The sequence below is a fragment of the Strix aluco genome, chromosome 8, assembly GCF_031877795.1.
Source record: "Strix aluco isolate bStrAlu1 chromosome 8, bStrAlu1.hap1, whole genome shotgun sequence".
Taxonomy (NCBI): domain Eukaryota; kingdom Metazoa; phylum Chordata; class Aves; order Strigiformes; family Strigidae; genus Strix; species Strix aluco.
This window is the reverse complement of record NC_133938.1, coordinates 285,667-429,845: the sequence shown is the minus strand read 5'-3', so window position 1 is coordinate 429,845 and position 144,179 is coordinate 285,667. Positions and strand designations below refer to the sequence as shown.

The window sequence follows — 144,179 nt, the reverse complement described above, 5'->3', positions numbered from 1 at the left end:
AGAGGCAAAAGAGCAAAACAGACGGAGATCAGTTACAATCTGTTTATTCAGCTTATCTGGAACGAGATGTGTGGTGACTCTCATGTATCCCTGCTCTCGGAAGTGTAATTATCTCAGAATTCAACTACTTGTTGTTGATATAAGCCACGTCAATGAACGAGGCAAACAGACAATCGCAGAGCTTCCAGCAATGCTGTGGCACCAGCGTGCTTACTAGCCCATAAGGCATGTGGCCACAGTGGGGAGGCTCCGGGCGTTCCCCGGGGATGCAGGAGTTCACAGCCTCAGCCATCACCCATCCGCATCCCTCCCGGGCAGGGACGGGCCTCGGGCACCGCGCAGCACAGCTCTGCAGGATGAAACAGCAGTGTAGCTGGGAAACTCTTCAAGGGCTTCTTGTGCACTAGTGCCCACTTGGAGAAAGTTAAAAAGAACACAGGCACCAAAGGCAACCAAATGAGATTTTGTGATGGGAAAAGCAAAGTTCCCCCACAGCCACCTTAGCAGTTCAGCCCAACATACTAAAGGATATATCAGTGTTCAGGTGCTCTCAGAACTGAAGAGGGGAACGAGCACTGCCTGATCAAAAAAAATCCCCAAAAAACAAAAAAACACAAGTCAGGCTCAACAACTATAGTGCTGAATTTACTATAGTGCTGAATTTACTATAGTACTGAATTTACTATAGTACTTTCCATGTTTTCTACATCCCAGCAACCTACAAAAACTGTCCCATACTACACAGATTCTGATCTCCTGGACAGCTTATGGGAATCACTCCATGCCTAAGAAATCCTTTCGCAGAGTGGAAAGTCCAGGGCCCTTCTGCCTTACCAGGTAGGACGTCACCCTTCTTGTGCCCCAGGCTGGACAGTGACAACCACAGCTCCAGAACACAGAGCCAGGTTTTCTGGTAACGTGCTCCTCTCCCTAGCAACCACAGCCACAGATACCTCTGACTGTTTTTTTGCCCAGACCCAACAGATGCCTGAGAAGCCACTTTTACAGACTGCTGAGTCCCACAGAGTTGTTGAAGTAATCGCCTTGTAATCACATTCAATATTTCAATTCTAAGTGGCTTATAGAGCCTACCATGAGCAACAAGTATGTTTCCAGTTAATTAATTCTGATTTCCCATACCAGCACTTCCCAGCAAAACTAAGAATAAAAACAATTAACAATCAATCATCATGGCAGAATTGCAAGAACATATAATCCACCTGCAAATTAACAGTAAGGACAGACTTAAGAAGGCCACCGAGGGTACCCTGCATGGTTGCACAGACTTGCTTTTCACTGCTGTCAGGCAACAAACACATTCATTCTGGCTGTGTCAACACTCTTCTGGGAACTTTATTCAGCACTGCCAGCACAGCTAATTCAGACACAGTGCTGCACTCCTCCAGCTTCTCAAACACTTCGTTCAGCCAGGACAGCTGCACACAGTGGTTCTCTCAGCAGCCAGATCAAAGACAGCAGTTTTCCTGCAGTTTTCATCATTGATCTTGGTATCCCTTTCCTCTCCATTGATACCAACAATCAACAGTCAACTGAGCAGCAGTCTCACCCTCTCAGAGTTCGCTCTGTTCATATCTATCCCAGGTCTGTTATTTCCCTTACAGAAAGCTGCATGTTATTTGCTTGGCTTTAGCCAGAGCCATGGCTCTTCCTCAAGACCAACACAAGCCTGTTCCATGTTGTGGGGAAGTCCCTCAGGTACCAAGCACGAGCAGCAGCGTGCAGAAGCCATCTCCCAGACAAACCACTGAGTGTGGACAGATGTGTGACTGGGTTTTCTAAAGGCACCTGGCAGAACCTGAAACACCAGGCAGAGAAAAAAATTTTTAGCACTGGCCATCTCTCCTGAATTTCTCCCACGCCAGGAAATGGAAAGTGTTCTCTCTGCAAAGTTACTCAGGAAAAAAATGGACCAAGTATTCAGCTCAGTTTCCTAACAAATAAGGCTGGCAAAGTACAGCTGTGTATATTCATGTAGGCACAGTCTCATAACGCCTCACCAACTTCAGCTAGCTCTGGCAGAGGAGTGGAGCCGTCTCTCAGATTCTTAGTGAAAACAGGTGGCCGAACTGCAGAAGGATCTTATTAATATTCTTATTGATGGAGAAAGTGAAACAAAAGCATGCCTCCAACATCTGGGGGTTCACAGGAGGGAGAGATTATGGAGTCATCGATGAAAATCTGTACCTAGCTAAGGCACAAGTCAGCATCACGTTCAGGTGCTGCCACTGAGAAACTGTCAATCCTATGAAGAGTCTCTGGGATCTATTAAGTGTTGGACTCTTGCTGTAACTGTAGTAGTGACATTAAAAATCTGATCATCACATATTACAAATGGATTAGAAATTAGTATCCTGGACAATTTCTTGAATCTTCCCTTTGGGTGGCACCTGGCCTGCTGTAGCTCTTCTGCCCACCACCTAATCTCCAGCCAATAAGGCAAAAAGCTCCACGTCTGGCCTTTGCCTTTGGGTGAGGCAACTTCTACGAGTATGATTTAGGAACCCTGTCCTAGAGCTGTGTGCTGGTTTGGCTGGGATAGAGTTAATTTTCTTCACAGTAGCTGGTGTGGGACTATGTTTTGGATTTGTGCTGAAAACAGTGCTGATAACACAGGGATGTTTTCGTTACTGCTGAGCAGGGCTTGCACAGCGTCAAGGACTTTTCTGGGGCTCAGCCCACCCCACAGCGAGGGGGCTGGGGGGGCACGAGGAGCGGGGAGGGGACACAGACGGGACAGCCAACCCCAGCTGACCCATCCCACACCATATGCTGTCATGCTCAGTGCATAAACTAGGGGGAAGAAGAAGGGAAGAACATTCAGAGTGATGGTCTTTACCTCAACCTGTGAGTTTTCTCACTTTCACCCTTCTGATTCTCTCCCCATCCCACTGTGGGGAGCAAGTGATCGGCTGTGTGGGGCTCAGTTGCTGGCTGGGCTTAAACCACAACAAACTGCTACCTTTTCACTTAATGTACCTGACCACAGACTTGATCAGCAGTGGGTATCTGTTACGAGCTGTCTTCTCCTGTATCCCAGCACCAGTGCTCTCAGCCCTGCAAGCACTGAGCTGCTGCCGTCTCCTCAGGAAGCACGTGGCTGCCCGTAGCGGCCTCCAGCTCCCACAGGCTCACACCTGCCCCCATCACCCTCCCTCTCCACCTCTGTGCCGCTCCAGCACTCCCCTCGTCCCCTCCACCTCCGCCATGCCCTTTCCCCAGCACCCACACCCCAGCACCCACACCGTCCTGCCCAGATGTGGCCTGTAGCCGTTCCCAGGCGTAACCCCTCGCCCTGGGCCATGCTCTGTCCCACAGGGTGTGTCACTAGCCGCAGTATTTTCCTGCGATGGCAGCTTTGAGCTCCACCTTGCGCAGCCTCTGCTCACCGCATTCTCAGGCAGAGCAGGCAGCTCATCCTGCCCAGCCTCGCTGGCTCGTCGAGGGCTGGTGGCTTTCCCCCGACGCTGCAGGCAGCCTTCCACATGGCCAGAGGCCACCCTGCCCCAGACCCGGGTCACCACACAGCCCGCACAGGCGCCCAGCGGAGCAGAGCACCCCAGCACGCCGAGCACGGTGGGTGTCCCACTCCACCCCAGCCCCCTCCACGTCTCCAGACTCTTCTCCCGGTGTCCTGAGTCCCTGCACGGGGCGCGTGGTTCATGCCTCGAATGGGGCAGGTTAAATCTTGTTCTCCGTGTGACATTAAGCCCAAAGAAACACATTCTTTTAATAGAAATTAACCCCGAAGCCCTCACCCTGCCCCAAGGTTTTTATTTGCATGCCTCAGATAAAAACCATCTACGTGGTTTCATGTTTGAGGTCTGGCCTGCTAAAGCACGACCTCTGCTTCTGCACTTGTACCCAAGCAAAGACCAGGCCCAGCAATGAAAAGATGCTTCCGAAAAGGCTGACGGCTAGCTCGGTGCTCACAGAGGCAGGCACCAAGTGCTATACTGCCGAGGTCTGGGAGTCAGGAACCAGGGTAACAGCTCAGCCACTTCTGGCAAGACGAAGGCTTTTCGGGAGGAGGTGCAGAGGAGCTCTCTGACAGAGCTCACCATGCCACTGGGCAACAGCCTGGGCACAAGTCTGTGTTCCCAGCCCCCGAAACCTCAGGAGGAGGCTTCAGCGTCCTAGCGTGGAACCAGCGACAGGAGAAAATGACTCTGAAAACTGTTAAAAATTAGAGAGAAACTGTTTGACAAGTATTGCCAGAATAACTGTAGTTTACCTAAAAGCACTACAGATGGGATTACTTTGGAAACAAGCAAATTCTCCTATGTAATATATCATGTGATAATATTTTATGATGCACCGTATCTGGGATATATCGATCGGCACAAAGGGAAAGCAACAGGAACAGTGATCACAACCTAACCTGCGCTTCTTACTGAGGCTGTAAATGTATTTACCTCAGCTTTATTTGGGCAGACTGCAAACTACATCCCTAGCTGGGTCATGACCAGGCTTGTGAAAGGGGTTGCAAGAGTAACGTTGCACCCCCAAATCCAGAAGCCATTTTGCCCCTCCTGGCAGGAGTGGAGCAGCGATTTTACAGGGACCAGCAATAACTGCTACAACGCTTAGGGGAGTTTATGCAGAAGCTCCCCAATGGCCTATCGTGACCTGTCAGATGTACAACAGTGCAAAGCAGAGGGAAACGTAAGAATAACTCTAGTGTAGCTTCTAAAAATAACTCACAAATGTTTGTGAAAATTTTGAAACACAGAAAATGACAAGGTGAGTGCTGAAGCTACAGGAGTGTTCTGTATTCAGCAGTGTAGATTACAGCGAATCTAACAGTAACATCTTCCAATAGCTGAGTCTTGGTGGGGAAATGAGCTTTTGCATTGTGAATAGCATACTAGGTCCCCTTGGCTTTGAAAAGTGATTAAAAACTTCATTGAGAGGGGCTTTTTCCCCCTCTGTGGCCACTAATGCTTGGGTAATAATTGAAGGCAGAAGTAATCTATTTACTTGGTAATTTTCAAGACAACAATGAACTGAATGCTTTGAACTCTGGCAATGCACCATCATTTGCCATTGGTAATATTAGCCTGAACTTCATGGGATACCGTAACATAAAACACTTTTTGCACTTAGTGGAAGTTTAAATCACCACTTGGCACACAAGTCCCTCTCTGTTTACACACAGCAAATCTAGGAGGCACCTCTCCTAGTTGGCTCCCTTAGTACCTGCACCAAGAAGTTATCTCCAACGTGTTTTGGGAATTTCCTGGACCTGCTTGTGTCTGCTGTATGATGTTCCCAGCTGACATCTGGGAAGCTAAAACCACCCATAAGGACAAGGGCAGTTTTAAATAATATTTTCATTTGCCAGAAATACTGAAAGTCTTAATGGTAGGTGTTTCACTAACCCTGAAACAAAGGGATGATAAGGAGTATCCTCCAAGTTAGGAATAAGCACAGGTACACAAGGTCAGGATTATCCAAGAGTCTTAAAGATGTAGACGGAGGTTGTAGAAAGTCCACCTCAGAGATGATGCTATAAAGAAATGGTAGGTTAGAAAAAAGGGTTAATGAGTAAATATCTGATTACAAATGTAACTAATGTAAAAAGTACATCAGAAAACAGCAGAAGAGGAAGCTATTTCAGTCAGTGACACACTTTGATTTTAATATAGCTGATTTCAGCAAACAAACTTAACCTGATTCAGTCACTTACCCAAGGAAAAAAAAAGTTGAATTTTCAGGAAATCCTTAGCATTACTGACTGCCTGAAATTTGACAAAAGACTGATTATGAATTGTTTGTCTGAAGAGGATTTTGTAGTGAGAGATTCGGCAGAGCTCAAGCATCAGTAGTCTAGTATTAACACTAAAAGTCTGTCTTAAAATACTGTTACTATCCTCAATTTCTAGAACTTGTGGAATTTATTGTGTCCTTAAATGCAGTAATGGAAAGAATATTTTCCTGTGTAAACAGATTTGGACAGAGTGCAGAAAACTGCTGAACATAGATTTTTCTAGGACTGGGCTTAAAGTTAAAGCCAAAGTCAAAAAATATGCAAAAAAACTTTCTTATTTGATTCAGAACAGCCAAGACATATGAAAACAGAATCCAATAGTCTGAACAATAACAATAATACTGAAATAGAGTTGTATATTTGAAGACAGTGTAAATATACACTGGAGGGAAAAACACATATCACACTAGGGAACTGCTGTTTCCCTAAAACGTTCCTTCAGAGAATTTTCCTGTTTTTCATGTGGTCTGTTACTTACATTCAGGAAAGGCAGATGAACTAACCAAGTGTCAGAGCTAGCAATGCTGTTGCAGTGCTCCTGGACACATAGCACGGCCTGGGCAAGCGCCAGGGAAGGGGGATGTGGGAACTCAGGGAATTTCAGGTAAGAAATACCAAAGGGCAGAGTGGCGATTGCTGGCATGTGCTTTCCCTGCGCTTCCCAACTCCTCCCCAGACTGCTACTTGCAACAATTTCCCTAAGAAGCCATTTTCTATACAAAGGAAACACCACTGACCATTACTCATTTAAGGGAAAGTAATATGCCTTTCTGTTGAGGAACCATAAAAATAAGTACAACGAGAAGAAAAAATAAGCAGCCGTAGGTCACGTCTGAGGCAGAGCCTTAATCCGTCCCAGTCACCTGATTTTCAGCCGTCTCCTACTTCCAGCTGTGCCTCGCTGTGGCACCGCAGGCTCTCGCCGGCGGCCCTGGGCGCTGGTACCCCAGTGCCAGCGATGCTCCGAGCGCAGCGGGGCCGAGCCCCGGCCAAAGCAGCAACCGTGCGGTTCCTCTGCCAGGCTCGGCACCACCGCAGGGCCCAGCTGGGCCCAAGAGGCAGCTGCGGATAAAGGGGTCCCTGCATCACCCCATCCTCGGGAAGAGCCTCTGTGCAGAGCAGGGTCAGGATTCCACCCCACTGCGGGCTCGGGCGGGCGAGGGCTGGGACACAGCCATCAGGAAGGGGAAGGGATGCAGAAGGTTCAGTTTTGGAATTCAGGGAGTCCTTTGCCACTGCCGGCGAGCCCCACGCTGCCAGCCGCTCCGGCGTTCGTTAGCGTTTGGGCTGCCCAGCTAATTGTGGCATGCGAACGGCAGGCTGCACAGATGTCAGATGTCACGCTCTATCTGATGAAGAGGTCTCTGCCTCGGGCTGTTTATATATGACCTACCAGAATTTCCTGCTGCATGATGAAATAATTAGGGGGCCCTCATGCAGGGAATAATGTTGCGAGTAGGTTGCAAAGGCATTACACATACAAAAAGAAAATCCTAAGCATTTTCCTTATCTGTGATATAATCTTCCAAGACTCCTTATATACATTCAACTTGTTTGTATTATTTCTTTTAAAGTTCTTCATGCAGATGCTAAATGAAGGCTTCAGAAAGTTTAGCAGCGTGCTTTCCTTTATGCTCAGATTACATAGTGGGAATAGTGGCATAAGCAAACAGGAAAAAAGGGAGATTTATTTGTTTGTTTTAAATCAAGATTGCTTTTTGCCTCCTAAGGCAGCAAACTCTAAACTGCGGATAGTTTAATAGAAGTTGATCCTGTCATCAGAGAGTCTCATTTTTGTGGCTCTTCTTTTTTCTAATCAGTTTTAATTCGCAACTGGTTTTATACACAAAGAGAATGTCCATAGGCCCACAGACGCTCCATGCACTGATTGATCTCAGCCCTCTCCCCTCCCAGCTCACCACACTAGAAAACCAACTGGATCACATCCCCAGTTTCAGTCTGGAACAGCTCACCCACGATCATCAAACTTCCAGGTAAAACTTAGAAACCTGAGGTGAGTCCTGAATACGTCCCAGGCAGGTGAATTCTGCTGGCTGGCGGCGGCGCCAGCCCAGGCGGGAGCTTGGCAGGGAGCTCTCCTCAGAAATACCCCCAAAGCGGGGACCCCCCCCGCCACTCACTGGTGCCAGGGCTGTGCCCAGAGCCCCCAGCCCCTGCCCTGGGGCCAGCTGGCCAGGAAAGCTGCGGGCAGTGGGCATGGTCTGCTGGGCACACTGGACCCTCAGAGAAACCCCTGCTGTTCCACAAACTGAGTTTCGAGGAGATTGGAGATCTAAGGCGAGAGTTGGAAGTTATCTTGCAGGGAAAAGCTTGTTGCATCCTCTGCACTGGGGAACTGGTTTGCCAGGCTGGAAAATGAGGAGAGTTTGAGAGAGCTGGGACTCTTCAGTCTAGAGAAGAGAGGGCTCGGGGGGTCTCACCCATGTGTCTAAATACCTGATGGGAGGGGAGGAAGAAGAGGCAGCCCACTGACAGGTCAAGAGGCAGTGGGCACAAACTGAAACACAGGAACCCACCTGAACGTAAGGAAACCATTTTTTCCTGTGAGAGGGTCAGACACTGGCAGACGTTGCCCAGAGAGGCTGTGCACTCCCCATCTGCAGAGATACTCAAAACCCAGCCTGGTGTAGCTGACCCTGCTCCAGCAGTGGGGTGCACTGGGTGATCTCCAGAGGCCCCTCCCAACCATAACTATGCTACAATTCCGTGAAAATAGCAGTAACATTGTTCGTTAGTGTGAAAAAACTCTGATGTGCCTAGAAAGTCTTACTGGAAACCCATTTAATTTGCACTTATTCTATTAACTACTCATAGTGCAGTGAAAAACATTATGCTGTATTCTTTCAGTTCGGAGACAGACACACAGTTGTTACCCTTCCCTGCCATTCCTTCTGCTTGCGTGACTTCAGGGGCTGCTGTCAGCCTTGGGACATACCCTCTCTGTCTTTCTCAGAGCGATTACCTGCTTGGATAGATATTTTGTTTAGATATGTAAATATTTTCTTTCTGTTTTTCCTGTTTCCAAAGCACATTAACATTATTCTGCTAAGAGAGGCTGAAAAATGGCATTCTCATTGTTTTTGAGAAGACAAAAATATTAGATAAATCCTGCAGTTCAAATTAAGAAAATAAATGAAAATTAATTTTCAGACTGGGTGCGTAAGTTATCACCAGCTAGCCTGGATTTTGACTCACTCATCTGGAGGGAGCATGAATTAGTCATAAGCATATCATTAAACAATCAGAAATCTTTCCAGGCAGTTAATCAAAATGGGGTATTCTCACAGAAATGCAATAGTAAGCAAGGATAGGTGGAAGAAATACCTGAACAGGATAAATGAGTAAGTCAAACTTTTTTATACATCTCACTTATCAGAAATCATAAAATAATTTTGTTTGGAAGAAACCTTAGAAAGCCATCTGACAGCTTTTACACTGAAAGTAGATCAGGTTTGAATGTCTCCGCTGACGGCAGCAGATGAAGACTAGCCAGCCCCCAGGTCATTTACCTTCACTTCTTAATCTTACCGACAAAGCTACTACCTGAGCCTCTGCAGCCTGCATTTATGCAAAATGTCACAAACAACCGAAGAGGTAAAGGCACCTTCTCATCAGTAATGGCCCATTAGCTGCTGACCAGCCAGACCCTGAGGAACCAGCGGGTGCAGATCAGGAACACTCTGGTCTCTCAGCAAGGTCCAACTGGTATTTTTGGATCAGATCACTACACATCTTTTTCCTTTTGGCATCTTGACTTCCCATTAACTCTTCTTTTTAACTCTGACCTTTGATGCATCATTGTCATTGTTTTGCATGGGCTAGAGTTAATTCTCTTTCATCTGTGATGAAAATGGTGTTGGTAACTCAGGGGTGTTTTCGTTACGCAGAGTCCAGGCCTCTTCTGCTCCTCACCCTGCCCTGCCCGTGAGTGGCAGGGGGTGCATGGGGAGCTGGGGGGGCACAGCCAGGACAGCCGACCCCAAGGGATGTCCCACACCATGTGATGTCGCTCAGTGATAACAGCTGGGGGAAGGAGGAGGAGGAGGGGGATGTCTGGAGTTATGGCGTTTGTCTTTCCAAGTCACTGTTCCGCGTGAGGGAGCCCAGCTGTCCTGGGGATGGCTGAGCACCCACCTGCCGCGGGAAGCGGGGAATCAATCCCTTGGTTTGCTTTGCTTGCGCACGCAGCTTTGCTTTACCTGTTAAACTGCCTTTATCTCAGCCCTCGCCTCTCTGCACTTTCGCCTTCTGCTTGTCTCCCCCCTCCCGCCGTGGGGGAGTGAGCCAGCGGCTGTGGGGGGCCTGGCTGCCTACCAGGATTAAACCACAGTGTAGAACACACCAGGCTGAACCATATTAATTTCTTTGCTTCTTACAGAGCCTCAGATAATGCACCCAGACATACTAAAATTCATTTCAAAGACTGAACTCCACAGATCTTCCAAACTGCTCTAACAGCTGCCATCAGTATATTGCATTTCCAGGCTACGCTTAATGCAAATTACCTCAAATGACTGGAAATAGGGTAACAGGTGACCAAAACATGAAAAAGAAGAGTTTTCAGTGTCATGACCAGCTATATTTTCATGGTTAGGAAAGCCGGATCCATACTTTTATTAGAGCACAGCATGGAAAAGAAATTCACATTTTCCAAGTATCAAACAGTATGTATGTCATTGCCCTACCGATACGGAATACAAATCCATTTCTAAATTATCATTGCCTTCCTACGTCTATTTAGCATCTCAGCAGTCTTCCTTTCCCTGTCTCCTTTTCTAACCAACTCAAGCACAATAAACAGACATTTCTTTGAGTGTATGCTCTCCCTACAGGCTTCAGTTCCCTTTAACACTTCCTAAGTTCTGTTTGCACATAGCACTGTATACCACACTACCAAGGAAGCCAGTCTCAAAGGTTGGAATAAAACTTAACATTTCCTTGATCTTAGTCCTCCATCAGGCTCACTATTTAATAGCTTCTTTAGTTATATCAAAAAGGTATAGTTTCACTTGCTCACCACCATTAAAAGCATACAAGCATCCAACATCAGCTAAGGCTTCAGGTGGGGAGAACAGCTGGTGGGGTAGAGGTGCATTTCACATCCAAAGCAACAGTATTCTGCCCTCTGAATAAGACAGACCTCTACTCCAGCGTGCTGGTATCACAAAGAAGCCACTGCCAGCTCAATTTAAGTTCCTTATTCTCCGTCTACCAGTGCACCTTCAAGAAAGAATAAAAAGACCACAAGACAAGAAAATGTCTCTTGCTCATGTATTTGAAGACTACAACCATAACAGACATCAAGCCGCCTATCATCAAGGCCAGGACCCCCTCGACAGCAGCCATTCCTTTCTGTAAGGGAAAATCAGCAATGATACGTGATGATGGAAGGCACTGCCTTCCTCAAGGACCAATTTAGCACAGCAGGGAAACGTAGCTAAGGCAATATGCATCTCAAAGCAGGAGAAAAATTAAAGGCAGGAAGAGGAAGAGTGGATTTGGAAGGGAGAGTAAGGGACGAAAGCAGCAGTGGTAACCATGGGAAGGATAACCCTGATAAGGCCAGTGGATAAAGAGGAGCAAATGCAGTCCTTGCAGTTCATCAGTGGAGAGCGTATCTGGACTGAGAAAACTGGGACATCACGAGCAGAGCTGGAGCCTGGAGGAGTGCAAGTTTACCAGAATAGCTGCTGCTTTCTTCAACTTCTTTCTGCCAAAACATCAAAAGCCTGCAGGAAGCCCACACCTGCACATCAGGCACCACGCTGTAGGTTACAGTGCTGCTGCTCCTGCTGTGGGCCCAGACCTCGTCACAAACCTCTGACTGCTGCACCAGGCTGAAGAAATGGGAGCTGCTGCCACCCCAGCACGCCTGTCCCCCTGAGCCAACCCCAGGAGCAACTGAAAGGACATCTCCGTGGCTGTCCCCTGCCTTCCTGACCCAGTGCCTGGCACGAGCCCTCCCACACAGTGCTGCCCCTCTCCTGCCTAGCCAGAGTTCAGCACAACTGTCCCAAGCCATGAGAGAGCATTCTCACTGCCTGTGTGCCCACAGCAGGATCTGCTAGCAGACCTGATCCTGTAGGACCTTAGGCAAGTCATGAATCTCCCTACACCTGCTTCTGCCTCTATTACATTTTACTGGTTTACCTCACATAGCTAAGATAAATTATTAAATTAGGAGCATATTAAAAAGTTGTGGGAAATTCCCTTCACAGCTGGCTGCTGACAGAGATGTGGAACCATCTCCAAAAACAATTTACAAGCCCTAGAAGTGCCTGATATTTGGATAAAGTAGTTGTTGAATCACCCTTATTCTCTGACCTTTTATTTTTGACAACATGAAGACACAACTTCTGCCTAAATGTGCATATTAAACCAAAACCCAGTAGGGAAGTGTGGAGAAATAACTCCTTACAGAAACTAAATATGATCATGGAGCATTGACGTATGGAATACAGATTTTTCAGCTGTAGTGCTTGGTCCTTCAAACCAAAACTTCATTACCTAAAACTCAGGACTCTTTTTCAAAGTGGCTATGGATTTAGGCAGTCCATCTGAAAATATTCTTCCACCTATTCCATAGGTGAGGGACAGCAGGTGATTCCCAAGTCTATGCACACTGCTTCTGAAATCACCAGGTACCTCCCACACAGCACCAGCCTCACAAGAAGAGACCAGTAAGTGCTGAATGCAGCGGGCCAGGGATCCGCAGCCCAGCCCTGCAGCTCCGCGGCCAGGAGAAGGTGTCCCCGAGCCCGGCGGCAGCAGCACTGACAGACCCCCGGCTGCGGGGGCTCGTGGCAGTAAACCCACCGGCACTTTCCAGACAGTCTTGTCATCCTGGAGCCCCGCAAAACAGCCCTTTTCGGGGATGGCCTCTCCTCCCAAACAGCACTGTGTCCTCTTTGGGTCAGACTGCCCCTTCTGCTTGCTCGCCTACCTCCCTGACCTTTAGCTCCCACCACAGAGTAAATGTGTAATAATAACAGGTTTTTCAACCACTAATATATTAGATCCCCCATATAAAGATACACAAAACAGAGCTAAGTATGGTGTTACAGGTTCACAGGAAACTTTGTGTTGGTGGTCCATTTGATCTCGTCTATCTGAAGGGTAACACTGAAATGTTCTCAGTGTGAAAAGGACTCTAGCCTAGGGGAAACCTGAACTCCCTTGCTGCCTGCCCCCATGATTTCTGTGATTGATTATATATATCCTCACCTTAGTTTTAAGCTATTCTTCGTTTATTTCATTTGCAACATTTCTAAGCCTTTTCCTGATAATCATTTTATTCCCTTGTCTTCCTTTCATTTGGCAACAGCTGAGCTGGCAGCAAGCCCAAAACATGGTAAATGACAAATCACTACCAGATGAAGCTATGAGTTTTACATAGAGCATTTCCTCCAGCCACAGAATACTTTGAGGCCCAATAAAATTACAAAACTGACGGAGAATTACACCAAGATCAAGCTTTACATGAAGGCCTCCCGGTTACAGAAAACCATACTAATTCTCCAAGCTGTGAATCAAGTAACTGGGCTAATGAAGCCCCAGAAAAGCTGCAGAATCAGAAGCAGCGATAGCAATGCAAATCCACAGCAGGTCCCCCAGTCAGGGGTTAACACTTGCTGCCCCACCTGGGAGCAGGGAAGGCCCTTTGTTCCCCTGGAGAGACCGAAGCCATGGAGAGAAATGCTCCACAAGAAGCAGTAATCCCCCCTGCATCCTCCCTTATCCACGTTAAAGCGAGGGCGCTGGGCCAGGTTACCTCCCCACAGACGGGGCTCAGAGAGGGTGGTGCTTTTCCAAAGCAGCCACAGAAAGTTTCCCAGCAATCCAGCATTCTGGGCCAGAGAAGAAAGCAATACCAGAACTTACTGCTGCTAACAGCCGTGGTAAATCCTTCCCTGCAGAGTGCATCCGCCCAGAGGGTGAAAGGAAAAGTGGGATGAAGGTACAATCAGGGAAGAAGACATTTCTCCCAGGTACCCTCCGAGCAGGACAACATTGCCTCTTTCCTGGGAGTCCTCCCTGCAGCTCTGCGAGCCCAGCATTGAAGCCACAAGGCATGAAATGTGGATGCTTTCCTGAACTTTGTTTCACCCTCCCAGGGCTGATGCCACAGGACATCACCTTTTGTTACCCGGAATTATCAGACAAGAATTGAGACACTCCATCTTGCAAAAAGGCTTCCCCATTTTTTGCTAGGCAGACATTTTTAATGAAGGCTGTGGCATTTAGAGTGCCCTTGGAGCTCATGCATAGTTATATTTCTTTATCTAGTTGTACGGACAGATATCTGAATTTCTGTGTATAGTAATTCTATAGGAGATACAGAATGATAAAGTGGATGTAAGCCGAAACCATTCTGAGTCACATAACACAGGCTAAACAATGCCTGGCTGTGGACATAACCAAAAAATATAAAGTGAAGCCAGCAGAGTCCTAAACAGAGAAAATACTCCTGAGGTATACCCTTCCAAATTTTCAAGAGGAACCACACAAATGGAAGTTTAAAATAAAATCAGAGGGAGAGGAAAAGACTCAATAACAAAGCGATGTTTGGCTACAGTTCTGTGTACCCAGATGCCACACAACTTGTTTTTCATAATCGCTGGAAAACCACTCCCTTAAGAGGGGTGTTGTTTGATTTTGTGGGAAAGTTTATAAGATATTGAATAGTTACGTACACAAACACAGAATACACAGCACGCATCAGGCTTACTTAGCTGCTTCCAATTTCAACCCTCATCCACCAAGGACTAATTCAGCATTCACAGAGTATGGTTAGGACAATTTGTTGCTGCCAAACAAGCAAATAGACATTTTGGCTTGTCTGACTCCAGGGCGCTGCAGGACAGAGCAGCACTGGGGTTATCCAGGCCGCACACATGACAAACTGGTCTGTGGGGGGCACATTCCAAGGTGTCCCCACCACTTGTGCTGCCGGACCCCTCCACCTGGACGCAGAAGGACCAGGATGCTGCTGCACCCCAGAGCAGCAAAGCCCGGAGCGTGTTACAGCCAGAGCAGCGCTGCTCCGCCTGCTGCAAAAAACACAGGAGCATGGTCATGGCAGTCGTTCTTGGAAGAGTTAGATTTGAGTGTTTTATGAACAACCCCATACACCCCTTCTCTTTCGAAAAGGCCAAAAGCAGGCCCCCCACGTGCACCCACGGCACCCAGCTGCAATAACCGCGGCAGCACCCGCATCCTCCGAGCGCACAGGATGGGGGAGCACAGCGCTGAAACGGCCACGAGCTGGTGGGTGGAGGTGAGGGAAACTTCAAAGGGTCAAGTCCAGACAATTATTTTCCTGTCTCAGGGAGTCGCGCACAGCCTGGGAGAGGAGAGCAGGGGGAGGCCTGTCAACCTTCATTGGCCACAGGTAATGGTACAGGGTAATTTCTTCTGATAATGTCACCGGAAGAGGAAATCCTGCAGACTAAACTCATTAAGGTCTGAGGGGAACGTGGTGAGGGGCAGTTTCTGCAGGAAGGAGGACCGTAGGCTGTTTGTCTGAGTGGGGGAGCATCTCCCATGGCACACAGATTGAAAGCTCTTGGGGCTTCCTTGTTTGGTGTATGTTATTTCTTAAAGCCTGACTTCTCACTTTTGAGTCAAAACTCATCTATCCTTCCAAAAGGCATATCCCGCTCAAAAAAAAAAACCCAAAACAAACCAAAAGAAGGTGGCAGATTGATGCTCAAGAGCCGGTAATTTGGAGGCATTTGAACAACTCCCCTTCATTGACACTCTTGTATCAAGCACGCCCATAAATAAGACATTACATTTCTGTAAGTGCTTGTTCCAGAGGCCATTAAATGTAATGCACATATTTCCATTGGCTTTGGATCAAGACCAATAATGCCTTGAAGTTGAGGCTTTCCAAGTATTCTATGGGCAGCAGAGGAATAGTCCCCAACAGCTCTTCACCAAAGGGTGCCAAAAATGAACAGCGTTATCCACGCAAGGCACCTGAGGCACACCCAGATCTAGCACCCGGCTCTCCCCTCCTTCATGCAAATGCAGGTCTGGAGCAAGTCCCTGTGGCACCACGACATGGGGCTGCCCATCAGTGAGCAGCCTGCGCCCCTGGGCACCAGCAGCACTGCCAGCCCCGCCACCACCAGCTGCTTCGGCCCCGATAAACCTCGTGCACCACGGTGTTCAGCCATTTGTCCCACACACACTCTCCAAATTCTAGGCTGCAGCTGCTGCAGTTGCTTTTCTGCACACTGGTAGCAGATTTGGAGAAAAAGTGCAAGTTCCTCCTCTTCTGAGTCCGTAGCACCGCAGCAAAGCTTAGCCTACTCAACTCTTGCTTTCAGAAGCAATGCAGCCTGATCCCTGATATTTTATAGGAAAATATTTTGACGGTAAAACAGCTGAAATTAGATAAAGCTAGGATGACTGGCTTTTAACTTGCTAATCCTTCCAGAAACAGCTAATATGAAAATGCAAGATCAATTTTTTAAGTGCATGTCTCCACTCTGCCAGCGCGGGTGGTGGCCCAGTGGACACGCAGCTCTGACCGGGCCTTCTGCCAGGCCAGCGAAGTCCTGGGGACGGCACCTTGGCCACAGCCCCCCTCCTGCCTCAGCATCACCATCCCACCCCTCCCTCCGCAACACAGCTGGATCCCACCCATGGCTGGAGAAAGATTCGTGCGTGGAACTTGACACAGGCAAAACTCAACTAACTGGTTAAAGAAATTGGGCCTCATCTCAAAACAAAAAGCAATTATGACTTTACACCAGCACCAGTCAGAAAATTTCTGATGGACACATGTACCTCAGAAAACACCAGCTTGTCAGAAGTGAAACAATTTTGGGAAAAATAGGTCACTTTTGAGGAACATCAGTTTTAAAATAAAGATGAAAAGAAAGCATTTCCAGTAAAACAAAACATTGTATTCCTATCTATTTTTTTTCAGGTTTTGAAACTAATATGTCGTCCAATAAACTGCAAAATATAAGATCAATATTTCAAAAAAGTGTTTTGATTTTGTTAATCAGACTGTTCACTTACTCGTTTTTAGAATTTGAGATCACAGGAAATGTAGAAGGGAAAAAAAAAAAAAACCACAACAAAAAACTATTCCAGAACAAAAGGCTGAAATCATAAACTTCACTACAAAATTAAAAGTCCTATACCTGCACTGCTGCACTTTGAAACATTTACCAATATTTATGGATTATACTCCTTCACTCAGCATATCTAAAATGTCAGCATAACCATTGCTTTGCAGACAAACATATGCATTTCATTTGTGTACATGCATACTTCCATGAGAAACTTAAAATCTGCAGAGAGCAGACCAATCTTGTGGTCATGATTCAGCCCGAAGGCAGTGGGCACTGACAGAGCAGGATCACAGGATCGTTACATCAGCAGCGCTGCAATTTCATTTTTAAACACAGAACTTCTACACTTGTCATCACTAAATACACAAGTAGCTTTTGCGTCCAAACGTGTAAGTAACACATTATATGAACTAAGGCATTTGTCTAAGGTGTCCTTCCTTAGAAACGAAGGACAAAATTAAGAGGAGTACAAACTATCTGAAAATGCAGTAAATTGAATCACTGTAACTCAAATCCGGGAGGGATGGTTTAACTCAAAACTGGTCTGCTGTGTACAGGGTAAGTCAAAAAGCCTCAAAATATCCCAGAGGCTAAGTTCTGCCCAGCCAGGTACAACAGGCATCATTTCTCTGCAAAACAGGTCTATGTACACTGAAAAAGCAGCGCAGATCTACACTGCAGTATTGCACACCCGTTCCTCTGGGTGAAGGGAGCCAGTCCATGGGCCATGCACTGGCTCACCGCGGCCTTACACACACAAGTAGCCCGGGAAAAAACAGCACGCAAGCACACGGTGCTCATGCCCCACCACGAGAGCCGGCATCCTCAGCTCCCATCGCCGCCAGCACCCACGGCACAGCACGGCACGGCTCCCTGCGAGCAGAGGTGTGGGGCTTGCTGGCACGCTGGTAGGACGGTGCCAGGCACCTCTGACACTCCGACTGCAACGTGTCATGGGTCTTAGAGCGTGTTTTCCATTCAAAACTCTGGAACTGGATATTGTGCTAAACCTCCCTCCCATCAGCAAACACCCAGGAGTGAGTCAAGGACTGGGGCAGCAGAAGCCACCGTGGGAGGCACCAGGAGCTGCTCACCAGGGACCCGCCAGTTTAGACACTGTCCTGTGCCGATGGCAGCGGGCCCAGGCCTGTCCCCATCCAAGTCAACAGATGCACTGTCTTTGCCCTGAGCAGGGTGAGCCTAATGTGTGGCCTGTGGGGGTCTAAATCCCTTTTTTTCAGATGCACGTGGCAGATTGCTGAACTCTTACATGAGGGGCAGAGACGCTGCTGCTGGAATCCACAGTGTCAGGCTGCAGGGCAGCACTGAACAGACACTGACAAACTGACTATGAAACCCACTCTTGGATGCACGTGTGTTTACATAATCTGTCCCCAGGACTGTTTATTAGTATTGCGAACTGCACGCCTATAACCTTAAAATAACCCCTCCTCCGGCATCCCATTTGCAGAGGAAGATATTACACCCCTAACTGGATCCATTACTCTTCCAGTGCTTCCCTAAAATAACTGTTTTGATTTGGGAATGTAAATGGAAGGAAGCATACGTATGTAGGCCAGAAGATATTTAGAGCATCACTTCTGTTCACTGAGCTGGTCTAATTCTGTTCCCCAATTCGTTCCTGATCATGGTCTTTAACGCTCTTTGCATCAGATCCACAAGCCTGTGCTTTTGCCTGGGCAATACCTCACATCTAAACAACAGAAATGGAGCCATAAACAGACAAGTCCTGCACCAGTATGGCCCACGGGCTCCCAGCATAGGGGGACAGTGCTTCAGATAATCCTGGAAAAGATAAGAGCTCCTCTCTCCCCTGGACCAAGCTGAACGCAGCCTCCTTGCACACCTTAATGTGCACCTTGCTCCAGACTAACGCAAACCCCTGTGAATACACTTTGTGGCAGCCTCTGATCTCAACTGATCTTCAAAATTATGAATTTTCTGTGCCAGTGTATAACTTTTCTCTGAAACTGGGGCAGAAGGAATTACCTGCCCCATCCCCTGTGACAAAATGAGAGATGTGGTCAGTGAAACCACAGAGATGCACTTGCAGAGCAGGCTGCCCCACGTTAACTGCTCTTATCATCAAAATGCAGCTGATGCTTACACACAGTGCATAAAAACAAGTCCATTTGCCAAATCAAACTGGTGAAAACACACTTGGTTTTAATTTTCACTTACAGTAAAAACAGTCTACTTACCATAGCATCTCTACAAACCCTGAAAGATAGCAGAGCTAGAAAGAAGGGATGCTCCTGTTGCACTGAGCAGAACTTTTTAGGGATATGAACTAGCAGAAAAAGCAGGATCCAGGAATATAAGTAACATCGTTTTTTAAGCATGATCCTGAGAGAATAAGTTCTATTTCTTTTACATAGGTATTTTAAAACTTTTTTTTTCTACTTGAATAAAAATGTTATGAATTTGAGGTCTTAATCATATAATTAGTAACAACAAATTAAAATGAATGAATAGGATTGATTTTGCTTGCAGTGTTAAATAAGAAGTACACAAAACACAATTAAGTCATTTTAAGTCCTCTCTTTAAATCCTAATCATGAATTGCTACGTCTAGATAAAAACAAAACAAAGCTTTTTACTTGGTGTGAGCTGAGAGAGGTGTAGAGCACACAGTCCCCACCGATTCCACGGTCAAGACTTTCACTGCTGCTTAGGATTTCTGGTCAGGAACTTGCTCAGCACTATGGGGACTGCACACAGATGATTGCACAGGATCTGCTATCTGGAATAATCAGTGCAAGGCAACATTAACTCCAATGTATGATATTCCACAAGACGGGGGGCTGTGCGGAAAGGGCACTGTCCCCGCAGCGGTGGTCACACCTGGGCTGGAGGGGACGGGACAGCTCTGGCTGGCTGAGCCTCACCTGCCTCTTCCCACCACACACCGTATCACACACACGTGGCGACTAGAGGTCGGAGGGTCATTAATCCTCGTTAGGTCTTCCAAATGAGCCCAGCCCTGCACAGAGAACACTGTAGCTATCTGCCCACTGGCACACACAAGTCCCACCTATGCCTGTTGCCAGTCGTGGGGCAAGTCCTGGCCTAGAAGCTGTAACCCTGCCACAAAGCAGAAAAGAAATATAGCATGAAGCAGAGTATTTGTTGGGTAGTCCAGCTGCTCTTCCTCCACCTTGATGCGGTTCATGGCTTACCCCGCTGGGATGCACCAGAGATGCAGCCAACGATAACCTGAAATTCTTCAGACGGCCAACGGCAGCATCAAGGAAGAAACGCTGCAGGGAGAGCTCTTAACTCTACACAGGGCAGCAGGCGGTGAGGAAGAGACCTTGTCTGCCAATTTGGCAAGTGCATGGGTGAACCCTGTGTCCACTCAAGAAGTGTTCCCACAGACCGGACCAGTCACCATCCTACCACTGGGATGAGTCCCAGCCAGTGCTCTGCCTGTTCCAGAAGACTCACTTGTGGTTAGACGGGCACTGCACACTTGATCCTCCCATGTATCTGCTGCACCAATCATCATTCTAAACTTACCTTCACTACTCATTCACTGTGGGAAGGAATCCTTCATTATAACACCACCTTCTTTGGTCTTTAGATGCAATAGCTGTCTGGTCGGACTCCACTCTTCCTGTATCTATCATCTAGCCATACCTCTCATAGCTGAAGAGTACATTCATAGCTTCTGGCACCGAACAGAATCCGTCTGTTCTCCTCTCGCCCCTCTGCAGAGATTGAGCTGCCCGAGACACTTGCTACGGGATCCTGCGTATCCCATTTAACACCAACAGTCAGACGTAAAGCGGCATCACGTGTCCTGGCCTGTTCCTCCATGAGAACGTGGGCCATGATCAGCCACTAGTATGAAAAACTCCCCAAAACACTAGCATGAACTGCAGATACACCAAATGGAATGCAGCGAAGACAGGATAAATGTAATTTCCAGTTCTGAACTCTCTATGATTTTGTCTTACAAGAAAACACAGGTTTGCAAATTAACAGTACAAAGGAGACATGGAAACAGCAAAAATCACTGCAGATGATAAACAGTAAACAAGACCGAGAGGGGCCACATCTCCTACTCTGCTTGCAGCCATGTGGGAGGCAAAACCAAAGAGACCTCGATGACAGCACAGCTACTGCCGTGGCGGGCACAGGGCAGGCAGGCTTTCGGGGGGGCAGCTTTCTGCTTGCCAAAATCATGGACTCCAGCCCAACTGGGCTCCGTGTACTGGGAGCCGTTCAGGGGTCAGGAGCAGGGCAATACCAAGGCAGCAGTTTCGGAGCCCTCTGGCACAGCGTGCTGAGCACGGGCCCACCGGATTCCTCGTTTTGTAAACCTGCCTCTTGATGCCATCAGGGGCTGGTTGCTGATGATCTAAATGTTTGGGTATTTGTAACACAGCAGTAGAAGAGCATCAATATTCTAGTCTGTATAACCCTGATGGCAAGTCAGTGCTCCACTGAATTCCAGGTTTTCCTCCATCTCCTTAGACCCTCTCTCCCCAAGAGTGAGATAAACAATTTTTCTCAGGCTCAACACCGACATTCAGATGGTACTAAGGAACAGCAAAACATCAGACGGTGAAGTGCTGCTTTATGTAAAGCTTTTTCCAGGTAACCAGCCAGAGCTGACTCATTTTTGAATGTTTGTTTGTACAGACTAAAACAATCAGTGGCCTTTAAAATCTCCAGTGATTCCCTCTGTCACTCTCTTCCCCTTCTTGCAATCCCAAGCTGAAGCAACAAACAGAAGATTAACATTAGATCACCAGTAAAAAAAATTGATCTTCCATCAAACTTTTGTTGTGGAGCACAAAGAGTACTGAGAGCATCGCAGAGAGAGTGCGATGGCTCTTGGGCACCCGAAGGGGACAAGCAGTTGTGTGCAGAGCAGCGAGGTGAACAAGACTACAGTATGTGCAACCAGGAAATTTTAGCTGTTTAATGTGTTGCTTAAGGAATCAATCTCTTCTGTTACTTTTTTTTTTTTTTTTTACATACGCCCAGTGAAACACTTCCTTGCTGCCCTTCAGAAGCAGAGACACAGCAGCCAGGGGTGCTGCTGACGGCAGCAGGAGCAGGACTAGATGCAGACCCCAGCAGTTACAGCCAAGGTACCACAGCACAGCGCGTTTTCCTAAAGCTACAATGCGTTCACGGGTCAAAGCTCCATTTAAATCCTGACCGGTGTCCTTTCACGTGTGAACAGACGAGTTAATCTCAGAAAACTGCTTGGAACAAGCGGGTGGACGAAGGGAGCTATGTTAAAATTCCATGACATTTCCCCTCTCTTGACAGCCTTCAAGCACTGACTTCAGGGAAGGCAGCGATCTGGGCAGAAACATGCACTGCCAAGGCACTTCACTCCCCTCCAGAGCAACATCGCTCTGGCACCAGGTAAAACTTCCCCACTGAGTTCTATGAGCATCCGTCAAGAGTTAACGTAGCCAGAGCTGTGTAGAAATGCTAAACACAAAGAGGAGTGAGATTCCCTATTTCTACTTAAAACACTACACTGAACACCTGCAGCCTCCGCACTTCCAGAAGAAATGTATTCTATTGCAGAGAATTACAGTAGCACCAACTGTAAATCCCGATTCCCTACTTGTAGACACACGCAAACATTTTGGCAACTGTAGCCTGTGGGCATCGCACCGGGGTCTTGTTTCTGGAGGATGGCTGCGGTGTTCAGATCTGCTAGGAATGAATCTCCTTTTTTCACCAGCTCCCTTTCCAACCTGTCCACTTAGTAAACAAAACATCTCTGGCTAGGCAGTCCCAGATGTGCTCGGTTTTTAACAGACATTTTCATTTTAGTTCACATGCTGAACCTTGTATCAACATGCAAAATCATAAATTAGCTGGGGAAGGTCTCGGAGTAGAGTGAATCTTTAATTCCCATGGCAGAAAACATTCCTTCATGCCCATACGCCCGCAGAAAGTCCCACCACCGTGCGAGCCATCAGGCGCTGCTCGCAACGTGCTCTGAGAAGTGCCACTGCCCCGGTCCGGGAGCGGCCAAGGTCCTTCACACCTCTGTGCAGCAGCGGAATCTCTGGCAGTGACCAGGGCTCAGGGAGACAGGAGTGTCCAAGTGCCGGAGGCAGTGCACCCCCTCGATTCCCCGCTGTCACCAAGCCAAGCGCTACTCGAGGGCAAGTCCCCTGCACATGGCTGCGGCGGAGCTCTGACAATCTGAAATCCGGCCCCTTGGAAACCCCTGAACACATCCGAGGCGAAAGCGAGCACGTTCCGAGGGCTGCGGCGTGCCCGGTGCCCGCAGGAGAGGTGAGCCCGCACCCCGCTCACCCAGCAGGGCCTGGGACACGGGGAAGAGGCGGGATCTGAACCCAGGGGAGCGAAGATGATTTTGATCTAAAGAGCATTTGCTCTACTGGGGGGGGTGGGGGGGTGGGGGGTGTCATCCGCCCAAAGAGGGAACTTCAGTGCCTGCCCCCCCGGAGCTGTGCCTGGCACTGGGGGGCGACTCGGAGGGAGGAGGGTCCTGCTGCGGACGGAGACCCGCTGCCGGGGGTGCTGAGCCCCCCCTGCCCCGCATTCGCCCCTGCCCCCGGGGCCCGGGCCAGCGCTGCCCCCGCTCCTCTCCGCGGGGTTATTAGTTAATAATAATTGGCCAGCGAGGCCAAGGACGAGCTGCCCGCCTGCCGGGGAGGGGCGCGGGGCCCTGCGGGGCGGAACCGCAACCGCCCCCGGGGACCCGGCCCCGCGGTGCCGTCGGAGCTGCCCGTCGAGCCGCTCCCGGGGCCGCGGCGGTCGGGGACCCCGTCCCGTTGAGTCTCGCCTCTACCACCCCCGTCCTCCCAGCGCCCGGGCTCACGGGGCGGCCGGCGGGGGGGGGGGGCTCCCCGCGGGGCTTGAGGGCCCGGGGGGAGTGTGAAACCCGGCGGGGGCAGAGCGGGACGCGGGAGGATGGCGGTGGGGAGCAGGGGGGGCCGGGGGGCAGTGGGAAGGGGAGGGGGGGCAGTGCGGGTCGGCTCACGGTGCCAGGCGGACCGCAGGGCACGGAGGATGCGTGCAGCAGTGCGGACACGCTGACCGCGCCCCCCCGGGGCGGAACTCCGGCCCTACCAGAAGCGAGGACACCACGAAACGGGCTCCGCGGGGGCAGCCGGGAGGGTTTAAGGTCTCCGCACCGCCTGACCGGTGTCCCGGCGCAGGCCGCCCGCCGGGCCCCGCTGCGTGCCGCAAGGCGAGCTGCGAGGAGCCGCCGGTGGCCCCCCGACCCCAGCCGGGCCGCACCCCGATGGCCCTGGCGGAGCGGGGATGGGAGCGGCTGGGCAGCCCGCGGGGGGGCACGGATCGCTCCCGAGGGGGACAGGGATCGCTCCCGGGGGGGATCGCTCCCGGGGGGGATCGCTCCCGGGGGCGACCCCTCCTGCTGCCGCAGGATGTCTCGCCAAAGGCCGTCCCGGGCGGGGGTTCCTGCGGTACGGCCCCCCCTCAGCCCGCGGGGGCGAAGGGGACTCAAAGGGTCCCTGTTCTCATCGGCGGCGGCCCAAGGAGCTGAAAATCCGCCGAGCTGATGCGGCCGCGGCGCTTCTCCCCCCTCCCCGCACACGCGTTCCCGCCCGACGGCCCCGCTCCCCTGCCCGGTGTTTATTCACCGCATCGACAGGGGTGGAAGGAATTGAGCGGGCAGATGGGAACCGCTGAGGGGAACCCTTCGGGCCCCTCGCACGGGGTCACCGCGCTCACCCACCACAGGACACCCCTCCGGCTGCAAACGCACAGCGAGCTTTGGAGCTGGGTGGGTACGAACAACCCGCCGCGGTTTCCGTTCGGGTTTTGCCCTCCGGTACGCTGAAGGCAGAATGCTCTTTGACATCATTTGGTGGCAGCTTTCATCTCCCCTGTCCCCAGCACTTTCCCCAGCTGAATGCAGAGTGACACGGTTAGCGCAGGCGCTCAGAAAGTCACCTTCTAGACACAGTGCTGGCCGCCACCCCAGAGGTGCAACGCTTAATGCCAACACGGCCAGGTTTCACCCAGTCTGTCCGCAGCGCAGGGACCAAGGGGTGCAGTAAGTAGAGCCGAGTCAATGAAGCAAAATTATTGCAGCTACACACCAGGGTGCCAAAATTACTACCTGCACTTCCTCCCGCAGTGCACGGGCCAGTGCTCTGAGAAGATGTGGGGCTGCATGTCGCATCATTCCCTTCTTGCCCTCTGCCTCCCCGCCCCAGGCCCCGGTTTTCTTCCAGTAGGGAGAAGGAAAAAAAAAAAAAAAAGGCAAATTGCATCAAGTTCTGGATATCGGTGGGGGAACCACCGGCTCACGAATCCAACTCGGAAATAGAAACTTTGGCTTTTGAGCGATCTGGTCATTCCCAGTGAAGCAGGACAGAGCTCCGCGCTGGCGCAGCCGTGACTAAGCGCCACACGCGTGCGGCTTCGGGAGATCCCGGAGCCACGAGAGGAGACAGAGCCTGGCCCGAGGGACGGGCAATGCGCTGCTTTGGGAAACGAGTCGCTGTGGAGAGACTGGGTTCGTTCAGCGCTCCTGAAAGCGGCCCAGAAGCAAGAAGTCAGGGCTACTGCAAACCCTGCAGCTTCTGCCCGTGGCTGGGCCGGCGGGGATGCGAACCGGCGAGGAGCGAGCCCGAGGGCCCTGGCTCGACTCCTGCCCGTCTGCCACAGCCCACGGGGCCCCGCAGGTGGAAAACCGCAGGATTCGGGCAGGTGCGCCGGCACCAAAGGGCGTGTGAGAAGACGGCTGGACGCGAGGGGGGAGGTGAACTTTGTGCGGCAATGGCTGCCAGGCGCTCCCCTCCGAGCTGGGTGTGTGTGTGTCCCAGCCGGCTGCTGGAGCCGGGGGGGCCGCAGGGCCCCGCGGTTCGCACGGAGCCAAGTGCAGAGAGCGGGAGCGGCCTGCCCCGGGCCCCCCCCCCGGCCCGGCCTCCCGCCGCAGCACGGAGGGACGCGGAGGCCCGTGAGCCAGCAGGGAGGTGAGACTGCGAGACGGGACGTCCGCCAGAGCCGGCAGCACCCGCACTTCACCCGCGCGGCGGGGCGGGGAGGGGGGGCAGGCGGCGGGGCGCGGCGGGTCCCGCCCGGGAGAACCGCGGGGCCGCCCCCCGACAGCCCTGCGGAGCACCGGGCCCGCCGGGCTCCGCGCCCGTGCCACCGGCAACGCGGCATCCGCGGAGGCGCAGTCAGCGCGGAAGGGGGGGGTCAGGGGGGGCACCCCCGGGCCGGGCCCGGCGCCCAGGAAGCCGCCGGTGCGGGGGACGCGCCGCCCGACGGGACCAGCCGGGACGGGCGGCCCCGCGTACCGCGGCCCTACTCTCAGTGCCCGTTTTTCCTACGCCAGTTTTATGCCGTTTTTAATTCCTCGGCGGACCGTGTTTTAAGGCAGAACCAGTTTTGCTACAGCAACCCACAGAGAGAAACATCCAGCCGCACGCACTTGCACGACGGCGCAGTCTTGGATTAAGAGCCCTGCGTGCCAACAGCCTCTCGCTAGAACGGCCCCAGTTCTCCCCATTTTCTTCGTGCTGTGTCTTACCGTCCGGGATTTCAGGGATCTCTCCTACGTACAGCTGAGTAGCACCCCCACCCATCCCTGTGTTACTTGTGAGAGAGAGGACTCGGAATCAGGCGCAGCCCCCGCCCATGGGGGGGGTGGTGTCCCGCGAGAGACCCCCCGCTCCGCTCTCGGCCCCGACAGGACCAGGCCGGGGCCACCCTGCCCAGCCCGGCCTCCCCTTCCCTCCCGCCTCGGGACACCCCCCCCCCCCCCCCCCTCCCCTCCGACCCCCTGCCCCGGGGCCGTTCCGCAGGGCCCAGCGCGGAGTAAAGCGGCGTCCGAGCCGGGGGCATCCTCCGGTGCGCCGGGAGACGGCGGCCGCGGGACGAGGGGGGGGGGCGCAGAAATCCGGAATTCCCCACAGCCGGCGTGTCCGCCCGCCTTCCCCTCCCCAAAACACGGTGCTGGGGGCGCTCGCTGAAATACCGCGGGCGCGTAACCGAACCGGGTTCGTTTAGCCCGGGCTGTGGCGGGAGGTGACAGAAGGGTACAGCCGCAGAGCCGAGCCCCTGCGCGTTCCGCGCCCGCCCCGCGTGCACTCCGCGAATAACGCGCCTCTCCCCCAAAAACTCTCCCCTCTCGCAGAGCACCCCCGGCCACGGCGATAACCGCCCCCCCCCCGCGCCCGGCCCTCGGCTCCGCGCAGCCCTCGGGGGGGCCCCGGCCAAGCCCCACACCCCCGCAGCGTGACACCACCCCCACCCCCCCGCTCCGCCGCAGAGACCCTCGCACCGCGCGGGCGCTTCCCCAGAGCTGCTCCGCGGCCGCGGAGGCTCCGCCGCAGGGCGCGGGGGGGCGGCGGGGGGGCCGCCTTCCCCTGGCCGCCAGCGCAGCCGCGGTGCCCGCCGCGCCCGCCCGTCGCCCGGCTCCGAAAATAATAAGAAACGCGGAGAAACCTCCCGCACGCTGTTTTTCCTCCAAGACCCACTCCATGAATTACTGCTGCGCGCCCGCGGAGAACAACGCGCGGACTGACTTCGTTGGCGCCTACTGCTGTGCTGTTCAGAGAGGAAAAGTGCGTGCGTACAGAAAGGGAGTTATTTTATAGAAATCGAACACGCAGCTCTCCACGAAGCGCGCACGAACGCCCCGACCGGAGTCGTTGACAGCGCGGAAAAAGGACCAACGAGCCAGAAACTCCGCGCAGCTGCCGCCCGTCGCACCGCGGACTGACCTACCGAGGTCTGGCCCCCGCTCCCGCGCCGCGCTTCCCTCCAGAGCTCCCCCAGGTTCGTCTTCCGCGCTGCCGCCGGGGACCGACGGCCGCTTCGGCGCCGCAGCTCTGCCGGTCACGGACGGGGAGACCCGCCCGGAGCGGGAGTCGTGGCGGCTCCGCGCTGGCCTCGGCGCCGGGCCGAGCTCTCGGCGGGACGCGGAGGCGCGGCCCTCCCCGCCGGCGCTCGCGGACCCTCCGCCGCTGCCGCACCCGGGCGGTGAGGGCCCGCGTCCCCCCGCGGCGGGCAGGGAGCGAAGACCGACCCCAGGGGACACCCTGGGCCGGGACCCCGTGGCGCCGGGGGCGCAGACCCGCGCTTTGCCCGTCGCCTCCCGCGACTGCGGGACCTCCCCCCGCTCTGCCCGCCGTGCCTGGTCGCGGCCAGAAAAACCCCCCAAGCCCTGCTTGCCTCGCCGTGGCAGTGGCTGTTGGGGGCGTCAGGACTAAATTCCAGCGAGGTTCCGTCCAAGCTTAGATCGGGTTTAGCGCGGGACAAACGAGTGAGTGGCTGAGGACGCCCTGGATTTCCCGGGGCTCGGCCCCGCCACTCGCTCAGTTACGGTCCTGCAGAATCGGCTCCGAGGATTTGAAACAACGATCGTTATTTTTAGGGGGAGAAGAACACGGGGCTTCTCCTTTCCTACAGCTGCTCGAGAGCAGAATTCCCTTTTCTCAAACGGACCGTATTTAGGGACGGACGGACCAGTCTCCGTTTGCTTTCCTGGGGCTCCGCGACGCGTCTCGCATCTCTCGTCAGGCGGAGCTGAAACAAAGGGGGGGGGGGAGATGGAAACACAACGGCAAGTTTAATTAAAGACACCTGGCGAGTTAAATAGGTGCAGAGAAGCAGACCCCGGTTATTTGCCTCACCTGCGACGAACACGCTGTTGCTTTATTCCCCCGCAATGTGCTGGGAGCAGCAGCAGCGTTTGGGGTGAGGGAACTCTGCGGGGAGGGCTGGGCTGGTGGGGGAAGGCGCCAGCAGCCTGCGGCCCCCCCCGGCTGGGAATTGTCCCGGGTCTGTAGGGAGCTGAGGGCAGCCAGCGCCGAGCACCCTCTGCCCGAGGCGCGGGGGTTAATTAGCCCCGCCCGGGGGTGTCGGGCTCGATTTCGGCACCGGAGAGGGGCCCCGGGCGGCTCCGATGCTCCTTTTTCAGCTGAATGAGGAAGGTTTTCTGGCGGGACCCCGGGGGCGCAGGGGGGGAGCGGCGAGGCAGCTGTAGGGTGGGGGGTGCCGGTTCCGGGAGGGGCGCGCTCGGGCTCTGGGCGGCAGCAGGACCTACAAACCGCTTCCGCGGGTCCCCGCCTCCGCCGGGTTTGCTGAGACCGAGGTGTAGGTCGGGTCTTTGTCTAGACGGGGGCGGCGGGGGAAGCTGTGGCAAGCGGGGAAGGCGAATCGTGGGGGGGCTCCCCGTTTTTTTGTCGATGCAGTTTTGTTGTTGTTGTCTGTGTTTCCCCCCTCCTCCCCCCCCCCCCCCCCCCCGCGCAGAGCCCTGCGCGGGGCGCTGGCGGAGATAACGCTCCCGCCGCGCGCGGAGGCGGGTTTTGCGCGGGAGGTGAGGCCAGCGAGGCAGGTCCCCGCGCCGCCGGGCCCACCCACTTGAAAACAAAAACTTTTTTCCTGCAGGCGCTGAGAGCAGAGACCCGGCGCGGGGTCCCGCGGCCGCCCGCGGGGATGCGGTAGGGCTGGGCCATGTATTGGAAGAGCGACCCGATGTTCGTCTGCAGGCTGGAGGACAAGGACCTGCCCGCGCTCGGCGGCCCCTCGGAGAAGGTGCGCGGGGCGCGGAGCGGGCGCGGCACCGGTGCCCGGGGCGGAGGCGGGCGCTCCCGCCGCTCCCCACTCAGCTCCGGCGCGGGCGCGGCCCCTCCGCTCGGCCCCGCGGAGGAGCCGCAGCGGGAGCCCCGCGGGTGCCGGCAGCCCGGGCTGGCGCGGAGCCCCCGGGCGAGGCCGGCGGGGCCCGGCGCTGACCGCGCTCTCCCCCGCAGGCCCGCCCCGACGAGGACTCCTGCTCTTCCTCCGCCGCCCTGTCGCCCTCCTCCTCGCCGCGGTCCATGGCCTCGGGCTCCGGCTGCGGCCCCGGCAAGTGCGTCTGCAGCAGCTGCGGTCTGGAGATCGTGGACAAGTACCTGCTGAAGGTAGGAGCGGGGCGGGGGGCGCCCGGACCCCGACGGCGGTGGCGGCCCCGGGACCGGCTCCCGCCGCGCCGGGGCCGCGGCCCCTCCGGCCTCCGGGGCGGGTGGGGGGAGCCCGCCGGGACGGCTGGGGCCGTCGGAGGCGCCGGTCGAGGCTCTCGGAGCCGGGCTCAGCGGGCTCGGGGAAGCTTTTCCCCGCTCCCGGCACGGCCCGCTCGGGCAGCCGGTGCCGCCGCACACCCCGTCCGTGCCCTCGGTGCCGGCCGCGAGTGGAGGTGCCGCAGGACGGGGAGCGGGAAAAAGTACGAAGTTCGTTGCGTCCATGTCTGTGAGTTTGGGGCCTTGGGGGAACCGAACTGCTGCTCCTGTTGCGGGCAGCGCTTTCCCAGCGCTGGGGTTGGGTTTTCTTGATGCGCGGGAGAGCGGGGAGGGCAGCAGATGGCTGGAGCAGGGATCGCTGCCTGGCCCTGCCCGCCCCCCCGGGTACGCGGGGTGGTGTGACCCCTTTGTTATCAGCTACAATGAGTCTCTAGTGTGATGTCCTGAACCTCAAAGCAAAAAGTGCTTCTCGAGAAACGTGGAAATAAGTTATTCCTGTGAAAGGTGGTCTGGTGCTGTCTGTGAAGGAAACAAGCTGTGTGATTGTAGAGTGGTTTTGCTAGCCTGAGTGTTCAGGACTGAGTAAGATAATTAAAAAACAAACAAAACCATGTGACTTTGAACCACATTAACACTTTATGTTTAAAGGGGGGCTGCTAAAATTATCCTGGATCAGCCTTTTGCCCTCTGTCCTTTCAAAAGCCAGACAGAGCCCCATGCCAGAAGTCCCTTGATGCCATTAGTCGTAGCCTTACTCAAGGCCATGGTCCATCCTGTGGAGGGGAAGGCGGTGACAGTGCTGGAAACATCGCAGTGCTGTTCCTGGGGCACTGGCTGGGCTCTGTGCTGGGTGAGGAGCTCAGAGGAGTGGGTGTGCTGGGGCGGTGTTCATTGGGAAGGGGCAGGGGTGGGGGAGCTGCTTGATCCCGTTGGTTCTAGGGAATCCTCTGCAGCGGGGGGGCTGGCGCAGGGACAGGGCACAGGGCTGGCAGAGAGCGCACTTGGACTTAGTGCCAGTGCCATGAACTCCTGTGACGTCCGGTAGCTTGTTTGTGACTGATTGTTGCTGTCTCCTGTCTCAACAACTGGGATAACGTGGCCCGGACAAAACGCCTCTAAACGATTTAGCCCTAAATGAGCTGTTGGTGCTCCCTGCGCAGGCAGAGGAAGGGATCCGTGCTGGTCAGCTGGCACCTGTGACCATCAGCAGCGTGTTGTCTGACCGAGCCCTGGCGATTAGTGAGAGCGTAGACTGGTGACATCAGGGGGGCGACTGTCAGAGCTGTGGGTGTCCTGTTCCGCAGAAAAGGTTGGCTTCCGCAGGCCGGGGACGAGATGAGCAACGTGAGGCCGTGCCGTCGGCTCGTGCTCTGTGGAGCGCCGGGGGCCTGGGCGGACCCCGCGTGGCCTGGGCCTGGGCCTGGCCCCGGCGCTGCAGCCGTGGAGAAACGCTCGAAGGATCGGCTCTGTGACAGCTGTTACCAACAGCGCCGTGTTACACCACGGTGTAAATCTGTCAGCGTGCGAGAGATGGCTGCCAGCAGGGTGACAGTCGGGAGAGGGTTGGGCAACTGCAAACCGTGGTGTCACAGCCTGAAGAGTGACTGAAACGGGGGATTCCAGCGTCAGGGCTGGAGTCAGACCTCGCTTTCTCTGCGGTTGGTTTGGCAGCGTTCTGGTGAATGGCACATCCCAAATTATCTCAAATCTGCTGCTTTGCCATAGGCAATAGATGAGCTGTTTGCTATGAGATGAGAAATTGGCTCATAAAATTTAAAAAAAAAAAAGTAAATCTAAACTTAGTCATTGTTTGGTTTACAAAATTTCTCCTATGCAGCATGCCATTATCCAGAGGGTTATTACTTAATTTTTACGGTCACTGGGAATCTTGGGTTTTCAAAGTATTCCGGTTATTTAGTTGATGTGTGATGTACAATGCCTGCATGACAGAGTTCTCTTTATAGGAAAGAAGAAAAAAAAAAAAAAAAAACAAAAAACTGTACCAATTTATTTGCTGAAAAATTATATGCAAGTTTTTAAAACTGCTGATTTCTGCTGCTTTCCATGACTCTGTCTGGTTTCACTATGGATATTAAATTCTAAAGAATTGTTGAATTTGTTATCAAAACAACTGCTGATGTTTTGAAACTCGCACTTTGTTCACTTTGCTTTAACAGACACCTGGTAAATCAAGATGTGGTTCATGGTTTATTTCCATTTGACAGACTTTTTTTTTTTCTCCCTTCAATATTCTCATTTTAAAATTTCATATCACTCTGCAAAGTTTGTTCATCGTTAGGCAGGACTTTCTACAGACTGGGAAATAAAAGTATGTAACTTAGCTGCCTCCCCGAGGTCATGCAAGGCCAAAACTTGCTCTGTTACTCTAATACTCTGAGAACAGAACTGAGCACAAAATATCTATGTGGAACTTGAATCTCTTGCTTCCTCTTCTGGTGCTTTTAATTACAAAACCATGAAAGCTTATTCTGAAAACCTCTATCAAATTAATTAACACTTAATATGCATGCTGTAGGAAAAATGTTTTGCCTTGAAGATAGATTTTCTGTGAGTCATGGTACATGTAATTTTTGGCCTTGGATGGAAAAAAAAATAGCTTTTGTAAATACGAACTATAATATTAGTAGCACAAACGTTGAGGGGTATTTTCCTTTTGTGTTTTTGCAGGTAAACGACCTCTGCTGGCACGTGCGCTGTCTCTCGTGCAGTGTTTGCAGAACGTCTCTAGGAAGACATACCAGCTGTTACATCAAAGATAAAGATATCTTCTGTAAACTTGATTATTTCAGGTATATCATACAGGAATATAATTTTGTTAGACAACACGTTACACATGCTTACTGCTTTTCACTTAAGCTGCAAGTAAAATGCACGGCTCAACTCTGGTTTAATTTGCTGGGTTTATTTTCAGGAGTTAAACTCTGACATCTCTTGCAGAGGGACTTGGGAAACCCCCAGTCAGTCTGATGTAACTACTTACTAAGTCTTCCCCTCTGCCTCTCCATCCTTATGTGTGGCTACTGTGTTTATACAGTAATTTGCTTCTGTATGCATGGGGAGGAAAAAAAGTCAGTCCCTGCCACAGTAAGGTTGTAAAGCCCTCGTACATGCCAAGAATCATCCTTCGGTAATGCCGATGGAGAATACGAGGCAGAGCTGAGATGATACTCCATTTGGACTAGCACTCGCTGGTATGAGGCTGAGGGTGTCACGTGGAACTACAGAAACAACCCAGAATAGATCCCATGATCTTTAAAAGAAGCTTTCAGCAGTTACGCCTTTTTGTGATCAATTTGATTTTGAACGTGAAGCATTCTTCAAGATTAAGGTCTAATCCTATAAGGAAGAATATTACTTACTTGTGTTGGCATCAGAAATACTCATGATACAAAATCTTTGGTCCGAAAACAAAAGTTTTGCTGTTAATTTTGGTGTGATTGCTAGTACTTCCCCAGACCAAACCATGGGATTCTCATCTGTGTAGTGACTGGATTATGTTCAGCTAGTCAGTTTTGACACTGAAAGAGAGGGAGGAGCCAGGCTGAATACTGTGAACTTCTGGAAAAACAAAGTTTTGTGGGACTTCAAAAAAAAAAAAAAAAAAAAAAAAAAAGAACTTACAAGTTTGCAAAGACTTTTTCAGGAGAAATTCTTATCTAAATAATCAACACATCTTGTTGGCTAGTTTCCTCTTCAAAGACAAATATTCTACTGTAGTGATGTAAATACTAGATATTTGAATTTCTTTTAAAATCATAATGTGATGGTAATTAAGGAAATAACTATGAAGGTACAGGTTTTCCCCCTTCAGATGAAGGAGACTGAATGATTAGCAAAGCGTGATGTAGCTAAATACAATAATTCAGACTACCACTAGAGTAATGTGAAATATATTTGAATAATTGTGAGGATTTTGAACACCGTGTCAGCTGTTTCCATCTCCCACTCACAGCTTTTTAAAGAGTAATTATCTTCATAAAAGGAAAGATGAAGAGTTGTGAATTCCTTAGCAGTTGTTTCAATTTTACTCTTTGCCTTATGAAAATACTGACGTCTGCAGTTCAGTAGTAGTCTTGCCTTAAGCCATCAGATCAAACTCGCTGGGTTTTTTGTGCTACGACCACGATTATGCTGTCCCTCCTCCCTCGTGGTCAGCCCGCTCGCCGTGGGTCTCGGCTGCGTGGCCATGTGCCGGTGGCCTCTGACCCCTGGAGCCGCGGGTGCCTGCGCGGCCTCACCCCCGTGGGCTCTGTCCTTGCAGGCGGTACGGCACCCGCTGCTCCCGCTGCGGCAGACACATCCATTCCACCGACTGGGTCCGGAGGGCTAAAGGAAACGTCTACCACTTGGCGTGTTTTGCCTGCTTCTCCTGCAAGAGACAGCTTTCTACTGGGGAGGAGTTTGCTCTCGTTGAAGAGAAGGTCCTGTGTAGAGTACACTACGACTGCATGTTGGACAATCTGAAAAGAGAAGTGGAAAATGGTAACATACGGTTTTTGTTAAGAACTATGTTTGTGGTTTAGTTTTTAATTAAAATTGTTGGGTTTTATTTCATCTTCCTTCTTAAGAGGTAATTACCTATCTTTACTAAGGCTGGAAGCACAGGTTCTTGAATTAAAATAATGTGCAAATTATTTGATGTTTTAATTTTTTTAAAGTTTGTATAACTTGTTTTCTATCCTAAGGAAAAGAAAGCAAGAGCATATGTAGTTGATAAAATATCACACTGGAGCTATTCCTTCCCTCGCTTGCAAGGGAGTCATTTGGGGTGTAATGGGTAATGGTGCCAGCTCAGTCTGAACAGAATATGGCTTTTTTAAAGTTGAAATTCAGCTGGCCAAGTACTATTGGTTATTGGAGGACAGTCTGACTTACGAGTAACATAATTTTGAATGTTTAGCAGACAGTGTTGTTTTCTTTTTAATGCCTCAGGTAATGGGATTAGCGTGGAAGGAGCATTGCTAACAGAACAAGACGTTAATCATCCAAAACCAGCAAAAAGAGCTCGGACCAGCTTCACAGCAGATCAGCTCCAGGTAGAGGCAGTGCTAAAAACTTGCATAGTTCAGGTTTATGGAGCACTTGGGTGCCAAACCAATAGGAAATCGGATGCATATGAGGGGAAAGAAAAAGCTTGCATGTTTTAAACTATTTCATAAACTGTCAAGACACAGCATGTTTCTGGAACTGTTTGTTAGCTTCAGCAGTTTAATGGGAAATAGTTACTCTTCAGGCTTTTTATTTCCCTGGGGGCAGCCGGTAATTCTGCAGAGTGGAAACAAAAAGGTGGTTCTATTTTGATTGCTCGATGAAATCTATTTAATCAGGCATTTACATCACTACACATAATAAAGACAAAATATTTTTAGAATTATGTAATGTGAAGAGTTGTACCAAAGGTGGGTGCTGTACATGACTTCAGGACATTAGCAGGATGGAAGTTGGAATTTTGTTGTAATGCAGAGTAAGGGCTGCTAAAGGTTGTGTTCTCAAAACAGGTAAGTACTGTGGGTTCCTGCTTATATTCATGTGAACACAGGGTTGACTCCTGTCAATGGCTGTTTCTTGTTTTGCTTTGGTTTATAGAGAAAATGGGGAATAATTGTGCATTTATTTCTTGGTTGCCTTTTTTCCTTCCAAGATGGTTTTCAATACTTGCTTTTTAGATCACACAGTCTTGGCTGTACTTGTGTGCACCAGGAAGAGACTAGCAACAGTGATGCATTGTATCTTTTCCTTCCTTCTCCTGTTCTCCTTCTCCCAGTCCTTCCAAAATGCTTCACGTGCTGATTTCCTCAAAGTGTATTTGAGCTTTGCCTGTTTAAAAATAAACGATAGTCTGGGTGTCATATTTCAAGAACAAGCTTCAGTATTTAATGCTGCACACTTTAGGGGAGGAAAAACCCACTTTTTTTTCCATAGAGCTGGGTAGAGTGAAGGACAGGGAAAGTGAATTTGAAGTACTTGGCAGCAATTCTTGTACTGTCCAATTTGTTCTTGAACATGCGTTTCTGAAGTATTTTTCCATGTCCTTGTATATTAGCTCAGCCACTAGTTCTGTTCCTTCCCATAGTCAGGACTAAGGGGAATGGGAGCTGGGAAGTCTGGATGTACCAAACGGAATCCCGTCCTGACAGGTCAAGCCTGCGCTGGGCAGGGAGGGAGCAGGATTGCCTCTGTCTGCTCTGCTTTCAGGGCTTCTTGTCTTGTTGCTGCCTTGGCAAGTTAGCTCCGGACTGCCACAAATACGAGTTATTTCACCCTCTGGGTCACCACTTAAATTAGCTTTGTAGGGAAAGACACCATGACTAGGACCAGCTCCCTGTGAAAGAGGCAGTGGTGAGACCAGATTCAGAGGCTTCCACCTGTAGTGGGAAGGAAGCTGCGGCTTTCTACCTAATCCTGTGTATCCCTGCTTTCAGTTTATAACGTGTTTGAATTTCTGGTCACACATGGCCACTATACCTTTTGTTTTCTATCATCTCAGTCTGAGTTCTGTTTTGTTGGCCTGCCCTCTTCTTGTTCATGGTGAAAGCAGTTGAGAAAAACTAATATATGTAATAACACATGAGGCATTTAAGCAGTGCTATATAACATGGCATGTGGCTGTTCAAAGCTTGGTTTGCTCTTTCAGCCATAACTGGAGGCAAAACACATCAACTAGCAATAATGTGACAAGGGCACAGGGCACGGGGTCTGGACATCAAGCTTGAGCTTCTGCAAAAGAGAACTTTATTTTCCAGCAGTAGCTGAATGGGAGGTGGCCCAGCCATCAGGGTAGGAACTGTATTTGAGGCTTCTTCCTGTTTGCTGTCACTGGAAACTCCACATTCCCCTCTTTTCCCAGTTTAAGTAATTTGTAACCTACTTCAGCAGGTGTTTGAGATCTTAGGCCTCTTGTTGTTTAATGACACTTGTAGTCTGCTTGGCGCCTCTGTCTCTGTACATGTCCTTGATGCTGCTGTAAGATGTCCAGCAAGAGAAGCATCAGAGGGGGACAAGGGACTGTCAGAGCAGCAGCATGTAGTACCATGCCTCGTGAACTACATCCTTTACAGAAGGATGTCCACGCTTTTTGATGTCTTTGTATGAAACAGTAGGAAAGTGTTAGTTTCAGTGTTTCTGAATTCGGAGAGAAGTAGTCTGAATCTTCAAAGATGAAGCCAGGCAAAATGTGCAGACCATCAGAGGTCAAAATCCAGAAATGAGAAACTACAGTTTACAAAGTTGCTGAAGATACCCCGCAGAAATCCGTGAAGCCGTACATCCTTCAATAAGGGAAACTGTTACAGGCTCTAAAACTGTTCAGGACGCAGGCCAAGTTGACATCTACTTCCCCAAAAAATGTAATTCATATCCTAATGACAAGTGTTCAGTTTTCTGTAAATAGATGAGTATAACCAAAGTTACCTATAGTGCAGGTCAGCCAAGGTGGAGCCTCTGTGTTCCTCAGGTCGGTTCAAGGTAAAGGAGGCACAGAGTGCTTCCCTGCTGCTTGCATCCTCCGTGCAGCTGAAAAAGGAGGGTTAAGCTGCTCCATATAATAGAAGATGTGGATAGCGAATGCAAGTTCTGAGAGGTGGATCAGAGTTCATTCCTCCCCTGTGCTATGCGCTGTGGTCTGCTGCTATAGACGTTCTCTTTATCAAGCATGTTTGAATTGCTTTGCAGTGAATTTTCTCCCACAGTCCTTTTAACGCAATCATAACAGAGCACCTCCTCCACTTTTTTTTTTTTTTTTTTCCCCTACTGCCAAGCAGAATTCATTTCCTTCATTTCTGGTAAATGTCTCATCTCAGTTAAGCATAATAAGGGGCTTGTATTTTGGCTTTGGGGGATTTGGGTTTTTTACTTAAGGTATTGGAGACTGTCATGTGGGGGCTAGTGATTACAAGTTTCCTAAAACCAGTCAAGGAGTAGGACCACAGTCTGAGAGGAGCCTCTAATGCTGCTGTCAGGACTGCACACAAAAAACTTCAATCTCTTATCTTGCCTTTTCAGGTTATGCAAGCACAGTTTGCTCAGGACAACAACCCAGATGCACAAACACTTCAGAAACTGGCAGAAAGAACAGGCTTGAGCAGGCGTGTTATACAGGTAACTGAGCTAAGTTACTTGACTAACACAGTCTGGTACTCATCCATTGGAAATGCTTAACAACAATTTTCTGCATGTAGATATTCTGAGATGGAAAAAGATCTAATATGGCAGTTTTAATGCACCTTCAGACAACATCACTAGTCAGGAATAGGTCTAGAACAAACGTTAATTTGGAAAACTTGCTGTATTCCTCTTGCACTTTGTGTGGACGATTAATAGTCTTCCAGGAAGAAACTTCTCAGCCTAAATAGTATAGAAATTGGCACTAAGCTCTTCTAAATACAAATTTATTACTTTAATAGTCTGTTCTTAAGACCTGCACCCTTTTTTGAAAATGGGTTGTGGTATGCCACAGTAGGAGTACGTGAATATCTAGTGATATGTTCTAGAGAGCAGAGTTAAAATACATAGCTGTGCCATCCAAAACTGAGCAAAACGCAGACTTGGAATCTTTGCTTTGAAGATGCCTCTCAGCAGACATTATATGAATGCTTTTTATACATAAATATGATTTTTATATAACATAAATTATATGTTTATATAAATAAAAAGAAGTTTGCGGTTCCCTTGGCTCATTCTAGCCTGGGAGATTGACAAAGCGTTTCTATAGAAACAAGGTATCTGGCAGCTGCAATCAAGCCTTAAAAATATGGAAGCTTGCACGCTTTACGGTGTGGAAAGGGAAGTGGTGGGTATCCCGTGAAAAACCCACCTCGCTGTCGGCAGCGTTGAGGCGCGGAGGTGGCCATGCCTGTGGGGCGCCCGGGTGCTGCTGCTCAGCCCGGCCCTGCGCAGCCCCGTGCCTGGCTCTATGGGCTGCTGGGCACTGCAGCAGCTTTTCTGGCCCAACCATGCTTGTTTGAGGCACCATGTAGGCTTAGGAAGGATGTTTCTTCATCTGGACTGTCAACGTTGTGTTAAAGGCCCAGTTTAACTCGCTGGATTCAGCTGAAGCAAGACCCCTGAGGTCTTCATTAGGCTGATGTTGAAACAATGCAATCTACCAATGTGATTAAATTTCCCCCCTTTTCAGGTGTGGTTTCAGAATTGCAGAGCACGCCATAAGAAACATGTTAGTCCTAATCATTCATCCACTGCTCCCGTCACAGCGGTTCAGCCCTCCAGGCTGTCTCCACCCATGCTAGAAGAGATGGCCTACTCTGCGTACGTACCCCAGGATGGGACGATGCTGACTGCTCTACACAGCTACATGGACGGTAGGTACAACAAGTGCACATCCAAGTAAAATCATTGACTGTAGCAAGAACAGTTCACCAAGTACTCATTAAAGAAACTTAATGGATTTTTAATTTCTAGTATTCTTTATAGAATATCTTAATACTGTACTTGCTATCTACACCTCATTAAGAAGTGTGCCTCTCCAGGCAGTGAGCCCTTCACTGTAAGAGCACAGCTGAAGATCTGGGTATGAAGACCACTTCTTGTGCTTCCTCCAAACTATGAATACTAGTAATAGGAATCAAACACTGGTTTTAAACATCCATGCTAAGTATTTTAACAATATGTAATTTTTATGAAAGCTGTTTACCACACTCCCTGGCTCTTACGCCGGGGACTGTAGGTATATTCAATCCAGAAGCTTCACTGAAAACTTAAACTTCCCTCACATCAACACACAGTGGGGGGAGCCTGGTGGTCCAAAAGTATGTTTCAGTCACTGTGTGTCTTAAGACCCAGCAAGTCAACGATTTTGGCTCCTATTTGTGATTAGGAGAGACTGTGAAGGCTTGGGGAGAACTAGACTGAGCTGCATGTGTGGCCTGAGGTTATTTTTCTCCAGGGCAGTGGTGTAGGGTGGGCTGTGAGTGGAGCAGTGTGGATGCTGGGCTAGGGAAAACAGAGCATGCTGTGGTGGTTGGGACCAGCAAACTGTTATTGCCCAGTGGGATTTACTAGTTTATAATCTTTTTCTACCTCTGATGAAGCTGACCAGTCAATGTTTCTGTTTTTGTAGCTCATTCACCTACAGCTCTTGGACTCCAGCCTTTGCTACCCCATTCAATGACACAGCTGCCACTAAGTCACACCTAATTCCTTTGTCAGGGATATAAGCTATTAAGGATGTAACCTTAAGTCATTTATTGTGTATTAAAAATATCATTGGAAAGATATTAATGTTAACTTTTTATTTAACATCTAAAGCATTTTCAAGATCATTTTTGCTGCCCAGGTATGTAAGTATATTTAGCCTGCAAGACACTTTTATGGATTCTGCATAAATAACTATTACATTGTTTACAAGCCTTATTAAACACCTTTTTGTATTGTCTGGAAGTAGTCCGCTCTAGTTATGTGTGTGTTAATTTATTTGTCATCAAATGAGCACTTTGCCTAAAAGAAAGGACTGACAATTGTGCAAAATGTTTACAATTCTTTGTGAAATTGTAGTTTATCATTAGTTTGTATCTGTAAGTTATTGTTAAAAGTATTACCTGTATTTGAGTTGTACACAGCCTATATGTTAAAGCTTATTTCTGTGAGTTTACAAAAATAAATTTTGGTTGCAAATATTTTCAAAATGAACTGAATAAAGTTTCTGCTGTAGCATGCCAAGCAAAAATGTTGCAGTGTTTATGGCTGAACTGTGATCAATTGTCAAGTGATAAACTTGAATCTTCAATTTTAAGAGAAGGTCCCTTCAGGAGTATTCATACCTGTCTTGATTTTTTTAAAAAACACATTTTAATGGGCTTAGATAGGTCTTGAAATGCCCCAAATAAGCACTTCTTTAAGTACACACAAACCAGTGTTGCTCCTGAGAGTGCACACCTGCAGGGTGAGGGAAAAGGTGGATTTTTAAACTGATAGATTTTTAACTGAGATTTAAGTCAGCAAGTGGAGAGCCCTGAATTCACATCTGCTTTAACACTTTGAATTTTTACTACTTTGGCTTCTGTGTTCTTCAGTGGTTTTATCTTGTGATTTTTGTTAAGCGGGATGGTAACTAATGCAATACTTAGTCTGCATTTTTAGGTAAAATCTAGTTCAGTATTTTAACTCACCTCTACCAAACTGCATATGAACAGAGCAGTCAAATGCACAAAAGTCTACTGTGTTTTAAACTCTTAATGTGCTAAGACTTAATTGTAAAGCATGTTTTGATACAGTGATTTGATGGACAAAGACTAGTGCATACTATCAATTTGAGTGATTTTTGTCTTCACAGACTAGTTTCCTTCAAGGAGTTAAGATGGGTATATCCCATCTGCACACCTAAACTTTCTTTGCATCAGAAGGAAATCATACTTTGGAAGATGTGTGCATCCATGTCACTTTTTTCTTCCTCTCCCACCTATGAGTTAGTGTCTCTGAAATTGCTTAACTGTCCTGCTCAAACCATTTCAACATGGAAGAGGTAGTATTTTCCCTGCCACCAGGGAAAGATAATGGCTTTTGAGAGCACAGCTTCACTGGCAAGCTCTGAATTACTCAGGTTCATAAATGTTGGCACTGTTTCAGGTGCTACTCACAGATGTCTGAGCTCATCTGAGAAGCAAAAGCATTCTCTTTACACTGGCACAGTGGCTTGTCTAGGCTAATATTATACTGCTGCATTTTTTTCACAAAACACACCAAAGATGTGGGGTGTTGTGGAACTTGACTGACTTTACATTTATTCTGATATAAATAACTTGTTAGTGAAATGCTCAGTGTGGCATAGTGATTCGGTGCGCTGGTTTCAGTACCTGAGCTAGCTCCACACGTCGGCGTGATACAAAACTGCGTGTGTATCAGCAGACAGACTGGTTTTTGTTCGTTTGTTGGGTCTGATATGCAAGTAGGACATCCTTGCTGCTAAAGCTTTACCAGTTAAATGCTAAATAATGCTAATTTAGATCTTAACATAACTTGGCAATTTAAAATACTATCCAGTTGTCTTGTTTTAAAATACAACTTGACGTACATCAAGTCTGTTTAAAGAAAAGTAATTATTCACCCTAATTTGAAGGACTAAACACCTTCAGGTTGCCTGAAACAAAGTAAGTCTAAACTTACTTACGAAACAGCCCCTTCAGTTCCAAAGTCAGTGCAGGACTGAAGTAAAGGGGGAGCAATTTTCCCATTTCCCTATGAAAACAGGAACCAGGAGAATTCATCTTTGGCTACTGTGAATGCTTGAGCAGCTCTTTGTAGATGCGGCTTGGAAAATGTAGAGTTGAAAACAGGAAGCTGCAGCAGAGGATCTGGACTTCTGAGTCTTCCCTTGGAGAAGGTCAGACCTGTGCCAGGGGCTGGCTTCAGCTGGCGCGAGGCTGTGTGAGGCTGACAAAGCAGAGGGAAAACTGAAGGGTTTTAGGCTGCTGCTCTTGGCTGAAGCTGTTGCTGTAACCTGACTGGCAAGTCTGAACGTTTGTCTGTATCTCCTGGTTGTGCACTGGCTTGCGTTTGTGACTTCTGCCAAGCTCTTCTGACCCTGGAGTCATCCTTGCTGCTGCTTGCTGTTTAAGAGTAACTGGGATAGGGCCCTGCTGAGGATCCGTGGGCTCTCTTTGCAGGAAGAGAATGCAGCTGTAGCTACAGCAGGAGCAGGTAGTGTGCTGAGGTCCATGCTGGTTTTCATTTTTGCGTCACAGGAACCGTAACTAGTTCCTGCATCCTTCCTATGATTACATCTGAAGTTGAAGAGTTGCTTAAAGTTTAGGCAAGTTGATCTTACTACACTTCCACCTTTCATTTGTTGTAAGTACAGATAACTGTTAGGAAGAGTTTTCACTTCTGAAGAAACTGATGATTCTTGTCTCCCCCCCACCCCCACCCCCCCGCCTATGCAGTTTTACAGCCTGGCTCTGGATGTGTGGTATGCCGCCTTGAGCCCGTTTTCATCTTGCAATACACCACTCCTTAGGACATGCAAAGTAATGCTGTTGTAAGGATGGGTAGTCAAACAGATGTATGTCATAAAACACACCATTTCCAGAAATATTTTGATGCATGCATCTGTGCTTTTGTCTCCCTTTCCCTTGTCTTTTTTTAAAATTACATTGCGCTTAAAATCATTACTGATTCAAAAGTCACAGTAGTCTCCAATAGATAAAATTGACTCTATCCTTAATTCAGAATGACAGCTGCTTTATGATGGAAGTAGAGGTTGTTAAGGTCGAAGTTGCAAGCCGCCTGCTGTCTGTGCCAGCGCAGTGTCAGGCACTGTACAGGCCAAGGCCACCGTCCCCTGTGCTGGTGACACAGCCCCCCAGCTAGAAATCCACAGAGGCAGCGCTGCGCTGGCCCCGGGCAGGGCTGGGGGGTGGCTGCTGCCCGCAGCCCGGCCGGCCCTGCCTGAGGGTTTGCTTGAGTCCATATGGCCTGTTCCACCTCTGGCTTTCATCATTACAGTAACATGCAGCTAAACTCCAAATATCCAGCTACTCCATGCGTACTCCCCAGACAACTACTTGGGAAAAATGTCTGCACCTGCAGCAGAAAAAAGTTTGCAAGTTCAAAAATTTAACTTCTGTCAATTTAATTCTGTGTATTACTGTTGTTGCTAGTTAACTTTGAACTCCTGCCCATTCTACAATTACAAATTAAGCAACTAGACTTGTCATACAAGTCACTAAAAGCACGATAACCAAGCTTTTTCAAAAAATTAAAACCATTTGTCATTAGTTTAAATGAAGAGCAGAAAAAAACCCTGAACTGGTTTAGTTTCTGAAAATCCAGTTTAGTTATGTGTGGACAAGTCTCCAAAATAGTGACATCTAGGGACAGAGAAAGATAGTACAAGTTTAACAACGAAACACAAACTGCCTCCAGTTGTTACACTGATTTACACTGAAGTGTATGTCTGCACATTTTAACTCTCTTACTGCCTTTTAAATAAAATTAATAGTTACTGAAAACATACCGATCTGTTAACTCTCACGTGTTCTTTGGTAGAACATGAGAGAACAAGATACTGTAGTGGGTATCTACTGTACTACTGTGTGCTTTTAACTGGCTTTCCTACACAGCAATGGAATGCAATTTAGAGTGACCTTCTGCCGTCTTACGGAGCTACCCTGGTTTCAAGCAGAACAGTTTTTCCTTTAAGTTATAAGGGGGATGCCTTTTCAGTTACAGGTGCTCACCCCAAGAAGAGATGCTGAATCCAGAACATGTTCTGAGCAAGGTGACGTTCCTGTGGCCTCTACTCCTGGAGGCTAAAAACCCAGGATACCACAGGTACTTCCTGTGTGCTCTCATCAACCACTTAAATTTGAAAAAGCAGTTCTGGTTGGGATTATGTTGCTTACAACAATGTAATCTCAAACTCTGGAGGTCTACATTTGTTATAAACCCACCACTTTAAAACTGTTTACAGATTTTCCCAGTAAGTCCCATAGTAATAACTGCGATACAAATGTGTGATAGCTGCTCTTCTCTCCTGTGGGGAAAAGGATCACTGTGGACTGATATGCTCTATAAACTAGACTTACTGAGTCATTCTTAGTTCTTCCATATATGCTAAAACAAACCTCTATCAAATGTTTTCTGCATTCTATTTTAAAGAAATTATGCATCATGAGTAGTCTCCAAGAGAAAAACAATCTTAATTCTTAGCTGCATTCGCTTTCTACCCTGGCATCCATCATCATCCCCAGCTGGCTCACCATCAACACAGCCTTTCTCATTCTCTTTCAGGATGGTGTTTTTATATTCCACACTTGATCCTGATTTAGGCAAACTAAACTCTCAGAATCAAATGGCTTTAAATCTGATCTTCTATGAACAGGATGCCAAGGAAGAGAAAAAACAAAACAAAACAAAACAAAACTCTCTTAGCAGAGCTTTTTCAATGTGTAAAATCTTCCTGGGGTACACCAAGCTTACCTGTTACAGCTATAAAGATGCACCTTTTCCTGATCCCGTTCAGTTTCTCTTTCATATTAATAGAAATGGGCAGAAGGTTTTGTTGACTTTGTGTGTGCAAAAAAGCAACTTCTGGGAATGTGCTTTTGAAGCATCCAATAGAACAAGGACAAAGATTTTGCTTCTCTGTGTCATGCAACCTGCTCCAGCACAGCTACACTCCCGTGGCGATTGCTTTTATGTCAACATATAATGTTCTTATGTGGGAGCAATTATTCATGCAAATATTAAGATGACAAAAAGCTATCCAACACATCATTGTTATAAGAGGGTATTTACCTCCTTGGGAGGGACTGTACCAGCGTGTATTGGCCAACAGGTATTGACCAGGGTAAAATCTATAGAGAAAAAAAAATCAGGGCATAGCTCAGACCAGTTTATTCTTTAGACAAATGCTTTAAAAACATCATAATTTTATACATATATGTGTGTATGCACGTGTGCATGTGTGTGGTTTTTTTTTCTCTTTTCACTTGGTTTGTGCTTTAAAGTGTACTCACTTCATATGTTGCCTATAGCTGTGAAGCCCTGAAGTTAAAAAAAAAGAATAACAAGGTAAGTGCTTTTTGGTTGAAACAGTTGACTGTTTGAAGTGCAGCGTAAGACGTGAGCTTTACAGTATTTAATCACCACCAGGATTAGCAGCACAGGTGGTGTAACCAAAGTCAAATGTTTGACTCTCCATCCATTATTTGTCTCCCTCCCAGCGCTCATCTTTTCTCTTCTACTCCCACTAATTTATTTTTTTTCCCACACAAAGAAGCATACAACAAATCAAGAGTAGTCCTGGGAAAAGACCTCACAACTTCCTTTTCTGCCTGCAAATTGCCCATTCCTCTCTTTACACAACTCTCCCTGGACTCCCTCCCCACCCCTCACACAGACCTTTTCCCCGCTGGGTATGCACACGACGACGTACCAGCTCTCTCGGACACTGCTGTCTTGTGGGGTTCTTTTGTGGGGTTTTGGGGTTTTTTTAAAGCGCTCCCACATCTCAACAGGAACACCACCCACCTCACCCCCCAAGAATGATAGAACAGCTGCCACCACAAGCTGCACCAGTATTATTTCCCAAGCTGACCTCATGGGAGAAAGCTGTCTCCTGCTCCAAACCTCCTACAAGCACAGTTTATTGCTGAAATATAGGAAACCTAGAACAAGTAACAGTACACCGCTATATAAAAAAGTTACACATTTTCTTATTTTAAAATTAAGCTGTTGCATTTGAAAGACAGCTATTCCATTTAAAAAGTCACACAAGGAAACGTTTGATTTTTTTTCACGTGAGTTAGCAGGTCATCCAAGAAAGCTAACTATAAAAATAGCATTTAAATAGGATGTAAACTGTAATTTACCGAATGTGGGAACAACTAACAGCCACCTTTTTTACTGTTTTCAGAAATAATCAGCAGAAATGCTATCATCATTCCTATAACATGGATACAGGCACTTACCCAAAACATTATTTTAATATTAAAAAAATGTGTGTATGTATGTTATGCATAGTTAAATTCATAGAAATGTTACCTTTCAATATGCATTTGGATCTTCAGTGTCTCTGCAGGAATTTGTACAGGCATCTCGGCAGTGGACTGAAATGCTAAGACAGAGTCCACAGGGTATGTTCAAACACGTGGTTACAAGTTTCTTGTCATTACATCAGTTCAGAAAGAGTTGTGACTGCTGGACACCAAAAGCCACTACTAGTAAAGTTACAAAGATAACATCTGCTTTTTTAAGCTCCAGTGACCCAGAACCACTACAACTATTATACTATGATTTGTTAAACTTTTTCAGACCAGGGTTAGTGTTCTCACAAAATAACCCACTTCTAAGCTTAATCAAACCAATATGATGATGCTATTTAAGTACTTAGTATTTCTGTAAGAAACTGAACTGCCTAAACTTAAAAAAAAAAAAAAGTAAAATAAAAACAAACTACAAAAAACCTCCCAGCTTTTGACATTATCATTTGGAGCAAATTAAGCACTCAACCTTCTCCTGAGACTACTCCGATTCTTTTCCAAACTTGGGCTCTTTCAGACTCCAAAATTAAAATAAATCGCCCGCAGAGCCCAGCCAAACCAACAGAAATGAGAACTTGGGACTTGATGAAATGAAAGTTGATTCAAGACAGGAAATTGAGTTGGTCAGATGTGTTGAAAATGATGGCAACCAGAAACTACATTATGAAGCTCTGTATAAAACAATCCCTTCCTTTTCCTCTCCAAGCCATCTGCAGATGTGTGGCTTTGCGAAGCAGCATGCCAGTTCTCAGAAGAAAATGCACCAACAGCAATGTTCATCTGCAAAGTCAAACCACAGAGACATCACAGGTGGTGCACATCAAACACTGGCCAAGAAAAAAGCAGAAACATTTTCACCCGGTATTTATGGCCAGGGTCTGTTTCATTGTAGCAGGTCAGCGGCACTGTCACTTCCTTCTTCAGCAGCAATTTCAGCCAGGCCACGCCAGCGCTGGTTGCGGATGCTCTGCCCGGCGTGACCGCTCACAGCTGCGGCGCAGAGCCGGGTGGACAGCCAGGCGGCCCCTCCTCGGCCGCTGCTCCCCTCGCCCCGCGCACAGCTCCCGAGCAGCGTGCACAGCACCCGGGTGCTCCCCGCAACAGACCCACCGACTGAGAATGAGTGGCCCTGCTGCACCCCCCGTGTGGTGATGGACCGGTGACCCACACCCCAGGCCTGCCGGGGAGACCCGCGCGGTGTGATGGGCCCCTGGGGTGCCTGGAAAGGACAGACCCTGCAGAAGGAGCAGGATCCCTGGAGAAGACTGGCGATCAGGCTGCTGGTACACCAGACAAAACTCTGGCTGGGTTTTGAATTCATCTGGATGTGGATTAAATTTCTATGGCAGGCAGCCAGCGTTAGATTTAAATGTAATAAGAATGGCAAGAAAACTATGTGAGATATAAAACACATCAGTCTGAAAACACATATAAAAGGAGGCAAGAAAGCAGTTTTGTTAGTAAGCCTGACATTTTCTGAAGGAGGACAATATAACTAATAGCTGCAGTCAGTTCCAACCATGTATGTTAACAGGAGATACTGATGTAGTTTAAAAAACAAGGATCCAGAGTTAATTAAAATAACTACGTACATATGAGACACATAGTAAAGGTCCTCTATGCTCCAAAACCCCTTACAATAACTTTTATATTACAAACATATCTTCCAGTGTGGGTACACCATGATAGATTCTGCAATGATATTCTGCTTTAACATACACCGTGCTTTACTATTATTGTTGCTTAGTGTCACAGTCAGAACAGAGCTTTACAGCGATGCTTTAGAGAACAAAAAGCATGCAGGCATTGTTTGCCAAATTTGCATCTGATCAAACACTGCAAAAAGAAGAGGCGTATGCTTTCATGAAGATTTACTGTAGAACAGCAGTGTCTTTTAGCTCTCTCAAGCAACTCATCTGTATCAGGTTTGTACCTTTCCCCGTGTGGCATCTCCTCGGTCAGCCCAGCTAACCTGGGCTCAGGGAACACCAGCACCCCCCTGAAGACCCCTGTTACAGTTCACCTTGCACTGGTCAGTTGGACTAAATCTGCCCACATCTAGACCTCATGGGCCGTATGCGTTTGCCCTGTCACAGCTTTACTTTCCCAGCAGCTGCCATCCAGCCCCGAGGCACAGACAGCTCCCGACTCCTGCACCGCAGAGCCGAGCTCTACAAGGACACTGCTCCTGGCTGGCTGGGCAGCACAAACCCACCAACCTCCCCACCAAGAACTGACAGCATTTAACCCTCTCTAAGAAATACTATCCTACAGTGTAAACCTAATACACTGCTCATTTTCCCTTAAATGATATATGTTGCAACTCCGAATTTAAAGCTTCTGTGTACCCTGTGAGCTTGAACGCCCCCATTCACTGTTCAGTCACTGAATCCCCAACGTACAGCCACACTCTCTCCATTAAAGCATTTCTAGCTGGTGTCTCATCCCACTGCAGTTGCCACTCTGCCCAAGGTGACAGCGGTGCCCAGCTGGACACAACCGTCACCATCACAGCTGTTTGCACCAATTCAAAACCTTTATCTTGAGGTTTCACTGCCATGATCACCGAATGCCGGCAGCATCCTCAGACAAGGCCCCCACATACAGAACGACTTACTTAGAACACCTGCCTTCGCTACTAACCCCGAGCCCAAATTCTCCCTCCGTCCTGCCTCCAAATAACTGCTCCAGTGCTGCCTCCGCTGAAGCCCATCCTCATCTCCGAAAAGCTTTTGCATTGGTTTTGGTTGGATGGGCCCCGGCCTGCTCCAGCTCCATGCGCCACCGCAGCACCTACAGCAGCATTTCCTGGGAGAGCCAGGAAAGCCGAGTCGACCCATGGCACGCAGTAAGTTTTGTCGACCTCACACAAAGACAGGAGAAAAATACGACTTTCAGTGAGTCTCCTAAAGCCAGAGATTTCCACTGAATTACGAGGTATGAATTTGGCTGATTTAAAAGACACCTGGTCTGGCAGAAGATCTCAAAAACTGGTTCAGTCAAAACCCCCCCATTTTGTTATTATGTGGTTCAAGAAATTTAAGTAAAAGATGCAACAAGCGCTCCTCAAGCCGTTAAAAATAAAACTAAGCATTTCCTTGCGTGTGGGGGCGGCAGCGCGGCCTCCCCATGCGCGGGATTTCCCTTCGGCCCCGACTAGCGGGCCCAAGCCCCGGGGCGCGGCTGCGGACTCGGCCCGTCTCGGTGCCTCCTCTGCCCGGTCACACGCGGCCGCCCCGCAACAAACCTCCCGCAGCACAGATCGATCTTATCGGGCCGGATCGGACCCCAGCGCGCCCTGCCCGGCCCCCCCCTGCCCGGCCCAGCCCGGCCCTGATGCGCCCCCCCCCTTCCGGCGCGCCCCGGCCCCAGCGGGGAGAAGGCCACGGCCTGGGCCGAGGCCCGGACAGAGACACGTACTGCGCTTTGTATCTAAATCTTTATTAGAACAATCCCCAAGAGCTGTAAAACAGTGAAGTAACAACAAAATTAAATATTAAACACTTTAGTTATCAAAGATATCTAAACAGTACGTTCCTATTTCTGCATAGCAGAAGCAAACAGGTTTTAGAGCTCAAACTGTCGTGCTCATGTTAATTTGGTTTTGGCAAGATAATAATATAACCTCAATAATCACATTAATGAAACAATAACCTCCCTTCCATTTCTTAAACCTTAAAGAGCCTTTTTTTGTGACTTCACAACTCATTATTTGGGACAAATACAGGTGGACTCCTTGTAGCACAGAGTAACAGACAATTTTAATATTAGTAGCACTAGTGTCACTTAAACATGAAGAAACAGTTATCTAATTTGATTACAGTGCAGTACAAATTACATATTACCTCAAAAATTGCCTGTATCAAAAGTTAAAAAATTTAGTCTAATTTATAAAACACTTCCAGAATCATAAGTTACCAGTCTTGAAATGGAGAATGAACCTTAGGCCCGTGGACACGCACACAGCCGCGGTGCAGAAGGTATTTGTGAGCCTCTTCCCTCTCTTCTCGCTGTGGCTACACGGGTACAACACCTAGGATCGTTGTAACCCAAAGCAGAACAGGCCCTACCCAGAAGTTCACTATACCATAAATTAAAGCTATAGAAAAAAAAATATCTACTACTAGAAATGGAAGTCTTGCATTGTCTTTTATTTAATTATTTGCAACACAATTGTCATGTGTTTCCTCCCAGACCACAGCGTCTACTTTCATGACCTGACAACAGCAACAGGGAAATCGTGTGCGCTGCATCATGCAGTTCAGAGACATCTGACATCTTTTCTACAATTCATTTTATATCAGTTAATTTGAAATAAAGAGAGCATTGCTTCTCCTATCTAGCCTCTTCTGTTTTGTAGTCTACATGGTGTGAATAAACTTCAAAATGTAAGCCAGGTAAAATAATAGCCAGTAAGGCACTTTGTCAGAGAGGACGCAGCTGTCCAGGCTGAGCAACTGGCCGACAGGAGACATTCTGCATTACCGAAAACAGTCAGTCTATTCTTCATCATCCCTTCTCTGACAACCCATCTGCAGAAGAACACTTACTGACTGTACCAGAATCAGCTTGACATTGCGTCCGCCAAAATCTTTTTCCTGCTCTACAGCAGAACATGCAACAGTAAAATATTTCATACTTTTAAATACTAATGTTTAAAAGACTATTCAGCATCCTTCTAACACCCAAGAATCAGCTGCTGAATACTACTTGGAAAAAAAAAAATCCTTCAGCGTAAGAAATGATCCCATCTTTCTTGTTTCTTTGTTTTCTTTCTGGGGTCATTTTTCTTCTTTTTTTTTTCTTTTTTCTTTTTTTTTTTCTTTTTTCTTTTTTTTTTTTTACAAAATTTGAAGGCTTGACATTAAAACTTTGGTATAAAACATGTAAATGAAAGCCATCCATTAGTATATTGTAGGGAGACACAATGAATCTAACCAGAACTAAACCAGACATGGGTGTTTTCTACCGTCTCTTGGTTTCTACATTCCGCTTGTTGGAGATCTCCGCAAGAGCTCTTTCTACTCGGGTGAAGGGTCTCTGCAGAGCCCCCCGCCCTTCCCAAGGCTCCCCCGGAGAGCAGTCGCCCAGCGGCAGCGCCAGGGGCTCCCGCCGGGTTCTCAGCTCCGCCTCCCCCCGGCCCGCTGCGCCAGCGCGGAACCGCCCCCGCCCCCCGACACTGCAGGCACCGCGCGGCCGGGGCGGGGCGGAGCGGGGCGGAGAGGGGGGGCACACTGTCACCCACTCCCGTGGGCTCAGGAGCAAAGCACACACGACATTTACCGTGTTACAGCTAGCCACACGCTCCACTCTCTGAAGAACGGAATTTTAAATTTTATACTAAATCGAGCAACAAAGTAAATGTCCAGATCCATACACGTCACTACTAGTACCTCCTCTGTGGTGTAAGACTGCAGACTCTGGCCCACCGGATTAGTTAGGAACCATTATAATAAGTTAGTCTTAAAATATTTCAAGTGATTCTTTCCCAAGTAAATACTTGCATTAATTTCTACTTAATTCATTAATAGCAATTTATTTTTTAAATGCCAATTTTAATATTAAATCATTATGATTTATTTATTCAATTTATTGATTACAAAATCTACATGGTATTGCTTTGTATTTTCACAGTTCTCATAATTATATCATTAAGAAAATGGCTTTTTAATTTTCTTCTCAGAAATGATGATCACTTACATTCTAAATAATTTCACAAAATAGTGAGTGGAGCAAATTTATACTTTTTTTTTTTTACTGTATATAAATAATACCACCATTTAAAACTTTCACTTTTAGAAATTCCTTTAGTAAATGCATAGGTTTGTTACAAAAGTCTTCTAATCAAATAACTGTATACTATTTCTATTATGTTTTATTCCTAGTAAATTCTATGGTTACATTCATATGATAAAAAAAGCACGCTGTATTCAGAAATACACTTTTTCAGTTGAGCTCCCAGTAAGACACTCAAGTCCAGTAGAAATATAGATTACTTTTAATGCAGTTTCTTTAGCTGCAAACTAATCACACAGTAGTATTTAAAAAAAAAAAAAAAAAAAGCTTTAGCACATGGACTGTAATCAGACCAGCAGCTTTTTTAATCACAGAATGGTGACTCATACCCCAAAAAGTTACTGACTTAATTCTCAGAAGAGATCAGAATGATGGGGGGGTTGTATATTCAATGCCATGCACATAATGAGAAAGGCATGATGGCCATGATGAAAAACTTCATCAATGAAGAGTGATTTTTCCCAAAGGTAGGTTTCTCAGCCCTTTCTGAAAGTCAGGTTTACTCTAGGGTATCTCAGGATGTTACCAAAAACTGAAGGTGCCCACAATCAGTAGTTACATTTGAAACTGTACGCCTTTATTCTACATTATTTGAGTCCTAACCTGAACCACTCATTTCTGCTTCAGGGGAAAGGGCCACAGTGCCCACTGGATCACAGAAGATGCACACCTGCACCTCAGCTCACAGCATTTCAAGACCTGACTTTGCCCACGACTGCCAGCACGTGGGTGCTCATCACTTGTGCATCAGCACGACCCCAGACCTGTTGCACGAGGGACAGATTTTTGCCTTTCATCACAGACCGGAGCCACAAGCTGGAGAGCAAAATCACTTTGGGATGTGGATCATCAGTAAATTTTCCCCAGAAACTTGTGTTCAAATCATCTGGAAGAGAATTGACCGTTGTCTTTGTGACACCAACAGATTCCTGGGACAAGACAAGTACTTCCAGGTGCTGAGCAGAGTACGTGTGCCTGGGGCAGAGGTGTGGAACGTGCTGCTTCTGGAAAGCGGACACTAACGGAATGCTTTATTCAGTACAGTGGAAGCCATGAAAACTAGGGGCAGGCCTCGGTATGGTTGGGTCCTTGGGCATCCATGAGACTAATAAAACCTTTTCAGCTCAGCTCACGGCAGTCACAGACTTGAGAAATACTCCAGTGTAAGACTTTTTCCATGAGCAGAGCTGTTACCAACCTCAGTGACAGTTCTGCTCATGGGAGGGTCATAAAACTGAACAGAATGTTCATGTGCTTTCTACCAATAGACTTTGTACTAATGACCAAGCAAATTTAACAATCAAAAAGCAAACTAGATCTTTTGGAGCATCTTTCAGTAGATAAATAATGCATCCTGTATTATGAGAAGACTTGAGTTCAGTGTCTTAATACCTCACTGTGCGAGCGACTGAGAGCGAAGAGACCCGCAGAAAGAGCTCACCCAGCCCTCAGCACCCGCACGGTCATTGCAGGGTCTCGTTAAGAAGCCCTTCTGAGCTAGGCAGAGGCAGGGGAATTCCTTGTGCACACATACAGCCAAGACTTTCTTCCAAGGAAAAAAAACCTACATTTGGTTTTCCTTTCAGTGAAGCTCAACTTCCTCACAATTGTGTAGAACACAGTCAGAGACTTATTAGAGAGAGGGGGTTATTAACACAAGTGCATCTCTCCTCGACATCAGCTAAAACAATACATTCACCATCTTGTACCAGATGAGACCTCATTTGTGTGAACCACAAATCACTTCAAGTGCAGTGGGACCTTCTCTCAGTTATATCACCTTTTAAGCACAACTCACAGAAAACTTCACTTTAAGCAATATCAACTGTAGTCTCCTCTGACTACCTTCTTCGGGACCTGCAGGGTACCACCATTTCTTAAAAGACGCAGCTGTGGATGTGATTAAAATATCACTACATTTTTCAGTGTAGGGAATCATTAATGCATGTATAATCACAGTTTAAATAGCTGTGAACCAGCTTGTACAAAAAAATACAATCATAGCACCATATTTACAAATTTAGTACCACCTCCTGGTTAACTAGAGAGTCTCGAACTATCTTTTTATGGCTAATTAGGTTATATGTTAGTGCTTTCAAAAAATTGCCTGAATTTCTTTTACAAATATACACCTATAAAAAGAAACGTTATCAAAACTGCTGTCATCTAAGGCAGCAACTTGTGTTACAAAAGTTATTAAAACATCATTACAGACTTAAAAAAGCTTCAAATTTACATTTTCCTTTTCATAGGCACTCTATAAACTAAAACGTGGCCTTGTTTTCACAGCTCTTAGTTTAAGCATTTAAACTAGTTAAATGTTACCAATGTTGCTCATTTTTTTAGATATAAGCAAAAGGAAAAAAGAATCACCCATTAACCAGAAGCATCATTTACAGTTTTTACTTTTGCCTACTTTATACACATTTTGCTTAAAAGTGACACTGTTTTGATGTTGAGGTTTAGTGTATGTTATCCCACTGCCTTCTTAGGGCTTAGTTCCTTCTTCCCTAGAATTCGGTGAAGGCTAGCTGACATGAAGTAAGGTTTTGCTGTAGATCCATCATTTCTTTCCAGGTCTTCACCTGAATTTACACAGCAAAAGCAGCCAAAAGAGCAAGCAGCAGTACAACCACACACACACACGGAGAATTGAAGAAAGGAGAGAGCAAAAGACCCAATATTAAAAAAAAAAATCTCAGTCAAGGCAACTTAGCTGTATTGTTAAGTTGATAAAGGACACTATAAAATTTCTATTTTCTCAAACCAGAAGAGCTTTTACACAAAGCAGAGACACAACATCTAGCCATTTTTCAATAACAGCAATATATCCTTTTTATTCTCCAGTTCTTTGGTTTGGCAGCATAGGTGAAAATTTTCAGAAACGCTCATGCCTCCACCAAAGCCTGGCATTTTAGCTACTTTTTCCCACAAAGAGAGCTGTGGATTTAAGCACTTTTTAAAACTGGACCCCTTTTCACTGCCTAAAATAAAGTTCTTTTGAAAACCTGATGCCACAAGTGCACAATATTCTATATGATCTCCTACTGTCCATTACTGAATGGAAGCATGGGAAGCAAAACACAGTATGAATTTAAAATAATGAGGCAGACGTAGGACTTTTTCCCCTACAGAAGGTCATGACTAAATTGCTGGTCTGGGTTCAGCCCAGTGTTTATGCCATGCAGTAGTCACAGACCAGTGAGCAATTTCACACTGATGGGCAACTGGGAGGGAGTGTGCAGTGAAGCACGACAGTTGCAACTGCAACCTTGCAGACAGAGGCAGACAGCAGCATCTGCAAAGCCAGAAAGAGAGCACTAGCTGTAAGGAATGGCCAAAGAAGTCAGAGGAAGCAAATCTTCATATATGTCTGCCTGTGACGCTTGTTTAACTCAAGATAAATAGGACGCAACTCTCAGCTAGACATAAATTTTCAGTTTTCTGACTGATTTTCTTCCTGTGATTCTTTGGCAACTCAGCATTTCCAGAATCACCACTAACCTTAGTTCCTAGGGTTAAGAAGGTGTTTAAAAGGAGAGAAAGAATTTATGCTACTGCAAGAGGAGAATCAGTATTACCATGTTTATCTTGTCTCAGTGATCCACCGTGCATACGATAGATCAAGCCTATGGCTATTTCAGTATTCCCTTAATGTTATCAAATAACTCACCAACTGCAAGAACAACCACTGCCATGTAACTTCAACTAGGACCTACCAGAATGACTTTCGTTATAGAAAAATTGTATCTTTATTTCTTTAATTCAGTAAATCTAGTAAATGGAATGTATTTTGTAATAAGTACATCCTCCTCTTATAATCATGTCCTAATCTGAGACCAACAGATTTGTGACTGGATTTATTGAACAGCAGTCCCTTTGAGAATGCCCATGGTTGCTTGCCATTGGGGGGCCCAAGGGACAGGTAAGTTTTTTTAAATGGTATTTTACACACATTTGAAGTTAATTCAGCATAATACTTTGTTCAGGGCTATTAAGTTAAAAACAAAGGACTACCTATATACCAAAGAATAACTTTGTTATTAACAAGAGGTTTGAGCGAGTCATTGCTGTATGGGTGCTTTACAAAGCACCCTGAAGCAGACTGTTAGTGAAAGTTAAGGAACTTCTGAAAAACAAAAGCCAGATATCCCCATGAGCCAATTAGCTACCTTCCATTACTTAAACTAATTACATATGAATACTAAAACATTTCTGCACTGAAGAATGCATCAAGGAGCCAGTCTGAAAAGCAGAAGCAGTTTGTTTTTCACACAGTCTGCTAGCATGTCACCAGAATTCTGTAAGGAACAGACAAAGTAGTTTTCTACTCCTTTTCCTGTGACTTGCAGGTATTAGTGAAAGAAAATGTAGTACTTACAAAAGCAGAGGAAAAGCGTGTCGACACACATTGCATAGACGCTGAAGAATCCATGTGCAACTAGGTAGGAGCCAATAATCACCGTCTACAAAAACCAAACCACAGTGAAACCCCAAATTTAGTTTAGCACCAATGTGGCAGTGTTAACACAAGTCAGAAGCCTAGTCTGCTAAGCAAATCTGGGAGGATTTAATGGCAGCTCTGTAATTCTACCAAGGGTTACTTCTGCTGCAGAAAGGGATCACAGGTTCAAGACACTGTATCCTAACGTGCAGTAACCACTAGTTTTCCAGCTGCCAAACTGGAGCCATTTCAACCCCCAAAAGAGAACATATGCCAAGAATATTCTAAATTCCTTCAAGATTATTCTAAAGGACAACTCATCCTGGAGATGTTCTGCAGTCTAGGGGGGCTATGGAAGTAGGAAGAGATGCATCACCAGTCCCTTCCATTAGGAGCCACACTGTCACCAGTGCCCCACTATCAGCCTTTCCTGTCCGGGAACTATGAGCCAAGCAGATGTGAAACCTAATTTTTCTGAAGGTGCAGAGTCACTGCAGTGTCACTCGGGCCTGAAGGACCCCGAGGACTGGAGTGTAGCCAGCAGCCCTCACTTCAGCAGACAGCGTGCCTCAGAGGCTGACAACAGGGGCTGTTCCCAGACCATCCCGGAGCAGCCTCAGCACCTCAAACTGCCCTCAACATTTGGGAGATTGGACGGTTGCCTTACCAACAATGGTACCCAATAGTAATTTAACGTCGGTGCTTCCTGTGCAAAGACTGGTATTCTCTGTGTGAAGAAAAAGAACGCAAGAACACCTGCAAGAAGCACAGAAGATTATCGATTCCTATGCTAACTCTGATTTCCTAACACCTAAAGAATGGATGAGACAAAACAGACAACAGATCCAAGGTTGGTTTAAATAATAGTTTGTAAACAATAAATTCCTCCATACTAATTATCTGCTGGACCTGTATTCTGACAGAAGAGATATGTAAATGAATCAATTACCATAAAGTTATTCATGGGCCCAGAAAGACTTTAATGAATTGCTTTGCTTCAGCATTCTACTGGATTTAATAGTGAAATTAATAAATAATGATAAACAAAACAATGACAGGGGATAATGAAGACCATTGGGTGGATCTTTTCTAAAATAAAAAAGACAAAAATTCTGCTTCTTTGAATTCTATTGCTTGAAGAAATACTTAATTATTTCAAATTAAACGAAGAAATGGCAAGTGGCTAGTGACAAGCACGACAATAAGATTAGAACAGACCAATGCATCTATAACAAAAATTACCCGAAGAATTCATTCTTGAAGAGGACGAAGACAATAATTAATTTCAGTATTTCATGGTTTACATTTCAGAGAATATGTTTCAAGTCGAATTTGCTACCCTGGTTTGAAAGTCACGCTACAGTAATGACAAAACATTTTAGATCTGGTTTTGGTACTATTTTTTAACTTTTGATGAAAATATAATTCATTACTAATCTTTTAAAGTATACAGAATACAAAATATGGTTATTTGTAAAATAATGTTTTGGAACTCTGTGATAATTTAGAAAAACCATAAGGCAATACTGCCAAATTGAATTTCTGAAGGTGCTTCATTAAAAAAAAAAATGCACTTTTCTGTCACAGAAAAACATGAATATATTTTGATATTTACTGATAATGAAGAAAACCCTATAAGGATGTTACAAATATTCTACTCCTTTTACTATAGCTTATAGCTATAATGGGCTTGAATACAGCGAAGCTTCAGGCCCATCTCCTGCAGACCTGCACCACCTCCCCTTGTTTGCATGCTGTCTGCTACCAGGTAAATCTTATTTGCAATTTTGTTCAGTTCTTATGAAAGGAGAACCGACTGTGGCTGACTTATTGGATGTGAATTTGGTTTGATCCAGCTATGATGCTTTGGCTGCAGAAGTTCTTGCACCAGCAACACATGCAAGAGCAGTAAAAGCAGTGATGGAATGGATACTGCCAACAGCACACCAGGTGTAGGGGTGGAAGGGGAAAAAAAAGGAAAAAAAACATATTTTGGTTCAATCTTGCAAATCCTAGAAACACAGAAAACAGCCTCCTTAATAGTCAGACCAATGAGAACCTCCAGCTGTTCACTAAGCATACATGATATGGTGGGCATACTTGTAGGTACCAGAAAATAGAACATGCTGTTTGCAAAAAATCAATTACCTTACCTACACCACCAGCAACAAGAATTTTCCCCAGGAATAGAAGAAAGTCTGTAACTTTGTCCAGAACTGCAACTCTGTTCAGCAAAGGACAAATGATACATAATTATCACAAACCAGACATTTGTATTCTTTCTCCTTAAATCTACGGATATTTGGCAAAACATGACCAAGAAGCTGTCTTCTGCTGGTTTCACAGGCTGGCAGTACAACAGCACAGAAACACAACACTGAGATGGGCTTTGTTACAGCCTGATCCCACGGGGCAAAAAAGCACTGAACTTCTTGCTGAGTTAGGCCTTAATGCAGCAATACTGCTATAGCACTTGAAGACTGTTTATTGCTCTTGCTGGTTAAAAAATCCCAACAAAACAAAGTATCAAAAGATTTTTATTTCAGCCTTTCTTCTAGGGTCACAAATAAGCCAGCCCAGAAGAGGCAAGTACACACCAAAACAGAAAGTAGTGTTTGTGTAGATTGCTGGTAGGTCTTGTTTTCACTTGGTCCTATCTGACCACATTTCATGACCCCATAACATGCCAGATCTGTGGTACAACACGGAAGGCAGGAGGCCTCGAAGCAGGAAGACGATCACAGACACATGAATGAAGGTAATTGACAGTAAATCTGCAGCCCTCATTGAAAGCAACAAGCAGGGAGTTTCTGCTCGAAATCCCGCCAGCCTGTCTCATCAGAAACTGCAGGTAAATAATGGGATGGAAAATGAGCTTTGTATCATCAGCCTCCTGACAGCGCTGAAGGCTATGGATATGGTAATATACAGCACTGACTACCATGAAAGATAAACATTAAGAAAGAGAACAAATCATCATTAACCTGTCAGAATTCAGAATTAGCAAAATACACAAGACTTAAAAAAAATCTCAGTTTGAAATAATAACATTATGTGCCTGGCTTTTAGCTATTGCTCTTACTGACTAAGAGCCCGAACGACAGCAAGGTGACATTCTGACAGGAAACGAAGGCAACTCCTCTGCTGCTTCCCAGCCCTGCACAGCGCGGACACCACTGCACCCACAGTAACACAGCGCGCTCCGTCCCCCACCTCCGCTCTTCCCTCTTCTTACTGAAGCATCATTTCCATTCTCCTCTTTCAGCCTACCCCTCCATTACTCTCCTCCTCCCGGTCCTTCACTCAACAATTTAAACCACTCAACCAGTTTTACTGTGTCTCTTGCTTGGTAATTAGATTGTCTGCTATTGCATCAACATGGCCTGCTCCTAAGTTATTTTCCCATTATTTCTTGTTCTCATGGTGGTACCGGAAAGGCCAGGAGCAATGAAGAAAAGTACTGATGAGAACAGGGAGTTTGGCAGCAGTCTTGGTAGTGGGGCAAAGGGCCAGGGGAGTTCCCAGCACCAGGGGAGATCTGGTTATGTTAAAGATACTGGTTTTGAAAGCAAAGCACTCTCTCCTCTTTACTGCCACTCACTGACAGCCCATAAGATTTCTGGATTAATCTGAAGACTGGGGTCTTTCTGCTTTCCTTTTGACAGACAGTGAGTGGACCAAAGCTCAAGAAACACACACACAGCGGGTGATGAGCACCCCATTCCTGTATATCTGTAGATCTCCTCCCAAGGGCTCTACTGGTTCCTTGAAGGCACTATTACAATCTAATGGGTGTTTACAAATTTAAAAGAGCAATCGCCACAAAACTGTTAGATTATATCAACTTTGCACAGCTTGCTGTGCTGGACAGCCTGCTGTTACATAGTGAGTCTTAGAAGCGAGGGCCATGTCTGAGGACAGAGCAGCTTACAGTAATATTTGGAGGAGGCATGGGAGAGGCAAGAAGTGTGCCTTCAGAGTGCAACAGCAGGAAATCCTGACATTTCCAAGGACTAGGAGATGGCCCCTTACCTCACCACATTCCGCATGAGCAAAAAGAACGCTTCCTTTGCCGAGGTGCAGAAGTTTTTACCATATATGGCAATCTGCAAAATAATAGTAGCTGTTAAGTATTTTAAATAATTAGGATACCTCCTTGTATGCCAGAATCTTACTGTGTGTAATATGTAGTTCTCTCTAATATGTGGTCTTGAAACTCAGATGAACATAAAGCACTTCCCCCGGTCACCTGTGACCTCTCAATGCTTCCCACCAGGTTGGGACAGAATATTATCTGTCCTTCCCCTTCAGATCACCTGGTGATGAGCATGCCGCCCTTTGTGACCTGCAGGCATTAGACTCAGTACTCTGCCAAGCAGAGCAAATAATGTACTTGCCAAAGGATTTTTCCTCACTTTGCTAGTTATCTGCACTACATTTAAAGTCAGTGGAAAGGGACAGGCACTTGTAGAGCAGAAGTGAGTTGACCCCTGTAGGTATCTCCTTGGACCTGACACTGCCCTCCCTTAAGAAGTCATCAGCAATACCAGTATCAAAGTCAGTGGATTTACATCAGCAGAAAGTAAAACAGCCAAAGCTATTCAGGAACAAAACCATTTCTTCTTCCTGTAATAGTGTCCACAAGGGTAAGATACACTAGAACAGCTCTTAGTTCAGTCAGTTTACCAACTGTAAACAAGATAGTAGAAAAGAATCCTTCCTCTTGAGGATGGCGTTAATTTGAGACATCAATTGCATGAACATGAGTTATAACAGACCCATTACAGCCACCTCCTTTGAGACAAGAAGTCCGTGACAGTACCATTCAATCACTGAAATTGCTTCAAGTCAGAACATCCTAGGCTGACATCTGTGAATGGTTATTTAGGTGAAAATCTGGAATTCCTCTTCTGGACGCTAAGAAGGGCTATTTTAGAGAAATATCACTGCTGCTGCTAGCAGAATTTCTGCTTTTAACTTCCAGGAGGAAATACCTATCACATGCCTTCTGACCTCCTTATTCACATACTGCCTCCAAACATAAGTGTCATCAACATGCAATATGAAACAAGCTAATATTCCTGTTGAAATCAGGATTCCAATTGCTGAATCAGAGAGGGAGTAAACCAGTTGTGCCATCCCTTCCCACTTACTTTGGGGGATGAGGGGGATGGACAAAGACAGGCATGAAAAGAAGCTGAGTTTAGAAGAAGGGAAAAAAAAAAAAAATCTTACTTTTTCATGGTAGAGCCACATGCATTTCCCGAAAACTCCCATAAATCCCATTATTTATTCAGCAGATTCTAGTACTGCTGGCTGTTGACCAACTAGTAGTGGCTAGGGTATTTTAGTGTCCCAGATAGGGGAGACCACATGCAGAGACAGCACATACCATGATGTAGGCATTTCTGTTTATAAATTTTAAGAATTTTTCCAAACACCAGAAACAGCATTTGAGGCAGCAGAGTAGAAATCTAGTGAAGGAGTTCTGTGTACCTGGAAAAAAGGAGAGATTACGTCACACACAGAACTCATGAACAGTCTTCAGAACATAGAAAGCTATTCAGAAGAAAATCTGAAATTGTGACAAAAGCAAAAACACTATTTCTTTTCTTCTAGGTATGGACTCTCTTTCTCAACCAGATTTAGCTCACTACCTTTCAATTAGATCAGGTCCACATCCTGCATGAACTTTGCATTAAGTTCCCAAGGACATAGGCTCAATTCAAGTAAATCAGCACAAATTGAGTGGCTTCAAATGGACCTACAATGGCTAAAAATAATCTGGAATTAATCTCTTTTCATTGCTGAAAAGATATCTTGGGAAAGTAAGGAAGTAATTTACCGAAGATTTTAATAACCTTAGAGCAGATTCACAAATCTCACCTTTCAGTTTGTGATCCAAGTATTCCAGTATTACTCTAATAAGCTGGACAATTGCAAGAATTAAGGCTCCAAATGCCAGCGAACCTGTATGGTATCTAAAACAAAATAAATGACTGTTATGTTGCACCTGTGTGTATATGCACAATTATACACGTATGTGCATGTGTGTGTATATGGAGAGAGAGAGATAATGATAGCTGGAGGAAGGTCCATTACAGACACCAATGGACCTTCATCCTGGTCCACCAGAGGGGAACAGGATGAAGCCCCTGGTGCTGCTGGTGTTTGTGCGAGCGCTCTGTGTGTCTGTCTGTCCATCTGTCTGTCCAGCTGTGTGGGTACGTGTTGTAAACACGCACCTGGGTGTCTGCACCCCCTGAGAAGGAATACCTGCTCAGCCTCTGCCTGGCTGGGCCCGGGGCACAGAGCTGAGCAGCCCTGTCGCTGTGGGGCTACAGGATTCAGCCTCCCCCTAACAACTGCATTTTCCTGATTGTACTGGGTTTGGATGGAATAGAGTTTGTTTTCTTCATGGCAGCTTGCACGGTGCTATGTTTTGGATTTGTGACCAAATCAGCGCTGATAACACACCCACGTTTTAGCTATTGCTGAGTAGTGTCAAGGGCTGTTCTGCTCCTCACCCTGCCCTGCCCGTGAGTGGCAGGGGGTGCATGGGGAGCTGGGGGGGCACAGCCAGGACAGCCGACCCCAAGGGATGTCCCACACCATGTGATGTCGCTCAGTGATAACAGCTGGGGGAAGGAGGAGGAGGAGGGGGATGTCTGGAGTTACGGCATTTGTCTTCCCAAATCACTGTTCTGCGTGAGGGAGCCCAGCTGTCCTGGGGATGGCTGAGCACCCACCTGCCGCGGGAAGCAGGGAATCAATCCCTTGGTTTGCTTTGCTTGCGCACGCAGCTTTGCTTTACCTGTTAAACTGCCTTTATCTCAGCCCTCGCCTCTCTGCACTTTCGCCTTCTGCTTGTCTCCCCCCTCCCGCCGTGGGGGAGTGAGCCAGCGGCTGTGGGGGGCCTGGCTGCCTACCAGGATTAAACCACGACACTGACTTATCATCTTCATCTGATATTCTGAGTCTGGCTTCTCTAGATGTAAAAAGAGCACTTGCTGCATACATGGAAAGGGTCACATCCAGCTCCACAGTCTTACCGTATTGCTCGTCCAAATGAAGAGAAGAGCGGCCACAGTGGAATATCAGCTGGTTTTCGAGAGGCCCAGTAATAAGAGGCAAAGGCACCAGCAAGGGTACACTGACCCAGTGCAATTGCAAAGTTCACCAGCCAGAGAAAGACAAAGGCATTGGCTAACTGGAAGATGAAGATGTACTTATGGTACAGGCTTTCTCCTCCATAAAAAGCAAAAGTACACTGAGCACCCGGACACAGTTTAGTCACATTGGTTGTGTTAAAAGTCTGTACAGAGAGAAAATTAAGCAACACAATGATAAGCAATGAATTCTCTGTACAGAGTCTCTGAAGTTTAGCAGCTTAATACAAATAACATAATTCTGCTTGACGTTTCATTAGCTCATTCAACACTGCACTCCAGTACTATGCAACCTGTTTACATATTTAAGGATTCATATTAATGTCTTATGCAGGTGCTTAGCTTTTAACCATGCAGTTAGCAAACAGCGCTGTTCACAAGCCTGAAACCTCCACAAATGGAATATGAATTTCAGAAATCTACTTTTAAGATACATAAACGTTTCAGTTTCATTAAAGAAAACCTGCTCACACAGAAAAGAAAAACATTATTTGAAAACTGAAGGCCAAATCTGTAGTTCAGGTAAATCACCACAGTTGAACTGAAATCAACTGAGCGATGCCATTTTACACAAGCTGTGGATGTGGTCACAACTTCCCTTCCTATCTTAGAGTATTAAAAAAGGAGTAGTCTTTACCTTGAGTTACTTTTCCCTATTTCTATTGTTCATTTCATGCATTTGCTCAGTTTGGGCATGAAATAAAACCAGTCAATTTCTAATCCTTTTCTTCTTTAGTGTTTAGACATCAGCAGGGTGGGCAATTGTTTGGGATATACTTAACCTCAGTAGTACACTGAAATTTAAACACCCGAAAATAATCCTGATATAACGTATGATAAATACTTCTAGTTTTCAAAAAATACTTAAATTCAACCCCACAGTCAAGTCAAAACATTTGACTGAAGACAAAATTTAAAAAAAAGACAAATATTTTTGGAGCTTCATAAAGGCCATTGCTGTGCCAAAAGAAGCTAAGCCTCTGCTTCAAAACATGGCTGGTTCTTAGGCCAGTTTGAGGCAGAGCTTTCAAAGTCTTCCATTGCCTTTTGAGGACCACTAATTGGAATCCTCATGAATTCAAGAACACCTTTACAAGTAAATGTGTATTTCTGTGTCTTCCTTTCTCCCCCTGAAAATGAGAATGGTTAATATTTACCTGCCTCACAGGACAGTTTAGCAGAAAAATTAGTTTATGTCTGTAAATGGCTTTGAACAAAGTTTTATCTGAACACTAAGTACTATTCGCAGATTTGACACAAGGAATCACTACTCAAAACATGAACGTTTTCTATTAGCATTGCATCTAACAGTGATTAAGAAATGCAATTAGTATAGCTCTCACTATAGGTAAATATTTGTTACACTTACCTCTGGGTCACAAGTCAGGTTTGCATACTTGCACAGTGTTTGATTAGCCATTACTTTATACACAGGTTCTCCTGATGTAGCCAGAAAACTGAATGAAGTATTTTAAGGAGGAATCACAGAACTGTGGGCTTTGAGCAATTTAGGATTCTGCAGTGGGTAACCACCAGCTCTAAAGAACTTGTGAAGATAACAGAAAATCTGCTCTTTCTATGCAGAGATCTCTAGGAAGGGCTGATGACAGGCAAGACTGACTACTCTCATTACTTAGAGAACTAATGCAAACTCCACCCCAGAGCTGTAATAACCTCTGACCAGAATGGGCAAGGGGAATAACCTTGAAAGCTGACTCAGTCTCTCATGCACATCTACCTTTGACAAGGCAGATGATGCAGCAGTTCTTTGACAGTTTGTATTTTGGTGGAAGTAGACACAGAGCATAAGGATAAATTAACATTGTCCTGAACAGCAATAACTGCACGTGAAAGAACAATCCGTTTCCTAAAAACAATTTTCTCCTTTCTGATACGTTGCCAAACCCTTGCTGTTCTGGGAACAAACAGAGAGTGGTTGCTGCTATGCAATTTAGAGAGGATTCAGTGCACTGTATGTTCTCTACTCCTTTCTTATCCTTTTCTGAACAAAACACACCTGGAGGCCAACTCACCCCCAGCTAACTGAAGAGACATCAGGCCTACAGAACATGCAGCACATTAAAGGCCATATTCACTCTTTGCTGAGGGCCCTTTTTTACCCCTTAAAGCCAACCTTATGTAGTACACAGGGCCTTGTATGATCCCCCTGCCTTGGCATGAATTTTAGTCCAGTTCTTTTTAATGAAATTAAACTCACTGTCCAATTGGTACGTCACATGCAAATGTGCAATGAGGAAGAGTGCATCAGTGCAGCAAGTGCTAAGTGACCAAACAGCCCTCTTAACACTGGTTTGGTTAAGGTGAAATAGCAGAGAATTATCTGGTCTCGCAGACCAGAAGACTGCTCCTCCAGAGGCACGCAGACAGAAGGATACACAGCTGTCACAGCCCAGTAGGAAATACAAATTGCAATTAGTATGAAGGTGACGATTGGGTAGAACAATGTAGACATTATATAGCCAATAGCCCTACGAAAGAAACAAAACATATCAGTAAGCTACAACAATTTAAGAAACAAGCTTTTTATCAGTCCTCTTCTAGCATCACCGTTTTTACTTTGAGCTACTTGTTGATAGTCGTAGCATAATCTAGTGCTGGGATCTCAGAATACTGCAGGTTCTTTCTTCAAATGTCTCCACGTCTTCTCTTTGTCATTTCTACCACTCCACATTTACTAGCAGCACCATAACCAACTTTATCAATTTGCCATGTTCAAGCCTGTCTCCTTCTCTGTTACTGCTTCACCGACCCAGCTCTTCCCAGGTCACAGACCCGTTTCAATCACATCTCCCTGCTGACATTACACTTCATTTCCTTGTCCCTCTATGCTCAGCTCTGGTGCTCTTCCTTCAGCTCCTACGCACATGACATGACCTTGTGCTACTTTGTATTTGGGGACCCTGTTCCCAGCCCCTTTCTTGCCTTAAGTACTAACTGTTTTGGGGCAGGGCCATTCAGCTGGTCTTTGTTATGCCAGGACATGCTAACACCTTCCCATGACTATGTGACTTCCCCTGCATGTGCCCTAAGTGAGTGGTGCTCACCTTTGGCTGTTGGCAGGCAGAAAGAAGAACAGCCTTCCACTACTGGCAGCTTAGAGAGCTCCTTTTAACATCAAGGCTGATGTTTTAGAGGCTGACATTTTACTAATACTTCTTGTGGCTAGAATGCAACTAGTGAGCAGGAACTTGAGCACGCAGGTTCCTACTCTGCCAGGGACGACTCCTCTGTAAGCGACTGAGCTGACACAGCCCCTCCGGGTCAATTCACTGCAGCCACCTCAGGGGCAAACACCTTCAGTTTGGGTATCCCACTGGATGTGTCTGCAGAGAGCATGGGTTTTGTTCACTGAAGCTTGCAGGTTGGTTCTCTTTACACTCCTGTCATCTACCTCTTCCTGTTACTCTAAATTTTCTTTCCAGTGACCCTATAAGCTTATCACAAGCCTTTTTGTCTCTTATTATTTCCTACAGTACTTCGCCTATGACTTGTGGCACTTCTGATGCCATTTGTTTCATAGGAGGCAGTTTCCAGAATGTAAAAGGAGACAAATTTACTCAGTTCCTGCTGCTAAACTGGTCAGTGCTGGCAGGGGAGGGGGGAATGCAAGGGAACTGGCATGTGCAATCAAGAGGGTAAGAGCAACACATCAATTTCTGTCTGAGTCCAGAGATGTGACAGCCCATTAAGAGTCACACAGGAGGACACAGCCTTATGCTGTTTCAGAAATGATCACTACGTATTAGCAGTGTTCAGTAGTTAATGGTAGGCCTTGGTTACCCCTAAAACCATGGAGTTACTCCAACAAACTGAGTAACAACTGTTAGTTCTTTCTAACTATGGATTTCAAGTCAGTTATTAGCATTATAACTGTAATATTTCTGAAAGACTAGTTAAAAGATATTGAAAAATGTAATTTGGTTTCCAGCCATTACCAGCTTATTTTTCATCTTCCTGAATACAGGGCATGGTCTGTTAGGTTTACAGTAATTACATACAGTGCTTCACCTCATGCATTATGCATGACAGTAAAAACATCACCCTCAAGTGACCTCCCCATGCTGCTGAAAAACTACGGAATGTTATTAGTTCTCAGCAGGAAGTTTATGAACTTTCTGAAATCCTTCTACCTGTCAAGGTTGTGAACAAATGTGTTGCAGACTGCTAAAAATGTTCCTGGATTTTAATGAACAGGAATTAAAGAGTATAATTTAGTGCTGCCAAAATTAATTGCTATGCTCTAATTGCACAGTAGCATAAGACAGGAAACTGGTACCTGGCTGAATGCAGAACTTTAATTTCTTAATCCCATTAAAAAAATCCCAAATCCTGATTCCTGAGAACCACAATGTCAACAGAGATGGCAGAAAACTACAAGCAAGTACACACAGATAAACTCAGAGCTAACTCCATGTGCTCTAACAACAGAGCTCTACTTCCAAGATCTATGAGACCTTAGCCTATTTGCAATGAAATCCAAGGGCCTGATCAAGTCCATTTCTCCTTTGTTATATTCCCATTTTTAAAAAAAAGAACTAAGTGTTGATACTGTGTAGAACAGGAACCACTGTGAACAAAGTCTATGCAGGTAAGACAAAATGAAGAGGTCTCCTTCTCCTACCCTCCTCTGCTTTCATCTTTGCTCAGAGCTGGGAAGAAGTATCTTGGACTGCACCATATTACAACGTCTGGTCACAGAAGTCTCCCTTTCTCTCTGCAGACTTATGCACTTCCACACAAAAGTTTGACTGGAGCCAGAAGAATTCGGTCTTTCCTAAATAAAAGCCACAGCCAAAACAACACCAATCTTCTACCACTAGTATGTCACTGGTGACAATTCAGTGACAGAGCAAAGCTGGCAGCTATAGGTCCTGGCCTCCTACTAACAGTGTACCACACTTAGCACTTCTGCCGATACACCTCCTTGCACTGAGGATACACAGTACTGCTAACAGTGTACGTACCCTCCAGGCAGGGAGCTGAGAGACAAGAAATGTCTGACTGCAAAAGAGAAACCTCAATAACAGAGAACTGGCATTCCTTATACCAACAAACCCAGCGTTGTACTTTAAACCCCAACTTTCTGTCCTTGGTAGCACAAGGTGAAGCTCAAAAAGAGTGTACTCTAGTGATCATTCCACAAAATTCAGAATATATTCAAATCAGACAAACATACCTACTACCCTCCTTCAACAGCGCAATGGCAATCCGGATCCGATTCCTTAGGAAGATCAGCATCAGTATGATTATGACCTCAACGACACAAAGCATTATCACTGCAAACAAACAAACCAACCAAGTCAGATTTATCAAGAATCAAACCAATATGTTGCCTCTGCAAATTGTTGTTTTTTTCTTTCTATTTTACACTACTGTTCATGAACTCCATAAAATTCTCTGCTAGACCAGTTCTCTGTTTCTCTCACTGCACACTGATCTTCAGTCCCATTTCATAGTTTCATCAGTTCCAGTGTAGGGAAATTCTACATGCAGAGAGTTAGTCAGAATGTGCAGGACCATGACATTAGCATTTATAATTTTAGAAAAAAAAAGGAACATACTGTTCTCAGACAAAGATAATAATTTACTTAAATGTGACTGTATTATTTGGCCTTAGACACAGTTCACCCTTAACAAATTCTACTTTTCATAAACAAGCATTTTGCATGCTTATACCCTAACGCTGCTAAATTGTAGTATTTAGATACAACAAAATAAAAAGGAGATGAAGAGTCAACTTTTTAATGACGAGTGCATTTTTCTGATATATATTATTCTAACATTTAGATGTACTTAAAGCAATAGGTTTGTTTGAGTATTAACCTGGCATGAGCTCCTTTCACCTCATTTGAGTACAAAAAAAAAAAGAGGCTAAAATAGGACAGTTTTGGATGAATTATTTTCACCTTGCAGTTGTGCTGCTGGAATCATACAAACTTGCTCTGAGGTCAGAGAGCTGAGAGCACCATGTCCCAGAAGATCTCCTCTCTTAGTTATGAGCAGTGTTTGAATCATAGCCCAGATCTGGTTTAAAGAGTCTGCTTCAGTCTGATTTCTATTCTCATCAGTTCAAAACCTACTTCTGCAGTAGAAAGTAAAATTCTCTGGACTTCATCTAGAGAAGACAGTCTTTAATGCCTAAAGCACATCTCCTCTGACTCTGAGACATATCCATTAATTCTGAGTGCTTCAGACGGTTAGACATTTATGCAAGCCCAGCAGTTGTGGAAGGTTGCACACAGAAGGACCTGTCTCACAGAATCATAGAATCATCTAGGTTGGAAAGGACCTTGAAGATCATCTAGTCCAACCGTTAACCTAGCACTGACAGATGCCAACTACACCATATCCCTAAGTGCTATGTCAACCCGCCTCTTGAACCCCGCCCAGGGATGGGGACTCCGTCACCTCCCTGGGCAGCCTATTCCAACATCTCCTCCAGCTGAAACTAAGAAGTTTTGTGGACAGAGAAGAAGACACAAGGGACAGTATCCCTAAGCCTTGGCTTGTCTGGAGGTGTGCAAAGGGACATGGGAATTGACCTCAGGTCCCGCAGCTTAGACACAGTCTCAGAATGCAGACCCAGATAGTCACAGATGATGTTAAAATGTGATCCCAAGCACTAGCAGCACCCCCAGCCACCAGAACTGCAGCTGGCAAGTGACCCGCTGTGGTGCTCAGAGCCACAGACTCTGCTCAGAACAAAGTTTCTGTTACATGCATTTCAGCACCTATTTTTGATACGGTTCCCCATGAAGGAACAGATCATCAGGTTTCCTTAAAGTTGGTCTCCCTCCAGTTCAGCTTAATGTAGCTTGTCCCAAACACTGTGAAAAAGGGAAGCAATGTCAGTACATGATAAGTTCTAGACTAGGACTAAGAGGACCTTGGCTCCACTAAGGGCAGACTGTGTCTGACAAATTTGGTGGCCTTCTACAATGGGGTTACAGCGCTGGTGGATATGGGAAGAGCCACTGACGTCATCTCCCTGGACTTGTGCAAAGTGTGTGACACTGTCCCACACAACATCCCTGTCTCTGAACTGGAGAGACATGGATTTGGCAGATGGAGCACTCGGTGGACAAGGAATTGGCTGGATGGTGGCACTCAGAGTTGTGGTCAATGGCTCCATGTCCCAGTGGAGAGCGGTAGATTTAGATGAGATATCAAAAAGAAATTCTTCCCTGTGAGGGGGGTGAGGCCCTGGTACAGGTTGCCCAGAGAAGCTGTGGCTGCCCCCTCCCTGGAAGGGTTCAAGGCCAGGTTGGACAGGGCTTTGGGCAACCTGGGCTAGTGGAAGGCCCAGGGGGGTGGCACTGTATGGGCTTTAAGGTCCCTTCCAGCCCAAACCACTCTGTGATTTGATGACCTACGTTTTCTTCAAGGATATTTAACTGCTTTGCTGGATGACTTTGGAAAAGGAATTGAATTCCTGAGTACCTCAGTTTAACTCATCTGAAAGTGACACTGACCTCTAGATAAACTATACATTGGCTGCTAAGAATCAGAGCTTGGAGAGTTACAAAGAAAAACATAATAAAGTCCTAATATTCTCTAGGGATGGCATACTAAAAAGCTCTGCCTCATGAGCTCAGTGATCCAACATAGAGTTAAATGAAGACACAAAGCAGAGAAAGGAGATTTAAGCAGTAAACTACTGCTCTATTAATTTAGCTAACAATAGGGAGAGGCAGTGTTTTAAGTTATGTCCCATTCATCATCAATTAGTGTCTGTGTGCCTTCTAATAGAGCAGTAACACTAGCACAAGTAATATCTGACAGGTATTTGTTCTCTCCCACCCCTTCTTCCCTGGGGAGGGATGTGTATGCTTCAGGATGTCCTGTTCCAGCAGGCTTTTGTTTTAAATACACTGCCCTTGTAAGAGAAGGCAATAAAGCACTTTTGAAAACAAAGGTGTGAAATTTGCAAAGGTTCATTCCACAGTCTTAGATCAACCTCTAAGGAAATTCAGTGACCTGAATGTAAACAGTTCTACAAAGATGTGTAGAGTTATTATCTCATTTCTGGGGCCCTCAAAGAAGGAGAATAAACAGATTGGGAGAGAAAAATGCCCCTCCTTATGCACCTTCATCAGGGCTAACTTAGTTATTGCCTTTTACTTCCCCATTATGAAGACTGAACACACAGGAAGTGGAATGCTAATAACACAATAAATAAAAAAAAAAATAACATTTTTCATTCTCATCACTAGTGTGATTGCATTATCTCCCCTTACAAATATGCTAGTCTCCTTGCAAAAAAGTACATTTTTGCACAATACAAAGAAAGAGAATTCTGCTTACTTCTCTGAGCAACGTATGTAGAGGAGGAGATTTAACAAGGCAGAAACTGTAGCAAAGACAGTGATTGATTCTCCTGAATATCCATTAACAGATACCAAGTTTAAAGGGCACTTACTAAATGCTAACCATGTTTGCCTCAGCTGCAGGTACACTCTGAAGTCTGTCTGGAATCCGATATCGTAAACAGTGAGGTCAGATCCGGGTATTCCTTTAAGATGATCATACTCCCAGTAACAATGCCAGATGCCTTTTAAAAAACAAGCAATATAAAATTAGTGTTTCTGAAGAGTGCAAAGACAAGCTTTTAACAGTAATCTTTTACAAGCCAAGTGTTTTGTCTTCAGCATGTCAGGTAAGCAAAAACCAAAAAAGCATTACTGCGAGACGAGTCAATTATAACGTCACATATACAGAAAAGAAATATCAGTACATGTGAATAGAGAGTAAGCATACTGTGGGTAGATAATTCAGGTTACTACATTTGGTGCTAAGTATCAGCACAGCTGGATTCTTACTAAATTTCACTGCCATTTAAGCCCTTCTCACTTAACCGTGTCTAAAACTAGGCATTAATTCTCCCAGTTGTACTATTTAATTTATGTAATTACTGATTTCCTTGCCCAGATTTAAGCAATAAGGAGAAACAGCCACAGAGGCTAGAAGATTACACCTACCATAACCTATAATTCCAATCACACCAAAGATGAAAATCCAGAAGAGAACCCCAGCCGTGAACCTCAACAACACAAGGAAGAGCAGACTCACAATCATTGCAATGAACAGCCCACTGCAAAGACAAGAAATGGAAACACAGGGAAAACAAGTGTGAGAATCTTCCCTTTCTTGCATGTCTGTTACTTCAAATGAGGGTCGCTTCTTCTCATGTAAGAGAATAATTTGTAAAAATGTATTTCAAAATCTTCCCTGTGAAATAGATCATCGTGGCTATTAACCACTATTAGAAACAAATAGCTTATATACGGTGATCTCACAGGGCAGAGCCAGAAATGTCTGTATACACCAGGTTCTCAGGTTGGCTGAACAGGGACTAGTACAATGCCTTTTTGGTCACTTACACCAGCTGAACAACTCACTGCCTTTTCCAGGCCATGGTTGAGTCTACAATACAGAAAGTTAAACTAAAGGACAACTTATGGAGGGGGGTTTGCTCTTTTATGTCCTCCATTAAGAACACCTACTTGCAAAGAAACAGTGTTAGTAAAGTAACATTTTAGGAGCTTTCCTAGAAAAAAAGAATTAAATTTAGGAGGAAAACCAGTGACTCTTTCTACCCACCAGAAGAGATCAGGGCATTGTGATGCATAAAAAGAAACTGCTAAGAGCTATCAATGAAGCCCCTAAGAAAGACACACTGTCTTGGTTTCAGCTGGGATCGTGTTGTTGACAGCACACTCACATTTTTAGTTGTTGCTAGGTAGTGTTTATACTCAGTCAAGGATTTTTCTGCTTCTCACGTCCTGCCAGCAGGAAGGCTGGAGGGGCACAAGAAGTTGGGAGGGGACACAGCCATGACAGCTGACCCAACCACACACCTACAGAGTCTCTTCTCTTTACCAAGTCTGTGGTAAGGAAATACTTCTTTTCATTTCACTCCCAGAAAGCAAGTCAAAAAGGAAAAAATGACTGCACAAGGCCTTTTTACTCAGCGAGGCCTTCTAAAGCAACGTGAACCATAATCCCATCCAACAAAAATCCAGCTCAGATGTTTCACAGAACATTTCATTTCTCAGAATTTTTAGTAGGTGTTATATCAGAATTTTGTATTAGTACAGTCTCAAAAAAATTTAAAACCTCTTCTTGCCTGTGTTCAGTAACTTCTTTTCTGAACATTCCCAGATTATTTAGCCAGTTATCAAAGATAAAAAATGGGTGAGCCTGATCATAAACAATCAAAACCAGATGTTTTGGGCAAACTAAGCCAGCTGGGCAGAGGGACAAGAAAAAGAACATCAGCTTATTTAGTTAAACCTTTGTAAGCTGGTCTTAAGTCCTAGTCCTTTAAAGGCTTCCTAGCATGATGTATTTTCCCTTTCTGAATGGCTTGTTTGAAATTCAGAATGTATTCCTCAAAAAAAGTTGTAGTTTTGGAGCTTATGACTCCATTCTTGAAAGCAGTAAACTACCTTTAACTAAAGTTACCTTTAGATACACGCAAGTCCTAGTAACACCGAAACTGAGTACACGGTAACAACTGTCCTCAATACACTGGTTCCCTTAAACTGAGGCTTGAAAGCAGCAGCTCTTTTGGGGTATGCTAAAAAGACTAGAGCAATTCCATATTTATCCAGCCTCTTCTCACTATCAGGCATTCATTGTCATCACCCAAACTCTGGCACTTTGTCCAGTAATCATTTGATGTATGCTATCATTTGGTGAAAAGTGTGAAGAAAATTCTGTCCAGCTACTTTAAAAGTAGCAACAATTCCTTATAAAAATATTGTATTTGAAATGTGAAAACTGGCTTCAGTACTTAGAACTTCTGTTCAAAAAATTCTCAATTCTCTCTCCAGCCTATCTGTTCAGGGGTATCTCCTTTCAAGGAATGGTGCAGACCATAAACCTGATTTCAACAGGAGATCTAGAGAGAACCAAGCTGGCTGAATACCACGGAGTTTCTTCCCACTGACTATTGTGAGCACAGTATCAGACTATGAGAAAGCTGTCTTCCCACTGGTGAGTGAACTCCTTTAAAAGCTGACAACTTACGTTTCTCAACTCATTCTCCATATTAAGTTTATTATCTAAATTTTACGTATTTACTGTTGTGGATTTGCATTCAGGCTTGAATAATATATGCTTAATAAGTGCACATTGTAGGCTCCCACCCGGCAAAGCCTTCTGCTCCTGTTTAAATTGATCAACACCCTGGTCCATCAAAAACAGTATTAATGGGCTAAGAATGCATATATACTTACATATTTGCTTCAGTAAAATAGCTACTTCTTTTGTTTCAGTGCTGCATTTTTACTCATTGGTGATTAGTGAGTATTAATTGCAATATAAAGGTAATGCTGTTCAATACCTTTTGTTCTTGATGTTGCTTTGCCTGCTGCATTGGATTTACAGATTTATATTGGATTTATGGATTATAATGGATTTAACTACATATTGCTAGTATGAATTTAGAAATTATGTGTTCTATATATACACTAATGACAGTTGGCAACTGCAATTGGTTTGGAAGTCTCTTAATTAAGATTTTTCAGTTTTGGAACTACCATGTAGATGGGTCCTGCAACAGAGACGGCACGTCCTGTTTTTCTGCCTGGTAGGATAATAAAAAGCTACTCCAGATCAACTGACACACCATGTACATATGCTGAGCTCTCCCTACCTCAGGTACAGAACCATAACAACATTATTATTATGTGAAGAAAGGAAATGGCAGTTGCTCCTTGAGTTTAAAAGTAGGATTGGTAACAAACACATACATGTTCTATTTTTTAACTCTCTGCGTGCTCCAAAGTGAGTTTGGAAACATTAAAAATACCCATGAAAATCTTACATTAAAATCCAATACCAAGAAATGGCATAGTCTTCAAAAATTTTCATTCCAACTGATCTTGCATCCAAGACATTATTGATGCCGCTGAGAAAAGACAAACCACAGAAAAGGTTGCTTTAGGTAGAAAAGCAGAATTTATTTAAACAACAAATAGGCTCAGTGCAAGAATTTGAAATATCTTTGCTGTCGACAAGATTGTATTGCTATCCTCCTCCAGTTCTGTAACCAAGCCAACATCAACCACAGTTATGCTGAAGAAAAAACCTGTGTAAAAAGTCTATAGAGCTCCTGAAAATGCTTTGTTAAAAAAGCTTTATGAGTACTATGTGCCAGATATAATTGCCACTTATGTCACAAGAAAAGTGCATACTATTAAGATCTGCAATTTACCAAGAGCCAAACAGATAGCAGAGAAGCAGAAAACTGCTTAGTGAAGCAGAAGGTGGACTTTATGGAACTGTTCTCCTATCCCACAAAGTGCTTGCACATATTAATGTTTTCCTAAGAAGAAATGAAGGATCTTCTTATCAAAGAGCAGGCAATGTAGCTGTAGATGCCAGAAGAAGGGAACTGCATAAGGTGCAGGTGTTATCAGTGTTGGTAAGGTGCTAGAATGTGGCAGCCCTGGATGGAGAGGTAAGAAGAGGTACCCCTGTGCTCCAGACAGGCTGAGGACTGACAGCAGCTGGAAGAGGGAGGGTACTGCAGCAGCTGATGCCCAGGACTGGAGATGCTCGCTATCCATCTGCAAGGGGGGGTCTGGTCATGCATCAGCGCCCAGTACATTGCTCGTTGACCTTTACAGGTACTAAAACCAGGAGCACTCCCATGAGGTGAGATGCCCACAGTACTAGGACAGGCCATCTTAGTGGAACGGCCATCACAGGAAGGGATAGCCAAGGCCATTACTGGCTGGCCTGAGTCCTGCAGCATTTGTATTTCATTTGAACCTCCTTTATCTTTCTTTAATACTAATTTTTGCTAGGAAAAACAAGAATGATTTAAAAACTGACAGTCACTCTGAGACAATCAGACTAAAACTTTTGGCTCCTTGCTCATTTCTGCATACCACGGTGCTGGTTCTTCTTACTGGAACTTTGCAAGAGTCCAGGCACAGAGAGACCATTTACTAGCAAGTCTTGCCTGGGTACCCTCAGCTGTTTGCTACAACAGATTCTGATTATTTTTTCAGTTCCTAAATTATCTCACAATCTCAGAATCTAAAAACGAGCACTTAAGAAGGGTAACACCTACTTTGCAGCTTCCCTGAGATCAGTTACATTTCTTGTTTTCCCTCTTCCATCTTTGAACGTAGTCTGATTTGCCACAGTTAGCACACCATTCTTCGTGGAGAAGTCTGGGAAGCATCTCTTAAGAACTATTCAAAATATCAAAACAAAGTATGCATATTACATTTCACATCAAGCTCCACTTTTATCACTTGTCTTTTGTAACATATTTAAATAATTTCAGATTCCCAGTCAACTGTTTTTCAACGGATTATCTAATGATATGTTGACTTTGACAAATCTTGGAAGAGCCATTATATTCAAGATTATGATTTTTATGCTCTGGGGCTTTTTGTTCAAGCTCAAGCATGGTGGGACCGTAGCTTTCAACTGGAGATTCCAGGTGCTACCGAATAACAACAGTAGTACGTGTAGCAGTTTAATAATTTGTAATAAATGCAGAACTTACTCTCTGTCAGTATCTGGGCAGCTTACAAAAACTGCAGCTTCTCAAATATGTCATTTCACGGTAATAATCAAACCAGCCTCCAGGGACAGACTCAACACAACTGGTCACGAATAGTATTAGCACACAAAAAAATACACAACAGCAAGTGTCAGTTCCTCATATGCCAGATGAGCTCCAGTACCAGCCACTATTACTAGAATTCTTGGAGAGGAAACAATGGAAAAAAGACAGGAACTATTGGTTAGACAGAGGGAGGAGGAGATAATAAAAGAGAGAGAAAAGGAGAGATGTTTACATACTCATCCATGTTGCCCTGCTCTTGGCTGCAAAAAGTCCTGGTTTTCATTCCAAAGGGAAGAGCGGGTCACTCCTCTACAGAGGTGTACTTTAACTTATAGAACAGTTCTGTGCTTTCCCCATCAGCTTCCAATAAGTACTGATGCCAGGGTTCAATATTCAGTCTAGAATATCTACCCCACTAATTATTGTGAGGAAATAATTAAGTAACATGTCTCTTCCTCCCTCTGTAATCTTTGCCCCGTGTAGTCTAAAAGAAGATAATAGCTTCTTTGCAAAGTATTTTCTGTCTTTTGGGTCAGTACTTCAGTTTTTATACAAATTCTTAGTATTTTTTTTTTAAATGTAATCCATATTTTCTCTTTCTGATAACCTGTCCCTGGTTTACATTTGTCTATTTTAAAGCATGGAAAAATAAACAGCAATATCTTATCTGCATGAGCTTCTGGATCAGTGACAGCTACTCTTGGTATTACACTTCTGCAGCTGAGATGAGCTCTGAGACCTGTGGTTATCTACTCAGAAACACCTGCTGACCATAGTGACAAAAAACATTTTTTTGGCCCCTTAATTCCTCTGTATGCCCTGCATAGCCAGCACAGCAACTGGAAAGCGAGCTGCACTGTAGCTGGGCTCAAGTACCACCTGAACTTCAACAGCTGGCCATAGGATTCTTCCTACATTCATGACATTTTCTTGAGGCCAGTGGGGTTGCTGGCACATATGTTTTGCAAGGCACAATTTAAGCTGTAAAGTTTTTGTTATCAGTGATGATTCAAGGGCAAGAAAGAGCTCAGCCTGACCTGATCACAGAATGTTCATGGACGGCAGTTAGAAAAAGTAGTAACAAATCTTTACACTTTTAAACTGTTTAAAATTGAATGGATGTCACTGTCAGATAACAAACAGCTCCTAGTGACCTTGCCACAAAACACTTTTCAGACTGGAGTTGTGCTTTAATGTGAACGCTTATAATCTGCTAAGATGTGTGTAAGAAGTAGAACCACTCACAAGGCCTGCTTGGAATGATCATCGAAGGACAATCTTCATCACGTAGGACTTGAGCAACAGACTAAAAAGGGGAAAAATAGGAAAGCTGAATACATAGCAGAATAACTACATGTTTTTTGTTTCTCACCCAGTCTGAGAAAATGCCCTAAACTGGGCTTTGTAGCCTCCTCCCCAAACTTGACTGGTGGAGCTGCAAGATACATTCATGACGCAAGAATCCAAACTGCCATTGTGATTTGGGCAAAGACTATTCTTTTCCCCTGTTCTACTGACAAAAAAGAAAAGACCTGTTCACTTTCGATCAGCATCTAAGCCAGAACTGACTGGGCAATTGTTCCTTGCCTTCTCTTGGCCTCTTCTCTTAAAGAAGAGTAAGAATTTAACACAATTAATATAGCTGAATTGCAAGGTGTTTCAAAGATGGGAAAAATAACGCAGAACATTTGAGTGCAAAATCAGTTTTGTGAGGGATAGATTAATTTTCCTAGCTAAATTACAAAGTAATTGTAGATGACTCAGGGCCTTAAGAACTGGTTTGAGATACTCTGCTCTGCTGTTGTGGAGTACCTAAGCACTAAAGGATACTGCTTGCCACAGTACTGCAACTACATGGGTAGCTGCATATATTCTTTTAAACAGAAAGTAATCATTTCAAGAGTGGGGTATTTGGTGTGCATACAAGACCTTCACCCCCAATTAAATCACTGTCAAACCACATATATGGGACAACTCCTTATATGGCAAAATCAGAATAATTCAAAGCTTTGATGTAGCTCAGTAAAATCATGCATATTACATACTGCTTGAAGAAAAAAATGTATAGCATCACCTACTGATACACACACACCTTGCGAGGATTGTTAAAACCAGGTTTGCAGAACTGCCTGAAGTAATTCCACTGATCTGGTTTGTATCTGTAGGAAGCCTGAACATCAATGTAGGTTGCGAACCTGTCTGGGCACTTTGAGACACAAAGCTGCAAGAAAAGAAAAAAAAATGAGTAAAGATACACTGGGGGTAGAGAAGGGTAAGGGAAGTCAGTGTAATTAAAAAGCAAGAAAAAGGCCACCTATAGAAGTGTACTGTTTTATGGAATTGCCTTCTGTAACGTTTACTGCAGTATTTAGAAAGGGACATATGTTTTCCTTTTGATTCCCTAGATGAATACTTCTAAAATTCTTTGATAGAATACACTTTCAAATTCTCTCCTCATATCTGGCATATGAAGCCACTCTCTGTATCTTCTTAGCTTCTACACGTTCTGGTAGATAAGCAGAGCTTTCAGTCTCTTGGAAAAAAAAAAATATTTTTTTTTGAACACCAGGAAAAAAAATCTGTCGGTTCCTCCTCTACTTCCATCAGCAGCAAGGTGGTGCAGTAGCTACTTTCACAGGATACATGTAATTTCTTTCTATTACATTTATGAGGAGAACTTTATTAAAAAAAAGTCTCATGTAGCTAAAATTGTTCCACCCTTCTATATAGTCTCTGCAGTCAAATACATCTCCACAGATATCATTCAAGTCAAATTAGTGTAAATGACTCCAAGGTGACTTTTTACTACACTCTAATGATGAATCTCCCCTAGTTACACAGCAAGAGGGGTGAACGTGCCAGGAATAAAATTCACACCACTCAAGGTACAGACATTACAAATGGGATCTATGTAAGAAATCAAGTGAGGACTGGGGTTTGATGAATGCATCCACTCAGAAGTTAAGATTTAGATTTACGTAATGGAGAAGCAGCTGCCCCAACACACAAACTCTGAAGGCTCTGCTGGTCACTGGAATCATGCAACTGAGTCAGAACAGCCGTTCTGACTCCGCAGTGTTCCTAAATACTGTGAGGTAGTTTAAAGTCCATCTTTTTAGCGCGTTTCAGCCTCTTCTAGAAACCTGTTCTCTGTTTCCAAAGCTGTGCTATCCAAACACCCTTTGCAAAGCTCTTCTATCTAAGTACCAGAGAGACATCATGTACAAAACTGTATTTCACCTCAAGGGCATTCCGCCATATATGATTCACCTAAAGGAATTTTGGGAAAAGTCTCGTACTAATCCCTGGAACAGGGCAGATGCTGCAAGAGGGTCTTTCCAGATGAGTACTACAGTCCTATGGACTACTCACAGGGCAAGGACCACAGAAAGAAGTTTTGTCCTTCTGGGACAACAGGTGACTAACAATTATACACTTTACTATAACCTCAGTTTCCCATCTATGAAACAGGCAATGAAACGTGCTGTCTATGGATCCAGTGAACTGTAATAACAGTTTGCAAATGCACAATCTTACTCAAGAACTGAAGCTCTTCCCATGCCAGTTCTTGGGGTTTTTTCTTCTGCTATTTGATATGAATGAGACAGGAACGAAAGACCCTGTCTGCAGTTCAAAAGAGGAATTATCAAACAAACGTTTCTTCAGCATCTTCACAAATGACCAGAGAATTAACCATCTGCAGTAGCAAACAGCATTCAAAAACATTGTCAATGTTGGAGACGTTGTATGTTTGAAAAGAAACAAAATAACTACTCTGCTCCCCCAAACTCTCCTTCAACAAGTATTTCACCTTACTTGATTCATGACCACTGCCAACTTGACCACAGCACCAGTCAAATCCCACACAATGACCTCAGTATTTCTGAACAGGCTGAATTGTTCCAGTAAGAGAGTCTAAAGACTGCAGGGTAACAGTGTCGGTGTCTGTGTGTGGACAGATGGGGATTCCTGAAGCAAATCTGCTGCCGACAGAGAAAGTTTCCATTCTGACAGCAACTGGTCAGTGTTAAGAGGGTTCTTGTTCTTCCTTGCTGGAGATTTCCATCTCTTCAGCTGTGTCAAATAGTCCATACGGTCACACTAACTGATAGGCCAGAAACATCTATCAAGGATAGGGATCAGGAGTAAGGGCAAGCTGGAATGGGAAACATTTTAAAATGATAGTCAAATAAATAGACAATTAACATTTGTAATCAGTAAATTGGTTACCACATAACAACCCTCATCCAAGTTAATACTGGACTTCACTGAATGTTGTCAAGATTGCTGAGACCATACTCTGTCACCTGCAGTTTAATTACACAGTACAATTACTTTGGCAGCAAAGTTGGATCAGAGCAGTCCTGCACCTAATTCCCCTGACCTACCCCATGCCATAAGTTGTTGCCTCATGAGATGAACTGACATAACTGCTTGTGCAACTGCTCAACAAACCAGGTCAGTAAAATTGTCTCATGTAAAAAAGATCAGGAAGATAATTTTAACCCACACAAGTTCAGTGAGTTTATTTCACAGCTTCACGAGAAGTTGCAGCACAGCTAAGGGAGTACAAATTGTGGCATAAGGCAAGAACAGGCTTTCAAGATCTTCACTTTTGAAAGCGCCATAGCTCTAACTACACCCAGATACTCCTGTCACTGGGGACATGCACGTTTTCTTGAACATGTCTAGTTTGGAAAAGCCTAGATGTCAACCAAAACTATTTTCTGCATGCACTAATTACTACTGGATAGATGTCTGTGATGAATTCCTAAGTAACAAGTTCCTGTATTCAGCTAAAAGACTGGTTTTGGTCAACTCTTATCCAAAATACACAATCTCGTGCATTTCTGTTTATTTTTTCTGACCATCACAGGCTACAGAGACCATGTGCTACACATACCATCTATAAAACAATCATACTATATTTTGAAGGGTATAAACAACAATTTTTAAATCCAAACAAATGTATGTCTAGTTCTTAAGCACCATGACTAAGAAGCAGAGAAAATATTTTATCTCTGTATTTCACTCACCTGTGTTGTAGGGCACTGTAGGTTTATTAACACTACGGGGCTGGCACATTTCAGAATGTTAAAGTAAAACAAAATGGTCTTGTTCCTGTGGTAGTGGATATAAGATAATTAATGTTATATATATAGGTGCTTATACATCGTACCATTCAAAAATTTACAGCATATATCGATATTTAAATTCTATTATTGTGAATGGTCATATTGCAAACACAAGGCAAAAAAACCAAAACCCAAGCAGACCCTGAACGTTCCGTGCCAAGACATCTCTGAAACCAGAAGTATTTGTTCTAAAGAATGTTAATTTTGAGAAGTTTGTTCCACAGCAGGGTTATAAGCTGAAACAACCCTAGGCACTGTCACAGGTACCTGCAGTCCTGCCTCTAAGAAGTGAGGCCTGTAAAATACCCCTGCAAAAACCCAAAAAAAGGAACTGCGGTTCCTTTGCTTACACTGAGCATATGGTGTATGTACCGCATGCAGAATTACTATCAGCAAACGCTACACTGTAAAAGCTGCCGATTTTCTGTTGATCAGAAGGTGGCACCAAAACCAATCAAAAGCTTTTTATGGTTGGGAACCGAAAACATCTGGCTGGGAAACTGAACAATAATAGCATCTGCTAATAATGCTGATAAACCTCCTTTGATGTAAATAAGGGACAGTCTGAGCGGTTTTCACCCCAGAATCCACACACTTGACACTTCTGGAACTTGAGACCTTGAGGCAGCTGTCACCTCAGTTTGGATTTGTTGAAAACTTATTACCCCAAGATCTCCAGATTTAACCTGGGTTTTGAAGACACAGCAAAATATGCTGTTAATCTTTGCTATGTCAGAAAATTATCAGATAGCTCTAGTGAAGATGGCGTGGCAGTAGTCCTGCCCTTTTTACACGAGAACTCAAAGTCAGCCAGCCACGCTGGGACTGCCAGCCATGCGTGTCCCTCTAAGAAATGGTGTGTGTGCCCCTCCATGGCCTACGATGTGCAGGAGAACACAGTAAGTGGTGCCTGAGCCACCACTGGCCCACACCGCGGCCATGCAGCACAGAGGGAGGATGTGGGCCTCCTGGGGGCAGGATGGCAGGAGGGACGATGACCTGTGCTTGGGCTGACAGGGCTGCCCCTCTTCTCTCTGCAGACTCGGCACAAGTCCTGCTCCCACACCTCTCCATCGCATCCCCCAGTCCAGGACACAGCCTCTGACATTTCTCCAGCATGTGGTTCCCAGCAATCGCTGAATATGGCTGTGCCTTCAAAGCCAGTATGTAGCATCACTGCACATTCAAGCTTCCTTTAAAACTGGGATTAGCTCAACTGCTTGACATTTTACAAGGTTAAATTGTTTTCACTGAGTTCTACTATGCACTGCTTAACGAAATACGCACCCTGGCAAAAACAATTCACCATCATTAGCTATTATTTCTTCACATCAATAGAATAAAATTTTGGACTGAAATGTCATCGTTCTTCAATAGTTTCTTGACAGTATTCATAATCTGTGAGCTTCTCAAAGCCATTAATGTAATCTTTTTTTTTCCTCATGTTTTAGCTCACTTGCTGATATTGTCAGGAGAGAAGAAAGTTTAAACATATACATAACCCAAGAAAACAGCCACTGAGAACTACATCTGTATTCTTTATAATGAAATGTGTTGTATTCCATGATTACGCTGTGCTCTGTAGAAGGCAAAACAAGCTTAGAGATTACATGGAGATTAATGGATGGATTACAGGGAGACACAAAGAGGCCTAAGAGACATTCACATGACAACACAAGGTAGAATTTGACTGCATGGAATTCATTGGAGTTCAAATGACTTTTTGCATGAGCTGTGAATGTTGGCTTGGTTTTTAGCTGGGGATGCTTGTCCTAAGCACAAGATTCAAAACACAGAGACTGTGATCGCTTTCCAAGGAAAAAGTCTCAGACTAGGCCCTAGGGCCATAGACCTGGGTGAGCCTTTCACATTGCTTACTTTCAGGGCATCTAAAAATCTGACAATGGTATCAGTGACAGCCTGACAAGAACATCCCACACCTCTGCTTTTAGGGACTAGAGGGACTTGTTCAGAGGGGCCTCCTGGCCTACTGCCATAAACACTCCTGCTTTTCCAGTAGGTTGTATTATGTGTCTTTGGCTTATATTTTTATAAGAAACTCCTCAATGTAGCAAAGAAGTGCCAAAATGCAGTCTCAGTAGCTGTATTATTCTCCAACAATCATATATAGGGAGGGACATTTGTGAATACAAGCTGAAAATCACATTGTAAAAAATAACTAAAGGGAAGACTTGAGTAACAAAGAGAAAGAGGGAATGGGAGTGGATGATAAGAATTGGAGAGAAGCATCTGGCTGCATGCCACACACTGTGTCTGAGACTCCCATTTACCCACTGATTCCTACAGACCAGAGAGGGGACAAGGACAAATTGGGGGCGAGGCGGGAAGGGAGCAGAGAGGGGGTACAGTGAGGGGAACACACACAACACTACAACTTTTTCTCCTGGTTTTTCTCTTCAGGAAGTTGGACTTTCCAAGAACTGCTGTGAAGAATCTTAGCTGGAGGGTGGAACAGGTCTTCTTACACTATCTAGTCTGTTTCTTCTGTAAAGAAACAATTGAGAGGATATAAAGTCCTAGCTCTACCTCTGTTCCACTATCTCCTGCTCCTCCCCTTCTGAACTGCCTTTGGACAGTGGCTTCCTCAGTTTTTTCCCAGAAAACTAAATGGGAAAGGAAAGAAGCATCAAAGAGCTGTTATCAAACAGTAGCTTCTGTTTCACTTCCTGCATAGCATCCAGCTTCTTGACATTGACAAGGGCATAAAGGGTGCCTAATACTTACTTTTAAAAAGAGAGAAGGTGAGGGGAAAAAGCAAATTATTTTTTAAATTCTGTTTCATAAAACAGATTTTCAGAGAAAACATTGGTGTGACATCTTTCTTTCCTGAGCAGCTATTTTCTTGTAGAAGAACTCTGTTGATACCAACTAATTAATTTAACACTCATAATTCAAAACTTAAAAAGACTGGGAAACAGAGACAAATAGAGCCGTTGGCTGATATCCCCAAGGAAGGTATGGTTGCAGCTACCTGTCTCCCAGACCACTCAGTCTCCTCTCTACTGGCACTGAACAAGCACCAGAAAAAAAAAGCCAAGAGCTTTCATTTACGGTCTTTTCTGTTATTTGGTGCATGTTTAGAAAAACTAAGAACCAGGCTACAATGCTTTAGGATGACTCTGATCCCAAGGTGGACAGAAGAGTTACTCAATGGGTTATTAACTATCCAAACTTTGGCAGTTAGGAGCTGTGCCAGATAGTCACTTTCTATGGAATTAGTGATGCAATATTTAAGTTATATTGATACTTTACCAAAAATATTCACTGAATAATGAGAACAACTGCATTATAGTAGTAAATTGGGTCTAGATTTGCACTGAGCAACCAATCTATTTCTAAACTTTGTTTGGAATAAATACAGTAAGGGTGTCGCTGTCTCTTCAACTTCCCACAAGAACCTCCAGCAGACAGAGAGATTTGAAACCTCACATCTTATTCATAGTGCATGTGTAATAAAGGTATGTGAATGGATTTAGTACTCACTCGTTGAGGGTATCTTTCTGGCCACAGAACTGCCCATAGCTGTCAGTTGGATAAATCACTTTCCTGGGGTCTCCATGCACCCAAGCTGCAAATATACACATATCTTTTAACATTTCAGTCAAGTGTACACAGCTAATAGCTGAAGCTGACTAGCATGAAAATGTATCACCTCTAATGTACCATTTTAATCTTTGTTGATCACCACTGTAGAGTACTGATTTGCAGATTTCCTAATGAAAAACTAAAACATAAACCAAACTAAACTGAACTAAGATACGGATGAGAAAGCAAACCAGTTCACTTTTTACCTTCAGGACACATATATTTGGCTTGTATCCAAAATATGATGTAATGGACTTAAAAAATAATGGTTATTAAAATGGGAAAGAAGAGGAGCTAACTATGTAGACAAATCTGAGTGTTCACAGGCAGCCACAATGGCATTGAAATTAATGGGATTACCTGGGTGTGTGACAGAAATACACAGAGTGTGACTGAATCTAATGGACTCCATTTGCACTAAGATGGAAACAAACTCTCACTTCGTAAACTAAAACATTTCCTGACCTCTCACTTGGCAATTATCCCATTTTTCAGTTATTAGGTCTGCACCTGGCAACTTATGTTATTATATGCTAGCATGAACCATACTACTGAACAGGAAGAGAGATTTATATTGACCTTTTAAACTTCTCTTCTCCACTTCGAAGCAGGATTTCTTCTCCAAGCCATTTTCACCTGCACCATTATTTCCCTTTGAGGATCAAGTACACACTAGCTGTTACTATCAGAATTGTTATTTCTAAGCTGTAGCATGCAGACCTGACTAAGCTTCCTTCATGACTAGCCAATGACTAGCCTTTGAACTATTCTGACTACTAACTGCTTATTTGACCCTAAATAGCGGAAAATTCATTTATTTTTAAGTATCATCTGAAAGTAAGATATAATGCCAAAATAAATTCTGTATCACTACCCTGAGCTGACACCCTAAAATCAGGTTGCTAGAGAACTGTAGAAAAGACCATTGATCTTCTCCCAAACATTTCCTTGTGCTTGTATTATGTGGAAAAAATTACAGGTATTACAAAGATTTTAGTCCCAACCTTCCCCCTCTTGCACTATATACTGAATGTCAGGAGCCCACTTAGCATACACTTTAGGCTTTGATCTATGCAAACCACCTTGAACTTGCTTCTCTGTAATTACCCCATTTTCTCTCAACTTTGTGACATTGTATTTAGTCATTTGTGGAACTGTCATTTCCCTCAAGGTCACTTCAGTAAGAATAACAGCACTTAACAACAACGATATGTGCAGTAGAGACAGAACCTATGTAAGATCTCAGAGTAGCAGACTGCAAATTTATTGAAATTTTCAGGACAGATGCACAACATATCTTCATGGCTTGCAGTTATAGAGAATTTGTAATGCTACCTTTCACCTGGAATGGTTTTAGGTTACCAAAATTAATCTGCTAATCCTTTTTAACCTATGTTAGCTGTCCTGTGTTTTGGAGTTTGTAAATTAATGCTGCTTGGTACCAAACACTTTCTGAACATTCAGATTATCTGCATTTCAGATTAACTGTGGTGTTCTGAAGCTCAGGGAAAGGTAAAGTGCTTCACCAGTGTTAAACCCCATTTACTTTTTCATTTGTTAGCCCCCCACTTACTCATTTCAGTAGCATTACTTAATAGGAACACCTAGGAGGCATCAACTCTCTCTTCGGAATTCCTGTGATCAGTTGGTAACTCATATGTGTACATGACATCAGAAAGCAGACAGCTCTCTGGTGATTTCAGTGAGTCTGTAGCTTGTGCCATGTACACTTTCTTCCAACATGACTCTTGACAAGAGGGAGGGTTTTTTTCTACTTTAGTATGACCTTGCTTTTCATACACATAAAAGCCTGGTCCCAAATGGATCAAGCTCCTATACAGACCTGAAAGACCTTTCAGGTCTTACTTGCATGATGTTAGATGACTCTGATACACTGGTGTTTTCCTAGCCCCAAAATTAGTTTTTTTAAATTAGTTTGTCACATTATTAAAGGGACTAATTTTTCGCATTTGACTATTTTTTCTTCAACACCAGCAAAACAGAAAGCAGTAGAGACAAGCCCCACCATTCAAAGTATGACAAGAATTTTGTAGCAAAACTTATACCTGCTTCATATAGATAACCTGGAAGTAGTCGTAACTGTCAACAGTATCCCTTTCCTAAGTAGCATACTAAACCTGGAATTATTTTTCATGTCTCAGACAAACCTGGGAGAAAGGAACAAGCAACACAATGTTGGTTGGGGTGGGTTGGGTTTTTTTTTTGCTATCTCAGTCTTATTAAGCATTTTTCCATAAGAAAGGCCCACATGGCCCAGGCTTACTTCCTTCAGCCTGTTTGGGTGGACTAACACAGCCAACAAGAATAAAACTCAGCTCATCAAAAGGGCAGAGCAGTGTATTCTCCTCGCAATCTTTTTAGTTCCAATACAAAGTCTGCTGAAATATTCCAAAAGGCTCCCTTGGTTTCACTGGGTTTGTATCAATCCTTGGTCTTACATTTAATCACTCACCTTTTGCAGTGTGTTTCTCAATTATTAGTAGAAATTATCAGAGTACAAACAATGGAACACACTGCTCACTTCTGAATAGAGTTTCTGTTCAGACTGTACCTGCTCTGATCTAATTGTCTAAAACTACTCCTGCTTGGCAGTAGTTGTCCTGTGTGCCTAAGGCTTCAGTCATGCTTTTAATAAAATGAATTAAAAATAATCTGTTTTTAAAATATAGATTTAGCACACTTTGTGAAAATTCCATCACTGGGATCAGTTGATGGGTAGGTGGAGGAAGATGCCTCTCAGCTAAATTCCAAAGTGAAACAAAAAATAATTGGGTCTGATTTACAACATATACATTTTGCATCTAATGAACTCTGCAGCAGAAAGAGAAGGGGAATGACCAACAGAAGAGAAAATACACAGCTTCTTTCATTGCCTGTGCCAGGACTAACCATCAAGATTAATAAACTTAATCCTCTGTAACCTTCTTCGCAAACTTAGAGCAATGACAGTGAAAGAATCCATGTGATAAATACACAATTTTTCTGGCCTAGTCAGTGAAGAGTAAGTACCTAATGCAACAGTTCTCCCTGAGTGAAGAAGGTTGTAAGAACTAGCCTGACAGAGCAGCACCGTGTTTTGCACCATGGTTTGCTGCACTATTGGTGACTCACTGTCAAGCACTAAAATCCAGTCACATAAAATTTTTATGGCAGCATGCTCTGATGCTCATAAGGCCTCAGTCTGAGTGCTGGCACAAACATCTGGGCTAAAAAAGAAAACTAAAGAACAGCTGAATCATAGTACACAGTTGACAACCCTCAGAGCTGCAATGTGACATCCTATGACACTGCCATAGCATTTTTGGGAGGCCTGCAGTTATGTCAGTCCTTTTATTGATGTGGAGCCAATACACATGGACAGTAACAAAAATAACTAATAATCTGTCACTAAATGTCTATCAGATATGCTCCTTTTTTCTGGGCTATTGACGTGGTTATAAAGGCTGGAAAGCTCCCTGTCAAGGAGAAAATGTGATTAGACAAATGACATCTTGTGATACTTAAAAATGAACTGCCAATCTGTTTATAGTATGTGTCTCATTCCCTCTACTGCATTTTTGAAGGGACAGTCTTTCATATCATTATTTTGCTTCCCTTAGAGGTAAATTTTTTAAAGTTTTTTTAAAATGTTTTAGTGTATGGAGAAACTGACCTGCCAAATTGTTCTTATGGCTTTTATCATAATCAATTTACCGATGTATTGAACAGGTAATAGAACACATGACACAGAATTTGTAAACCTGTGTTGATAACACTAGTACTGTATAAGCATCCCTTGGAGCAATACAACAAGATTTATTACTCTGAATTAACCTGTCTTTTGTAATGTAAGGCTCTTTCCCATGATAACTTATTTGCTGCCTTTTATGTGCACTTTTCTGAATTAAAATGACCTTAAATTAAGAGGCTGCCCAGATAGAGTACTGCCCAGATAAGCCCAGTGTCTCTGAAATAAACGTGAAGAGTTAAGTCAGTTTGACAGAAAGGAAAACTACACGGACTGTTAAATTGGCACTATTAATTCATCTGTAAAGTTAAAAGAATGATAGAATTAATAATAACTATTTCTATTCAATACAGTCAGCAATCAACAGCAGCCATCACTGAAGCAGATTTTGGTTTCATCTTTCAAGGAGAATTGATTACCTTTTACTTGGACTACATTTCAGCCCCTCTGAAACATAAAAAAATTCCACCCCACTGTTACACAGACACACATATAGCTGAAGCCTATGTGAGCCACATATACAATACTGAGGGCCAAATTTGACTCAGATATTCAGTCATAGTAGTTGTGTGATGAACCTGCATCTATTCTTTGCTTCTCAAGTCAATTTAAACAGGGATCCAGAGTGGTCTTCACACATATTCAAGAAATTGCAGAAATCTACTTTTTTTCTTTTTCTATAATAAGCCGTAAGGCATAATTCATGATGAGATTTATAATCTATTTCTCTTAATGTGAACTTCTTTGACTCTCATGTATTTTGTACAGGGCTCGCCCCTAGAACTGTACCAAAGCTGATCTCATTTTTCACTTAGAAATAAATTAGAATAAAAAGAATAGCTGAAGCACAGTACAAGGAATGATGAAAAGCAAGGACCACGTGGATCTGGAATTGGAACTGAACTAAATGTTTCTAGACTGGCAATTCAAATCTTCTCTGTAAGAAAGGTAGAAAAAGTCACCAGCTACAAATTCAGTATCTGATTCCAGGAACAGGTTCTAGTTCTAACCAATATTGCATCAGGTTTGCGAGAGAAGGCTGTTCAGACGCTTCGTGTCCAGTAGGAAACCACTGCATGTGCAGAGCAGGGACTACGACCAATGCACTGTCTCACATCACAGTAACTACATCGTCTGAGATCACAGACATGAAGAAGCGAGAAACTGGTCAGTCCTCTTCCGCTGCAACATCTAGCGTATGCGGTTCTTTGGAAACTGCACATACAAAGTTGAAGTAAAGCTCTAGCCAAAAAATGTAGGAGATTCATACAGTGCTGGAAAGAGAGCCAAGATCTGGCAGCACAAGGAATACTGTAGAGCTAGAAACTGCCAGTGCTCTCTCTCCTTTCCCTTTATCCAGGTAGCAGCACTTCAGAATATTGCCTGTCTGCACAGCAGCTGCCACCAGTCACCAGAGCTTTTCATGATCAAGAAAGCAATAAACACTCCTCTGATCTGAGTTCAGCTTCTTCAGTTCTGGCTTTGCATTTGAGCAGTGACAGAAAAAGAGAGCAGAACATCAATGAATCACAGAATCACAGAGTGGTTTCAGTTGGAAGGAACTGTAAAGCCCATCCTGTCCCACCCCCTGCCCCAGGCAGGGACACCTTCCACTAGCCCAGGTTGCCCAAAGCCCCATCCAACCTGGCCTTGAACCCTTCCAGGGAGGGGGCAGCCACAGCTTCTCTGGGCAACCTCTGCCAGAGCCTCACCACCCTTGCAGGGAAGAATTTCTTCTTTATATAATCTAAATCTACCCTCTTCCAGTTTAAAACTGTTCCCCCTCGTCCTATCCCTACACCCCTGATCAAGAGTCCCTCCCCCCTTTCCTGCAGCCCCTTTCAGTCCTGGGAGGCCGCTCTAAGGTCTCCCCAGAGCCTTCTCTTCTCCAGCTGAACCCCCCCAACTCTCTCAGCCTGTCCTCACAGGGGGGTACTCCAGCCCCCCGAGCATCTTCATGGCCTCCCCTGGCCCCGCTCAAGCAGGTCCGTGTCCTTCTGATGTTGGTGCCTCCAGAGGTGGACCCAGCACTGCAGGGGGGTCTCCCGAGAGCGGAGTGGAGGGGGAAAATCCCCCCCCTCGCTCTGCTGCCCACACTGCTCTGGATGCCAAGGGAACTTCACTGGACTGCCACAACTTCTCAAATATGATGGATAGTGGCTTAGCAACTTCATCCGCCAGTTCCCTCAGAACCAGCGGATGCATCTCATCAAGTCATGAAAAAATGAGTCAATCAGGCAGGAAGAGTACAACAGCACAGACATTACAGGGACGTCCTTCAAACACGGTGTACTCCCAGCACCACATGGGGGGCATGGCAGGTCTGCAGCAGCTGTGCACAGTCCACTGGCTACTGTTGCTTCTTAGGACTAATAATGTACGTCCTTTTCTTCATTCTACTCCAGAGCAGGTTTACTAAGCAGAGATATATATTGCATACATATTCTGATAAGTCCCTCTCCAATCCCCTATCACTGGGAGTCGCATGACGACTTCTCCTCCAAATACTTTCACAAATGAAATGAACATTAGTGTCGATTTGGAATTAAGCAAAGTGGGAATAAATCAATTAGGCCCTGAGAGCAAGGAGATGCTTCATTCCATAGCAAAGGAAAGGGCCCACAGGATCCAAACAGCAGTCAGACAGAACTGTGATGAGAGTACATGCATGATTTTCCACACACAGAATCCAGCAGTGGCTACAAAACAAAGAGATCCTGGACTCTTCTCCACACAGATGCCACTGATGTTAACTTAAGCCTCACAGTCACAAACACTGACCTTGTGAAAAAATTGTCAAAGGGCTACATTTCAAGTCAGTCTGAAGCTGACTGTACAATCATGCCATGCAGTACTGTTAGGAACTCTCTTTCTGGATCCAACCCCAGAGAATCCTATAGCTACTGTAATCTCTGGAAGTATGGCATAAAATCAAGTACAGCTTGAACAGCTTCTGAATTCACTTTTTGCTCTGCCCACTTTTCTTACATTCATAGATCCTAAGTTATCATTCATTTTTGGGAAACAGAGGCTCAGAGAGATTAGACAAGAAAAAAACAGAGTTTTGAAAAGAAATAATTTCTTCCACCTGCAAGCATCATCAGCCATCTGTTACCCTGATGTTCACTTCCTAGTGCGGGCTTCACACTTCCTCGCAAAGGTCCTCCATGCCCCTCTCAATTCCTGGTATATACCATTTGCTTCCTCACTTCTCCATCTTCCTGAAGACATAAAGGTTCATGACAGGGCAGTAAGTGCAGGTGAATAAGGGAAAGAAAAAAAATACACACAGAGAATTCTGAGTGCTGTACAGAACAGACTTTTCAGAATGTGTTCAGTGCTCAGCTGCTACAGGCAAGATGAGAGGAGACAGCTCAGCACTGTGGCTTGGAGGATGTTATGCTACCATACAATTTAGTGGGAGGATAGAGTATTCTCTCAGACCGTTACTGGAATCACATAGGTTAAATCAGTCTTGCTTACAGTCATATCTTCATGCTACAGACAGCAGCTTTTCACAGAATGGTTGGGGTTGGAAAGCACCTCTGGAGGTCACCCTGTTCAAAACCCCTGCTTAGGCAGGGTCACCTAGAGCAGGCTGCCCAGGACCACATCCAGACAGCTTCTGAATATCCCTCACACAAACAAAATAAAATGGCTATTCCTAATGAATATCACGATGTGCAAACAACTCTGGATCCCACAATAAATGAAGTAATTTCTCTTACCTCTCCTTACTGCTCACATAGGTTCTTTCAGTAATATTTTACAGAACAAAAAGTCTCTTAGAACCAAAGTGTTTATCTCAAACTTTTTCTGTCAGATTAATTACAAATGAAAGTGAATTTTCCCACCACAGTTACTTTATGATAGAAAAATCATCAAACCATATTATTTTTACTTGAACACACTTAATTTTGAGTTTTACATCAGTAAACACATGGTTTTGAACTTCTCCCTAATTACAACAGACAGAATTTACAGAATTTCACAGAATCATCTAGGTTGGAAAGGACCTTGAAGATCATCTAGTCCAACCGTTAACCTAGCACTGACAGATCCCAACTACACCATATCCCTAAGTGCTATGTCAACCCACCTCTTGAACCCCTCCAGGGATGGGGACTCCACCACCTCCCTGGGCAGCCCATTCCAACGCCTAACAACCCGTTCTGTAAAGAAATACTTCCTAATATCTAGTCTAAACCTTCCCTGGCGCAACTTGAGGCCATTCCCTCTTGTCCTATCACTTATTACTTGGTTAAAGAGGCTCATCCCCAGCTCTCTGCAACCTCCTTTCAGGTAGTTGTAGAGGGCGATGAGGTCTCCCCTCAGCCTCCTCTTCTCCAGACTAAGCTATAGACACTGAATGTTAATTCTTTATTTGCTTCTAGGCAAGGCATTGTTTACTGACTGGAGAGCTTTACACAGATATAAGTAAAAGGGACATCTCAGCTAAAAATTCTAACATGCACAAAGTTGCTTCCCCTGCGTATGAGAAAGCTCTACTACACCTGCATTTACTTACCCACAATTCCTAACGCAATGTAACCCAGAATGACGACTATGAAGATCACACAGCAAACTACATCTGTACAGTGCCTAGGGACAGAAAGAAACACTTTTTTAAAATGAGGTGTCTAAAATGACCCTTTGAAAACACCAAGTGTCACAGCGTATTTTAACATCTGAATAAGATGTCTGCATCTGCACTTAGTAGAAGTAGAAATCACGTTTGAGATGTAAGGCCCTGCTTTTGCAGCAGAATCATCAAATAAATGTGTATGCCTTTTGCATTGTAGACAACAATAAAAACATATTGAGGAACAGGTTTAAATATTCTTTAAAAAAGTAATACAACACTGAATCCAAGAGATCACTTATAGTATAAGCTACTACAGGACATCTGCCTCAGCATGTCCCTAAAGCTGGTATCAAATACTGCAAAAAATGTGATGAAAGAAAGACTCATCACAACTTACCTGTGTTATGAATAGCTTATGAATGGAAAAATAACAGTGTGAAATGAAAAAAAAAGCCTATATGCAACTACCCCCAATCTCTGCACAAAATTCTGACTCTGCTGCTTGACCTCATTTAATGTAACCAAAATATGCTCTACAGAGAGGACAAAAAACCCCAACATATTGTGGAGAGACATACCCTCTATTACAGACAAGCAATCAAAGAACAGGCATCTCCAGTCTGAGAATTGAGCCAGTGAGTAAACTGTGAGTATTCAGTTAAATTACTGTCATCTTCTTATTTGGACTGCATATTAAGTTCAGGCAGGCAGAAAAGTGGAGATGTGGATCACTAGACTAATTTTTCTCCAGTGTCTGACCTTGATCAGAGCAGTTCTGGGAGTGTAATTAACATGAAGTACAACACTCCCAAACAAGCAGGAGAAGGTCAGTACGCACTTGTGGAGACCATCCACCCCAAGGGCTCCAGCTGGGCTGAGCAGTTCTCTCCTTCACAAGCCAACTTCACAAGCCCTTGTTTCCAAAGATGTGTGGAAGCAAAACAGTTACATCTCACAGGCCTTTGCAGGCCTCACTGGTTAAGAAACAGTTGCAACTAATGGTCTTATACCAGGATTTAATTGACAAAGGAGTGCACTACTCGTAAAAGGGTGTGCTGCCTAGAGTCTCCTTATCTGAAAGATTTCAATTGCTATTGTTATTTACCATGTCCTACTTATCTAACACAGTTTTGGTGAAGAACTTTAGGTTGTATAACCTAAAAGTGTATGAACTGTAACCTCCCCAGCTGGACACAGTTCATGTCTGCAGAGTCTGTTGGTGCTGCTCCGGGCTGTTGCCACAGCCATATTAACAAACTGCTGCTGTTCTGACCGGATCCAAATGCTGTTCCACTTTTCTGTGATAGATGAGTGAGCAACAGTCACCCAAGAAAGCTAACGCATGCTTCAAGTTAAAGGACTATCTTCATGAAGTGAGTGACATTCATCTCTGCTTGTGAGTCCATGCAAGAAGACAAGTGGATGCAAGCTGAATCTCGCCAATAAAAGAAATCTTAGAATACAAACTCCATATGACACACAGTCATTTTTAGCATCTACCATTCTTTCCATTTTCCAGTCTATGTCTCCTCTTACAAAGAACCGTTACTCTTTAGCATAAAGGAAATAAAGATGGCAACTCTTTTAAATAGTTGGAGAACTTGAAGAGTGTTTCCAGGTGTGGAAAAGGAATGAAAAATCCTGTACACTTCTCTAGAGAGACACAGTTTTAACACCTCACTGAAATAAATTTTTAGTGAGGCCAGTGTGGTACAGGATTCAGGTTCAATAGGACAGTAATCTAAGAAAGGACAACTGCTTAAAGTAGAAGCGATGCTAAAACAATGCTGCTCATTGTCCCAGCCTCCATTCAGAAGCAGTTCTGACACTGCTCATGGCTCTCACCCCATCAGAGCAGTTTTTAAGAGGTACAGTATCTAATTCAAGATGTCTCAGGAGAAATATGGCAGCATAAATACTTTAATTACAACTCCTATAGCCTCAAAAACCTTCTTCAGTCCAATTCTCACAGGTCTCATTTTATGATATCTAAATGCAATTAAAGGTTACACCCATTTGTCCTAAAGCTTCCTTTTAAAGTTTTGTAGAGCCACCATGAACAAGTGCCCATAAACATTTTACCAGAATGCAGGATTTTCTGTTCTTTGTAATACACAAACTTCTGTACAACACCCAGTAAAACTCAACTGTTGCCACGTATTGCTGTTATATAAATATTTAAAAAATATATAAGAGGTACATAAATTCTCTTCTGGGTGGCTTCAGAAAATTTTGAAACAGTTCATACAAACTAATTGTTGTTCATGCAAAATAATTGCTTATTTTAGTAGATGCTACGGGTGAAACCTGACTCCATTTAACATCATTGTTAGCTCAAGTAGCTCACAGCGAGATCATAACATTACCTCATATTACAAGGCTCCACAGGAGAGTTAAAAAAATGTAAAATGTCTTAAATGAATAAATTAAAATAACTCTGTAAAGATACAAGGTTATACTGTGAAGATTCTGGGAGTTTCCAAAGTTGCAGGAACTGGAACGATGGGAATTGCCTCTTCCTAAACAGATGATATTGGAAGTCTGTGCTTATTACGGAAACCTAATCAGAAACTATCCAGCCATGTTTTGCCTGAAAACAGATTTGATACGAATTTTTTCAAACTAAGAAGGCGATCTGTTATGGCAAATCTGCTTTTTCAGTTTGCTTCAGGCTAATGAGGCAGAGCAAAATCACTCAGGAGACTGAACTGTTAAACTGAACCCTAAAGAAGATGGATTAATGGAAATATGATTGTGAGAATAGGAACTGAGAACACTCTTATCATACAGGCTCTATAACGTTTCTTACAGAGAGCACTATCATACATTTATATAATAATTATGTGTAAACATTCAAAGATTAATGAGAAAAAGCACTTTACATTTCTTACGGCATAATGATGAAAACATTAAAAATGCTTTTGCTAATAGCCAGTATTAGAAATTTTGATGGTTTTGGATGCTTTTTAGATAACCAAGTTCCATAATCTGAACCAAAATGCAGTGAGTCTATGTATTTGAACACAGGAGTTTCTATAAACTGCTGATAAAACCATCAGATTCATCATTTTCAGGTGACGTAATAAAAGACCTTCATTTGGTTAAGTGCACAGTTCAGGCTTCCACATCACATTTTACTGCTGACTGCTGTCACATAGCTTAGTTTACGGAGCCTGATTTGCTTTCCACCATCTCTCAGAAACACAGTGGCTTCCTGGCTTCTCTTGCTGTGTTACATGTGTCAGTGCATGCAAACAATACTTTATGCATGTGTAATGGCATCCTAGAAAATAAACGAATGCAGAGAAAATCATCCACACAGAGTGTTAGCACATAAAAGCCATTTATTCACTGACAGTTCATGCACTTAATCATTAATGACTGACTAGAACCTCTCTCTGTTTGGCAGTTTCATGCCCAATCTGTCGCAAATGCAATTTGCTGAAGATCCTGCACTAGCAAGAAACGATGATGTTTATTAAACAGCACCAGCAGTATATCGGCACCTACAAACAATTGTGAGCCCAGCACTGTGCAACCACAGAGCAAAACAAGGCGCAAGATGCTCACAGTGAGAGTTCCAGGTTACCACTTTCAACTCTGCTGTCACACTAAGGTAGCCACTAATGTCCTCGCTTCGAGCTCCTCCTCCCTGCTTGACTAACAGCCTGTGTTTCGAGACTTCCCTAAAGGTGATGTTCCACTGTGCCATACAATGCCACGAGTGACTCTGAAGACTCCCTTCTTCACTGGGGCTGAAGTGAGAAGCAAGATCTGCTGTACAAAATGGGTATTCTGTCAGCACAGTGACACTGAAGGCATCATCCTGCATAGCTGAATGAATGTACAAGGCGCCCATGAACTACATGTTTGCAGAGAAAGCTCCTTTCAAAATCCCCCATGAATTGCCACTTCTACTGTGGAGGCCAAAACTGCACAGAAAAAGATATTTATACCATATTTCAACACAAGCTGTTTTCCATCAACTCAAGTTATGCATTTTCTTAATGAGTATGACTGATCTGCACTGACCTGCATGGATTTATTAAGTTGATATCTCTTAGTTACAGACACCATGCTTAAGGAAGTATTGTTTAGTTCTGGAAAACATCAATTTTGGTACATGCAAATGAGCAACACCTGCAGACGATGTATGCCCCAAACCAGAAACATGAAACATGAACTCAAAGAAAAAGGTAAGTTTCCCAACATATTAACAAGTGCACAGCATGTTATGTTGACACAGACAACAGCATGTAATAAAACATATGTGGATCAATAAAATACCCATAGCAAGAAAAATAATTTTATATTCTACCAACATTTATCTATGGTAGACTCTTGGTGTAGTCCAAGTAACATCTAGAGCAGGTTACTTAGTTTTAAAAGCACAAAGGATAATTTGTCAAAATTGTTTCTTATTTCAATATTGACCACAGTATCAAGTGATGTACCATGTAGATATCCGCGAGTGGCACATTTATATTTATGAGAAGGTGAAGTTTGTCAGGAATTTTATTATATTTTTTCAAACTCTTAAAGAAGATAGCTAAATGGTTATGTAAATTTACTGATATTCAGTTTGCATGAGAACACATTAACTACATTTTCTAATCACAGAGGAAAACATGATCTTTGTCTTAACAAGAACAGTGAATTTCTAGAAGGATGTTGAACAATTCACGATAGTCCGGGAGGTGTCAGAAGTTTTTAAAACATAACAAGAAAAAAAAAAATCTACAATGTGTCTAAGCAGCAAGAGGAATACGAGGAAAAACCCAAGAAACTACATACAGGAGGGAGAAAAATAACAAGGGACAAGGGAAAGAGTTAAGACAAACTCCACGAAACTGGAGATGTCAGAAGTGTGATTTACTAATTTGATTTTGCCAAAGCAGTTTAGAAAAATATGATTGTATTGACTGTATAAATTCCATTACTGGAATTTAGAAAAAATCTAAATGGAGGAAGGCAGTTCATTTTATACCCAAAGTAATATAATTGCATTAAGAAAGAGGAGAAGCTTGTTTTTCCACCTGTATGATGGTACCTGACTGATTTATCCATAAATACATTTAAGATATCTTATGATAATGTTGGTGGAAGAAATGCATTATTATTCTTAAAGAAGCATAACACGTTCTATCTAAATTCCTTATGAATCCTTAACTTCACAAGCCTTCCCTGTAACGTTCCCCCCTTCATCTGGCACTGAGACCATTCAACAGAGCCCCCCGCCCCTCACGGACAGATCTGCCTGAAGTCCAGCAGGAGAGACCATTGCAATGCCCATGGGAGACAGACAGACAGACAGACAGCTTTAGGGCTGTGCCACTAGACAAGTGTTCATACACTTGGAAAGTGAGAGGTGCAAAATTTACTCAAGGGTGAACCTCTGGGGGCAGGGAAAGATGGCTTGGAGGAAATTTCTGCCTTTGAGGAATCAGAGACAGCCTAGACTTAAAATATGATGCTCTAGATTTTGTCCCACATGAATTCAGTTAAACTGATCATCAGATCTGGTGTGAGGAAGGTATACATCTCCAGCTCAGACTGACAGAAAACACCCGGAGTTTCTATTTTCCTCTGGAAAGTTGTCTACCAAAACTCCTGCTACATCATTTTGAGGTGAGAAATTGCAGAGCTACTGCTTCAACCTGTAAGCTTACTCACTTGGTGGATACAATATACAAAACCTTACAAGTATTTTCCAGTAGTAATGCACGTAGATGAACACTTAATAACATGCCTAAACTATCACTTAAATTCATTCCTACACACAGTACATACAAAGTCTCACTGGCACTATCATAAAGATACTTCTCAAATTAGGATCAACTCCCTAAACAAACATTTCCATTTATTTCTAAAATTATTAGCTTTCAGACAGGAAAAGAAGAAATAGATCTTGCATAAATGATAACAGTGTGTGTGTTCAAGTCAGAATACCACAGTGCTGCAGTGTTCTCTGAAATAAATTCTCTGCTGAGAAAGACAAAATTGATAAATAACTTGTGGTCCTCTAATTTATTCTTCTTACTAAGGATAGTAAATGCTAGTTTAGAACTTATTCTCTGTGTTACACTTACATCTGGAAAAACACTGATGAATTGCCCATGATTTCTTAGATGCTTTCTAAGCAATTTCACTCTGCTTGTAAACTACTGAACCTTCCCAGAGGTAACAGACATGCCTTCGTCTGCAGCACTGACCAGTAAGTGAAGTCAAGCCAGATTGTTCTGATGGGAGGTTTATAACAAAGAAGTATGTTTCAGAACTACTTTTAGGTTAGATACAATCCAGTTTTTGAATGTATATTAACACTAATGTTTCTATGGAGAACAGAGGCAGACAGTCTTGAACGGTGCAGAATGAGAATGGAAAAAACTAAAAAGGACTGCAGTACGTAGTCATACCAATAAAAGACATCACCTTCATAACATCATTTTGGATTTTCATGAGTTGGTTGGGTCAGAGTTAATCAACACAGCCACTGCATTTCAATCCTTTTTAATAAAAAGATGTTTGCATGAAATACACCAAACTCCACACACAACCCCCTTGAGAATGATGGTACTAGCAAAGCACTGTACACATTGCCTTGTTGAACACTCCTTTTACCCACCATTGTTCAACACTTTAACCACTGGCTACAGCTCTGTTCTATTAAAAAAAAAAAAAATTGAAAAAAAGAAGTTCAGATAACTGAATCTCCTTGTAAATGATCCATCTGACAAAAATTGTGGGAGTAATCCATTCTTCAATAGACATTAATACACCATTACTAAGATACGGCTTTCTGTTTTTCAGGCTTTTAATGGTTTGGGGGATAGCTTGGTGCTCAACAACTTCAAAACATATTTCTACTCTACAGCACCTCCAAAATGCTTCACCAGTCATGATGACAGGATATGACCTTTTCCAGCTGTCTCTGCATCTTTCAATGAAGATATCTACAATTTGCAGCCTATCCCCCTAGAAACCCATCCTCTGCATTTTTCAGAAATGAAGACAAACTTTTTCCCTGATCAGTGAAAACTGACAGTGAAATCAAGAGCAGGACAAATTATTTTATCAGCAGAAAGCAAAGACAGGTGTTTCCCCACCCACACTGTATACAGAGTTATGCCAGTTATGGCAAGGCATACAAACGGCCATGTCCTCACCCACATATCCACTGCTAGCACACATTGTCTGGACAAAAATGTACGCTTTCAGCTTCCTAGTATCTCCTCTCCTACAGAAAAGTGGGAAGCCCCAAAGTCAGAAACAAATCCAGGGAAGATGTCCATTCTCCTCTTGTTGAACTCTTTGGAATACCTTCTGAGAAGGCATTTTGTTCATAGGAACTAGACAGTCTTTATTCGCTTGAAAGACTGAGGTTTCTTAATCATTTAATCTTAGTAATTGGAAAAATGAATTTAAAAAACGCAGTTCATTCACTGTCTTTAAAAAAATTTAATAATAATCTTAAACTACTTCAAGGCCATGTCTACAGTGTACTGCACAGTGCTGCACTGATGGCCCCAAAAGGTCAGACAAGTCATTTGCATATCTCGCAGAAATAGTATGTTGAATCAAAGTCCAAGAGCACCTCATTGCAAAGTATGCTCAGTAAGCAGCAATGCAGCTATCACTGCCTTATGGTCTACTTTACAATGAAGCTATACCCTTCACGTTTAGGGAACTGATCTTTTTTATATTTTTTCTGACAATACTATCTCACCAAAACATCACAAAATGCACTGAGCATACGGGTATAGTAGTACTGCACCGTATTCATTTTAAGAAGCTGCTATGGAACGTACAATTAGAATAGCACATATACATACACCTGGAATTGCAGAAGGTGTCCCAGCAGCTACACAGATGTAACAGCAAGCCACAGTGCAAAAACAGTTTTTAGTAACTGTATCACACAGTAACAGTAAAACCAAGAAAAGTCCTCCTGACATACCATCGCCAGAGTTTCACCACTCCTCATGCCCATGAGGGAAAGCCACAGTAATAGACTTCTCAAAAATACCATTAAATTGCAATATTTTAGGATCCAACTCTGCAGTGCACAGCGCCACAGGTAGTCTCACTCACTTCAGAGACACTTCATGCATGTAAAAACTGTTCCCTCAAACAAGGGTTTGCAGGCTGAGCCACGCCGGCAGCAGCCTCCTCACTCACAGAACCTTCCTGCTGCGGCTGCTCAAGCGCTGCCGAATCTCTGCCAAGGACCCACCCTGCAGGCCGCAGCACCTACGCAACGGCGCACACCCAGGCCATCCTCTGGAGAGAAACAAGGCCCTTGGGGAGGTCACTACGGGAGCAGCAAAACCAGCTGCAAAACTGAAGAACAGAGTGGGCCAGCGTTCAGGTCCTGTGCTCTATGGAAACAAGACAGACTGCACCACACGGCCATGGCACCCCAGGACGTAACGACACCTCAGATGGTCCTACTTATATCAGCACAAGGAGGACAGCAGGTACCAGACCACATGAGGCATACAGAATTGGCATTCAAATTGAAAGAACTCAAGACCACACAGTTAAATAATCCCGAGTAATCATACAACCTCAACGGCGGTAAGGATTGTCTTCTGGATTTAAAAGAATTACAGAATCAAATTCACCAGTTTTGTTAACAAAATCTTTTATCCCCTGTTCTCTGCAAAAGCGAAAGTATTAAATAGAATGAGTTATTTACCTGTTATGAATAGGTCCTCTGAACTTTGGGTCAAATTTCCTTGGTTCACCTGCATTTAAAATAAAACAGTATAAAAATATGTCCTTATTTAAAATAAAATCTAGAGAGAGAGGGGTGTTAACAGCAGTCTTTGAAAAACATCTTCCATATATTCCTATTTAAACAGTTCTATTAAAATACTTTCATGCAGGCAATATCAGTAATTCACCAATACCTATTTTTTGTAGATGAGATCAAAGCTTTTTTCTTCTAGCTTAAAAACTTTGAGGGCCTCGCATTTACCACACATAAATTACCTTTCATGTACATCCTATCACTACACCTATGAACAGTTCACAGTAGAAAGTTGCTGATATTTGAGAGACAGGGATTATGTCTCGCAGTCATATGCTAAGTGTGTTTGGCAGCAAGTGAGTGAACCTGCCTCTCTGGAGCTATGGGCTCAGCTCTCCTGATTTTTCTCTAAAGGTACAGCTTGGAGTCATGTTTGTATTTAACATTATACTTACAGTCTTGCGGAGTTATTCTTACTTCCCACTGCTTTTGTTGCAGGATTTTACAGAGCTACAGGTTTGCCCTTTTTGCACTGGGCTTATCAGATGACAAAGCATGGCTGGAGACTGCAGAATTCAGTGCTGACCCTGCGGTGCACTACTCTGCACAGGCAGTGTGATGGCACTAGCTTCTCCCACGCTGGAGAGGAGGTGCAGCACCGCAGGGCAGGCAAAGAGCACGTGTTCCAAGTATCTTCTCTAACTCTCAAGTGGATGCACCTACCACATAGCCCAGTGTAGGAAGCAGAGCAGGTTTTTAAAGTTCAATTGGGCTATGCATACAGTCCTGAACACGGCTGTTGCTTTATATGAATCTCAGAATGACCAGAAGGTCCAGCCAGGTCCCTCTGAGAAACTGGCAATAACATCTGGCCAGTTACAGACAGAAGGAGTGGAACGTGATACATTTTTTTCACATGGCTATCCTGGTTAGCATAGCTCCAATTGATTCGCTCTACACATAAGCAAACTATATTAAGAAACTGCCAAATACTAACCCACCAATCTGTGCTTCAGATGTGGACTTGAATAAGATGAATTACAGTACGATTTCACTTGGGAAAGAGTAACAAAAATTTATGGCAGAATTTAAATTTTCAAGTTTTAAACTACTGTATGAAGAGAAAGAAGCAGTCCTTCATTCAACAGACCAGGATTGGGATTTTTCCTTTTGAAAGTAGCTATACAGCTTTATGGGATATGTTTTTTTAAAGTTCAGTAATTACGGAGATTTACTGAACCAAACGTTATGCAATGAAAAATTACTTCTTCATTCAAATGTCAATGCTACAATACAAATCACTGTTTCAGAGTGCTTTCTCACTGCCTTCTTAAGGATCTCCTCTTCTGAATATACCTGGTATTAAAGGGTGTTACCAACCTAAGATTTCCTCCACCCGCAGAAAATATATTTATTTTCTTCAATTAGAGAACAATTCAGCAACTTCTAAAAAGCAGAATTTACTTATTAACTAAATGCCCGACTTTGTTCCTGGTTTATATCAGAAAAACCTTATCAAAATACACACAGACCAGTACAATAAACACAGCAAATAATAAAATTCTATTTGCCCTTCATCTGAGGTGTTCAGGTCCACCTTACCAAGCTCCTAAAACAAACATATTTTAACACAGAAGAGACTGGAAAAGCTAAAACTGTGGAGGAGTGATGTGTGACAGCAATGCTGGGGAGTGGAAGATGTAAGTTATGCTGTTACGCAGGTGCTACAGGAATCCACCACAGTCCAGAAAGCAAGTGTGTCATACACAATAGCTAATGCTGGGTCAAAACCTGTATTTTGAAGAACCTTTTTGTACAGCAGTTTTTACAAAGTAGTCCTACAAAATAATTTCCCTTCAGAACAATTCAGAGTCTTTAACATTATCCCCCATTGACAAGTTCTGGCCATAAGGCATACTGAAGTGAACCTTTGTTCATTGCTCATACCCAAGCATGTATGAAGAACAGCCACAAGATCACAAAAAAGATCCACTGAACCCACACCCTGTATCTAACAAGGGCCATAGTGAATACCTGAGGAGAAATGCAAAATCAAGGCAAACATCGTGGTGTTTCCCTAAAATTGAGATTACAGAGATTTGCAAACCCACTTTTTTGAACCAGAGGTGGTGACTTTGTATCTAGTAGTTGTAGGTGAATTTCTCTCATTCATTTCATCAATTTAACTTGCATACACTTTAACAATCTGCAATGCCCTACATCAGAGTACTAGAGGTTAATGAAACACTGAAGTACTACCTCCTTTGTTCTGTTTTAAGCTTGCCATAAATCAGCTCATACCTGTATGACAGCACGGCATGCTACTAATAATCTGATGGGTTATTATATTCCTCCTTACTTGTCTACCTTCAAGAGTCCTAGTCTGTTCAATTGTTTCTTGTACATAAGCCATTCCATACTTTTGGTCACACATACTCCTTTTCTGTACCTTTTTCAGTGCTACTGTATATCACTGGAAAATGAAGGGCCAGAACTGCACAGGATATTCACCACGAATATTGGCTGTGATTTATATAATCATGTAATGACTTTTTCCATTTGATCTCAGTCCATTCCTAATAATTCTTTCTTACAGTCTACTTGCTTTTGGGGGCAAACACTTTCACTGAATCATCCACTAAGACCCCAAATCCTCACTCTTGAATGTTACTAGTTAGCTCAGTCCCACTACTAGAAAAACCTACTCTCCAAAGCTATTCAATATTTTCCTTAACAATTTGAACAATGAAGTAGAATGAACACTTTGAAACTGTGAAGGTGACCAGGGTTAAAATACTTCTGGAGACAGAATCAAAGGGATTTTGATAAACAATTCAATAATTCAAAGTGATTTTTATAAACGGACCAAAGTTATAAAGACAAACTCCATTCACAAATCCATGCAGAATAATTGCTTTCAGCAACACTGATGAGAAGAACCCTAAAGGATTATGGCAGACTACAAACAGAGAATGAATCAATAAAGCGATGTCTTTGCAAAAAAAAAAAAAAAAGGACAAATTCAAGAAGTGTGAGCATGACTGGTGAAGTCACTGTTCCTTGTGCCTGGGACATATAAGACCTCAGCTGAAAAACTATTTCTAGATCATTGCACTAGAATTTCAGAAGATACAGACCAACTGGAGAGAGTAGAAGGACTGATTAAGAAGAAGACACTAAGGTATTTACAAAAAGCAGTAAATGCATGCAAACTTCACTGACTGTGATATTGGGAAGGAGCACAAAACCACAGTCTTCAAATACCATATAAAAATGACAGTGATCAGTTGTTCTCAGCTTCCTCTACCAGAGAGAGAAGCTACCTTCGTTTACATCAAAGACGGTTTAGATTAGGCATTAGGAAACCCTTCAGAACATATGGGCAGTTATACACTGGAACAGGTTTTCCAAGTGTACTTCTGAATTTTCCTCGCCCCAAGAGTGTCTATCATTGTTTGTTATGTTTATGTCATACCTGTGTGCTTCTGACATGGAACAAAGAAAAGGCATGTCAAAAGACACACGTATTTATGGAGCATATTCAAGTGTAGTAGGTGAGCTCCATAATACTGCTACAATGAAAACGAATATCCACTAACTAATAGTCAAGAAAATAAAATCAAAGCATTCCAGAAAACAAGCTCCGATTCAAATGGAGTCTTTCATCTCCATCAGGCAAGAAGAGGGATGATGTGAGATAGTAACAGTCATTAACAGCAGTAAAATTATTGCAGTACTGCAAACTTCTTCCAAGAACTGCTCCTCGCTCCCAGCAGTCGCTATGCTAACTGTGGCACGGTGCAGTGCAACACTGCCCAAACTGCCTTCCTCTGTCACCTAGCTCTTGATATAAACCCATTACAGAATATGTCAGTTTACACAGGAAAAGGTAACTATTTTCTAAGTTAAAAATACACTAAAATTCACTGACAGGACTAGTCTGTAGCATCACTGGAAAATTCCTTACCAAAACACATGACACACCAACTGTGATCACAGCTTCATGGAACAGCAAAAAAAAGAAAAATGCTGTTTGTTTCATTCTCATTTTTACAAATTAGATTTCAAATTCCCTAATTACTACCATTCTTTAAAAATTGAGAAGATTCTTTAGGAACAAGGTGGGAATTATTTATGCTATTAGTATTGACATAGCTCCTGATAAAAGCAAACTACTTCTTTAGCTATAAAAGCCCAAACATATTTAGAAAACAAATTTCAAGCTTTACGAGTTTGGTAAGCATAAGGAAGAAAGCAGTGGTGTGGAATAACAACTGTCATTTTTTTGCTAAGATTAAAAACTGAGATGGTATTCACTCTTTGCAGATGAGACGGATCTATTTCACAGGCTGCTTTATAAGAGGAAACTTTTGTACATTGAATTATAGTATCATTACAAGAAATATTTTACAAGATATTTCATTAATCAATTCTGACTCCAAACAGGATATGAATTTAACTATTGCACTTTATCACTGTAATAATTTTTTAAAATAAATCTAAATTACTTATCTAAAATAAAAATCGATAATATATATAAAGTTTACCTTTGATAGGTAATTTAAATAAGCTTGCAAATGTCATGCTGGAAAAAAATTAAGATACACCAATAATTGAAGAAGTTATAAAAAAATCATTTCGGGCTGGATCCAAGCCCATTAAAGTCAATTGAAATAACACAGTTGAACGAAATGAGATTTAGATCAGGCGCTTATGACTTGTCATAAGAAAGCAGGTAAATTACCATGTTTTCCATAGTAGTTTTCTTCATCTCTATGCATGTTACTTACTGTACCTGGACCACTTTAGCAAGCTGTCTGTGTGAAATATTAACTGTGGACTCCTGTGTTGCTAGCACTCTTTCCCCAGCAAGCACAAAAATACTATTTAAATAGATTTTAAAATAAAGCTGAGTGTCACGGACTTCTCCAATCAGAATGGAAACTCACAAAGTAGGCAGGCCTTCCTGGGAACAGAAAGTTATCACCCAGCGCCTTGCCCGCCTACTCCAAGCCAGTCTGATAGCACAAATGAAGAGGAATGACTCTTACCAGCTTGTATTGACATACAATGTATGAGCAGAAAGGGAAATGTCTGCACCTGAATACCATTTGTAAAACAGTATTATGGAAGTCAATACAACTGAAAAATTACTGAAGATTTGCTAACTGAGAATAACACACCATCAGTAATTACTGTGCTTTTGCAGTCTGTGTTACTGTGAGAGAAAACAGTCTTTACATGTCACAGCTGGCCAAGTCTTTCTTCCCCTGTACATGGGACTAGCTCCCCCAAAGTACAAGTCAGGCAAGTAGGAAAACCAAGATTTACTCTGGCACGTTTAAGTCTAAAATGCAAACTGTCTGCTGTATATCAAACTTTCATTCTTGTCCAGTGGAACATTCATCTGTAGAAGTAGTCATAATTTACTAAATTATTTTCTTAATAAAATGTACATTTCATATTTCTGCATAGCACAAAAGTACAGAAGAGTTAGCATTGTTACTTTTGATACTGTAATGCCTATAGAGTGAAAGGAAGTACAAGGCATTGTAGTTAGTGTATGAATCCAAAAGCCTGAAGCCATTTAAGAAAAAAAAAAAAGCCACAAAGGAACAGAACCCTTGTGTGGTGATCCTGATCAGCATGAAACTTCCATTCCCTGTGGAAAATGATTAAAACACCAGTTGTAGAATTCTGTAATGAGAAACACATACACTTGTATATGCATTCCTATGACAATTTCACAAGACAGGGCTGAACTACATGCGGGAACAACAAAAATCACATTTTTAAGTCAACCCTCTCACAGTGTAGTACACAATGACAAAGAAGAATGATCTTATATTATCGTTCACAATGATGCCTGTGATATAAAGCCACAGTCCATTCTGTTATTACAGAACTTAACAGCAATGTTCTAATATTTACCAAATGAGATATTTAGCATAACCAGTATCAGTAAACAAAAGTAAAAATAATATGACGAGGATGTAGGTTGATCTTCTGTAAAATATTAACCATTGACTGAACCCCCATACTTAACTACCTCCCAAGACTTCTTGCTATTCTTGAGCAAATACAAAAAAAAAAAAAAAAAAGGAAAAGAAAAGCAGAGAAGCCAAGTGACTATGATTCTGCTGTGCTCCTACTCAAGTTTGCACCTCTGACAAAGGCTGCTTTAGTAAATCTGAATATAGTACAGTAACAGAAGGCCCTGAACAGACAGTGCTAAACACAGATGTACACTAACTGGCGGTTGGCCAGCTATATATTATCCAACTCTAATAAAATGCTATTTCTACGTTCACAACTATTAGTTTCTTCAGATTTCTTCCTTGGTGTTTGGTCAACAATTACATGTGCCTCTGGCTAGAATAGGTGTGGCTTTTTAAGAGAATAGTATTTTTATTAGAAAGGCGTCGGAGCTCTGTGTACGTGCTGCTTCTCTCTACTGGAGTAAACAGGTATGTTCACATAATTAAAAGTGCCTATAATATGCCTCGGCAATTGTAATGCCTCCTTCAGGGCAAGGGTACGCAGTCTGCCAATTCCATGCTCAAGATACAAGTGCAGAAGCCAACAAATTAGGCTGCTAATAAATGCTCGGGGTGCATTAGGATTGAAGAGATTCATCCTAGTTGATGTTTCTCTAAAAAAATCATACGAAGATTTTGATGGTTCTGCCCTTCTATTCTGGACAGAAGTAGGAAAAAACAAAATAACACAAGCTCTTGCACAATTCATCTATCCCTTTCAGGAAGCCTAAAATTCTTGAACATATCTGAAAGTCTAATCTTTGCAAGGTTTACAGTCTAATTTTGCAAAGAATCCAAATAAATGTTTGAGATATACTGCTGTTGAGCTGCAGTCAAATTAATTTTACTTAAATATTTTGTTTTAGTCAATCTTAAGCTATGTTGTAAGTCACATTTAATGTTCCTTATACAGAAACAGCTTAATGATCCTAGTAATATAATACTTTATTACTGCAGGACACAAATGTGTAGAAGCAATCTATTAAGTCAAAAGGTTAACATTAGTATAAAAATAGCTCTTCCAATAAGTCTTGTATCTGGTTTACAGGCATACAGGGGTCTTTTCCTCTTTGAAAGATTCAGGTATAACTTGCTTGTTACGAGATCATCCACTGATACAGACATACATTTCAATTATAATAAAAACACCCTTATGATTCCTCTCTTGTGTAATAAATCATAATAAATGGTAGCCTTCTTTGAAATATCTTTTATCATGACAGTATGAGCCTTTCTGTTTGCTGTTCCTTCAGCCAGAAAAGCTAACGAGAGGATGAATACAACTCACCCTGAATTCCATTTTTAAATCCCAAAGAAGACAAACTTTTCTGACTTTGGGTTGTGGGGTGGTTTGTTTTTTATTATTATTTCCTGTTAGCCATTCATGCAGACAGATTTTTTCCATGAGAACAATTAAATGTGTTTGTCTTTTAAAAGTTGAGAATTCATCATTCAGTGAATGGATGCCACACGTAGAAATGTGAGTCAGCAATATCACTGCATTAAATAATTGTAGTAGAGTTTCACTATCTTGATCCTATATTAAATCACAGGCCAGATCACAGAATCACAGAATCCTAGAATGGTTTGGGTTGGAAGGGCCCTTAAAGCCCATCCAGTGCCACCCCCTGCCCCGGGCAGGGACACCTTCCACTAGCCCAGGTTGCCCAAAGCCCCATCCAACCTGGCCTTGAACCCTTCCAGGGAGGGGGCAGCCACAGCTTCTCTGGGCAACCTGTGCCAGGGCCTCACCACCCTCACAGGGAAGAATTTCTTCTTTATATAATCTAAATCTACCCTCTTCCAGTTTAAAACCATTACTCCTTGTCCTATCACTATGCTCCCTGAGAAATTGTCCCTCCCCCCTTTCCTGTAGCCCCTTTCAGTCCTGGGAGGCCGCTCTAAGGTCTCCCCAGAGCCTTTTCTTCTCCAGCTGAACCCCCCCAATCTCTCAGCCTGTCCTCACAGGGGGGTGCTCCAGCCCCCCGAGCATCTTCGTGGCCTCCTCTGGCCCCGCTTGAGCAGGTCCGTGTCCTTCTGATGTATGTCATGTTTGTTGGAAACCTTGCATGGAAGGAAAGACCCCCTTGGTTGTTTCTTCATGTGCCCACACATGCATATGAGCTCTGGTACCTTGAGCATTACAAACTAATAAAGTAAATATCCAAAACCTAAGTAAAATATTTGCCTTCACATCTGAAACTAATTTAGGTTGAACAAAATGGTACAAGCTATTGGGGACAATAAAATAACTTAGGAAATGGCAACATTAGCTGATTAAAGTGAGGGCTAAAAAGGGACTCTGGGTTCTCACAGTGGAATCCACAGCTCGGTGTCACTTAGGCCATGTAACAACAGCAAAATAGAAGTCTATTAGAACAGGATAGCAGCATCCAGCACGCTGAGGTGGGGGATGATTAACTAGCCAGTAGAAAAACACTGAATAAATAAGTGCATCTTAAGCTCAGTTCTCTACAGGTACTTGGGTACCTAATTCTGGGCAAAATTCACATTGCTGCATCCTTTCCTGGAGTTTCTATCAAAAAAACAAACCAGGAATTCTTTCATTAAAAACAGAGATGCCTGAAGAGATAATTGTGGCTGTCTGCAACTAAACAGATAGATTGCTCCAACCCAAGATGTAAGAGATCTAAATCCAGAGCCACCAGAGCATCCAGTGCAGAACAGTAGGCTGGAAAGACATCCCCTTATGTGTGAGCAGAAAGGTACTCCATGCAGCTCTGTCAAGAGTTACTGCCAGGAAGAACACAATTACGTACATGTTCGGGTAGCTCAGAGTGGATCAACCAAGAATCCTGCCCCTACGCCAATATTTAGTATGTAATATACAGCCAGACCAGTAAGTTCTTTCTTCCCAATATGAAAAAATAATCATTCCTTCCTTTAAATGTTTTAACTGAAAATTTCTTATTATGCTATTACCCAGCAATTAGGTTTTTTCTACCAAATGCCAAAAGTACTCTTACCATTCATTGTATTAGAAATTCCCAGAATACAAAGCTTCAAAGAGATTTAACTGGTGACTTAGATTGGTAACAGTATTGCAAGAGGAAAGTTATTAACAGTAATGAAAAATCATTTGCTCTATCATATGACAATCATCCAGATTTCAAAGCAAAACATTTTGCAAGAGGTTTTTGATCAACTCACAAATCAGGAACTGCAGTAACAAATAGCAACCAGAACAGGCAAATTTTTATTAATGTACAGTGTAATGAATTCTCCAATAAACTACACACCCAAGGGAACAACTCTTCATGGTGCTATGCACTTGCTACTGTATTAGACTGGTGTGAATTCATTCCCTCTCTGGAATTTTCAGAAAGATTAACACATGGGAAGAAAAGCTGCAGTGCAACAGCAGAACAAATGACACTAGTCAAAATGCTCTGTCTTCTACATTCTCTAACACTCCCACACAATTCAATTCATTTCCATGTCCACACATTCCTTCCCTCCTGTAGTTTTCCATCAGCTTTCCACTACATTCCCTGTTTTTCTGGAAAGGCAAAGCATACAGAAGTTTTGGAATTACATTGTGATCGCTGGCTGACCATGATGCTCAGGTTATCTGCCCGCCGACAGCCACCACTCAGAATGTTCAAGGAGCTAACTCGGGAGGCAATGGTCACCCAGGGCACACTCAGGAACTAGGCAAAGTGTTGAAACCCAAACAATATTTGAACCCAGTACTGCCTTTATACTACTGATACCGGCCCACGACTTGCAAAAAATTGAAAGGCAAAGAAGGAAGAGGAAGTGGCGGATGAGACAAACGGGCCATCACATAAGCATCCTTTTCTTTACACAGTTGCAAGGACACAAATCTTCACATGCAAGTCACAGTTGTCCACCCACATTCAGTCTGAGTTTCAGAAACGACTGCCACTGACTACAGCAGAGCTGAGGGCATTCAGCGCTGCTCACAAACCTCCACAAGTCTTACTGAAGGACATGATAAAAGAAGAGGGGGAAAAAACACAACACAGTGAAAGACAAGGGTTTAAGGAGGTTTCAAGAAGGCCAAAGTACTATGTAGTTCCGCGTCACTTCTAACCTTTGCTTCCCAAGCAGTCCAGGCCACAAGCACTACATACGTACCTACCATAAAGCGAATTGCCTGGGAATCCTGAGGTCAGCAACAGTCCAATGGAGAAGGCTGACCTTTTTTTCCACCATGGTAAGAACACCAAGCACTAAATTAAGCACTAAGAATCCAAAACTTTAAAATTAATGTTATTGCATTACCCTAATTAGTCATGTGTCTGAAGAAGCATGATGTTCTCCATGTCATAGCCACAAGACAAAGTGAATGACAGCACATCAGACACCCAGCTGACTGTCAGTTTCCCCAAGAATTATGCAACGTTTTTTTCCTGAGCTGATGCCTGTACAATTAACATGTTGTCCATGTTGACTTAAGAATAGACAAAATATCGAAATCTGTTTGACCAGCATTATACGATCAGATTTCAAAGGTCTGCAGCTAATATTCTTCTGATACTAGTGATAACATAGGTTATTAGGCAGATTTTGAAATATGCTGGTTCTCAAACAACTACTCACAGAAAGGGGATGTGTAATTAATATACTACAACTTAATTGGTCACTAAACTGCAATTCTACCATGCAATCAAGAATACTGATAGCTAGAGTGGAGATTTTACATTTCTCTAAACATCAAACAGTAAGCTTGCCAGCAGTTTGGATCACCTACACAGCATCATTAAGGCTCCCATTTCAATGATCTTATTAGCTGTTCCCCAAAATTTTTCTTTAGAAATTAAATACTGTTTGTTCTTTTGTCTCCCAGATTCCATTTCTTATTCTTGGTCTGGGACTATTGCAGCCACACGTTCCACGGAATTTCCAAGCAAAGACACAGCTACCAAGATTCTTCCAAAATGGAGTAAAGTGTGTGGGAAGAGTACTTCTCTGCAACCTCAACTATTCTGAGATTCTATGAGACATTTTGTTAAAGTGAGATTGGGCCCAGAAGACTGGGTGAACTCCAGAGAAAAGCAAGCTGTCATGATACAGTTATGTTTGATGTAACTGTTTTGTTAAATATCTCCTTTTCCCAACATTTTTACTTATTAATCCAGCTAGGAAGGGTGCTTGGTCTTGAAACATGCTCTCATGCTTTAGAAAAAACAGCATCTAAAATATAGTCTTTGATGATGCTTTAATGGAAAAAGTGATGTTTTGAAATAATCAAATGCTTCCTATCCAGGATCAGAAAATGCGAGAGGTTTCTGTTTCTAGGCTGCTTTACTCCAGTTGATCTAGGACGACAGATGCTAGCCAATTATTTTTTCCTCCTAGCTGACTCTCTAGCCCCAAATGCTTTATATCATTACATATCATTGCTACCTTTTCTAGTTTATCTTATGCTGTAAAATGCTGTATGCAGATACCATACCATCTAGACCTTTTCTATAAATCATTAAAATAACACTTTCATAACCTCAGAAGGAGGGTATTATCTATCAGCGTTTACCATCAATAATTAAACCACTGCACTGTTTCTACTGGGAAAGGAAGTACAATTATACACATTTTACAGATATAAAAATGACAGGTGGAAGAAACAAAACCTGGATTATTCTGGACTTTGTGTACATCATCTATTTGCCACTATTTCATTTGCACAAATGTATTCAATAACTTTGCAAGCAAGAGGACAGTCAGACCCACAACCTTCTGAATAAACCAATGTCTAATTCACAAAAGCCATCTTGAAACTGCAGTAATAAGAACCTTAACAGCAAAGCATAGTTTTGAAGATCTCTCCTCTTCCGCATACCAGGCCTTTTCTAATGGCTGCTGATTTAAACTAAGAATGGCCAATGGTTGCCTGGTTTTGGTTAGCTGAATTTGTCTAGTGAGCTAACATTATCTGTGAAAATTAGACATCAAAAATCCTAATGTAACATGTTGTTAAAATGTCCAACATAAAGTGTACATAGCTATCATGTGTCTCATGTTGCCCTATAATTCCAAATGTAACAATTGTTTAATTTTTCAGTTATGATTACTTATTCAGTTCTCTAGAAGGCAAAACAGTAAGGTAAAGTTCTACCCTTTTTTTTTTTTTTTTACATTTTAAAATGCAGCTTGTATCTTGAAAACAACATTTCAGGCATCCAAATTTTAAAGACGATTACCTTAGTTTTATCTCCCTTTTTTAGCTCTTCACGTCTTGGAGACTCTGTTCCTGGCGTGTACTACCCTGTTCCTGGCGTAGTACACATGTACTACTCTTCCATTTCAGCAGCCCTCTGACAACATGCCTGCTGAGCACGTTCAGCAACTGGTGAGTTCACTTTCACAACTAGGACCCCACTTTTAGGAGGAACTGTATTCCTGCAGGTCAACACAGGAATCAGAAAATAATCTGGTTTTTCAGACAACAACAAAAAACCCATCGCTATTACTACAATCTAAATGAGCCTGATACTGAAATCAAAGGGAAGGCATAAAATAAGCAAGATAACCTTCAGCTCTGGAACAAGTTGTAATTTTTTGTTAAGGGGAAATTAGACTATTAACACTTCTCTAAATACATTTTCAGGACTAACAACATTTATTCCACTAAATGTTTAGCACTCTAGCGGACTCTGATCTTTAATAACAACTATAATTTTCTGTAAGATGGAAGCTTGGTCCTATGCGATTAATTACTTCAAAATGGAGACAATTCACAGATGTTCACAGATGTTCCCTTAAGAACTAAGATCAAACAGTAATTTAAAATTGGCTCTTATTGCCTATCATTTTTTTATACTAAAAAGTATCCACTAGAAAACAAACAATATAGTCTATACAGTACCTGCAAGTTAAAACAAAGCAAGTTAACGCAGTCAGAATTTCTTTTAGATGTAAATAGAGTACTGGAAGTAGCATTACAAATTATGTTTTCCTTCCTACGTGAGTAGAAGTATTTGAAGAAGAACTCTGTAGTGTCGGTCAGTTCAAAACCAGGGAAGTGAATGAGGGTATTCCTTGGTGTAATCTACTGACAGAAGTAAACACGTGAAGTTCCGCTTCTTTGAATAACATTAAGAAATTAGGATAATTTCTTAAAATTTCAAGCAGACATCCCGATTCACTCAACAAACTACTGTCTCTCAGCCTTTGTTTTTCAATAGAACATACAAATATTCACCCCCCCCAGTCCTTTATTCTGGGGGAAGGGGAACAGAGATCTACAAAGTACATTCTTACAAAGTAGCACAGTTTCCGCCCTAATTCAGGTCTAAGCCATACACACAGCTTTTCGGACCACAGACGACTAAGGGCAGCGCAAGTGCGGCGGCCCTGCAAGCTCTGCCTGGCGCGCAGGCTGGGCGGCCTGGCCGAGCTCAGCATGGCGCGGCGGCGGGCTGCCCTCCACCCGCTGCCTCTGGGGGGGCCTGGCCCAGCCCCACGGCCCCGCCCTGAGGCGCAGCTCCCGCTGCCTCGCGGCCGTGGCTGTGCTGGGCGCGCTGCCCGCCCCCGGCCCGCCATCATGGAGCCCTTCTCCCTGCTCGTCCCACCAGAGCCGGCCCTCACCCTTGCCCGCCGAGCTGCGCCACCGGCCTGACGCCAGCCCTGCCTCCTCGCCACGGCCGTGCCAGCGGCCTGGGCTCGCTCCTGGTCCCCCGGCCGACCCTGCCGGCTTTCCTGGGCGCCCCGGGACAGCCCCGGCCCCAAGGTCCCGGCCCTGCCCGCCGAGTCACGGGGCGCGCGGCCCGGCTCCCCGAGGCAAACCGTGCCCTGGCAGCAGGATGATTACATAAAGAGCGACTCACTAACTTTTCTAAAAGAACAACATATCAGAAATTCAAGCTTATTCAAGTAAAACATTTTCTCTTAAAAGAATACCCTTCACAATGATTTGAAGGGTTGATTTACCTGAACATTGCTGAATACCGATAGATGGTGTATGCAGAGCAGTATCTGGTAAACTACACTACGTTGCTCTGGAGAATTTAACATATCACAAGTATGTTGATAATTTAAAGCATTTCTGAAAGCTAAAAAATGTTTTATTTTCCCTTTACAAAGGGCATTTTTTGAACAATGTACACACAGTTCTGTCTGAAAGTCTAACTGTCCAACTGCACGACCAATTTTTGCACCTGGCTACTAGTATCTGGCATGATATTTGAATACAAAAATAACTGATTATGCTTTAGACTGATTACAACGTCAGGCAAACAATAGATTTGTCCAGAAAATGAGTGACTCACGGGTATGATTAAAAAGCCTTATCATTATACACTTGCTAATTCACTGGCTATTCTCTGTATAGATACACATATTTTGTAGAGATACCCTTTTTTTAAAAAAAGAATGGTATAAATAAAACTATTCAGATGGAGATTGGGTGATTCATGACTATTGCTGCTTCAACAGGGGTTAAAATTTATCTAACACTGTACATAAGATGCATTATTATGAATGCCTGCCTTTCTGAAAGCCGTCTAAGTACAGCACACTGACTGGTATAATGGACAAAGCACCAGCTCTCCATGGGTTTTTTTGAACCATTAGATATGCAGTTACAAGTAGAGTTTGTAAGATTATGTTAATTAAATCCAGTATTTTAATAGGCAGCCACATTTTCATTTATTTTGCCTTCATTTCTGAGACTACTGCCATTAACTGTAGTATGTGCTCTGCAGTCTTACTGGTGTTAACAATGGCTCTGTGTATCTGAACAGTAAAATTATTCACATAACGGTAACACCGGCAGATTTAATTTAAGAATTTATTTGAGCAAACAAATCCCTTACAGTTGCTTAGAAATGGTCAGAAGAGACCCTTCGTTCCAAGTTTTTTACGCTTATTAATAAAACACAGACTTCCACTATATTCTCTATTTTGTCTTCATTAAAAATCCTCTGGAATCAAAAGCTTCAGTTTAAACAAAGCCAAATGTGTTCTTAGACAAAAGAAGGGGACTGTGACTATTGATGTTTTCTGTCTCTGTAGACCCCTAAAGGCACAACATGTTATGCCAAGCTGGTCTGCATTCATTGAGCTAGATTCTATTCCTAAGTAATAAGACTGTTAATAAAGTAATCCAACATTACTTAAAAGGTTTTCGTACCTGAAAGGAATTTCTCAGCATTTCCAACATACACAATTAATGAGATATTGCTACACTGATGCAGAAAATCACGTCTCCATACACCTATTTATTAGGTGCTACAATAAAAAAAAAAAACACCCACATTATTTGAATGGTGATCTGAAAATTGCTTGAATGATTTTGAATGTAAGAGGATTACGTCTGAAAAACTTCACATTAGCTAGATATCTGAAAAAACAGATATATGGTGGCTCAATAACCGGTTCACAGGCTAACTTGCAATGATATTCTGCAGACATGCATCCCCAGTCCTCTATACAGAGCACTGGGCATTATGAGAAAAGTCTTTCTATGAAACAACCTGTTCCTGCAGAAGCAGGTGTCAAGTTCCTTTCTAGAGCACACTGAGCTGGCTCAGATTCTCCCCTCCATTTCAGAAGCAAAATACATGATGTCTTCAATGTATAAGCCTCAGTTTATTATAACTGGTTTGCAGATTTCCCAGTTTGTGATGCAGTTAGGAACACATTTTCTACTGCTGTTGGTGTATCAATTTAGAACCAAATTCACCGGCACAATGGAATAAATAACAGTCCTGAATGCTCAGTCCAGACTGAAATTATTGTAGGAGTAAAACCCATATATAAGAATCATTAGATGTGGATCAACCATAAGGTATGTGGAATTAGTGAAGAGGTGATTACAAAAGATAAAACCTGTAGGAAAATTTCTACACTGCTTTCTACAGCCTAAACAACATGCTGTTCAACAGAAAGACTACTCAGTGCTAACCCAACCCAATGTCTGCTCCATTACAGGAATGCTAGCATGGGCCTCAGTAGCATCTTACGAGGAGAATGTTCAAGATCCAAAAGCTGGTCATTTTGTCAAATGTAAATGCTGGTTCAGATCCTCACTGTTCTCTAAGAGGGAAAAGGTACTCTGACAGGCTTTGTAACAACTCCAGACTTTATACACAAATGGCATGAAAAGTGATTCCAGCTCGGGGGGGGGGGGGGGGGCGGGGATAAAAATCACAGCCCACTGTGGATGTGAATATTTAACGTGAATGTTTAACACATGAATATTTAAAAGACTGACAAGTAACTTGTGTAGAAGAAACACCTCAAAGATAAATCAGAACCAGACCAAAGTAGGAAGTAAAATACGATTTGGGGAGATTCTCAGAATACATACTAATCTCAGCAACACTGAGAAAGTTTTTTAGGAGAGCTGCAAAAACGTAAGAGAAAGTAGAAGCCATAAAAATAAAGATCTGTTGAAAGATCAGAAAATTCCTTCCCAGTCTCAGAAGTGAAACATGCCTCACCTCCTTACAAAAAGTCACAAAGAGGATTCTACAGTCCTAGGCTCAGCTTTATGCACTGCAGATGTCCCCTAACATTTTAGGAACAACAATGAACAGTAAAATTGTAATGGATATAAGAACTTGCTGACTGGAATTTCTAGTACTATTTTCTCATCTTAAAATGGTTAATACTAGGCCCAGATGCCTGAAAGCTAGTCTCTAGTTTAATCTCCAATGTATTCCTATAAATTGCTATCTTCTATTTAGTAAATATTAATAATTGCATAGATTATAACTGGAAACTAGAGTTCCTGCTCTTATAAAAGACTATCAGGATGAAGTTGTAATATTCTGTGAAAATTGTGAAATGCTAGGAATTAGAAGCAAACTAATCCTGAAAATTGAGCCTACAGCATTTCATTTTTGTTGCTGAATCCACTGCAATGCTTTTTTCTATTAGGGGTATCTATCTGGTGCTGAAAAGTATAGTCAAGAAATATTAGAAGAATAATAATAATAAACAATAACTAATTATTATTGCTGTTGTTATACATCCCAACAAAAGATGTATTTAGAGTGGCACATGTTAACACTCAGGTTACTTACACTTTGCCACGTATGACGTCAGTTCTAGTACACAGTTACCAAAAAGATGTACTGAAGTACAGTCTGTCTTTGATTCTTGCCAAATGCTGCAAAGCACCTAAGCCTAACATTCAGCCATGAAAGTGCTGCTAACTCGCTTCGCTACATTGAAGTTTATAGCAGTAAGAGAGGTTTCTGTGGCTAGTAACTCTGTTAGTGGTGCCATGAAGAATTCTATGTCTTTCACAATGGTACACTGATAGAAGGCACTCAGGACACATTTACTTGCAGACAGGGCAGGTCCCAGCACTCTTTTCAAGGCCTTTAGATACCATGCTTACATTAGAATTGAGCTTACAGAATGCATTACCATAGCACATTGATCTAGCCTCTTGCGGCCTTGAGAGAATTGCACATCAACATAAATTTCATGGTCTGCAGTCTGAATTTGCCTTCTACAGTGAACCACCACACCGTAGTATTCGCTCTGATGAGCCTCTGGTTGATACGAACAAAAGGTATCGCAAAACTAAACTGTCAGTGTGTGAAGGGGAGATTTCACAGTGCATGCTTATACCCTACTTTTTCTGTAGCATTCTGTTAATCCACTAATCTCTTTAAAAAAAGGAGAGTGAGGAGAAGGACACTATATCTGTACGATACTACATATAAGTGTGAAATGCATGAATTTATTATCAGCACTCACTAAATATTCCAAATCTGTGGAGAAGCCAAAAAAATACTACTAACTAGCAATTTTGCAATTATTGTATTTTACCTACAATTTTGTTTCCGTGTGTGTCTGCGAGCATACACGTATATAGATTTAAAATTGTAATTGGAAGGACTTTTTTTACTGCAACCCTGAAATGCAAGATTTTAACACTCCAGGGTGACATGTCCATGTGTTATTGCATGATAACACTTGCATCACCTATACTTAGCTAGCAAACTACACACTTCCTTTCCAGTTCAGCAGAAATGACTGTTCTTTTAAGATAGCAATCCCTTAGTAATAGGCAAATCTCCATGGAATTCCTCTGGCTAAAGTATAAGCAGAACGTGTGCAGGGATTCGTAATTTATATTCCAGTGATCTGTGACGTCCAATGTTCCAGGGCCTGTAATCCTTTTCCTTCTGTACCATATGTCCTTCAATCCTCGTTTTCCTACTTCACATGTCCTTAGTTAATCCTCCATCCTGAATTCCAAATTCTTCTCCATTCTCTTTCCTAATCACATTTTTATTGTCATTCTACTGTGCCATATTATGCAACAGGGCTGCTCCTGGACAGGTTCTCATTCTGATCAACCTTAGACATAAAAATGTTTTATACAACTAGTATTCACATCCTAGTATTTTGAAATATCAGCAATTTGTCATGTTTGTCTAGAAATGCAATTTGCCTAAATCATTTTGAGAGGAAGTAAATTTATACAAATCTCATTTCTCTATTTTAATCTCATGCAATGATTACCCTTACAGTGAATAAATATTAAATTGCAGTTAACATTATCAAAGAACTAATAAAATTCTGCTGAATTAACATCAAGACCAGGATGAGGCTTTAGAGGAAGGCACAGTATAGTTCTTTGCTAAATAGCCCATAAAGCAGGTAATGCTACTGGAATTAGGAAATGCAATTTAATCTGAGAAAACTACAATTATTTCGGTTGCAGAAAGGTTACAGTATTTGAGCAAGTTTCATGCAAAGCCATTATGACATAGAAGGCGCCACCTTAGAGAAGGAAGTAATCAGGGTATTACTGGCCTGCGTCATTATGCTTTCTGACTATCTCCAATTTTTTTGGTTTTAGCTATGGCCTTGCCAACTATTTTATGTCAAGACATGGTCACCATCTCCCTCACTATGATTTTGATACCTACCCTGATAAGCCCTACTTTAGCTGTTATCCAACTCATGCTGGAACACTGAAGCAATTATGTGTTTTCACAATATGCATAAAAGCCATCATTCAGACTTAAAGAATTAAAAAGACGGCATTTTATTTACCTCCATGTCTGGATTCCCCCCCCCCCCTTTAAATACTGCCCACTCACTAGAAAATTCAAGCAAAAATCTGTACCACAGTTCACATTCCATCCTACTCATATTTCTAGTCTTAGTGTTTCAGTTGTTTTGCACAGTGCATCACCAGAAACAAGTACATCAAGCCAAACAAGAGGTATCATTAGGTATTAAGATATATTATTTCTGGGATACTCTGATACTTTGTCAGAGTTGCATCCGTACAATTACATTTACAATTGCTTTGAGTGTATTACTTGTTCAAGAAAAGTGACTGGAGAAATGGTTCTGAAGTGTGAGCTTCTTTTCACATATTCTACAAGTTTTCCTGTCTTGAGCAACACACAAGTCATTAAAAGCTAAGTGATGAAAACAAGAGGCTTTCTTTACCCATTAAATATTTCCTGATCTTTTTCTAATGTGACAATCCATGACAACATTCATCACACTCGGTGCTTTCAAAGGAAGATTTTTTTCTCATAGCCAAAATGTTTATTTTATTACAGATTCAGCATCTTAACTCACCAGAAGATTTGGAAAAGATTTGCAAATAACTTTCAGCTGTATAGAAAATCTGCTGCAAACTGCTTTCTACCTAGTGCTATGAAAGCCGCAAAACAAATCAACAAAATCACCTCCAACAACTTGCTCATCAATGTTTATCACTACTGAGGTTTTGCCAAAAGAAAACAGCAGTTTTCTCTAGAGGGAAGAATCATGCATTACAGAGAATTCACAGCTGGAAGTCAAGTACGAATTCATCCTGATAGAAATCTTGTATTCTATATATGATTATATTTTGGCCACCTGCAATTACCTTTAAAAAAAATAGTTCTGATGGTGACGTATATACAATGCAAATGTAACACAGAAGAAAACATCAAATTCCTTGCCTTTCACTCACTTTTATTTTGCTGTAGGTCAGATCCGTAATGTTGAAACCAGTACAGTGAGGGTAGGGAGGAAAGTTCACAAAATTCCTCTAAAACAGAGGAAAGGAGCAGGCAAAAAACTAGAACTGTATTTTCAAGCAAAACTGTCATTTTGTAACAAAAAGACCCATAGAACATAGATGAACACAATCTTGAAAGACAAAGCAGACACTCCAGATGCAAGGTGCGCAGCAGTCGCAGATGATGTCAAAACAGAGGCTTGTAATGACAGCAGCTATAGGACAAGAACTTGTCATCTATACTAATAATTTGCATAAACTTTCTTTATCCTTGCAGGAATGCAACCTCACAATTACTTAGAAGCATCTACACTAGTAACATTAGCAGCATTTAGTTGAGAGATGGTTCCTCAAATGGGCAGGAGGAAGCTGCAAGTAATTTGCCACTGCTTTTGTACGGCAACTGAATCAGCAGAGGAAGATAACATAACATGTACTTGCCATTAAATGTAAATGTAGCACACGAAAGTATAAGTAGGGGCTCAATGGCTTGCACAGTAAGAACAGAAACCACTTCCTCTTTCAGTTTCACTTAATAGAAGCAGAATTTTAACTGTAAACAAGAGAAAACTGAATCTTTTAAAATATATAGCAGCCTATATTAAGGACCACTGCCATTAAGTTGCTCCTATTTAGTTGGACAGCTACGACTCAGCCATTATTTTACAGGCAAATTAAATACTTAATAGCAAATTCACTGCAGGATGCCTTCTAAAGAATGTAATTACAAAGCTCTGGCACTCACATATAACTATACTTTGCCCTTGAATATGAGAGAAAATGGTTAAAGACAACATAGTTTAGTGCAAGTTAGAGACTGTTAGGACTAGTCAGATCTAATGGGTTTTCATTCTCACACTGAGTGTAATATTATCATTAACCGATCCTGCTAACTGAACTGACCCAACAGCTTAAAAGCCAAAAAACAGGTGAAAAAAACACATTAACTGACCCTCCACATTTCCATCGTCCACACCCCTATAAACTAGGGCAGCATGATGAAGTTTGGTAGTTACACACCTTTGAGATATTTTGGTTTAATTTGAAAATTCTGTCCACAAAGTCAAATTCATCACTAACTTCACTGTCTGTTAAGAGAACATCACCACCAGGTCCTTTTGGATTTTGGAGGATTTCTCCCTATTCCGCCTTTTTTTCCATACTACGGGCCTTGGACCAGACCCTGCAAGTAATCAAGCTCTGGATTACTGTGAGGAGTCTTAATGATCATAGAATATCTCCAGCTGGAAGGGACCCATAAGGATCATCAAGTCCCACTCCCTGCTCCTCACAGAACTACCTAAAACTAAACCATATGACTAAGAGCATCATCCAGATGCTCCTTGAACTCTGACAGGCTTCGTGCCGTGACAACCTCCCTGGGGAGCCTGTTCCAGGGACTGACCATCCTCTCAGTGAAGAGCCTTTTCCTAATGTCTGGTCTGAACTTCCTCTGACACAGTTTCATTCCATTCCCTCATGTTCTATTGCTGGTCACCAGAGAGAGGAGCTCAGCATCTCCTCCTCCACAAGGGGGAGGTTGAGGAAGTTGTAGACTGGGATGACGTCCCCCCTCAGCCTTCTCTTCTCCAAGCTGAACAAGCCAAGTGACCTCAGCCGCTCCTCCTAGATCTGCCAGCCTGCTGTCACACCATTTGCTATAACTCTTTGTGACCAACCTGCCATTCACGCAACATATTACTGACTTGTCTAGCTGCATGCCGGACATTCAGTCCGGAAGGATACTGTGAAAGACAGTATCAAAAGCTTTACTAAAATAAAAAAACTCCATATCTACTGGCTTCCCCTGGTCAACTAGATGGGTGACCTTGTCATAAAAGGAAATTAAGTTGGTTGGACAGGGCCATTCCCTTGAGAACCTGTGCTGTCTATGACCAATGACTGCATCGCCTCTCAAGTGTTTTCTCAGTAACACTTCTTCATAATAACCTTCTCCATAATTTTACCAGGCACTGAAGTGAGACTGACAGGCCTGTAATTAACAGGGTCTTCCTTTTTACCCTTCTTGAAAATTGGGACACCATTTGTCAGCTTCTAGTTGACTGGGACCTCTCCAGACTCCCTTGACCACTGAAAAATAATGGAGAGAGGTCCCACAATAATGTCAGCCAGCTCTTTCAGTACCCTGGGATGAATCCTATTGGGCACCAGAGCCTCATTCACATTCAGCTGGAGCAGCAAGTCTCTTAACAAGTTCCGGGTCAGCTGGGAGTTTATCATCCCCGCAGTTACAGTCTTCCAACACAGGGCTCCGTGGGTCCCAGGGCCCATCATCAGTGTTGAAGATAGAGACGAAGAAGGCGTTAAATGTCTCCACCTTGTCTACATCCCTACTTGTGAGCTGACCAACCTCACAAACCACTATTATCCCTGATCCTCCTTTTGCTGTTAACATATTTTAAAAAGCCCTTTTGTTGTCCTCCACAGTGCTGGCCAGCTTAAATGGTAAGTGAGCTTTGGCTGCACAAGTTTTCTCTGTACAGTGGTGAACAGCATCTCTGTAGTCCTCCTGCATTGCCTGTCCTTGCTTCCAATGTCCATACACTTCCTTTTCTACCCAAGTTCTAGAAGATCCCTACTCAGCCAAGCCAGCCTTCTGCCTTGCTTGCTTGACTTCCCACACTTTGGAGTTGCCTGCTCCTGCACTCTTAAGAGACAGCGCTTAAAAAGTGACCAGCATCATGGACCCCCAATGCCTTCAAAAGTAGATTTCCAGAGGACCTTACTAACCAGCTCTTTCAGCAGCCCCAAGTCTGCTCTTCCCATGTCCAGGGCCAAAGTTCTGCTGGCAGTTTCCTTTCTGTCAACAACTCTTTGAAACTCCACAACTTCACAGTCGCTGTGACCAAGAACAGCTACCAATCACCATTTGGTGCACAAGTCCCTCTCTGTTTACACACAGCAAATCTAGGAGGCACCTCTCCTAGTCGGCTCCCTTAGTACCTGCACCAAGAAGTTATCTCCAACGTGTTTTGGGAATTTCATGGACCTGCTTGTGTCTGCTGTATGATGTTCCCAGCTGACATCTGGGAAGTTAAAACCACCCATAAGGACAAGAGCTGATCTAGGGATATCTCTTAATTCCTTGTAGAATAATCCATCAGTGAATGATAGAATCATAGAACTTTGCTACTGAAGGTCCTAACAGCTACATGATACAGACAACTGCACGCCAGAACTTGAGCCTGCATACTTCCATATTTACTCTACTAGCATAGAGTCAGCCATAGAGACTGTATTCATAATGCTGGAATATTTTTACTTTTTTTTTTTAATAGTTTTTACTAAAAAATCTCAAAACATGAAGGATTTTTACACAGATCAGGTGCGGCCATTTGAATCAGGTGCATACCGTTAACCTCCAAGATAGGTGGCAGATCCATCTCAGAAAAATGCTACTGTTACCAGAGATCTCCTGGATTACCAATGTGCAAAACAGTTTATCTCCAATTCTTCTCAACCCATGTGCTTACATGCATTGTGACATAGACAAGAAAGGCAGGAGAGGCTGTGAACTAGCTTGTGTGTCTGTCAGCCCTTACTCTAGGTCAATTCCAACATCACTTTAGATTGTTCGGTGAGTCCACTGAGGTTTCCTAACACTGATGTTTATACTTTGACATTATATCAAGTGCTAAGATGTTCTAACACTGTCAGAGAGAAAGTATTAATTCCACTTTGATACTTGCATGGATGCGAGTTCCCAGCTTGACTGGCAAATGCAGCTGTTGTGGGCAGTTGCCAGCATCAACAGAAGTCATTCTTTGGGGAGAAAAGAAACACTTCTCCAAATTGCTCCTTTACTGTGTCGTCCTTTCTTACTATATTTTCCTTACACGTTTGAGTGAGATAGAGCATAAATAAACAACATTCATAGGTTTTCTCATATATCTTTTTCCAGCAGTGGTTACAGTGCACATAACAGGGAAAAGTCTTGGAAAAGAGCTCTTGGAAGCTGGGGGGTTTATTTCCTTGTGCTTGCAATGCCACATTTCCAGGGGTACTATACAACTTCATTTATAGTTTATGGTTCAGACTTCTATTGGGTTTGTTTATTTGTTTACTACCCCCAGTTACAGATTCAATTGCTTTGGGGTTGGTTTTGTTAAGAAACCTTCATTGATTTCTCTTCCTGTTTTGTTTTTCAGTATCCCAAACCACTCACTACCTACCAATTTTTTTATTCCCTTAGTTGAAAGGGAAGCCCTTTGGTACAAAAGAATCAGAAAAAAAAAGCTGGCAGTTTCCAGTAGCTGAGCTCTTTTTATTATTTTCTCTACAACTGCAAAATAAGCTTCAAGAGAGCTGCTGAGATGGATGTTGTCCCTCAGACTGGAGGACTGGAGTCCCAAAATGGTGGCCAGACTCAAGCCTGTGGCAAGAGGCTGTACTAGTGTTACGTTCTTCTTGCCACAACACCCAGTCATTTGTGAAGAGTCATCAGCATAAATTAGCAAGGGTCTATTCAGCATGAACTACACCAACAGAAATACAATGTAGGCATATATTATGTTACTTGCTTTCTAAATGAAATTCTGTATTCATGGCTGTAATAGTTCTGTTACTAGTGTTTTGTCTAGGTGTAGTACAGACCTGGACAGATGCCAGAAAAATGCTAACAAGGAAATATATATGTATGCACATATTCTGTACATATTTTCCTAAATACATATATATGTATGTATCTAAGCATTTTATTATATCACAAATTCCACTCAAACCTTTACATTACTTATGGGGTAAATATTACAAGAGTTCAAGAGTATTGGTCACAGGCACATAGCACTTATTATCATTTTCCTGTTTATAGCAGTTGTCTAGATGCTAGCACAGATATTGCATTGTACTGAAACCAACAAAAAGGGTTATTCACAGATAAATCTCATTGCCTTTTGTCAGACAGAGCAAAGCAACAGCATAGGAACTATTTACCATTCTGCTGGGGGAAAAAAAAAATCTAAAAATAAATACTGTATTTTGCTACACTGTTAGTCAGCTGTTTTTTAGCAACCTGATCACGTCCAAGAAATTCTAACTCTTGTAGAAAAATATAAGTGATTAAAAAAACAATTAGTTTTACTGTAACATCCAGTACAGATAATCTTAAATAATAAGTAACAGAGCTATTATTCAGCATATTCATTTATTTCAAACTACACTGATTATGAAGGATACTAATTCAGCTACCAGATTCCATGGCACATCAGCCTGTACAAGTACAGCTGCTCTGCATGCAATTGGCCCAGCAGGAACCTGTTAACCTGAAAAAGACACTTACTTTCTTCTATGTATTATCAGCGGTGCAGAAGAGATAATTAAGCAGTCCTGGCCCACCCATGTGTTAGAGCTCCTCTTTCTAGCAACACATGCTCCTCAAGCAGAAACAGGTTCCCACCCTTATCACATCAGAAGCACACACTAAACCATGTATGTTAACAGATTATCTCCTGGTTTAAGAAACAGGTACAAGCATGGGACTTCCTGCTGGAGAAGTAACCCACCTACATCTTTAGGGAGAGGATCTCTTTAGGCCAAACTTCCTCATCTTGGCAGCAGTCTGAGGCCAATCAAAGGCACGGTTTCAGGTTTTAGTACAATAAAAGAGCTTTGACTTCAAAGTGGCTGCTCAACAGAGTACACTCAAGGAGCGTGGTCACTTGCTGCAGCTCTCTTCAGCACAATCTAGCAGGGAAAAGATGATTTCACTTATGTGGATTGAGGCTGGAAATGCGCAAATATTGCTGTGTGGCCTTTCCTTTGAAGGAACAGTCAGAAGCATCCCATCCCTGGCTGTAAAAATTCCCCATAATTTGTATGGGCATGCGGACAGCACTGAATTTCTACATCAGCAATAGGTTGTGTGGGATTATCCCACAAACTAGAGAGATTTCCTCCTGGCTACTTTTACTTATGGGTGCCTATAGCAGTCCAGATGCTGTGAAATGCCACAGCAGATTATTGTGATATGAAAACAAACCCACAAACCTGATGTTTCATATGGATTGCAGCTCTATTATTCAGAATGGTGGGTATAAAGGTATTCTATCTATATCTGGAGAGAGGTGAATTCCAGAGACTGGTATTCCAGGATCATAAAAGCTTGGTACCAACAAATTCAGACTGAGCAATATGGAGGAAAAAGGAAAAAAAAAGAAAGAAAAAACACAACAACATTATCACAAAATTTAAGTTGCACAGGTCTTCTGTCCAAAATTATACTCAGTTACTCTTGGGATTTGTTGCCTAAGAAAACTTAGATCTCTAAGACATCTATATAACTCTAATAGCTGCCAGGCATTTATTTCCTGTCATTCTAGCAAAAGTAAAACACTGGTTTACAATAAACCTGTTTTTTCCCAGTAATTACTTATTAGGCTTGTCACTGCTTTCCCAGTTTATGTCCTGTGTATCACACCACCTGAATGAGATCCCATTAGTTCATCTAGGTCAGCACAGTCCAATGACTACTATGAGCCAGATCTCCCACCTTGCCTATTTTCTCTATCCAAGAGGAAAGAGGAAATGAATTTTTAAGCAATTAATATTGACCCAAGGCGAAATACTGTCTACTGTGTCTGAACTTGACCAGGAGCTGCTACAAACACTGCAAAGGGTGACAGGAATAGAGGCATCCCACACAAACACTGCTTTTTATTGGGGCTTCCAGCTCTCAAACTTGCTGAGACTTGACCACCTCCCAAATAAGTGAACATAGAAAAGAAAGTTGGAAGGAACTTTCAAAGGTTATTCTGTTTGTCTTCACGGATTTTTTTGATACTTCTTCCCTGCTTCCTCAACCTATGATTGAAACACCTTCTTCAAAGGAATCAGTACAAGTTCAGCAGAAGACTACGTATGAAAACCTAACTGTCCAGGCTTCTATATATGTTGTACAATGCACAGCCATTATGCTTTGCTTAGCCTTCACTGTAACAAAACAAGGTTGTTAACAAATTTGGGGATGTGTTTGTCTTCATCATATTAAACAAAGCAGAGTCATATTTCATCCAACACACCTTGCTCCTAACCTCACAGAAAAGCTCTTATGTGTATGTGCTTTAATAGTTCTAAGTCAGCTTAATTTACGTTATCCTGCTAGATGTTTCTGTACTACTGTATTAGGCTAATAGTCATTAATGAGACACTGTCTCCTTGACATAATACCCAGCTGCTAGGGAAAATTATGTACTCACACTAGCAGATTTTGTAAATCTGACTGCCTCCAAGCCAGGTACTAGCAACAGGAAAAAATAAATGGTAAACACAGTTAAGCAACTGTGAATGTTGTGTGCTTTTGCATTTCAGGCGCTAATGCAGAGCAATTTTTTTCACATCCAAGTGAAGATCAGTTACTGAATTTACTAAATCACCTCCAGGTTTGTTTTCATTCGGTTTAACTGTAACAGCAATTTTTCTTCTGACCCAGTGATTATGGCTAATTTGTTTCATTTTTGCTTATTACGGTATGACACGACCATGTTTTTACAGATAATAGTTTGTGTAGAATGAGATATTTGTGACTAACACAAGGATGCAGTGTAGAGGAATACAGGCCTGGTATGACAGAAGAGACCTTGAAAAGTAGAAACACAGGATTGGAGGATGATATAGTGTAGGATGAACCTTCCATCGCTGCTCCACATCCTAAAGTTGGTGGGGCGGGGGGTGAGTTACTGTAACCCACGGAAGGATGAACCTTCCATCTCTAGGAAAAAGGAAAAGGGGATAGAAACTAAGAAGCATTAATGTAACAATTTAAACTCTATTTAACTGTAACTATTCCTGAGACTTTTTTCTGCATAGAGTTACTCTTTTTCTGTAATAACTAGATTTGAACTAATAAAAATCACTGGATTAGACTATTAGGATTTTAATTATTCTAACAATAGAATTCTTGGCTTCATATATAAGGTGTGTTTCCTCTTTGCCCACAAAAAGGGTTTTCAGATTAGCACATTCTCTTATTACAGACCAACTGTAGTATAAGACACCAAACTTTTCTTTATTTCCTGTCTCTTCCCGCACCTCTAATGAGCCAAATAATTATGAAAACTGTCTCACCTTCACTAGTGTTCATTCTGAGAAACACTGACAAATTTGCTACAACAAGAGTTGAGCTGACACTCTAGCCCAGGAATTTTAAGCATGAAAATAGTTATGTTGATACTGTATTTTACTAGTTCAATGACAGATTATAAAAAACAATATGCAAAAGAGAAGCTACAAGAACTAAACAACACTCTAAATGCATCTACCACTTTGGATGGGCACCTTTAAGAATTTCTCCTAAATGCCAACCCGTCCGATGCTGGTAAGAACTAACTCCGTGGGTCTGTAAATACCCATCTTCCTTCCCAAGTACAGAAGTGCACTCTTCCAGCCCAAACCCATGAGAAGTTCTAGATGGCAGACAGCAGACGACAGTCCAGCGATGGCAAGGGACCTAAGCACGTCCTGGAATACACTTCAAAGCCTTGGCTTCCAAGAAAGTTCTGATTAACTAGGCCTGAAATGTACTACTAGGACCAGAGATACAGTTTGTGGCATAATGACTACATTCAGCATGCAAAAATGTTTAGGCCTTTCTTTCTCTCATCTCTTGCAATACTGTTTTTAAAGCAGCAAGACACCCTAATGATATAAAGTATTTAAAAAAGGAAAAGAACGAAAAACCCAGACCCCAACCTAAGCAACAGTCTAAAGCCTAACACTGGTTCTTTTTCCACGAAAGGCTAGAACAGCTGAGCTATGGCTTGGGGGGATGAGAGTGAGGAAGGGTTTCTAAATACAAGATAGACAAAACCTTGAGTGTTTTGGGACTGAATTCAGTAAGCCATCCTGAACTAAAAAGGGAAGAAAGAATTAAAAAGATGAAACTTTTAATTTGTCAGGACTGCCCACTGAAACACAAACATATCAGTTATTTATGCAGCTGTAGCTGGACAAATTGAAGGTAGTGTGTATTTCTCTGCTTTCTGATTGAAGGAGCCTCCTCTCTTGTCTTCAAGACTTCCACTAGGCTTCTAAAAATCTGTAAACAGGTATACCACTTGTATGTGCATGAGGGAAAAATAGGCAGGGCTATATTTTGCTTTTATTTTACATTTAAGACTGTACCTGATTTTGAAAGAGAGAAAATAGAGAGATGGAACACCTGAAGATATTTAACTGCCAGCACACCAGAACATAAACATGTCAAACAGGTATGCCAAGTCTCACTTTCACACAACCATTAGTGTCTCTGCATTTGCTATAAAGAGGTTTCTTTAATTTCTTTTAATCAACTTGTAAGAACAACCGCTTTGTGGCAAATGCACAAAATGTCGATTAATTCAAAAAGGATCAGCTTTTAGTGTTTGACAGTCATATTGAGAAGACAAAATGATGTGGAGACAGACTACAGAGTGTCAAGGAACAGCGAGAGCAGGACTGCTTCCTGAGGGAAGGCAAGCCTGGACCCCGGGCCGCCTGAAACACAGGCTGTGCAGTGAGCTCACCCTGCAGCACCAGAGGCAGGCACGCGAAGCTGTGACACCAACAGGTCCTACTGACAGTTCAGTGACCGCCAGGCCAGACAGGGTAACAGGCCAGGGCCCACCCAGCACAGAAAGAAGATGAGGGACAGACACCCCCAGGACACAGCTCAGGCAGGAACCGCCGGCACCAGCCTGAGCTCCAAGGGAACCCTTGGTCAGGGGACACGGGTGGAAGCTCCAGGTGAGACTGGTCAGGCCAACGACCTATTCGTGCTCTCGGCACCCTGATGCAGAGAAATATCAATGGATTCCTAAACAGGAGGATTCACTAACTCTGACAAAACTACTAAGTTATGGTAAGTGTACTAATTCTAACTGCAACAGTTATGCTTTATGTTTCTGTGCAATGTCTCCTTTTTCAGAGCACATAGCCCAGGGAAATAAGAACACTAAAGGCTTTAAAAATCCCATACATGTATGTAAAGCCTCGTTTTGATAACGCAGGGAGTTCCTCTAAAAACAGGGGGTTTGAGCTTTATCTCCTCCTGCATGACAACTCCATTACACACCCACACTTTCCTGGAGCTCATATCAGAAACTGCTCCAATCCACCTGACAGAGGACTGTGCAATGGTTAGAGTTGATTTCATTACATCACTGTTAAATTGTATGGTGGCAGAGAGAATTTTCCTTCTTCAACTACATATTAATAGCCTGTTTGTCAAAAGACATAAAAAAGTTTATTTAGTCATAAAGAAGCCTAGTTTATTAAACTATTTCTTTCTGGGTAATGTCAGTGACAGTCATACCGCTCAGTGACAGTCATACCGCTCAGCAGTAAATAATCAACTGATTAGTGTATAACCATGCATAACAGTTAAGTTAATCTCCTTACTTAAAGATGTTCTGATTGCATCATCCTTGTTCATGGCTGAGCAATACCTTACTCCCAAGAATGGCTCAGCTTAAGTCAATAAGCTGAAAGAAGGACAAGACTCGGGCTCTAAAGGATGATAAATCAGAGCCTGGATGGTTTCACATACTCTAGAATCTTAATTGGACTGGAAAGTGTAGTAATTAATTTGGCTCAAGAAATACAAAGAAGTACTAGACCACTAGATGAGCACTTTGTATTGACTAAACCCTGGTGGTTTTATTGCCCATTCACTTTACTGACCTAACCGTTTCTGGTATGCAGTACTTCGCATGTTTTAAGAAGATAGATTGAATTCAACTCAGCTACTTATATTAATAAAGTAAGCACTTGTATCAAAGGAGATGTCTGTAAATTTAACTGAGTTATTGTTCGCATCTCATCAATGATCTGTTGAAGACCTCTTGCAAAAACTTAGAATAGGCCTAGCTTTATAAATCCAAGTTCATCTCATAAAATTCTCCATGATAATCCAAATGAGGAAAAGATGTTTAAACTGTTTCCGAGATCAGCACAATGTAGGAATCCCACAAAGGTATCACTATCACCAAAGTACAGATGCTTCTGAAATACCATAACTGCACAAAAAACTTAAGAACATCCAGTCATCTTTGTAATCAGGGTTTTACCATAATACACAATAAATCACACTGCTGTTCAGAAAGCCTCTAGTCTATTGGGTAAATACATTTTTTTAAAATACCCATTAATAGAGATAGTCACCACAGTCCAATAAAAATAGTAAATGTCTTTACCACTGTCTAGATACATATTTATATCATACCCTATTGCAGTCAATAATGTGCATTTAAAGTCTTCAAAGTATGGATTATGAAAATATGTATTTAAATGGTCCTGAAATGCATATTTACATGATTGACTGTAATTTATCTAGAAAGCTATCACAAACCTTTCTGTTCACTCTCACACAGTTCTATAGGGATCTTCATTTTTTCCTCTAATATTATAATTTAATATGCATAAGAAAAAGTCAGGATTATCAGTCCTGTGCTTCCTAAAGTTTTGGGGTGCAACTTCCTATTGACTTCTTTAGAGAGAAATTTGAGTTAAAACCTTGTCATGACAAAAAGGTAAAATGAAACAAATCCGTACTGCAATTCTAATTCTTTCTTGATACCACACTGAATGTTCAGTGAATTATGATATATACTTTATGTCTTATCTATTCCAAGAAAACAAACTCATTATAAGAACATTCAACATGATCATGAACTTCCTGACTACAAGTAATAAATATGTCATACAGCTCAGAGTACGCAGACGCATCTCCACATTAGACACCTGATTTAGAGCCCAATTCTGCTCTGGGAAGAAACGTTCCTCATACTTTGAGATATTAGAAAGCTAGCTCACATACACAAAGCGTGATGGTCTTGTATGTGTCCCCTGCTGCATTAATTTTATGTTTATGAAGTCACGAGAGAAACAGCAGCCACATAAATGCCCTAAAATTGCTCTGTCACTTCCACCCCAATGTACAACCCCAACTCTCTCAGCCTGTCCTCACAGGGGGGGTGCTCCAGCCCCCCAAGCATCTTCATGGCCTCCTCTGGCCCCGCTCGAGCAGGTCCGTGTCCTTCTGCTGTTGGTGCCCCCAGAGCTGGACCCAGCACTGCAGGGGGGTCTCACCAGAGTGGAGCAGAGGGGGAGAATCCCCCCTCGCCCTGCTGCCCACACTGCTCTGGGTGCAGCCCAGCACACGGGTGGCTTTCTGGGCTGCCAGCGCACGTTGCTGGCTCCCAGTCAGTTTTCCACCCCCCAACCCCCCCAAGTCCTTCTCCTTGGGGCTGCTCTCCATCCTCTCCTCGCCCAGCCCACCTAAAACATGCACTGCAAATCCTAGGTGAAGTGGACCAAATTTATGTCAGAGGAAGAAAGGTTTAAACCATCTGAATCTGAGTTCCACCTACTTCCAATGCTTCTGAGTATATTCAAATGTGAATAAAGTGTTAAGTCAAGTTTCAGCTTTAATATGAATGTACTCCACAGGTATGAAATCTGAACCTCAGAAGGTGAAATTAATTACATAACATGATACACAAGGATTTACCAGCAGGAGCTAAGGAGGCTTTATCTGCAGCAGTGTCACAGCCAAGAGCTTCCACATCACATGACACTGCTACGGCTAAATAGCTTATTTTCCTTAGATCGAGGATGCCCTTCCTGCATGGTACATGTATGTGACTGCATGAAATCAAGAAAGAGAAATGCAGGCCAAGCTACAAGAAATAACAGATCTTGATAGAAAGTTTCATAGCTCATCAAAAGCTCTTCCAAGGTAAACAGAAGTACCTCCTCCACTTGGGAAAATAATTTTTTTTTAGTAAAATATTACCAGAAAAAAATTTTTTTTTAGTAAAAAACCTGACATTATCACTTCACAGCAGTAACTAGGAATCCTAATTATACTCAAGCTTTGGTTGCACCCACTACTGGCAAAAGAAATCATAGGAAAGTAGTTCTTCCTAGAGAGGATCTAAATATGCAGATACAAAAAAGTAAGCCAAGTAATTTGAGTCGAAAGTAATACAATTTGACACTTCATATACTTTCTCTCAATAATGTTTCTTAAAATAGTGATAAAAGCTTTCTTTAAAGACAAAGTCATCACCCATCTGGAGCTCAGTGATTTGTAAGCTAACAACTGAACTACAGTTCACTGCTATATGCAATTGCTTATGGTACAATCACTGCTAAGAGCCCGATTCTGCAATGAAGTCAAAGAGAATTTTACCATTGATTTCAACAGTCACATGACAGCTCTTAATATTGCAGTTCCATGAAAGAAGATACTACTTTGGTTAAAAAATAAAGATCCCACAACCTCAAAAAACAGCTGTAATGAGAAAAGGAAATAATGAGTATTTTGCCTCCTCAGGTTCAGTGGAAACCTTCCTGTTGGGAAAGAACTTTGGTTTTTGTCATTTGGAAGTTCCCTGCTAGAGAGAGAGGCCCTCATAAAGTCAATGTCATTGTTCTTGACAAAACCTTCGTATTTAACCCATTTTAAGAAAAAACTTGATGCAATTCCTGGAGCCAGCTTACAGTTATCCCAACGAAGATTGAACTTAAGGAATCACTAAGAAGTTTGTTTACGAAGATGAATTTATGATCCTTCTCACACATGCACGCAGACAGACAACACAGCTAAAACTGAGAGAGCTGAAGAGGAACAGGCTTCAAAATGCCTACAGGCTTATCAAAACCTTTCAGAGCCATATTCACATGAGCAGCCAACCATTCTGTCCCATACCTTGGGCTCCCAGCAGTCAGTCTAACTGATAATAACCAGTCATCTCATAGCATACTAGATACCTCCAAGAGAAATCTGAGGTAGTTACAGAACTGTTCACGGACCCTAACGTCAGCTGTCAACCATGGGCTTGACTCATCTCTTCTAAAGAACTGGATTGATGCCACAAGTTAAAAGACCAAAACTTCTGAGAAGAATTTGCCTTTGTCATTTATAAATGCTGGAACTCTGAGGAATCCTTGAGATTCCAAGGAGAGAATTTTAGGATGCCTGTATCTCTGAAAAATATACCTGTGGGCTAATAAATAACCAGTTACTGGCAGAGACAAAGTCAAGAGAGTAACTATTACAACAGCAACCTAATTTAAAAGGAAAACCACGTTGTGCATTCTGAATTTGGAAATGCTGCACTTTCCTTTTCTAAGTCTTTAACATTATGTGATCTAACAGGGAAACCAAATCTGAATTCAAACCTTGTTTCCCCATACAAGACTAATTACTCAAGATTTCTGCAAATGGGGTAACACAATACACGCTACCACTAACGAAATCCACATAAGCAAATGAGATAAAAGGAAGTAAACACACTGATGACATGAAACAGTTAAAACAGAATTCTAGTCAGAATAATTCTTCAGAACTACAAGTTGATTACAGATACATTGCTCTCCTCCCTCAGGTTGCATAACTAAAGGATCAGCCCTTCTTACCTGAGTAACATGCTTTGAAAAATGAAGAAATTAACGTATTATGACAATACAACACTCTGTACTTCCTGTCATGACTTTCTTACCAGAGCATTCTTGCTTACAAATGGCAAGTGAGGAAGATATCTAGCACTTATTGGACTCTATTAAGAAGGTATTTCGCCTTTCTGAACACCATATTCCTGCTCTTCCATCAGAAGAATACTTCCATGCCTGTCTTTCTACCATCAGTGCTGAATATCCATGGTCCTAGGCCTACTCCCTCTGCAGTAACCTGGAAAACCATTTGAATTCCGTAAGAGTAGGAACAGGTTCTCTCAGAAGTTCAGGCTCACCTATTCAGATTTCACCTTTGAAACACTCTAATTCCTTTCTGGCTTGTTTTCCCCTCCCTAAAGGCTTTTTTTACATTTTCCTTTTGGGAGGAAGCCAAGCTGTGAATTTTCTTTTAGCCAGACCACGGTTCAGACCATAGAGCTGAATTATAAAATAGAGTTTTTCGAGCTGTGAACATGTCACACAGCACGCCCCGATGCCAAGGCTTCGCCCATGTGTACAACCCAGCCAATGTCAGCAGCCTTCGGGACTCTCAGAAAAGAGCCCCTGTTTCTAAGGGGGTTTGCTCATTCTGCAGATTTGTTTTGCCATGGAAATCTCGCGCACGTTGGAAGAGGAAATCGCTTTTGCAGCGACACCTTCAAACGGGCTAAAGAAGCTTCGCAAGCCCCGTGTCCTCTGTCGCAACCACATCAGCTTCCCAGGAGCAATTAGCGCGGAGCTGGAGCGCGGGATGCGGCGCTGCCCCGGTGACCTTCCCCGACGCGCCGCCCGGCGGGATCCGCCCAGGGCCGGGGGCTGGCCCGGCCGGGCACCCCGGCGGCGCCCGCGGAGCCCCCAGACCCTGCGCCCAAAGCCGCCAGTGCCCCGCCAGTACCCCGCCAGTGCGGCCGGCTCGGCGGGCTCCCGGCCCCGGTACCGCCCGCCGCCACAGCCCCGGGGAAGCAGCCGCCAGCCCCGCGGCCCTGCCCGCCCAGCAGCGCGGACAAAGCGGCCACCGCACACCTGCTCGCGCGGAGGCGGTTCCCGCCCCGGCCCCCCCCGCAGCACGGCCCAGGCGCGCCCCGGCGGGCTCCCCCTCACCGGGGGGCCCTGTCCCCGCCACCCGCCGCGGGGCAAACTCCCGCCCCGCCGTGCGAATGGGCCGGGGGGAGGCCCCGGCGCCCGCCGCGCTCTCACCGTAGAGAGGCGCGGAGGCTTCTCCCTTCCTCGCCATCGTCTCCCGGGGCCCTCCGCGCCGGCACCGCCGGGGGCCCGGCGCCTGCGCCCGCCGCTCAGCGCGCCCTTTGTTGCCGTGAAGGCATGAGAGGAGGCGGCGGCGGCCGGGCAGCTCTGGGCACCCTCCGCTCCGCGCCGCCCCGAACACCGCCCGCGCCCCGCGCTGACCCGCCCGTCCCGTCCCGACGGCTCCGCGGCCGACGCCTGCGCCGAGCCCGCGGGGGCGGTGCCCGAGCGGGGCGGGGGGGCCGCGGGCAGCGGGGCCGGCGCAGGGGCGGTAGGACGGGCCCCCCCCTCCCCGCCGGACGCGCCTCGGTAACTTCGCCCGGGCCCGGCTCCCGGCGGCAACTTTGGCAGCGGGTGCTGCACCGCGGGGGGGGGGTCCGCGGCGGCGGGGGGCGGGGGTGGTCTCCGTCCTCGCCCCGCCGCCAGGCGCTGCCTGAGGGGAGCGCGGGTCCCTCCCCCGCGGATCGGCTCCGGCGGGGGCGGCCGTGCCGCTGCCGGGGTGCGAAGGCTTCTCTCCCCCCGCCCCGCCGTGCCCCTGCCCCGAGCCAGGAAGCTCTGCCGCTGGCGGGAAGCGGGCCCGGAGCCGCCGCCCCCGGCGGAGCTGTCCGGCCGCCCGTGCTGAGCCCCCGGCCTCGCGGCGGGGGGGGGGGGGGGGGGGGGGAGGTATGCTCATGGTCCGGTCCTGACACATACAGATCGCGGGTCATAAACTTCCCTTTAGCTGCTCCCCACCTCTCTCCGCTCCATCTGGAGGGGCAATGGCCGCTTGAAGATAAGTAGTCCGAGTGCTGAGATTCTTTTTCAGTCGTGACAGCCCAGATCATCACTACAGCAAAAGGACACTACACTCAGATGTCACATTGCTATTTATCTATTAGTCTGTTGTTAGGGAAACGTCACTAACTCCAACACACATAACATTTCATATTGAAAAAATTTTGAAATAACCTTAAGTAATTGAGAGAAGTGTACTTGTAGGCCATCGCTTATGTTTTTACACATGAGCAATCTGAGGAAAAGGTACTTTTCAAGGATTGCAAATAAAGACACCCTTTCAAAAATTGGCTTAAGACCCTCAAAAGCACATGCTTATTTTATTTATGAGTAAATTAATACACAGAAGTCATAAAAGTTGTTACCGTGCTTGCATTGAAATGTAAACCAACCATATATGCTTCAGAGGCAGTGAGGGAATGTGCCTCCACAGCTCTAGCTGCCTTGGCTAGTTGCAAGAAAACTAAATTGGGTGTATGTAGCACCTTATCCATTCTCCCAGAGGCCTCAGTTCAGGCCAATTGCTCTAATTACTGAATTTCACAGATACCGTTTTGTCTGCTAAGAGTGGAAGTACTGGGGAAGTTATTTCCCCATCTGCATTTGTGAGGATTTATTTGTCTTTTTCACTTTTACAATGAGTAGCTGCTTCCTCCAGTTACCCCATTTCCTCAGAATACTACCTAAGTAGAGGTTTATGCATTCTGTACACCACTGGTGGTCTGCCAAGTTCATGAGAGTTCTTTCTTAAACCCAGTCCACTTATCTTCTTAAGCCACTTACCTGGTCTAGCTACTCAAGATGCCTGTCTGTCTGCCAGGAAATGGTTCCCAAGAGTAAACATCTGATGTGGAAAAGGGATGACATACTTTGCTATCTACGAAGAAATCCTTATTTCATCTCAGTGTTGATGACTAGGAGAACAATTCGGCCAATCTCACCTACAGAAGGAAGAGCTTCTTGTGTCAGAGATCGAGTCAAATGTGAGAAAATCTGCCTAGGGCAGCTTTGTAAGAAGCAAGGTGGTGGGTTAATGTCTTCTGGCTCATCCTGATAAGGTAGCAGGGCACGGCAGGATCTGCCAGTCAGAGCTGAAGCAGGATTCTCAGAGAAGCTTCGGTACTGTTTGACAGCTCGGTGCTGCTCTGTTCCCTTTGTGCAGGGGGGGTCTATCTATACACAGCCTACTTCCAAGAACAAGCACTGGAACCTCAACAAACTACACAATAACAAACATAGGTAATGGAGTTTGTACAGCAAGTCCTACAAATAAATATATAAAGTATATTATATATGTATCATATATTATACATAGCATATACAATATACAGCTTACACAATAGATCACATATATCGTGTGTATATGTATTATTGTGGATATATAATAGTATACATACTACATAATATAGTATTTATGTATTGTATTTAAAATGTTATATTTAACATATATGCTACATATAACATATAGCATATGCTATACTATATAAGCTATATATAACAGAACATATATATACACTGGGCTATGGCTAACCACCAGAAACAAGCTTTTACTTACACAGCACTTCCAAGTTCTGGCAAAAAAAACCCTTCACATGCACTTCAGCAAAGTTTTTTCTGTCTTTTCATTAGTGGTTACAGACCAATAGAAAATTAGGATTTTTTTTTTTTTTAAAGAATAATATATAAAATTAATAAGTTAGTGTAGAATCCTCCAGGAGAAGTAACTTTTGACTTGGTTCTGACTATCAGAACCAAGGAACAACTTAAAAATATATTCAAATAAGAGGAAACTTGCTGAAAATAATTTAAAAGCTAGAATAGCACTAAACCCTACATGAATTAAGAGGTTTTCAGGTAGATAGAAGGCTATGTAAGGACACCAATTTGAGATATAGCAGGTCATCCTTGTATATTTGTGTTTCTCAGAAGGGCCTGAGAAATGGCAAAAGGAAGCCAGCATGTCTAGGCAGAATGAAAAGGGCAGTTGCTACAAACAAGGAGGAATCTTTTGATAAGTTAAAGTTGTGTTCAAATGAGTAAGTTATAAAGGATCACAAAATTTGGCAGGTTAAGTGTGAAAGCACAAGGCAGGCCAAAAAAGAGTTTCAGCATTAATTTGCAAAAAGTGTGGACGCTAACACTACTCCTTATTTTAAAGGCCAAGAGCAGGAAGAGACTATGCAGGGCCAATACAATCTTTTCCTTAAGCCTCCTACGCATATATAGAAGGTGATAAGCATTTTGGAAATTTTTGAAAATACTTCTGATGAAAATCCAGAACACTGCAGATTGATAAACCTCACCTCTGCACGTTGCAAATAGCAGAAACTACAATAATGCAGACAGAATATATGATATATTGGGAAGTACGATTTTTGTAAAGAGGAGTCAGGGCTCACAGAACTACTGGAGACCTCCTAAGGAGTTAGCAGGCATTAAGATGAGGGAATACAGCTGATCTTCAAGTTATTTGGGTTTCTGAAAACATTCCACAAGGTTCCTCATCAAAAAGTCTTACATAAATTAAGCCACCATAGAGGGAAAAGGAAAAGTCTTTTTATGGCTTACAGGGTGTTGGGAACGGCCATGGCCTCTCGCAGCTCCGGCCCGGAACCGCTCCCACCCCACTGCTGGAGCCCAGGCTGCTGCCGGGCGACACAGGGTCTCTGCCCGGGTGGAGGGATGTGGCTGCCACCGTCCATCTTCAGGTTCCTCCTGCAGCGGAGCCGAGCATGTGTCCTGCAGACGTGCACCCGGACACGCTGGATGCCGCCTCAGCCAGCCACAGGCCCTGCCACAGGCGAGGCGCTGCCTCCACCCCCCTGCGCACAGCACCCACATTTAACGTGGCACAGGCGGCCATGTCCCCTCCTCCTCCCGGGCTGGCAGAGGCAAAAGCTCACTAGTGCAGGCACACACGAGACCCTCAGGACACACAAGCACATGCCCATTCGCAGCCCCTCTCCCTGCCCAGTCCCCTGCCCGCATCCCAGCCCTCTCACCATTCAGGGGCCATTGACTTGCTGGCTGGTCCAGCCTGATGGTGCACCCGCGCTCATTCCACGGGCGTTCTGCACTGCCGGGTCACCCCAGGTGACAGCATGGGCCCCTGCCTGCCTGACACCTCTGCAAGGACACGGTGTCTCCTACTCACCCACGAGTCCAGCTTGAAGTTTGTCAGCGAACAGGACATGCACACCTACTTTGGGGAAGATACTGGCGCTCACCACCCTCATCAGTCAGCATCAGGCACACGAGCTATGGCCTGTGGTCCTGCTCCAGCTGCTGGCGCTGAGCCCCTCACCCGCCTCACCCACACCAGTCCCTTCCAGTAGCAGGTTTTCAGGACACAGGCCGTTCCCACCTCCGCCTGCTCCGGTAGCGGACACAGACCTCACTGGCTGCGGCAGCGGGCACCCCCGGCCCCAGTCTGACTCCATTTGTTGGTACCACACACACTCACATGGGACCCGCAGTAGCTGGCACTTCATCCTTATGACACACATACACATGGGATAGATAGTGAGATTACAAACAGATCGTTAAGAAAAGATTTAATAAGAAGACGGGATTTAAGAAGACTGTGGTGATCAGGTGCTGGGCTCAGTCAGACAAGTGTGCTGGCTGCCCTGTTTTACACACGACTGGTCTGGTCTTATACTCAGTTCTGCTTATTCCTCCTTTGTTCCTCCAGATGCCTGTGGCAACTGAAGCACGGACTCTCCATTGAAGGGCAGACAGAAAATCCTTAATTATTACAATAGTACATACTTATGCTCTCGCTACCTTAACTCTTACTTCACGATAAGCAAATCAACAACTAGACAGTCATCAATCCTCTCTCCCACAAACAGTTCCATACTTTCTCCGAGCTGACTTATCTCTCTTCCAAGGCCTGCTTCTCCTCCAAGCCTTGCTGCTTCTCCGGGCCGGTGTAGAGCTGAGCTGGTGCTTCCCCAAGCCAGCACAGGACAGAGCTCCTACCTGGCTCGCTAAGCAAAGTTCTCCATCTTTACCGAGCTCCCCAAACTGAGCTCTCTGGCTGAGCTGAACTGAGCTGCTCAGCTGATGTCAATTTGGCTCTTAAGTATTGACTCTCCCACAGCTGTGCAGGGCTGACAGGCCAATGCCCACTTGCCTCTTAATCATTTACCAGTAACACATGATTTGACTCTTAACATATTGAATCTCCCACAGCTGCGCAGAACTGACACTCCCACAGATGCCCTTCCCCTGCACATTCCTTCAATAGTTTGTATAGCTCCACAGGTCCCTTTCCAACATTCTGGACCCTCAGGTTCGCATCCTCACCAGTTGCAAAGTCCCAGTTTGCCTGCGGTTTACTGAGAGACGGTTTGTTTCTTGTCTTTGTCGCTGTTATGTTTGCCTGTCAAGTCTGTGTCTCCATATTTTGTTTATGGCTTCCCAC

General features: G+C 43.8%; 2 protein-coding genes across 5 annotated transcripts; one reads left to right on the top strand and one right to left on the bottom strand.

The window, feature by feature from the left end:
• Window positions 1-29,364: 29,364 nt before the first annotated feature.
• On the top strand, window positions 29,365-40,079 carry LHX8 (LIM homeobox 8). 3 transcript variants are annotated; one of them, XM_074833160.1, is made up of 8 exons: window positions 29,365-29,445; window positions 29,661-29,810; window positions 32,595-32,716; window positions 34,189-34,409; window positions 34,860-34,963; window positions 37,929-38,024; window positions 39,061-39,244; window positions 40,003-40,079. In XM_074833160.1, exons 1-8 carry the CDS (start codon window positions 29,365-29,367, stop codon window positions 40,077-40,079), a joined length of 1,035 nt encoding a protein of 344 aa, XP_074689261.1. The 3 variants fall into 3 exon arrangements, with proteins under 3 accessions (XP_074689261.1, XP_074689260.1, XP_074689259.1); XM_074833159.1 differs by having other exon boundaries at window positions 29,365-29,454; XM_074833158.1 differs by having other exon boundaries at window positions 29,365-29,532.
• A 9,764-nt stretch (window positions 40,080-49,843) lies between these two features.
• Window positions 49,844-139,154, bottom strand: SLC44A5 (solute carrier family 44 member 5). 2 transcript variants are annotated; one of them, XM_074831722.1, is made up of 22 exons: window positions 138,932-139,154; window positions 103,217-103,265; window positions 94,462-94,535; window positions 86,084-86,168; window positions 82,481-82,565; window positions 79,537-79,665; window positions 78,690-78,750; window positions 76,938-77,061; window positions 75,684-75,767; window positions 72,832-72,944; window positions 72,273-72,404; window positions 69,030-69,129; window positions 66,229-66,321; window positions 65,202-65,289; window positions 63,716-63,978; window positions 62,550-62,644; window positions 62,056-62,159; window positions 60,696-60,769; window positions 58,817-58,887; window positions 57,331-57,419; window positions 56,601-56,685; window positions 49,844-54,804 (listed from the first exon to the last, which is right to left on the bottom strand). In XM_074831722.1, the coding sequence occupies exons 1-22, from the start codon at window positions 138,966-138,968 to the stop codon at window positions 54,692-54,694; spliced, it is 2,148 nt and encodes a 715-aa protein (XP_074687823.1). In that variant the 5' UTR covers window positions 138,969-139,154; the 3' UTR covers window positions 49,844-54,691. The 2 variants fall into 2 exon arrangements, with proteins under 2 accessions (XP_074687823.1, XP_074687824.1); XM_074831723.1 differs by lacking the exons at window positions 82,481-82,565; window positions 86,084-86,168; window positions 94,462-94,535; window positions 103,217-103,265; window positions 138,932-139,154 and adding an exon at window positions 81,261-81,560.
• Window positions 139,155-144,179: the final 5,025 nt, after the last annotated feature.

Excerpts from the sequence above, each read along its gene's own strand:
- LHX8 (XM_074833158.1), top strand. The coding sequence starts at position 29,365 with ATGTATTGGAAGAGCGACCCGATGTTCGTCTGCAGGCTGGAGGACAAG. Across the intron at positions 34,410-34,859 it reads GAAAAGAGAAGTGGAAAATG|GTAATGGGATTAGCGTGGAA; the intron begins GTAACATACGGT and ends TTAATGCCTCAG. Across the intron at positions 38,025-39,060 it reads TGAGCAGGCGTGTTATACAG|GTGTGGTTTCAGAATTGCAG; the intron begins GTAACTGAGCTA and ends CCCCCTTTTCAG.
- SLC44A5 (XM_074831722.1), bottom strand. The coding sequence starts at position 138,968 with ATGGCGAGGAAGGGAGAAGCCTCCGCGCCTCTCTACG. Across the intron at positions 75,768-76,937 it reads GATCTCAGGGAAGCTGCAAA|CGGCATCAATAATGTCTTGG; the intron begins GTAGGTGTTACC and ends GTCTTTTCTCAG. Across the intron at positions 62,160-62,549 it reads CTTGGATCACAAACTGAAAG|GTACACAGAACTCCTTCACT; the intron begins GTGAGATTTGTG and ends CCTTTTTTCCAG.